At 43.8% G+C, this 144,179-nt stretch overlaps 1 protein-coding gene across 2 annotated transcripts; it reads left to right on the plus strand.

The window, feature by feature from the left end:
- Window positions 1–317: 317 nt before the first annotated feature.
- On the plus strand, window positions 318–110,704 carry pacsin3 (protein kinase C and casein kinase substrate in neurons 3). Of its 2 annotated transcripts, XM_061814179.1 has the most exons (10): window positions 318–566; window positions 23,040–23,140; window positions 36,972–37,128; window positions 53,514–53,749; window positions 53,838–53,993; window positions 55,902–56,077; window positions 62,642–62,762; window positions 79,091–79,233; window positions 99,335–99,504; window positions 109,425–110,704. In XM_061814179.1, exons 2-10 carry the CDS (start codon window positions 23,087–23,089, stop codon window positions 109,538–109,540), a joined length of 1,329 nt encoding a protein of 442 aa, XP_061670163.1. In that variant the 5' UTR covers window positions 318–566; window positions 23,040–23,086; the 3' UTR covers window positions 109,541–110,704. The 2 variants fall into 2 exon arrangements, with proteins under 2 accessions (XP_061670163.1, XP_061670164.1); XM_061814180.1 differs by lacking the exons at window positions 318–566; window positions 23,040–23,140 and adding an exon at window positions 53,281–53,393 and having other exon boundaries at window positions 37,004–37,128.
- Window positions 110,705–144,179: the final 33,475 nt, after the last annotated feature.

Genomic DNA, 144,179 nt, shown 5'->3' on the forward strand with positions numbered 1-144,179 from the left:
TTATAATGACAACACATAATCCTCCAGATCATTAGAAAAAGGATGATTTGAATTGGTAGAAAAGATTCTTCACGTTCATCCTAAGCATTCTCTTTTGAGACTGTATTTGAATTGTTGAATGAAATGAGGACCAGTTTATTTCAATTTAGTTTTGAATAAAATCAGATATTGTCTACATAGAGTAGTTTTCCAAGACTTTTGAAAGATGTGAAGCCATTGGTCTTTTTTATATTGACTGAAATTAGAGTATGTAGTAAATTACAATTTCAGAATCTGTTGCAGTCCTTTTGCCTCCATTGCCAAATCAAGTTATTTTATTGCAAAAGACTTCCAAAATGTGTCACCTTGTATCGACTTCTGAGCCTGATGATAGACAGCAGACTCAGACTGGACCTCACCTCGAAAGTGTTATTCGCTAAGTCCCACGACACTGGTGTTTAATGAACTTTTAGTTTCCTTTCTGCTGTCTCATCTTTTGCTTGTGTAGGGTTCATCTGCTCCTCTGTCTCCCAAGCCTGGAAGACATCCTTTGGGACATTTATCCGTCTGTTTTCGTCTCCAGTAAGGTAAGTTCTGCCAACTCACTGACCTAATGGCACTCTCATTTTGTTCTCTGTTCACTGTTGTGGTCACAAAATCAAATCAGGAATTATTTGATGCCTGGTTTGCTTTTAGCATTTTTTTCATTTTGTTGATAATTGTGTCCGTCCTTGAGCCGTTACCTTATCCTGGTGGATGGGTTTGTGCGTCTCAGTGATCTTTGGAGCGAGTTGTCTGGGGCTTCACGCCCCTTGTAGGGTCGCTCTTGGCAAACAGATCATAGGTGAGGGACCAGACGAAGCACGGCTCCAATAAACATCATGATGAGTAAAAATAATGCACATAGGTTTTCCTTGCTCGTACGCGGGGCACCAGGCCCCACCTCTGGAGCCAGGCCTGGAGATTTGGCTTGAAGTATAAAGTATGTGGTATGGGTATACTTATTGTCCTCTGGCTCAGCGTCTGTACGTTGGGGTTTACCCTGTGGATGAGAGGGTAGCCTCCCTCCAACTTTGGATTGGGGGTGGGTCATGACTGTTTTTTTTTTGCATATGCACAAAACACTTCAGAGTACCCAGACATATTGGAGTCTTTACAGGGAGTGCTGGAGAGTGCTCCCACTGGAGATGCCATCATTTATTTGGGGGACTTCAATGCTCGCATGGGCAATGACAGTGAGACCTAAAAGTGCGTGATAGGAAAGAACGGCCCTGGCGATCAGAACTCCAGCAACTGTAACTGGACTTCTGTGCTCAACATGGGTTATCCATAATGAACACAAAAATCATTAGACATCATGGATGGGTCTGAAATTTTCATCGTAGGTGCATGTCCACTGTGAAAGAAATAATCTAAAGAAAAATCCAGAAATCTCAATGTATTTATTTGTGTGATGCAGCTGCAAATAAGTATTTGAACACCTGTCTATCAGCTAGAAATCTGACCCTCAAAGACTCTTTGCCATATGAGACACATTTGACCTCTCTCAAAATACTAAATGGAACAGTCCTTAAATGGCTATAGTGAAGCCTTACATGTGTCAAGCAGACCAGGAGAAGCTCATCCATGCGTTAACCTCAAGTAGACATAACTCTTGTAATGGTCTTCTGACTGCATTCACCAAAAAAGGTATAAGCAACTGCAACTCATTCAGAAGGATGAACACGGGTTCTGACCAGTAGAAAGTGCTCAGACCTTATAACTAATTCTAAAGTCTTTATACTGGCTTCCAGTCAGCTTTTGAATCAATTTTAAAGTTCTGATACTGGTCTATAAGTCGGTATCTTTGATGTTTCTGGTGGATGCAGGCGCTGCCTCTGAGCTCTTTTTCTTCCCCAAAATCCAAATCCTCACCCCTACTATCCTCTAATTCTGCATCCAGGGAGTGGCTTTGCCCATTTCTGAGGTCGGTAAGATTTTACCACCCTTTGGTGAGTGAAACTAAATAACCGATGATGAGCGAAGGCGAGTGACGAGGTAATGCTAGAGACAAGCTAATGTTAGGGAGGCCTACATTGGACCACAAGGAATAAGACAACAAGGACACTGACCAACCTTTGAGAATAAAATTAAATAACCAAAGATGGACTAACGCTAGCGATGAGCTAATGCTAGCCACAAGCTAATGCTAGTGACGATCTAACGCTAGTGATGAGCTAACGCTAGCGAGTCCTTCATTGGACCACAAGTAAAAAGACCACAACAAGGACCGTGAGGACTGAGAGGACGCTGGACAAGTGGATACAACCCTGAACTTCAAATTTCGCCACTCCTGCCGTGCAAAACACTCCAGGGACATTGTAGTTTGAATCTCTTTTATCCCTCTTTTTATTCTATCTTCATATGTGTTTGGACCCTTACTTTAACTTAGCGTAGGTAGTATGTGAATTGGGTCCCTTGCGTGTTGACTTTGTTTATGTGATTATCTTTATTTGACTACCTGAAGCCCTATGGGGGCACAAGCCAGTGCAATCTGTAAACCAGTCCCAAGCCCGGATAAATGCAGAGGGTTGCATCAGGAAGGGCATCCGGCGTAAAACTGTGCCAAACACATATGAGCGAATCCCATACTGGATCAGCCGTGGCCCGGGTTAACAACGCCCGCCCCCAGCACTGTTAACCTGCAGGGCGTCGGTGGAAATTCACCTACTATGGGTCGAAGACAAAGAGGAGCAGGAAAGCGGCTTGGCCAGCAGAAGAAGATGAGAAAGGCCCAGAGCCTACAACTGAATGTAGGGACTTTGAATGTTGGGACTATGACAGGAAAAAGTCAATGCAGCCCGATGGGGGCATAAACCAGTGCAATCTGTAGGCCGGTCCCAAGCCCGGATAAATGCAGAGGGTTGGGTCAGGAAGGGCATCCGGCGTAAAAACTGTGCCAAACAAATATGAGCGTTCATCTAAAGAATCCCATAACGGAACGGTCGTGGCCCGGGTTAACAACGCACTGCTAACCTGCAGGGTGTCGGTGGAAATTCAGCTACTGTGGGTCGAAGACAAAGAAGAGCAGGAAACCGGATCCATCGTCAGAAGAAAAAGAGGAATGCACAGAGCCTAAAACTGAGTGTAAGGACTTTGAATGTTGGGACTATGACAGGAAAAGCGCAGATGATTAGGAGAAAGGTTGATATTCTGTGCATCCAAGAGAGCAGGTGGAAAGGTAGTAAGGCGAGAAGTTTAGGAGCGGGGTTTAAATTATTCTACCACGGAGTAGATGGGAAGAGAAATGGAGTAGGGGTTATTTTAAAGGAAGAGCTGGCTAAGAATGTCTTGGAGGTGGAAAGAGTATCAGATCGAGTGATGAGACTAAAATTTGAAATTGAGGGTGTTATGTATAATGTGGTTAGTGGCTATGTCCCACAGGTAGGATGTGACCTTGAGTTGAAAGAGAAATTCTGGAAGGAACTAGATGAAGTAGTTCTGAGCATCCCAGACAGCGAGAGAATTGTGATTGGTGCAGATTGTAATGGACATATTTGTAAAGGAAACAGGAGCAATGAAGAAGTGATGGGTAAGTACGGCATCCAGGAAAGGAACTTTGAGGGACAGATGGTGGTGGACTTTGCAAAAAGGATGGAGATAGCTGTAGTGAACACTTATTTCCAGAAGAGGGAGGAACATATAGTGACCTGCAAGAGCGGAGGTAGAAGCACACAGGTGGATTATATTTTGTGCAGACGATGTAATCTGAAGGAGATTACTGACTGTAAAGTAGTGGTAGGGGAGAGTATAACTCGACAGCATAGGATGTTGGTGTGTAGGATGACTCTGGTGGTGGGTAGGAAGATTAAGAAGACAAAGGTAGAGCAGAGAACCATGTGGTGGAAGCTGAGAAAGGAAGAATGTTGTGCGGCCTTTCGGAAAGAGGTGAGACAGGCTCTCAATGGACAGCAGAAGCTCCCGGAAGAATGGACAACGACAGCCAAGGTAATCAGAAAAACAGTTAGGAGAGTACTTGGTATGTCTTTTGGTAGGAAAGGGGAGAACGAGACTTGGTGGTGGAACCCCAAAATACAGGGAGTCATACAAGGAAAGAGATTAATGAAGAAGTGGGACACAGAGAACTGTGGAGAGGCGAAAGGAATCCATTGAGATGCGACATAGGGCAAAGGTAGAGGTGGCGAAGGCTAAACAAAAGGCATATGACGACATGTTGGACACAAAAGAGGGAGAAAAGGATCTCTACAGGTTGGCCAGACAGAGGGATAGAGATGGGAAGGATGTGCAGCAGGTAAGGGTGATTAAGGATAGAGATGGAAATGTGTTGACTAGTGTGCTAAATAGATGGAAAGAATACTTTGAGAAGTTGATCAATGAAGAAAATGAGAGAGAAGGAAGAGTTGAAGAGGCAAGTGTGAAGGACCAGGAAGTGGCAATGATTAGTAAAGGGGAAGTCAGAAAGGCACTACAAAGGATGAAAAATGGAAAGGCAGTTGGTCCTGATGACATACCGGTAGAGGTATGGAAGCAATTTGGAGCGATGTCTGTGCAGTTTTTGACCAACTTATTCAACAGAATACTAGCGGGCGAAAAGATGCCTGAAGAGTGGAGAAAAGTGTTCTAGTTCCCATTTTTAGAACAAAGGGGATGTTCAGAGTTGTGGGAATTATAGAGCAATAAAGTTGATGAGCCACACAATGAAGTTATGGGAAAGAGTAGTGGAGGCTAGACTCAGGACAGAAGTAAGTATCTGCGAGCAACTGTATGGTTTCATGCCTAGAAAGAGTACCACAGATGCATTATTTGCCTTGAGGATGCTCGTGGAAAAGTACAGAGAAGGTCAGAAGGAGCTACATTGTGTCTTTGTGGATCTAGAGAAAGCCTATGACAGAGTACCAAGAGAGGAACTGTGGTACTGCATGCGTAAGTCTGGTGTGGCAGAGAAGTATGTTAAAATAGTACAGGACATGTATGATGGCAGCAGAACAATGGTGAGGTGTGCCTTAGGTGTGACAGAAGAATTTAAGGTGGAGGTGGGATTGCATCAGCGATCAGCTCTGAGACCCTTCCTGTTTGCAGTGGTAATGGATAGGCTGACAGATGAGGTTAGACTGGAATCCCCTTGGACCATGATGTTCGCAGATGATATTGTGATATGTATGAAAGCAGGGAGCATTCAGAGGAGCAATTAGAAAGATGGAGACATGCACTGGAAAGGAGAGGAATGAAGATTAGCCGAAGTAAAACAATATATGTGCATGAATGAGAAAGGTGGAGGGGGAAGAGTGAGGCTACAGGGAGAAGAGATGGTGAGGGTGGAGGACTTCAAATATTTAGGGTCAACAATCCAGAACAATGGTGAGTTACTGACAGTAAGGTAGTGGTCGGGCAGAGTGTAGCTCGACAACACAGGAGGGTTGTTTGTGGGTAGGAAAATTAAGAAGACAATAGTAGAACAGAGAACCAGGTGGTGGAAGTTGAGAAACGAAGAATGCTGTGTGGCCTTCCTGAAAGAGGTGAGGCAGGAGGAGCTCCCGGAAGACTGGACTACTACAGCCATCGTGATGGAGATGTGTTGGCTGTTGTTAGTAGTGTGCTGAATAGATGTAAAGAATACTTTGAGAAGTTGATGAATGAAGAAAATGAGAGAGAAGGAAGAGTAGAGGAGGCAAGTGTGAAGGACCAGGAAGTGGCAATGACGATCAAGGAGGAAGTTCAAAAGGCACGACAAAGGATGAAAAATGGAAAGGCAGTTGTTCCTGATGACATACCGGTGGAGGTAGGGAAGCAATTTAGAGAGGTGGCTGTGGAGTTTTTAACCAACTTATTCAACAGAATACTAATGGGTGAGAAGATGCCTGAAGAATGGAGGAAAAGTGTGGTAGTTCCCATTTTATGAACAAAGGGGACTTGCAGACCTGTGGCCACTATCGAGGAATAAAGTTGATGAGCCGAACAATGAAGTTATGGGAAACAGTAGTGGAGGGTATACTCAGGTCAGAAATCAGTATCTGTGAGCAACAGAGTGGTTTAATGCCTAGAAAGAGTACCACAGATGCATTATTTGCCTTGAGGATGCTATCTGAAAAGTACAGAGAAGGTCACTTACATTGTGTCTTTGTGGATCTAGAGAAACCCTACAACAGAGTATCAAGATAGGAACTCTGGTCCTGCATGCGCAAGTCTGGTGTTGCAGAAAAATATATTAGAATAGTAGAGGACATTTAGGAGGGCAGCAGAACAATGGTGAGGTGTGACAGAAGAATTTGAGGTAGAGGTGGGACTGCATCAGGGATCAGCTCTGAGCCCCTTCCTGCTTGTAGTGGTAATGGATAGGCTGACAGATGAGGTTAGACTGGAATCCCCTTGGACCATGATGTTGTGTGCCGTAGGCGTAACAGAAGATTTTAAGGTGAAGGTGGGATTGCATCAGGCATCAGCTCTGAGCCCCTTCCTGTTTGCAGTAGCTGACAGATGAGGTTAGACTGGAATCCCCTTGGACCATGATGATCGCAGATGATATTGTGAGCTGCAGTGAAAGCAGGGAACAGGCGGAGGAACAATGAGAAAAATGGAGGCACGCACTGGAAAGAAGAGGAATGAAGATTAGCAGAAGTGAAACAGAATATATGTGCATGAATGAGAGGGGTGGCGGGGGAAGAGTGAGGCTACAGGGAGAATAGATCGCGAGGGTGGACGACTTCAAATACTTGGGCAATTAGCTATTATGCGGAACAAACATGGAATAAATTGCCAACAGAGGTGATGTTAGCCCCAAGTGTGAATATTTTCAAATCCAGGTTAAAAACTCTTCTTCTCATACGTTTTAGAGTGCTTCCAGTTTTCAATTATATCTATTGCATTATATGCGGTTTTAATTGTACTTTTTATTTAGAATATTTTTATTTCATTCTATTCGAATGCTTTTACTCATGTAAAAGACAATCAGTATGAAATGTGCTATACAAATCATTTAGATTTGCTGACGTACTTAGTGGAACAGTGTTTTTAATAATTGCTGCACAAATCTCTGCAATGGCTGAGAGCAGATAATGACTGGTGAACTTGTACTTGGGCTGTAATACATAGGTCCAGTAGATGTTGGCAGTCTAAAAGCAGCTGAGGCCTAAAATATCTCAAAGTGCTTCTCTTCATGAACGTTTGGACTTTTCCAGGCCCTAAGAGTTGTCCTTAAAAACCATCACAAATGTTACTGGGAAAAAAAGACAATATACTGGATACTCTTGCACTATATATAAAGAACGTACATAGTAAGGGAGTACAATAACCAGATTAATGACAGCAAGGACCAGTAGGGGCTTATGAGGGGTGTACTTTATCCGTCCCTCCCTCCTCTTCCTGACCCACTTTGCTGTAAGCCAACAATCACACTCAACTTTTTTTTTTTTTTTTTTTTTTGTAGCAGGAATGGATCTGTTTTGAATGTTTTGAATTATATTTTAGATTTTGCTGTTAATTGTGAACCACATTGGCAGTTTAAAACCATTGATAGGAATGCAACTTGATTTATCCTAGAAATGTATAAAATCTGGCAAGCTACACATCTATAGTTTTTTTTTAATTTTACATCCCCGCCAATTATTATACTGTATAAATAATAAATTGTGCACCATCCTATGCTAAAGTGTGCCCAATTTGTTATATTGTGAAGCTACCTGGCATCAAACCTTCTTTAATGGACACATTTCATGCACAGTTACAAAAGACCATCACCACCACAATAAACAAACTGGTATGGTTCCCTCTGGGGCAGCGTTGTGCCACTTGCTATTATGTTAAAAAAAAAATCCCATCCATCAATTTTTCATACCCCTTATCCTCATGGCCTTGCTGGAGCCTATCCCAACTAAGTGGGCAAGAGGCAGGGTACACCCTGGACTGGTCACAAGACAATACAGAGCACATACAGTATTAACAAACATACACAAATTCTATAGGCAATTTAGTCTTCTCTCAACCTACCATGTATGTTTTTTTTAACGTGGAAGGAAAGCAGGGTACCTAGAGTAAACCCACGCAGGCACAGGGTCGACATGCAAACTCCACACAGCAAGGCTGGATTTGAACTTGGGTCCTCATAACTGCGACGCAGATGTGCTAACCAGTCATACGTACACCGTGTGTGGCAATGTGGCACGTGAGTAAAATGTCTCCTAAATGATGGTATAGCCTCATAAAATGGACGTAAAATGGGGCACAACTGCAGAAGTTAGTTTGCCAGAAAAAACTACACCTCACCATCAGACAAGTGACAAGATATCCATCCATCCCATTGTCCAAGCAACTTATCACAAGATTCACGGAAGCGCTGAAGCCTATCACAGATAAAAGTGGGCATTATCCCGTGACAGTCACTCACATTTGAAAAATGTACGGGTGTGGTCAGTCATGCCCACAGATATAAAGTTGTGGGTGTGGTCCATCATTCATGCCCGCAGATATAAAGTTGCAGGTGTGATTAGGGATAGACTCTCAAAACCTTAAAATAACTTACCGAGTTGTTATACCCAAGTATGTAGTTGTTACCTAGTACCCTAAAAATAATTTATTGACAGTGCACGAGATAGAGATTTTTAAAGAGGTCAATAGACATTCAATTTCAAAACTAAGTATTCATACAATCAAATCATTTTATTTCATCATGATGTATTGTTATAAACTAGCGTAATTTACGGTGGTATCTATTGTCGATCCATTAATGAAAGCTAGCAGTAGATGATCTTCCGAAAGCATGTAGAGGGGAAAAATTTTCAAGTTCAAGATAATGCGGTACAACGGGAGAAAATGAATGTTCGGATTTAGATATGTGGACAGACTAGTCTAATGTTAGAACCTTGATCAAGTCAAAGTAAATCACAATTTCATATTTATTATAGTTAGATACTGAAACATTCCCTGTGTTATATACCAGAAATATTTTCAGTGTAACTGAATTTCCTTTGACATGGCTCATGATGTTGATGACTTTCGACGTAAATGTGGTCACAGTACGTGAAAACGCTCCGAACATGTGCTTTTGGCATAACTTCTGAACATGCTCAGTATGGTTAACTTGCATTTCCTGTTTCCGGGTGAATACTCATTGTTTAGAATCATGCTTCTTTAGTTACCAACGTTTGTGAAATGAACACGTAAATTAATGTCAAGACCAATGTTCCCTCTAATATTTTACGTGTCTGAGCAAACACATTAAGCCCGTGAGCGCCCTCTTTGACCACTGTGGTCAGATCAGTGTCATCCATTGAAGTTACATGACTCATTCAAAGATTGAAATTACAGCATTTACATTCCCATCAGAACATTTTTAAGAACAATTTGTTTTTGCAAAATTACAATGAAAATATCAACAAACAAAAAATACATTGCTAACTAAACGAAGCCAAGTATGAACTATAAATTTGAAAGGTCGCTTACAAATTTGTTTCATTTTTTTTAACCCACAATGATATCCCTGTCTGTTTTTCTTGTTGTAAAACTGAATTATTGCTTGCAGAATATCTTTAGCAATGCATGTTGAAAGCTGAATGACGCTCCCAAATAGTTTTAAGGTTAATGTTATGTTGCCTCCTATTTCTAATAATACAGAATTACCTTTTTGTGCACTGTATTGTCTGTGCTTTCATCCTCGATCAGGCTGTGCAAATGTGGAATTTTAACACTATTCACCATCTCATCCTGCACTTTCTACTTTGGCTTCAGCCCAGACCTTTTTTACTAAAAAAAAAAAAAAAAAAAAAAACTCATCCAGTTTTACCACTTTTTCTTCTATTATTCACATACCCCGACATTCATTAAAGCAACAGCGCTTCTTTTTATTTTACTTTTACCATTATTATTGAGATTAAACACAAGCAGCATGTCTAACTCTCTTTGCTCTACGTTGCCCAGACTGTATAGATAACTCAAGCGCTCGTGGTGTTTGTAATTATGAGTGTACCCCTTTAAGAGCCAGACGGCGGCGGAGTCAGGTGAACAACCAGGAGACCGTGTGCTTCAGTGTTAAAAAAAAAAAAAAAAAGGAGAGGTCAGGCTGTGGTTCAATGCCCTGGATCAGTTTTCATGTGCGCTGAGAATGTCTATGAATTTCTACTCGTAACAAAATTTATGCGCTTGATTTTTTTTTGTGCTCAACTGTGCAGATTTGCGATTGCGATGGCACGTGGATGCGATAGTGCCCGTGAAATCACGTTGACTGCCACTATCCCTACTGTGGTCATGCTAACTCATACACATGCATGTCTGTGATGGAGTGTGCATTAAGATCAGTTGTGCATCGGGGTCATTCCTGAAATCATTTGAATAGAGTTGACTGACCAAGTTTATCATTGATCATTGCAATTACGTCCCGAAATGATCCTCATAAAATCATACAACATTTTGAAGAAAATCTATATCTTGGTGAACATTATGTTGTGGCTGATGCAAATTTGCTTCATTGTGTACTGTATTTATGGTTGGTGACAAATTCTCTAATCCATTGGCATCGGAAAAAAACAATTAATTTATGTTAAGGGGAGACCGATATTCGGCATTTTAATGCATCTCAGTTTCGCCTTTTTAAAAAAAATCAGATTGCTGATAACAGATCAATTTAAAACTGAGTAAACTTCAGGGAACTATTTTTTTGAGTTTTCAGTAAACTGAGATGCTGCTGAGCCTGGGAAATCACAACACTTTTTTTTATTAGAACTGTTTATTGTCTAAGATTGGGGGGAAAAAAACACTAAAAATCTGAAGCATTGAAACATGCTTATGTAACGGACATAGTTTTGCCAAAAGGCACCATGACCCCCAACCTCAGACTGGGACTGCATTTGCGCCATCTGCGCTCCACCGCCGAGACAGACAGTCATGGCGATGTGTGTTTCATCTCTCAAAAACTCTAAATGAATTACCAGCCAGTCCAAAGTGAAGACAAAAATATTGACTACACACCTCGAGTTTAAATGAATTAGCAGGTACTCCAGAAACCTGGACAAACAGTCATCAGAAGACCACCTCAAGATACCGACCCAGACAGCTTGAAAATTCACTGGTTCTACATGCCGAGATAAAAGTTCAAAAGGGAGATTTGTCATTGTGAAATGCCAGTGAAAACCTCTGGGAGAATGGATGGGACATGAGTGACACCCACAGGTGGTGGAGAGCGACTGTAACTCTGGAGGAAGTAATCACAATCTGATGTCAAATCTGTTTGTAAATTGGGCTACATGGGATGTTTTATCTTTCTAATAAAAAAAAGTACCTTCCTTGAGCCGTCATCTTATCGTAGTGGAGGAGCTTGTGTGTCGCGTTGATCGTAGGAGCTAAGTTGTATGGGGCTTCATGCCCCTGGTAGGGTCACCCATGGCAAAAATGTCCAAGGTGAGGGACCAGACAAAGTACGACTCCAAGACCCCTAGACGAGTGTAAATATTGGATCTTGGTTTTCCTTTCCCGGATGTGGGTCACTGGGGCCCCCTCTGGAGCCAGTCCTGGAGGTGGTGCTCGGAGGCGAGGGCCTGTACCCATGGGTCTTGGCTGGGCACAGCCCAAAAGGGTGACATGGGTCCCCCTTCCCATGGGCTCACCACCTGTGAAGGGGCCATAGGGGCAGGTATGATGTGAGCTGGGCGGTGGCCAAAGCAAGCAATCACCTACAGAAACTAGCAATACATCCATGGTATCTTGACTGAAGACTCTTAATTACCAGTAGATGTGAATCTGAGTGTGAGTGTTTGTTTGTGTTAATGTGCCCTGCGATTCGGTGGCGACCAGTTTAGGGTGGAACCCGCCTTTTGCCCGAAGACAGCAGGGATGGGCCCCACCATGCCCTCCTGAGTATAAGCGGTACCAAAAATGGATGGATGGAAAAAGTAGGTCACAGCAGACCATTTTCCTAGAATAACAGAAAAGCTATTGAGTTCAGAAGAGTTAAAAAACAAAGCCCCGTTCTTTAACAATTAGCTTTGAAGGTGCAGACCGAACAATCCCCTTATCCTATAACTGTGCAATTTGTTTGTTTTGAAACAAATATGAATTATAATTAACTATAACAAAAATATATTAAATATATAAATACAGTACCCCTCCTCGAGCCGTCACTTTATCGTGGTGAAGGGGTTTGTGTGCCCCGATGATCATAGGAGCTAAGTTGTCTGGGGCTTCACCCATGGCAAACAGGTCCTAGGTGAGGGACCAGATAAAGTCTGACTCCAAAACCCAAAATACAAAAACTCAGTTTCCCTTGCCCGGACGTGGATCACCGGGGCCCCCCTCTGGAGCCAGGCCTGGAGGTGGGGCTCAGCCGGACACAGCCCGAAAGGGTAACATGGGTCCCCCTTCCCATGGGCTCACCACCTATGAAAGGGGCCATAGGGGTCGGGTGTGATGTGAGCTGGGCGGTGGCCAAAGGCGGGGACCTTGGCAAGCGATCCCCTACAGAAACTAGCACTACGGACATGGGTGTCACTTCTTTGGCAGGGAAGAAGCACAAGTTGGTGTGTGAGGTTGAGAAGTTCCAACTAGATATAGTCGGACTCACCTCTACGCACCGCTTGGGCTCTGGTTCCAGTACTCTTGAGAGGGGTTGGACTCTGTTCCACTTTGGAGTTGCCCACGGTGAGAGGCGTTGACCAGGTGTGGGTATACTTATTGCCCCCGGCTCGGGGCATATACGTTGGGTTTTACCCCGGTTGATAAGAGGGTAGCCTCTCTCTGCCTTCAGGTAGGGGGATGGGTGCTGACTGTTGTTTGTACCTTTGCACCAAGCAGCAGGTCAAAGTATCCATTCTTTTTGGAGTCCTTAGAGAGAGTGCTGTAGAGCGATCCCTCTGGGGACCCCATCATTCTGCTGTGGGACTTCAATGCCCATGTGGGAAAATATATTGTGACTTGGAAGGCATGTTTGGGAGGAACTGGACTTCTGTGCTGATCATGAAACAAACACCATGTTCAGGCATAAGAGTTTCCATATGTGGACTTGGCTCCAGGACACCCTAGGTCGCAGTTGTATGATCGACTATGTGGTTGTGCCATTGGACTTGCGATCACATGTCTTGGAAACTCTGGTGAAGAGAGGGGCGGAGGTGTCAACTGATCACCACCTGGAGGTGAATTGGTTCCAATAATGGGGAAAGATGCCGGTCTGAGGTGGCACGCTCAAACGTATTGTGAGGGTCTGTTGGGAATGGCTGGCAGATTCACCTGTCAGAAGGAATTTCAACTTTCACCTTGGAAAGAACTTTGCTGAAGGTGCGGGGGGGGGGGACATTGAGTCCGAGTGGATTATGTTCCCTGCCTCCATTGTTGAGGCGGCCAAAACGGAGATATGGCCATAAGGTGGTCATTGTCTGTCGTGACGGCAAACCCCGAACAGGTTGGTGGACACCAAAAGTAAGGGATGCTGTCGAGCTGAAGAAGGAGTCCTATTGGGCATTTTTGGCCTATAGGCCATGGAGAACGAATTCAAGACAGCTTCGAGGAAATTCTGCTCCACCGTCTGACGTCTCAGGAGGGGGAAGCAGAGCACCATCAACACTGTGTATAGTGGGGATGGGGCGCTGCTGACCTCAACTTGGGATGTTGTGAGTCGGTGGGGAGAATACTTCAAAGACTTCCTCTATTCCACGAACACACCTTCCAGTGGGGAAGCTGGCTCTGGGTTCTCTGAGGCGGGCTCTTCTATATCTGGGGTTGAGGTCACCAGGGTGCTTAAAAAGCTCCTTTTTGGCAGGGCCCTTGGGGTGGATGAGATTTGCCTGGAGTTCCTAAAAGCGCTGGATGTTGTGGGGCTGTCTTGGTTGACACGCCTCTGCAAAATCGTTGGTTGACAGTGCCTCTGGATTGGCAGACTTGGGTGGTGGTCCCCCTTTTTCTGAAGGGGGACCGGAGGGTGTGTTCCAACTATAGGGGGATCACACTCCTCACCCTCCCTCATAAGGTCTATTCAGGGGTGCTGGAGAGGAGGGTCCGTCGGGAAGTCAAATTTCAGATTCAGGAGGAGCAATGTGGTTTTCGTCCTGGGCGTGGAACAGTTGAACAGCTCTACAGCCTTGGAAGGATCCTCGAGAGTGCATGGGAGTTTGCCCAAATATTCTACATGTATTTTGTGGACTTAGAGAAGGTGTTCGACCGTGTTCTTCGGGGAGTCGTACGGGGGGGTTCTGTGGGAGTACGGGGTACCAAACCCCCTTGATATGAGCTGTTCGTTTCCTGTTTGACCGGTGTCAAATTTGGGTCTGCATTAAGTCGGACCCACCGGAAAGAGACCCCAGGGACGACCGAGATACGCTGGAGAGACGATGTCTCTTGGATGGCCCGGGAACGTCTCGGGATCCCTCCAGAAGAACTGGGGAAAGAGAAGTATGGGTATCCCTGCTGAAGCTATGACCTGACCTGGAGAAGCGGTAGAAAATAGATGGATGGATGGATGGATAGATAATAAACTAGCAAGCTGGGGGTGGATGCACACTTGCGTTGACACGCAGTGGGTTCGCTCTCTCTCTGCACGCAATGCTTTTTTTGTGAGATTTTTTTTGTATTGGAACTGAGTGTGTTTGTCTGTTTCCATTGCACACTCACACCCTGTTATGCATCTACTTAAAAACATATCTGCTCGACATTCACAGAATGTTATTTTTGCACCTAAATCTACCAATCGCGGAAGTGTTACGGTACTGGTGGAACAGAACAAAGCAGAAGAGCAAGTGCAAAGGTGTCAGAGTGAAGTTAGGAGATAGCTTGCATTGGCCAGTACTTCCTTCTATCACCCCGGACATTGTACGCTCGCTGGACAACAAAATGGACTCTGTTTACTCTCCATATCTACAAAAAGCGTGAGTGGGTGCTGCATCTTTAATTTTGTGAAAACATGTCACAAGGATTGCGTCCTGGACCGCACCATTCAGCTAGAACGGCTAAGATGCTACTGGGTGACAACGATGCATCGAGGAAGGGAAGACTTGCAGCGGGGGCTTTGTATATACATCAGTGGTGCCCGATGCCGCAATAATACAGTCGTTTGTGAATACTGTTCACCGCTGCTGGAGATGATGATCGTTACGTGGCAGGCCTTCTACCAAAATAATTTACTGCTGTTCTGCTGATAGCCATTTAAATCCATCCTCGCTCAACTAGTGAGGCACTGTCCAAACTCCACTGGCCCATCAGTGAGCAGTAGTCATCGCACCCTGATGCCGTTCTCATCCTGGCTGGTGGTTTTATACACGCCAGCCCCAAGACTATGTTTCCACAACTTCATGGACATGCTGAATTTCCCACAAGAGGAGACAACATCCTGGCCAATTTTTACCCAACCCACAAAAGATCCACAGAGCCCTCTTCCTCCGCCACATCTGAGCCTGACACCACTGTCATGCTAATGCCTGCATACAGACCGCTGGTTAAAGTGACAAAGCTAGCCAAGAAGATCCAGGTGTGACCAAAAGGGTCATTTGAGTCACCCAAGCACAGTCATACCACCACAGAATTGAGCGTCTTGAAACAGGCAGCCGGCCACAACATCACAGACCTCCAGGAATACACAGAGACCATCACTGCCTACATGTGGAAGTGGATGGATGACATCACGGTCTCTAGAACCATCTCCATCATGGGCAATCAGAAGCCATTGTTGACAGGGAGAGGCCACAGGCTCCTGAAGGCCAGGAATACTGCCTTCAGAGCTGAGAATGAGGTGAGACTCGGGACCATTAGGGGAAACCAGTCACCTGGTATCAGAGAAGCTAAGAGGCAGTACTCCAGGTGGGTTGCTAGTCGCTTTAGCAACACCAGAGACAGACCGTCATCCAGACTACAAGCCCCCCTTCACACATGTGGCAGCTCCTCTTTTCTGCCGGATAAGCTCATTGACTTCTTTGCTTGCTTTGAGGCTGACAACACCACCCCAGGCTAAGAAGATCCCACTGCCTAGCAATGGGCGGGTGCTGCTGCTGTCCTCGCACAGCATGCGGAGAACACTCAGAAGGTCTAAACCAAGGAAGACCTCCAGAACGGATATTATTCTTGTTGGGTCCTGAGAGATGAGCAGATGAGCTCACAGATGTCCTCAGAGACATCTTCTTCACCTCACTAAACCCATCTTTCATTCCGACCTGCCTCAAAGCCACCACCATTATCTTGAAGAACACCATATGCTTCACAGTAGGGATGGTGAAGAACACCATCCCTACTGTGAAGCATGGGGGTGGTAGCATCATGCTTTGGGGATGTTTTTCTGCACATGGGACAGGACGACTGCACTGTATTAAGGAGAGGATGACCCCCGGCCATGTATTGTGAGATTTCGGGAAACAGTGCCTTTCCCTCAGTTAGAGCAGTGAAAATGGGTCGCGGCTGGGCGTTTCAACATGACAATAACCCAAAGCGCACTGCCAGGAAAACCAAGGAGTGGCTCTGTAAGAAGCATATCAAAGTTCCGGTGTGGCCTAGCCTTTCTCCAGACCTAAACCCAATTGAAAATGTTTGGAGGGAGCTGAAACTTCATGTTTCTCAGCGACACCCCAGAAACCTGTCTGATCTAGAGAAAATCTGTGTTGAGGAGTGGACCTAAATCCCTCCTGGAGTGTGTGTGCAAACCTGGTGAACAACTACAGGAAACATTTGACCTCTGTAATTGCAAATAAAGGCTACTGTACCAAATATTAACATTGGTTTCCACAGGTGTTCAAATACTTATTTGCAGCTGTATCACACAATCATCAAAAAATGGATTTTTCTCATTTTATGATCTCTCTCACAATGGACATGCACCCATGATGAAAATTTCAGACCCCTCCATGATTTCTAAGTAAGGGCCTCCATGATTTCTAAGTGGGGGAACTTGCAATATAGCAGGGTGTTCAAATACTCATTTTCTTCACTGTGTATATATATGTATCTACACTTGCAAAATTGTATAAATAAAGTAATCAAATTTTTAACTAACCCTACAAAAAAAATCACAGTTGGTTTCTTTCAAATTAATTTAAAAGGTGAATTTAAAATTCCGTGAGACATCATCCTTTGGGCTTTTGTAGCCTGAGCTTTGAGGTGAATTTAAAATTACTGTAAGATCTTCGATAATGAGTGTATCCCTTTAAGACCACAAGGGGTCAGAGTCACGTAGGGGAGGGGAAGATTGACTGTAACCTCGTAGGTGGTTGTTGAAGAGTTTTGTGTGCTGAGTGTTAATTGAAAAAGCAACAACAACAAAAAGTGTTCCTCATTGCCCAATTCCAATGGTTTTACAATTCAATGGAAAAAAAGAGCACTATTTGACTGAACATCAAAAATAAATGTTTGTTTTTTTTACCTGGTTAATGGGACTTCTGCTCCTGATCCTCCACACACACCGTCTGGTTTTACAAAAGTCACTTACTTTTTTAGGCAGTTCAATCTACTCGTGACGCACTTCCTGTCTGTCACTGAATCCATTGTCATACACTCGCTCACACTTGACAGCTTCTTCGTGGATTTATTTCTTTTTTCAGACGCTGCACAGATCCGTCTGTCAATCTCCTGCTCCATTCTTCCCTCACTTATGAACAAGGCCCCAAGATACTTGAACTCTTCCACTCAGGGAAGGATTTCATCCCGACCTGGAGAGGGCACGCCACCCTTTTCCGACTGATGACCATAATCTTGGATTTGGAGGTGCTGATTCTCATCCCAGCCACTTCATACTCTGTTGTGAATCACTCCAGTGAGAGCTGGAGATCACGGCTTGATGAAGCCAACAGAACCACATCATCTGATGCGGAGATGTGATGCTGAGGCCACCAAACCGGACACCCTCTATGCCTTGGCTGCACCTCAGAATTCTGTCCATGAAAGTTATGAACAAAATTGGTGACAAAGGGCAGCCTTGGCGGAGTCCAAATCTCACCGGAAATGAGTCAGACTTATTGACGGCAATGCGGACCAAACTCTGACAGCGGTCGTACAGGGACCGCACAGCTCGTATCAGGGGGTTCAGTACCCCATACTCCCGAAGAACCCCCCCACAGGACTCCCCGACGGACACGGTCGAATGCCTTCTTCAAGTCCACAAAACTCATGTAGACTGGTTGTGCGAACTCCCATGCACCCTCGAGGATCCTGCCAAGGGTGTAGAGCTGGTCCAGTGTTCCACAACCAGGACGAAAACCACATTGCTCCTCCTGAATCCGAGACTTGACTTCCCAACGGACGATCCTCTCCAGTACCCCTGAGTAGACCTTACCATGGAGCCTGAGGAATGTGATCCCTCTGTAGTTGGAACACACCCTCCAGTCATCTTTGAAAAGGGGGACTACCACCCTAGTCTGCCAATCCAGAGGCACTCTCCCCGATGTCCACGCCATGTTGGAGAGGCGTGTCAACCAGGACAGCCCCACAACATCCAGAGCCTCCATCTCATCGACCCCTGGGGCCTGCCACCAAGGAGCTTTTTAACCTCCTTGGTGACCTCAACCCCAGAGATAGAAGACCCGGCCTGAGAGAACCCAGACTCAGCTTCCTCGTAGGAATGCGTGTTGGTGGAATTGAGGAGGTCTTCAAAGTATTCTCCCCACTGACCCACAACATCCCGAGTTGAGCCTCCCGTCCCCACTATACACAGTGTTGGCAGTGCACTGCTTCTCCCTCCCTAGACTCCGGACAGCGGACCAGAATTTCCTCAAATCCGTCCTGACGTCGTTCACCAACTTCTCCCACGCCCAGGTTTTTGCCTCAGCGACCACCGAAGCTAAATTCTCCTTGGCCAGTATCCATCAGCTGCCCCTTGAGTCTGACAGGCCAGAAATTCCTGACTTGACTGTTTCTTCATCTGGACACCATCCCTCACTGTTGGTGTCCACCAACATGTTCGTGGGTTCCCGCCACGACAGGCATCGACCACCTTACGGCCGCAGCGCCAGTGAGCTGCCTCAGCAATAGAAGCGAGGAACATCGTCCACTCGGGCTCAATGAACCCTGCCTCCTCCGGGATGTGAGCAAAGTTCTTTCAGTGGTGGGAGTTGAACTTCCTTCTGACGGGAATCTACCAGCCTTTCCCAGCAGACACTCACAATACGTTTGGGCCTGCCACGTCGGACTGGCATCTTCCCCCATCATTGGAGCCAACTCACCACCAGGTGGTGATCAGTTGACAGCTATGGCCCTCTCTTCACCCGAGTGTCCAAGACTTGTGGTTGCAAGTCCGATGACATGGCCACAAAGTCGATCATTGAAGTGCGACCTAGGGTAGCCATGTCCGAGGTGGACATGTGAAAACCCTTATGCAGGTTTGTTGTGGACAATCCGTGATGCGCACAGAAGTCAAGTAACAGAACACCACTTGAGTTCTGATCGGGGGGGAGACGTTCTTCCCAATCATGCCCTTCCAGGTCTCACTGTCATTGCCCACCTGGGCATTGAATTCCCCAAGCAGAATGATGCAGTCGCCAGAGAGAGCGCTCTCCACCACTCCCTCTAAGGACTCCAAAAAGGGTGGGTACTCTGCACTACTGCTTGGTGCATCAGCAAAAACAACAGTCAGGACCTGTCCCCCTCCCTGCAGGCGGGGTGACATCCACCAGGGTAAACCCCAATGTACAGACCCCGAGCCGGGGGGAAATAAGTCTACCAACACCTGCTCATCGGCGTCTCTCCCTGTGGACAACTCCACAGTGGGACAGAGTCTAACCCCTCTCAAGATGATTGGCGCCAGAGCCCAAGCGGTGCGTAGAGGCGAGTCTGACTATATTCGTATAATACATAATCAGAATTTCTCGACCTCATGTACCAGCTCAGGGTCCTGCCCTGCCAAAGAGGTGACATTCCATTTCCCTAGAGCTAGTTTCTGTAGCAAGGGATTGGATCGCCTTTGGCCACTGCCCAGCTCACATTGCACCCAACTCCTATGACCCTTCTCACAGGTGGTGAAAGGAGGACCCATGTTACCCTTTCGGGCTGTGCCCGACTGAGCCCCATTGGTGCAGCCCCGGGTTAGCCTTCGAGCCCCACCTCCAGGCCTGGCTCCAGAGGGGGGCCCCGGTGACCTGCGTCGGGGCAAGGGAAACCAAGATCCAGTTTTTGTAGTTTGGGTTTTGGAGTCATACTTTGTCTGGTCCCTCACTGAGGACCTGTTTGCCATGGGTGACCATACCAGGGGCATGAAGCCCCAGACAACTTAGCTCCTAGGATCATCGGGGCACAAAAATCCCTTCACCACGATAAAGTGACGGATCGAGGAGGCGTACTGTATTTATATATTTAATATATTTTTGTTATAGTTAATTATAATTCATATTTGTTTCAAAACAAAGAAATTGGACCTTTATTGGATAAGGGGATTGTTCGGTCCACACCTTAAAAGCCAATCGTTAAAGAATGGGGCTTTGTTTATTAACGCTTCTGAACTCGATATGTTTTCTGTTATTCTCGGAAAATGGTTTGCTATGACCTACTTTTTCCATCCATCCATCCTTTTTTGGTACCGCTGATACTCAGGAGGGCATGCTGGGGCCCATCCCTGCTGTCTTCGGGCGAAAGGCAGGTTCCACCCTAAACTGGTCATCACCCTATCACAGGGCACATTAACACAAACAAACATTCACATTCACACCTACTGGCAATTAAGAGTCATCAGTCAATATACCATGGATGTTTTGGGGATGTGGGAGGAAACTGGAGTATCCAGAGAAAACCCTCCACAGGTAAGGGAAGAACATCCAGACTCCATCCAGGCACGACTATGATTTGAACCGTGGTGCTAAGAACTGTGAGGCAGACCCGCAACCCGGTCAGTCTGATGGCCTACTCTGCCACCTAAAGCGAGATGCTTGGCTGAGTAGTTCATTAGGCTGGCTAAGACGTCAAGCACCAGGACACTTACAAGGGTCAAGCACCACTGAGGCCTGGGTGAGAGTTGATGACTGTTGCTGCTACTGGTCGAGCCCCTCCGAGATATGGGCGAGCACCAATGAGCCATGGGGGAGATGCGGCGGCTGCTGCTGCCCCAGCTACAGGCATCATGCACGCGGTGCATGTTTCGGGTCGTGATCCAATTAAACATGAGCACGTGGCAGACAGCACGGGCCGGGCACAGCCGTAACAAGAGTACATGGTGGACTCTGCGGGTCTGGCGCCGCCGCTGAAGCAAAAGTGAGGGAGCGGTTGCTGGTCTAAACAGAAGCAAGAAGCGGCGTCCATGGATTTGACGTTGCCAAAGCGTGACCAGTAGACTACCATGGGTTGAATGCCACAAGTGGAGCGCATGGCCAAAGGTTGGTCACCATGGACTCTGCACTGATGAAACAGGGTCGAGAGGTGAATGCCACCGGCTGGGCATCAGTGGAACAAAAACAAGAAGCAACGGGGGGTCGATTAATCCCCTCTCCTAAATGCGGTCCACAACAACGGCAATGAACGAAGCCAAATGACTCATCGTGGAAGCCAACCACTCCAATTAATCCTCGAAACGGAGGCGGAAGGCAGCAAATTCTTCAACCCGCCGCTCTTGAAGGGCAAAAAATTCTTCAGCCCGCTGTGCTTGAAGGGCAGCGTGCACCGGAATTGAGTCCGCTGAGTCCATGTGGTGGTACAGGAAAGCTCAAACCATGAAGTCTTAGTGTATTACCAACAGTCACCTTAGAAACGGTGGCTTTCATATCTGTTTTCAGGTCAATAACCAAGTCCTGTCGTGTCTTCCTGGGCTGATTCCTCACCTTACTAACGATCATTGAGACCCCAAGAGGTGATATCTTGCATGGGGCTCCACTCCAATTGAAATTGACTGTCATGTTTAGCTTCTTCCATTTTCTCATGATTGCTCCAACAGAAGACATTTTTTTCAACAAGCTGCTTGGCAATTTGTCCATAGCCCTTTCCAGCCGTGTGGAGTTGTACAATTTTGTCTCTGGTGTCTTTGGACAGCTCTTTCGTCTTGGGCATGTTACAAGTTTGAGTCTTACTGATTGTATGGGGTGTACAGGTGTCTTAATGGAGCTAACGACCTCACACAGGTGCATCCGATTCAGGATAATACATGGAGTGGAAGTGGACTTTTAAAGGCGGACTAACAGGTCTTTGAGTTTCAGAATTCTAGCTAATAGAAAGGTATTCAAATACATACTGTATTTGCAGCTGTATCACACAAATTGTTAAAAAAAAATCATAGATTGTGATTTCCGGATTTTTCTTTTTAGAGTTTCTCTCTCAGAGTGGACATGCACCTACGATGAAAATGTCAGACCCTTCCATGATTTGAATCATGAACAGTGATCCTATTTTGCTCCCACAGCATGTCACCCACTGTGCCATCCAAACGTTTTTTTAATCCCAAGAGTTTTGGTTTTGCAGGCAGCCTCTCACCTTCCATTCGGGTCCAATATGTATGTATATGTATATCAATATGTAGCTTACAACTTTCCAATATGACGCTCGTACTACGTAGTTTGCGCTCACATTGTTTTGACACCCACCTGAAGCCATTGATGTGAGCTATAGTTGTTTCAGACTGTGGCGCTACTTCTAGGTTGGCAGCGTCATTGGCACGAGTGATGACATTTCTTTTAAAAGCAGCTGCACAAGTAGCCGTTGTAGTTGACAATTTTTGTCTTAGTTTAAGTTAAAACAAACTCATGGGGAGTCATTTCTGATCTCTGGAGGAGTAGCAACAAACATGCTATGCTAATGATCGTAAAATGCAAGGTCCCCTTGCAGCTTAGGTTGGGGGTGCACATTTCCGTAATATATATAAATGTGAAACATAAGACATCGAATATCATATCGAAATGTATATGTATACCTTTTTTAACACTCTATGGAACTGTATACGACTATACAATGTGATTGTATTTTTTTTCATCCATAATTAAATATAATGCACTCTATTAACTTTTTGAAAGTATTTTTGGAAAAATGTGCGCATTATTTTTGAGAAATTACGGTCATTGGTGTTGGACAAAATTCTCACACTCAGCCCTTATGTATCAGTAAATCATTCTATCTAGCTCTTGCCAATATTTTTCTTTTTTGTTAATTCCTTGTAAATTGTGCTCATCTAGATTGTATGCATTTTAATCTATTCCTCACAGCCTCATCTCAAGCTGCCATCATTCTGTGCTGCACAGCTGACAACAAAATGTCCTCCAATGGTGACCTCAGTGACCTCGGGAGCTGTGATAGTTTCTGGGAGGTATGGTACCTACAAAACACTTTTTGGAAGAATTGTTTTTCCAACAAACCCTGTGTGCCTTTTTTTTTTTTTTTTTTTTTAACCAGTGTATTAGGTCCTGGTTCATTGTGGTCCCACCACAGTTCACCACTGTGGCTGTTTGAATAGATGTGGCAAAAAAAAGTCACATCACACAAACTACTCCTTTTGAGGCCTAATAAAATTCTCATTTGGAATGGTTTGAAAACCCCTGGAGATAGCGCTCGAAGGCGCATGCCTGGTGGCTCATCGGCTCACCACCTGTGGGAGGGCCCATATGGTCAGATGCAGTGCATGCTGGGTGGTGGCCGAAGGCAGGGACCTTGGCGATTCCGATGCCCAAAAGGGTGGAACGTGATCTCTCTGGCAGGGAAGGAGCCCAAGCTGGTGTGTGAGGTTGAGAATTCCTAACTAGATACAGTTTTACTCATCACGATAGAGCTCTGGTACCAGTCCTCTTGAAAGGGATTGGACTCTGTTCCACTCAGGACTTGCCCATGCTGAGAAGGTCTGAGCACGTGTGGGTATACTTAATGCCCCCCCGCTCGGCACGTGTATTTTTGGGTTCACCCCAGTGGACGAGAGGATATCCTCCCTCCACCTGTGGGTTGGGGGACGGGTCCTGACTGTTGTTTCTTCCTATGCATCAAAGAGCACTTCAGAGGACCCAGCCTTTTTGTAGTCATTAGAGGGGGTGCTCGAGTGACCTCCCGCTGAGGAAGCCATCATTTTGCTGGGGGATTTCAGTGCTCATGTGGTCAATGACAGTGAGACCTGGAAAGGCATGACTGGGAGGGATGCCCCTCTCCCCAATCAGAATCAGAGTGGTGTTCTGTTATTGGACTTCTGTGCTCATCACAGATTGTCCATTCTGAACACCACGTTCAAGAATCAGGGTGTCCAGATTGCACTTACCACCAGGACACGCTAGGTTGCACCTCGATGATCAACTTTGTGGTTGTGTCATCGTACTTGCAGTTGCATCTCTTGGACACTCCGGTGAAGAGAGGGCCAGAGCTGTCAACTGATCACCACCTGGTGGTGAATGGCTATGATGGTGGCGGAAGATGCCGCTCCGAACTAGCAGGCCCAAATGTATTGGGAGGGTCTGCTGGGAACATCTGGCTGAATCCCCTGTCAGAAGGAGTTTAAACTCCCACCTCTGACTGAACTCTGCTCATGTTCCGGGGAATTTGAGGGACATTGAGGATGAGGCGGCCGACCGGAGCTGTGGCCGTAAAGTGGGCAGTGCCTGTCGTGGCGGCAATCTCTGAACATGTTAGAGGACACCAACAGTGAGGGATCCCATCAATCTGAAGGATTCTTATTGGGCCTTTTTGGCCTTTGGGACTCATAAGGCAGCGTATTGGTACGATTTGGCCAAGTGGAATGCAGCTTTGGAGATCGTTGAAGCAAAATTTCGGACATAGGAAGAGTTCGGTGGGACCATGGAGAAAAACCTGCGGACGGCTTCGAAGAAATTCTGGTCCATCACCCAGCGTCTCAGGAGGCAGAAGCAGTGCACCTCGAATTGGGATGTGAGTCAGTGGGGAGAATGCTTTGAAGATCTCCTGAATTCCACTGTTACACCTTCCCATGAAGAAACAGAGTCTGTGTACTCTGAGGCGGGGTCTCCTATTTTTGGGGTTGAGGTCACTGACATGGTTGAAAAGCTCCTCAGTGGCACTGCTCTGGTAGTGGATGAGGTAAGCATGGAGTTCCTTAAGGCTCTGAATGTTGTAGGGCTGTCCTGTTTGACACGCCTCTGCAAAATCCCATGGATATCGGGATGTACACAGTACCTCTGGATTGGCAGACCAGGCTGGTGGTCCCCTTTTTTAAGATTAGAGACTGGAGGTTGTGTTACAACTAAAGTTACAGCTACAGGCCTCAGTTACATTCCTCAGCCTCCCCGGTAAGGTCTGTTCAAGGGTGCCGGAGAATAGGGTACATTGGGAAGTTGAATCCCAGATTCATGAGGAACAGTACAGTTTTCGTCCTGGCCATGTAACAATGAACGAGCTCTACTTCAATGATCCTCTGACTGGACCCCCCAAAAAGAGGATTAAACAGCTGCAGCTCATCCAGAATGCAGCAGCTTGGGTCCTGACCACAACAAAGAGGTCAGAGGATACAACTCCAATTCTAAAGTCCTTACGTTGGTTTTCAGTCAGCTTTAGAATTGATTTGAAAGTTCTGCTCCTGGTCTATAAATCACTAAATGGTTTAGGTCCTGAATACATGAAAGACATGCTTACGGAATACAAACCCAGTAGAGCTCTGAGAGCGACAGACTCAGGACAAATAGTGGAGTACAGAGTCCAAGGAAAACATGGTGAAGCAGCATGTGGTGCTGAACCCCTTGATACTGGCTGTTCGGTCCTTGTACAAGCAATTTCAGTTTGGTCCTTATTGCTACCAATAAGACTGATTCGTTTCCGGTGAGGGTTGGACTTTGCCAAAGCTGCCCATTGTCACCTACTTGTTTATAACAGGGGTGCCCAGACTTTTTTTTACCCCATGATGTACTTCTCAAGCATCCAGACTTTTTTTTTTTTTAAAGAATGACCAATGACAAAATAGAATCACCAAGTCACAAGGATCTACCCACTACAAAAATGCAAAACATATTCATTTTAAAGTATATTGATGATTCTTTATGTGTAAATGTATGTTTGTGTGCCTTGCAAAACCACATGAGCCACTATTGCAGAACACAACATAGTGAACCATGAACATTTTTTGTAACTATCTGAGTTCACTATGATCACTAAACACCATACAAATGAAAATGCACGCCTGGGCTGTGTCACTCAGGTCAGTGGATTCGTCCAACTGCAGTGAGAAACGATCACAATCTCTGATGTCCTTCCGCACATAAGCTATAGCTTCACAGCACCGTGTAACTGTACTCCTTTACAGCTGCAGAGATTTTATTGAAGATAATATTTGCGCCTTATTTTTAAAAGATCGGAACAATGAGTCAGTTATGCCTCCTTATGTGTGATGTGATGAACCCGGAAATTATGCTTCATGACGGCTTTCACTGTTGAATTAGAATGTGTGAAAAGTGACTGCTCTGCGGCCAATTGGGATTTTAGTTTGTTCACTTTTCTCATTCTCAGCTTGCTTTTTGGCGGAATATTGGTGTTGTATTTTCCAAAAACAGGTCGAAGATGCTGTTCCACTTTTCACTACACTGGCAGATGAGGCAAACGCACTTCGAAATGACATTGTGGAAAAAAAAAAAGTCCGCCTCACATTCCGTATGAAAGTAATACGTTTTTGTCTTCTTTACTGCAGCATCCATACTCATGTTTTTCAAGATTTCTTAAGAGCTTTAAATAGGGAGGGTGGGGTGTTCTCATTGAGAGCGTGTTTTCCTGTACTGTCATTGTTTGCACATGCGCGGTGAGCTAAAGTTTAAAAAAAAAAATACGGGTGATGTCTTTTTTTTTCTCGGCAAGCCATTGCATTCGACCGAAACTGCCTCGCGATCGACGCATTGAGCACCCCCGGTTTATAACTTTTATGGACAGAATTTTTTGGCACAGTCGAGGTGTAGAGGGGATCCAGTTTGGTGGCCTCAGCATTACATCTCTGCTTTTTGCAGAAGATGTGGTTCTGTTGGCTTCATCAATCTGTGATGTCCAGCTCTCCATGGAGTGGTTCGCAGCCAAATGTGAAGCAGCTGGGATGAGAATCAGCACCTCCCAATCTGAGACCATGTTCTTCAGTCGGAAATTGTGGTGTGCCCCCTCCAGGTCGGGGATAAGATCCTGCCCCAAATGGAGGAGTTCAAGTATCTTGGGGTCTTGTTCACGAGTGAGGGAAGAATGGAACGTCACATTGACAGGCGGATCAGTCCATCTTCCGCAGTGATGCAGACTTTATATTGGTTTATTGTGGTAAAGAAGGAGGTAAATCGAAAGATGAACCTCTTAATTTACCAGTCGATCTACGTTTGTACTCTTATGGTCATGAGGTGTGGGCTATGACCGAAACAACAAGAAGTAAGAGCCTCAATATAATTTCGATTTTTAAAACATTTTCAGTTTGAATAATTAGTTGCTAGTTGCAGTGAAATAATTTCAGCAAAGTTTTAATTATGTAGGATTAGGACTATTATTCACAGATAATTACATGTAAGATGTGGATGATGAGCATGTTGCATTCTGTGGTTATGAAAATGTCCATTTGAGGTATGCTACAGAGTGATGTTTTTAATTATGTAATGAACTGGAAGAAGAAACGAGGTGAGACGGGTTTTACCATTTTGTTGGTTTGTTTGTTAGTTCATTGACCTGGATTTGCTGTTCTTGAAGACATAACTTACAGGGGAAAGCCCATTTAATGCGGAAACATTTTTAGTAATTTTTTTTGTTGCTGTCTGAATTCAAGTAAACCATTTTCTTTGAACAAACCACCTGTGGAAGTGGATTACTTATTTTCCTTTTTTTGCCAGTGAAGACAAGGTAGAATGCATCAAGCTTAGCCCATTCAGGAAACTTCATTTTAGTCAAAAAACTCGCTCCTTTTGGATGCATATGTAGACTGTGGGACTGAAAACCATGTAATTTGAGCTGGTGGAAAAACACGTGCACAGATATCGTAAGGATTTCAAACTGTAAGTTGATTTCTTCGACATGAGCCGCAAATAAACTGCCGTTATTGGAATTGCAGTAGCCTGTTGCGGAAGAAGCTAGGATAGCGTTCGCAACTGAGCCTTTACCCTTTTGCTCATTATGAAAAAAAGGGCATTGATAATGGATGTACAAAACATTGGAAAACATAAAGTGAAAAGGACTGAGAAGTTAGAAGACTATTTGTTTTCCCCCTGTTGGAGTCAGTGGTTCACCTAGTGTGACTATACTGACTTCCCCCTGAACAGGGTGACAGTTACTTTCTGTTTGAGGTAATTCTCAAGCTTCTACCACAAGTGGTGGAGAATTCTTACCTCTGCATCCTCAAAGAGTTGTCACTCAATTTCCTGTTCAAATGAGGTAGCAAACCTCCACTCACACTTTTACACATGCACATGTTTCAAAGAGCCCAAGTACGTACAGGACACACGTTGCCCTTTTCTCAGTTTTATAGACTAATTTGTCTACTCGATAGGGACTACTATTCTCGGGGTTTGGTTCTGCTGTAGTCACCCAGATGTGCATTCTCTCATTCCTCATGAGTGTGTGATTTTCCTACTCACCAGAGATGTGTTTACTTCCTTCGGCTTCTCGTAAACCCTCAGCCTCCAGACGCAAAGTCGAGGCCCAGTCCCGGAAAGGGTCTTAAGTGCCATGGCGATGGTCTTTGCCTGGACGTCGACTTAGCCCCTGGAAACCTCAGGTATCTTGAGATCTGGCTCAAAGGACCAAGTAAATGTCAGGTTTACCAATTAGACATTCATTGAACTGGACAAAAAGGAAGCAAGAAACCAGTTCAAGTTTGACAGCTTGTGAGGAGAGGAACTGTCTCATACAATTCGCCACTGCACTCTGATTATCCTCTCCTCAGCACCTCTATTTATTTAGTTTCAAGATGCCCCTTATTTACATGGATGTTACAAAAAGGAGACTGCAAGCAAAACATAGTTGGAAACAAAGTATACTTGTTTGTTCATGTGTGTGGAAGATTGCTGAGGACATGTGTGGTCATCATTTCTTTAACAGGCAGCAGGTGCTCCTGGTTCTAACAATTCTGATGATTAGATGTTTTTGTTCTTGCTATCTCCTGCTAGGCGGCTGCCACGTTATTTAGAGCAGAGCGAAGCATTTCTTTATTGGAAGCAGATGTGTGATAATTATATTCACAATTATTCCTACACTGTGAGAAGAGCACAAAGTAAGACAGTTGCATGTACACAAGCAGAAACTATCCCAGATACCTGCAAAAATAAGACAAATTGTACATCTTTTGAAAGATGATTCAAATGTCAGTACTGTAAATCAGTGGCCCCCAATCACCGAGCTGCAGCCCGGTACAGTATCTGTATCTAATTTTGAAGGCATGTTCGAACGTTACTATAGCGCACTAGAGTCAGAGAGTGTTATAGCTGGTGTCACCAGCAGAGTGAGATGAGGCAGAGTGGAGAGGAGATGGTTCAAACTGACAAATTTATTTCAGCTGTTGAAAAATAACATTCATGGAGTGTTTAAATTGAACTGTTGTGTAGGTATATTTAAATAAAAGAGAAATAAATTTGTATTGATATAGTCCAGTGGTCGGCAACCCAAAATCTTGAAAGGACCATATTAGCCCCAAAACAAATGTCTGAAGCCACAAAAAATTAAAAGATTTCTAAGCCTTATAATGTAGGAAACACCAGCTATATGTATCTATTATTAGCTATGTTAACCAACAATCAAAATGACTAAGTTGGCTACAAATACAGTGAAGAAAATATCAAGCATATCAAGGTTACGGCGTGGGCTACCCAGTCTTCAGACCTAAACCCAATTGAAAATCTTTGAAGGGAGCTGAAACTCCGTGTTTCTCAGCGACAGAAACCTGTTTGATCTAGAGATTTTTGTGGAGGTGTGGGCCAAAATGCAGTGTGGGAAAACCTGGTAAACAACTACAGGAAACGTTTGAGCTCTGAAATTGCAAACAAAGGCTACTGTACCAAATATTAACATTTGTTTTCTCAGGTGTACAAATACTTATTTGCAGCCGTATAACACAAATAAATCGTTTAAAAAAATCTCACATTGTAATTGATGGATTTTTTCTCTTTAGATTATCTCTCACAGTGGACATGCATCTATGATGAAAATTTCAGACCCCTCCATGATTTCAAAGTGGGAGAACTTGCAATATAGCAGGGTGTTCAAATACTTATTTCCTTCACTGTACATAATGAGCATTCATGATTAAATGTTTATTTGCCCTGCAGTGCATTCTGCAGAGAACAACGCACCACGTGACTGCTCTGTTGTATGATGGTCGTCTCAAGCTTATCTTCATTCCAGTAGTGCTTCATTGCTTTGATGAAGTTAAAGAAATCCAATTTTTCAATCATTTTTATTTTGAGGGTTCGAAAAAAAAAAAACCAAAATGAAACGTGCATAACATGCCCCTTATCTGGGCACTAAACAGAGTGCAATAAAACGCAGCCTGCGTTTATAAAAATAAAACTGCATTCTTTTGAAATCAGATACTTTGTTACTGAATATATCCCTATGACAGGATTATATTCTTACCCGCTTAATGTGATTTCTTTTTTCGGACATCACTGGTCTGCTCTTTCCATCCTGTGAGCAGTTTCCTACGCTTTATTATCTCCTGGATTGTGACAAAACTTGCAGCAGTCGTGGAGTTTGGAGACGCAATCCACTTCTTAAATTAATGTAATCTCACTTTTTCTCTGTGTCCCAACTGAGTCTTCTTCTTTTCCTTTCGGCTTGTCCCGTTAGGGGTCGCCACAGCGTGTCATCTTTTGCCATCTTCGCCTATCTTCTGCCTCTCGCTCTCTTGCCTGGCAACTCCATCCTCAGCACCCTTCCACCAATATACTCATTCTCTCGCCTCTGAACATGTCCAAACCATCAAAGTCTGCTCTCTCGAATCTTGTCTCCAATACATCCAACTTAGGCTGTCCCTCTAATGAGCTCATTTCTAATCCTATCCAACCTGGTCACTCCGAGCGAGAACCTCAACATCTTCATTTCTGCCACCTCCAGTTCTGCTTCCTATTGTTTCTTCAGTGCCACTGTCTCTAATCCGTACATCATGGCCGGCCTCACCACTGTTTTGTAAACTTTGCCCTTCATCCTAGCAGAGACTCTTCTGTCACATAACACACCAGACACCTTTCGCCAGCTGTTCCAACCTGCTTGGACCCATTTCTTCACTTCCTTACCACACTCACCATTGCTCTGGATTGTTGACCCTGAATATTTGATTATTATTATTGATTAAATATTTTAAAACAAACTCAGGGGCAGTCGCTTGTGATGTTTGGTGCAGTAGCAACAAATATGCTATGCTAACGATCGTAAAATACAAAGTTCCCCCACCACCCAGGAGGTCAGAGTTCAGGTTGGTGACTCACATTACAGTAATATATATGAATCTGTAACATAACACATCAAAAATCAAATCGAAATTTGTATGTATACCTTTTTCAACCATTCTATGTGTCACGATGCGGGGCTCAAGGGTGGACCCAAATGCACGACTCCAGAGACAGCAGACAGTACAGAGGAAACCTTTATTCGGTCCGAGGTCTGAGATCAGGTAGACAGTCCAAACAATCCGAAGTACCAGTACGAATGGGCTTACGAGGGTGGTCAGTGGAGAGGCGTGGGTCGGTGCACGGAGATCAGAAGTCAGGAAAGCAGGAGTGCGGGAACGAGGCATCAAGAGCAACAATCTAGCGGAGTATTTGTCGTCCCCCGGGTCCTATATGTACTGGGTCTACTCAGTGTTCATGAGGCGCAGGTGTGCACCTTCTGATTAGCTGGCCACGCCCAGCCCTGGCTGGAATCCAGGAGCATGACAGTACCCCCCCCCCCTCAACGGCCGGCTCTGGACGGCCCAGGAGCATCAGGGTGAGCCGCGTGAAAGTGATGAACCCTGATGAAGGAGCGGTCCACGACGAAGCGGGAGGGGATCTAAGAGCGCTCCTCCGGGCCATATCCCTCCCAGTCCACCAGGTACTGGACCCCCCTTCCTCTGCGGCGGGAAGACAGCAACCGGCGCACAGTAGACACCAACCCACCGTCGACCATGCGGGGGTGCGGGGGGGACTTGAGCGGAGGAGCCAGCGACGACGTGCGATTCGGGCGAAGTCTGCTGACGTGGAACGTAGGGTGCACCCTCATCGACCTGGGCAGTTTCAGCGAGACGGCGACCGGGTTAATAACCTTGGAAATCGGGAACGGGCCAACGAACCTGGGAGCAAGTTTGCGGGATTCCGTCCGCAGCGGGAGATCTTTGGTGGAGAGCCACACTCGCTGTCCCACTCTGAGCTCTGGTGCGGCCCTTCTCTTGCGGTCCGCTGCGGCCTTGTAGGCGCTGCTCATGCGCAGCAGTGTCCTCCGAGCTGCTTCCCAGGTCCGTTTGCAGCGTCGCACCACGGCCAGGGCTGACGGGACCGCGGAGTCTGTGACCAGTGGAGGAAACAGGGACGGAGGGTAGCCATGCACGACATGGAGTGGAGCCATACCTGTTGAGGCGGAGGGTAGAGAATTGTGGGCATACTCCACCCACTTGATGTGCTGGCTCCACGTGCTCTGGTCCCTGGATGCCAGACATCGAAGACCGGTCTCTAATTCCTGGTTAATCCTCTCAGTCTGGCCATTACACTCTGGGTGATGACCCGATGTCCGACTAGCCGAAGTGCCGATGAGGTTGCAGAACTCCTTCCAGAAACGGGCGCTGAATTGCGGAGCCCTGTCCGAAACGATGTCCTGGGGTAGGCCGTGGTAACGGATGACCTCGTCTAATACCAACTGGGCTGTCTGCTTGGCCGACAGGATCTTCGGAAGCGGCACAAAGTGGACCATCTTGGAGAAACGGTCCACTATGGACAGCACCACTGTGTTCCCTTGTGAAGGCGGCAGGCCGGTGACGAAGTCCAGCGTGAAGTGTGACCACGGACGAAAGGGGATGGACAGGGGTCGCAACTCACCAACAGGCCGTAGGCGGGAAGTCTTATTGGCAGCACACACCGGGCAGGCGTTGACGAACTCCCTTACGTCCTTGCTGAGGTTAGGCCACCAGAACTTTTGTTCGACCACTGAACGCGTCTTCGCCATACCCGGGTGGCAGACTGTCTTGTTGGTATGGGCCCAGTTGATGACGTCTCCCCGCAGAGATGGGATGACGAAAAGGCGGCCCGACGGACAATCCGCGGGTGGTGGCGTCTCTCCCAGGGCCTCCTTCACCCGCGACTCGATCGCCCAGGTGAAACCGGACACGAAGCACACCGCTGGCAGGATAGTAGCGGCGTCTGAATCCGTGCGCCCTCCCTCGTGGATCCGCGAGAGTGCATCCGGCTTGCCGTTTTTGGAGCCTGGGCGGAAGGACACCTTAAAGCGGAAGCGGGTGAAAAATAGGGCCCACCTGGCCTGACGGGCGTTCAACCTCTTCGCAGACTTCAGGTATTCAAGGTTCTTATGGTCCGTGAAGACAACGAACGGTACTTGCGAGCCCTCCAGCCAGTGCCGCCACTCCTCCAACGCGCTCTTGACCGCCAGCAGTTCCCGATCTCCCACGTCGTAGTTCCTCTCTGCCGGGGTCAACTCCCTAGACAGGAACGCGCACGGGTGGATCCTTCCATCCCTGGGACTCCTCTGCGACAAGACTGCTCCGATTCCTGAATTCGATGCATCCACCTCCACCACAAACTGGTTATCTGGGTCCGGAACAATGAGAACGGGCGCAGTAGTGAAACTTGCCTTGAGCCTGCTGAAGGCCTCCTGGCAGGTCCTGGACCAGTCGAAGGTGGTATGTGGCGAGGTGAGCGAATGCGGAGGAGCGGCCACGGAACTGAAGTTCCTTATGAATTTCCTATAGAAATTGGCAAATCCCAAAAACCTCTGCACGTCCCTCCTGTTGGTGGGGTTAGGCCACGCAGCACCGCGTCGACCTTCCCGGGGTCCATCCGTATCTCTCCCTCAGCCAGGACGAAGCCCAGGAAGGACACGGATGCCCGATGGAACTCACACTTATCCATATTCACGTACAATTGGTGCTGCTGCAGACGCCGGAGAACCTCTCTGACTTGTTGAATGTGAGAGGTTAGGTCTGCTGAAAAGATGAGAATGTCATCCAGGTATACAAAGACAGATCTGTTCAGAAACTCCCGAAGCACGTCGTTAATGAAGTTTTGAAAGACGGCCGGTGCGTTTGTCAGTCCAAAAGGCATCACAAGATACTCATAGTGCCCTGTGGGGGTGTTGAACGCCGTCTTCCACTCATCCCCTTCCCGAATCCGCACCAGATGGTAAGCGCTGCGCAAGTCGAGCTTGGTGAAGATCCGGGCTCCCTGGAGGAGTTCGAATGCTGTAGCGATCAGCGGCAAAGGGTACCTGTTCTTGATTGTGATGTCGTTCAGTCCTCGGTAGTCGACGCAGGGTCGCAGCGTGGAGTCCTTCTTCTTGACAAAAAAAAAACCCCGCACCGGCTGGTGGGGATGAGGGGCGAATGAGTCCGGCTGCCAGCGAGTCCTCGATGTAGTCCCTCATGGCTTGATGCTCTGGTCCTGTTAACGAGAACAGTTTCCCTCTGGGAGGAGAGGTGCCTGGCAGGAGTTCAATCGCGCAGTCGTATGACCGATGTGGCGGCAGAGACTTTGCCTTAGATTCAGAGAAGACCTCCCGTAGGTCATGGTAGCAGGAGGGCACCGCGGTCAGGTCCGGGGCGGTACTAGGTTCTGTTAGCCGAACCGGCGCGACTTGAATACCCCTGTCTTCCCGGACAGCGAAACAGCGACTGAGACAGTCCTCTCCCCAAGTCTTGATCTGACCCGTGGTCCAATCTATGTGCGGATTATGTTCTTTGAGCCACGGGCTGCCCAAGATGTGCGTTGAAGACATGGAAGCTAATACGCTCCGAGTGAGCGTCCGGAAAGCTCATACGTAGCGTCTGAGTGCGATGTGTAACCCGACAAAGGAACTTGCCGTTGGCGGCATAGGCGTGACGAAACCGTTGCGTGGGGAAGGTTGCTGCCCCCAGCTCTTCGACCACGCGGGGATTTATCAGGTTTGCTTCCGACCCAGAATCTATGAAAGCCGTCACAGTGCATGAACGGGAGTCCGTTCCCAAGGTGAGGTGAAGAAGGGACCTCCCTGACCCCGCCGCGGTGTACCGCACACTCACCGGAGTAGAGATCCTGATGTCAGAGTGCTCTGGTCGAGTCGGGCAGCGGGCGATCAAGTGTCCCAAACGCCCGGAGTAAAAACAGCGTCCCTCTCGTCGCCGACGTAAGCGCTCCTCCGCTGAGCCGCCAAGCCTCTCCACTTGCATGGATTCCGATGAAGCCGACAACACGGGTGGCCGGGAAGCGGAAGCAACCGGACTGAGACTCTCCCTCTCCTCCTCCCTCAGGTCCTCCATCTGCCTCTGCACGGTGAGGCGCTGGTCCACCTTGAGGGCCAATGCGATGAGGGAGTTAAGCGAAGGCGGAAGATCCATGGCAACGAGGTGACCACGGATCTGTGGGGACAGTCCCTCGTAAAATGCGTCATGGAGGGCTTCCTCATTCCAACGGCTCTCGGCAGCCCGAATCCGGAACTCAATGGCGTAGTCGGACACGCGGCGACGTCCCTGGCGAATTGTCATGAGCGAGGACGCCGCCTGGCGTTCCGGAGCCGCGTATTGGAACACCTGAGTGAGCGCGCAGACGAAGCTCGCCCATGAGCGGCAGGTCTCTGAGTTACGGCTCCACTCAGCGGTGGCCCATGCCTGCGGCCTCCCTGTCATGTGGGAAATGACGAAGGCGATCCGGGAGCGGTCCGTGGGAAAAGCGGACGCTTGCAGCTCAAAGTGGAGATCGCACTGCACCAGGAAGGGCTTGACGTTACCGGAGTCGCCTGAGAACCGCTCTGGTCGAGAGAGCGGAGTGATGGCGACACGGGGAGGCACAGGAGCGGCCGCGCTAGCTTGGGAGGCTAGCCACGGTTCCAGCTGGGCGCAGAGCTCCTGGATCTGGTGAGTCATACCCTGGAGAGCAGCCTCTTGCTCACCCAGGCGTTTGCCCTGCACTTGCAGCGCACGGCGAATGGGTTCAGAGTCGGCTGGGTCCATGTTCTGGCTAGATTGTTCTGTCACGATGCGGGGCTCAAGGGTGGACCCAAATGCACGACTCCAGAGACAGCAGACAGTACAGAGGAAACCTTTATTCGGTCCGAGGTCTGAGATCAGGTAGACAGTCCAAACAATCCGAAGTACCAGTACGAATGGGCTTACGAGGGTGGTCAGTGGACAGGCGTGGGTCGGTGCACGGAGATCAGAAGTCAGGAAAGCAGGAGTGCGGGAACGAGGCATCAAGAGCAACGATCTAGCGGAGTATTTGTCGTCCCCCGGGTCCGATATGTACTGGGTCTACTCATTGTTCATGAGGCGCAGGTGTGCACCTTCTGATTAGCTGGCCACGCCCAGCCCTGGCTGGAATCCAGGAGGATGACACTATGTACCTGTATACAACTATACAATGTGACTGTTTTTTTTTTTTTTTAGTTTTCATCCATACCTAAATGTAATGTGCTGGATTGACTTTTTGAAAATATATTTTTAGAAAAAATTGCACATTATTTTTGAGAAATTATGGTAATTATTTGCTGTTGCTCAAGGTCAAACCAGAGTTGTCACCAGCAGTATTCTGTAAGGACGGTCAGTATGCTTGCTGCAGACAGAAGGAAGTACAGTATCTTGCTGACATCTTCTTGAAACGTTGTTGTAAAGCAGGGGTGCTCTATGTGTTGATCATGAGGCATTTTTGGTTGATCGCGTGACGGCGTGCGAAAAAAAAAAATTCAAAGATTCAGGTGTACGTTGATCGCATGCACATAATGGCGCGTTCCAGCAAGCTGGCATCCTATTTACGGTCTCTCTTGCTTTTTCCACCGTAGTCCCGGAGATGCTTCCCCCACCCCCCACCTCCCATCAGTAGACTAAAAAGCTTTCAAAGTATTTTAGAAAGCAATCGCCTTAATAAGATGTATGGTACAATCCATTGATGTCATACGTGTCATTTCTGTCTCTGCATGTTGAGATAGAACAATAAAGTTATAAAAATGCTGAACTAATCGAGAAATGTTTTAAGTGATATAAGTGTATGCTTATTATTGCTGCTTTGTGTCCCATGAAGCCGGGAAACTACAAGAGGACGGTGAGGAGGGTGGACGACGGCCACCGACTTTGTAATGAGTTGGTCAGCTGTTTCCAGGAGCGGGCTAAGATTGAGAAGAGCTATTCCATTCAGCTCAGTGACTGGGCTAAGAGATGGAGAGGTGTGCTTGAGAAAGGTTAGTTCAGACTATACCTCATAAGAAATAAAGGCCACTAAAACCATTATGAAAACCTCTTTTGAAAATCTTACAAGCGCCACTTATTGATACTGCTATTCTATAACGGCCATATTCTCCTGTGCAAACAAGTCAGAAAACACACTCAGCTGTGTGCTTTTCCAGCTCTGCGCACTTTCCCTTTCACTGAAATCTGTCATTTGGGGGCAGAGTAATAATAATAATAAGTGTAACATGCAGCAACCACCCAAACACATGTCCTCATTGTCTATGAATGAATATGGTTGGTTATTCAGTAGTAGGGATTTTTTAGAGTTGGAAAATAGGAGCCATACTTCTATCAAACTGTCTCCAAGGCACCTGTGGTTACAGCAATAGCTTACTGCAGTTAGGGTGTGACTGTGGAGTTAATACATAATGTATGTATATGTGCAAAAACATCTTAAGTGAAATGCAGTAATATTATTACGACATGCTCCCCCCCTTGCCAGGTAAGCACTCTAGGTGGAGCAATTTAATATGTTTGCGTTCTTTGTCAAATCTGGCCTGCACACGTGCTCCATGCATTCTCCTGTGGACTTTAACACTTTCTCATCCTCACGTCAGAGGCTGTAGTAAGACCCTCCCAGGGAGGGGTCCGGAAGCCATCTGTATCAGATGCCTCAGCCACCTCACCTGCTCCTTTAAATATGGAGGAGCATCGGCTCGACTCTGAGCCCCTCCCGGATGGCAGAGCTCCTCACCCTAACTCTAAGGGAGAGCCCGGACACCCTGTGGAGGAAACTAATTTTGGCCGCTTGAATCCGGAATCTTGTTCTTTCAGTCATGACCCACAGCTCATGACCATAGGTAAGGGTAGGAGCATGGATACACAAGGTATATTGAGAGCCTCGCCTTTCGACTTAGCTCTTTCTTTACCACAATGGACTGATACACAGTTTGGATCACTGCAGAAGCTGTACCGATCCGCCTGTTGATCTAGCGTTCCATTCTTCCCTCACTTGTGAACAAGACCCCAAGATACTTGAACTCCTCTACTTGGGATCTTATCCCTGACCTGGAGATGGCACAAACCCTTTTCTGACTGAAGACCATGGTCTCAGATTTGGAGGTGTTAATTCTCATCCCAACTGCTTCACACTTGGCTGCAAACCGATCCAGGGAGTGATGGAGATCACTGCTTGTTGACGCAAACTGAACCACATCTCTGCAAAAAGCAGAGATGTAATACTGAATGTTGACACCAAACCGGACACCCTCTACACCTCGACTGCCCTCAAGAAATATCGAGGATATCGAGCTGGTCCGAACATGAACCCGCTCTAGTTGGAGCAGACCCTACGGTCCCTCTTCTTTAAAAGAGGGACCACCACCCCAGTCGCCAATCCAGAGGTACTTTCTCCGATACATATGCGATGTTGCAGATGAGTGTGAATCAGGACAGCCCAACAACATCATGAACCTTTAGAAACTCTGGGCGAATCTCACCCACTCCTGTCACCTTGCCACCGATGAGCTCTTGAACCACATCTGTGACCTCAACCCCAGAAACAGGAGAGCCTGCCTCAGAGAACCGAGACTCTGCTTCCTCATGGGAAGATGTGTCATTAAAATTTAGGTCTTCGAAGTATTCTCTCCACTGATTAAAAACGTCCTGGTTCAAGGTCTGCAGTGACCCATCCTCACGATACACAGTTTTGATGGTGCACTACTTCCCTGTCCGGAGACAAAAGATGGTGGACCAGATTTCTTTAAAGCCATCTGGAAGTCTTTCTCCATAGCGTCATGGACTCCTCCCATGTCCAAGTTTTTGCTTCAGCGACCACCAAAGCTGCTTGGCCAAAAGGTGCCCATCAGCTGCCTCAGGAGTCCCACAGGCCTAAAAGGTCCGATAGAACTCATTCTTCAACTTGACGTCCACCAACATATTCAGAGATTGCCACCACGACCGGCCCCGACCACCTTCGGGCCACAGCTCTGTTCGTCTGCCTCTGCAATGGAGGCGCAGAACATTGTCCACTCAGACTAAGAGAAGCGACAATAGGACAAAACCTGTGAAATTTGAAGGTAGAACTAATAGAACTAATATTTGGTATATATGAATATATAAAACATAAAACTGTCAACACAGGACGACAGCACTGAAATGTACTGCTTGTTTTTTTTTTTCCTACTGGCCAGTCCATCATAACATTAATTATAGTCAGTATATACAAACCCAATTTCAAAGAAGTTGGGACATTGTGTTGAACATTAATTAAAATGGAATACAATAATTTGAAAATCATGATCTACTTATATTCAATTGAATACACTACAAACAGAATACATTTAATGTTCAAAGAGATGAACTTTGATTTTAGCAAATAGTCATTAACTTGGAATTTTATGATGAAATGTTCCAAAACAGCGGACACAGGTCATGGTTACCACCGTGTTGCATCACGTTTACTTTTAAAACATTCAATAAATGTTTGGGAACTGAGGATAATAATTGTTGAAGCGTTGAAGAATCTTATCTGCAGTGGCTTTTCTAGAATAAGTCAGTGCACTGTGAGAGAGATAATCTAAAACGAAAAATCCAGAAATTACAATGTACGATTTTCTACCAATTTGTGTGATACAGCGGCAAATAAGTATTTGAACACCTGTCTATCAGTTAAAATTCTGACCCTCAAAGACTTGTTAGTCCACCTTTAAAAGTCCAGGTCCACTCCATGTATTATCCTGAATCAGATGCACTTGTTTGAGGTTGTTAGCTGCATAAACACACCTGTCCACCCCATGCAATCAGTAAGACTCAAACTTGTAACATGGCCAAGACAGAAGACCTGTCCAAAGACACCAGAGACAAAATTGTACAACTCCACATGGCTGGAAACGGCTACGGAGATATTGCCAAGCAGCTTGGTGAAAAAAGCTCCACTGTTGGAGCAATCATTAGAAAATGGAAGAAGCTAAACATGATGGTCAATCTCAATCAGAGTTTAGCCTCATGCAAGATATCACCTCTTAGGGTCTCAATGATCTTTAGATAGGTGAGGAATCAGCCCAGGACTACACGAAAGGACTTGGTCAATGACCTGCAAAGAGCTGGGACCACCGTTTCCAAGGTGACTGTTGGTAATACACTAAGACGTCATGGTTTAAAATGTTGCATGACACGCAAGGTTCCCCTGCTTAAACCAACACATGTCAAGGCCTGTCTTAAGTTTTCCAATGACCATTAGGATGATACAGAGGAGTCATGGGAAAAAAATTTTTGTGGTCAGATGAGACTGAAATGGAACTTTTTGGTCATAATTCCACTAACCAAAATCCCTCCCGCAGTGTGTGCACACCTGGTGAACAACTACAGGTAATGTTTGACCTCTGTAATTGCAAACAAAGGATAATGAACCAAATTTTAACATTGGTTTTCTCAGGTTTTCAAATACTTATTTGCAGCCGTACCACACAAATAAATCATTAAAAAAATCATACATTGTGATTTCTGGATTTTTCTTTTTAGATTCTCTCTCTCACAGTGGACATGCACCTCCGATGAAAATTTCACACCCATCCATGATTTCTAAGTGGGAGAACTTGCACTATAGCAGGGTGTTCAAATACTTATTTTCTTCACTGTTTGTGGTTGTGTGTGTATGTGTCCTGTTCATCTGTTAGATCAAGCAGAATGTAGAATCTGCATCCCCTTAATGCTGGAACAGTTTTACTGAGTCACATTGGTGTTTTTGAACTTCCTCTGCGATTTTTTTATTTTTATTTTTTTTACATTTTAATTGAATTTTGATCGAGCATGAGTCGATCAGTTGAACAGAACAGAATTTCTAGAGGCATGGGAGAAAAAAAAGACAGAGAAAGCGATAACTGCATACCTAATGAGAAAAATAACTTACTCCATATGAACAACAAAAACAATAAATATGGATGTTGCATCAGACTGTAGTGCTCTATCCCGTGAAAGAAGAACAAAACTAGATGGGATCGGACAAGGAGCATGCAACACAAGGATCGTAAAACCAGCTGTACAACTGGAATGTGGGGAGACTAAGTGAATCATAAAAGTCTGTAGAACGAGAATATTAATGGGGGATACATAAGAATTTCATGTATACATGTTATTTTTTGCAAACAGTGAGTCGTCCCACACCCAGAGTCCCAGGGGTGTGCCTATAGACACATGAAAGTGAATTGTGCATGCAAAAAGACTGACAAAAATGTCCTCTCCTTGCTGCGCCCACAATGCAGAGGCGATAGGCCTGACTAAATTAATCGAGGACCGAACTGGGATCAGTGGTCCAACCGAGAGCAACACTGTGGACTGGACACGTTCCATGCCGAGGGACCCAAGATGGTCCGCCACTCCCCTCCACAACAACTGGCCACCAGATGGTGGCCCCAGGGACCAGTCCCCCCACAAACCGTTGTTATAATTGAGAAAGTATGTACAGTGAACAGCGTGAGTGTGTGGTTAAGTTTGTGATTAAGCGGCACAGCTCCTGCGGGTCAGGCCCATCAGGAGGGACAACCACTGAAGAAGAGTGCTGCTATATCCAGACTCGCAGCAACACCATCAGGACTCCAGCCCTGCCGGCACCCACTACCCGTCCCTGAGGGAGTTCGACTCTTCCACCAGACCAGAAAAAAAAACACGTCGGGCTACACAACCCACAGGGGACCACCCAGTCCCCCACAGGAAGAGGAGGAAGCAAGCACAGGGGGATGCACAGAACAGAGAGAAGAGGAGGAAGCCGGCCTGAAGAGCACCAAAGGGGCCTCACAGCCCCCACCACAGAAGTCGCCTCCACAGAAGCTGTAACCAGAAACACAGAAACAAGAGAAGATAATCCCCACTCCATCCATGTCGTCTCAGCATCCAAACCAATCTAAAATGTATGGAAAAAAATGAGACTACAGGGTTCCCTCACGACTTCGGGCTTCACTTTTTGCGGCTTCAGTGCTTCACCCCCCCAAAAAAATGATTAAAAATAAACTTGGGAAACAGCCAGATTGGCATAATGCGGGAAGACTCGTTGATACAAGTCGCATTATTGAGCGCATGTGTGGATTTATCTCATGAGCTGATTGGCTGCGCATCATCGAAGCCTCACCCAGCAACCTCTGTTTCACCATTTCCTTTGTTCTTCCTTTCCACCATGTTCGTCTACGGTGTTGACTGCGCAATATCCTATGGTTTTTACAATGCCGCCAAAGCGCTGTGCTGATGCAAAAGTTTCCTCTGAAGTGCCCAAGAGGAAGAAGAAGATGATGGCAATCAGCGAAAAAGTCAAACTTTTGGATTGATCAAACATGGCAGAAGTTACACTTTTGTGGCACACCATTATGGCATGAATGAATCCATGGTGCGCGACATAAAATCCGTCAACCCACTTCAATAACTTTAAATGAGGAAGTGAAACGTGTGGTGACTGCGAAATAACAGGATTGTTCAAATGAAGCTGTGTTACCTTTTTGGATGCCAGATTGCAGAAAAATGGCCTAGTGACAACGATGAAGAGGAAGATGATGACGATCAGCGAAAAAGTGTCTAATGTGGCAGAGAAATATGTTAGAAAAGTACAGGACATGTATGAGGGCAGCAGAACAGTGGTGTGGTGTGCCACAGGTGTGACAGAAGAATTTAAGGTGGAGGTGAGACTGCATCAGGGATCAGGTCTGAGCCACTTCCTGTTTGCTATGGTGATGGATGGGCTGACAGATGAGGTTAGACTGAAATCCCCTTGGACCACGATGTTCGCAGATGACATTGTGATGTGCAGTGAAAGCAGGGAGCAAATGGAGGAACAATTAGAAAAGGTGGAAGCATGTACCGGAAAGGAGAGGAATGAAGATTAGCCAAAGTAAAACAGAATACATGTGCGTGAATGAGAGGGGTGCGTGACGCTCCAGGGAGAAGAGATTGTGAGGGTGGACGATTTCAAATACTTGGGGTCAACAATGCAGAGCAATGGTCAGTGTGGTAAGAAAGTGAAAAAACAAGTCCAAGCAAGCTGGAACAGCTGACAGAAAGTGTTTGGTATGTTATGTGAAATAAGAGATGAAGGGCAACGTTTATAAAAGAGTGGTGAGCCCAGCCATGATTTACGGAATAGAGACAATGGCATTGAAGAGACAACAGGAAGCAGAGCTGGAGGTGTCAGAAATTAAGATGTTGAAGTTCTCTCCAGGAGTGAGTAGGTTGGATAGGATTAGAAATAAACTCATTAGAGGGACAGCCAAAGTTGGATGTCTTGGAGACAAGGTTTGAGACAGCAGACTTCAATGGTTTGGACTTGTCCAGAGGCGAGAGAATGAGTTTATTGGGTGAAGGGTGATGATGATGGAGCTGCCAGGCAAAAGCGTAAGAGGAAGACCACTGAGAAGGTTGATGGATATTGTGAGGGAAGACGTGAGGGCAATTGGTGTTAGAGAGAAAGCTGGAGGAGATAGGCTTTCATGTAAAAAGATAATGTGCTTTGGCAGCAGCCTAAGAAAGAAAGAAAGAAAGACAGAAAGAGAGAGAGAGAGCTTCAACAAGTAGTGTCCTCAGCGTTACTAACTATAAAGTTTTTTTGGAATGTGTTGCTTCCAAGTTAATCATTATTTTCTAAAATGTTTTATTAAGATAATTAAATTTATCAGTTTGAACATTAAATATGGTCTTTGAAAGGTTTTCAATTCATATAGGTTGAATATTATTATTTTTTTCTTCAACACAACGTCCCAACTTAATTGGAATTGGGGTTGCCGAAGCACTGTGTTTTTTATTTTTTTGGGACAATAATACATGTTTTTCACACCTGGATTTGGGGATATTCTGACATTCCTCCATGATCCTCTCTAGTTTTTTGCACCACAATTATAAATAGTAAACATGCAGTACCACAGTTCCTGTCTTGTTACTCTCTAGATCCACAAAAACACATTGTGGCTCCTTCTGACCTTCTCTGTAATTTTCCACTAGCATCCTCAAGGCAAACAATGCATCTGTGGTACTCTTGATAGGCATGAAACCATACTGTTCTTCGCAGATATTTACTTCTGTCCTGAGTCTATCCTCCACTACTCTTTCCCATAACTTCATTGTGTGGCTCATCAATTTCTTTTCTCTACAGTTACCACAGCTCTGCACATCGCCTTGTTCTTAAAAATGGGAATTTGCACAATTTTCCTCCATTCTTCAGGCATCTTCTCACCTACTGGCATTTTGTTGAATAAGTTGGCAAAAACTCCACAGGCACCTCACTGAATTGCGTACATACCTCCACAGGTGTGTCATAAGGCCCAACTGTCCTTCCAATTGTTCAGTGCCTTTCTAACTTCCCCCTTACTAATTATTGCCACTTCCTGGTCATTCATGCTTGCCTCTTCTACTCTTCCTTCTCTCTCACTTTCTTCATTCATCAACTTCTCAAAGTATTCTTTCCATCCATTTAGCACACTACTGTCACCAGTCAAAACATTTCCATCTCTATCCTTAACCCTTGAAAACACTGTAATTAAGGGCCCACTGTAGAAACACAATGCACCAGAGTTACTCTTTTTCTGCTTAAAGCCCAACATCCCACGTGTCTGCATTTAATGCATTGTTTTTTTTGTAAAAGCCCACTGCGTCATATGTGACACATTTACTGAACCTCTTCTTCTTTTACTTTCGGCTTGTCCCGTGAGGGGTCGTCATAGCATGTAATCTTTTTCCATCTAAGCCTATCTCCTGCATCTTCCTCTCAAACACCAACTTCCCTCATGTCTTCCCTCATGACATCCATCAACCTTCTTTGGTCTTCCTCTCACTCTTATACCTGGCAGCTCCATCCTCAGAACTTTTCAACCAATATACTCACTCTTTCGCCTCTGGACATGTCCAAACCATCGAAGTCTGCCCTCTCGAACCTTGTCTCCAAAACATCCAACTTTGGCTGTCCCCCTAATGAGCTCATTGCTAATCCAATCCAACTTGATCACTCCTTGCGAGAACCTCAACATCTTTTTTCTGCTACCTCCAGTTCTGCTTGCCGTTGTTTAGTGCCACCGTCTCTAATCCGTACATCATGGCCGGGTTAACCACAGTTTTATAAACTTTGCCCTTCATCCTAGCAGAGACTCTTATGTCATATAACACACCACACACCTCCGGCCAGGTGTTCCAGCCTGCTTGGACCTGTTTCTTCACTTCCTGACAACACTCACCATTGCTCTGGATTGTTGACCCCAATTATTTGAAGTCATCCACTCTCGCTATCTCTTCTCCCTAGAGCCTCACCCTCCACCTCCACCTCTCCATTCACACACATATTCTGTTTTACTTTGGCTAATCTTCATTCAGTCATCTGTCAGACGACCCATGACTACAGGAAGGGGTTCAGAGCTGATCCCTGATTCGGTCCCACCTCCACCCTAAATTCTTCTGTCACACCTACGGCACTCCTCACCACTGTTCTGATGCAATCATACATGTCTTGGACTATTCTGACATATTTCTCCTTCACACCAGACTTACGCATGCAGTACCACAGTTCCTCTCCTGGTATTCTGTCATAAACATTTTCTCGATCCTCTTCTATCCTTGCTTCTAATTATAATTCTTTGAATTTTCTTCATTCATCAACTTCTCAAAGTATTCTTTCCATCTATTTAGGACACAACTGTCAACATATTTCCATTGCTATCCTTTATCACCCTAACCTGCAGCATATCCTTCCCATCTCTATCCCTCTGCCTGGCCAACCTGTAGAGATCCTTTTCTCCTTTTGTCGTGTCCAACCTGGTGTACATATCATATGCCTCTTGTTTAGCCCCGCCCACCTCTTCCTTTGCCCTACGTCGCATCTCAATGTATTCTTTTCGCCTCTCCTCAGTCCTCTCAGTGTGCCACTTCTTCTTCCCGAATCACTTTCCCCGTGTGACTTCCTGTATTTTGGGGTTCCGCAACTAAGTCTCCTTGTCCCCTTTCCTACCAGAAAACACACCAAGTACTCTCCTGCCCGTCTCTCTGACCACCTTGGGTATAGTTGTTCAGTTTTCTGCGAGCTCCTCCTGAACCTGTCTCACCTCTTTCTGAAGGGCCACACAACATTCTTATTTCTCAGCTTCTACCACATGGTTCTCTGCTCTTTCTTTTTCTTCTTTATCTTCCTACCCACCACCAGAGTCATCCTACACAACACCATCCTTTGCTGTCAAGCTACACTCTCCCCTACCACTACCTTACAGTAACCTACTTTGGATTACATCGTCTGCACAAAATATAATCCACCCATGTGGTTCTACCTCTGCTCTTGTAGGTCACTCTATGTTCCTGCCTCTTCTGGAAAAAAGTGTCCACTACAGCCATTTCCATCATTTTTGCAAAGTCCACCACTATCTTCCCTCAAAGTTGCTGTACTTACCCATCACTTCTTCATCCCCCCCGTTTACTTCACCAATATGTCCATACAGTGTGCAGCAATCAGAACTCTCTCTCTCTGTCTGGGATGCTTAGAAGTACTTCATCTAGGTCCTACCAGAATTTCTCTTTCAACTTTTGGTCACATCCTACCTGTGGTATAGCCACTAATCACATTATTCATAACACCCTCAATTTCACATTTCAGCCTCATCACTCGATCTGATATTCTTTTCACCTCCAAGACATTCTCAGCCAGGTCTTCCTTTAAAATAACCCCGACTTCATTTCTCTTCCTGTCTACTCCATGGTAAAATAATGTAACCCTGCTCCTAAACTTGTAGCCTTACTACCTTTCTGCCTGCTCTCTTGGATGCACCGTATATCAATGTTTCTCCTAATCATCATGTCAACTTAACTCCTGAGCTTTTCGTGTCATAGTCCCATCATTCAAAAGGCCTTACACTCAGTTGTAGGCTATCTGCAATCTTCTTCTTCTGCTCACGAATCCGGTTTCCTCCTTTTCTTTGTCATTGACCTGCAGTAGCTGAATATCTACCGATGCTTTGCAGGTTTAACGGTGCCGGGGGCGGGACGGTATGGTCTTCATTAGATGAATGCTCATATTTGTTTGGCGTAGTTTTACGCTGGATGCCCTTCCTGACGCAACCCTCTGCATTTTTCCGGGCTTGGGAGCCGCGTACAGACTACTCTGGCTTGTGCCCCCATAGGGCTGCATTTATCTAAACCAGAAGTAAATTCATAAATCTTTTGAAATGTGCTGTTTTTCTCTTCTTTTGATTCTTATTGATTAATTTAGTTAGTACCTACATTTTTAAAAAGAGGATTTGGATGTCTTGGGTTCTCTCGGGTTAATTACCCTGACCTGCTGCACATCCTGCCCATCTCGATCTCTCTGTCTGGCCAACCTGTAGAGATCCTTTTCTCCTTCTTTCGTGTCCAACCTGTACATGTCATCATATGCTACTTGTTTAGCCTTCTCCACCTCTACCTTTGCCCTGTGTCCCATCTCAATGTATTCCTTTCACCTCTCCTTAGTCCTGTGTCCAACGTCTTCGCTCACCTCCATCCTTGTATGACTTCCTGTATTTTGGGGTTCTACCACCAAGTCTCCTCCTCCCGTTTCCTACTAGAAGGCACGCCATGTACTTTCCTATCTGTCTCTCTGATCACCTTGGCTATAGTCATCCAGTCTTCCGGAAGCTCCTGTCCATTGAGAACCTGTCTCACCTCTTTTTGAAAGGCTGCACAACATTTTTCCTTTCTCAGCTTCCACCACATTCTTCTCTGCTCTACCTTTGTCTTCCTACCCACCACCAGTCACCCACATTCGAAAAATGTACGGGTGTGGTCAGTCATGCCTGCAGATATAAAGTTACGGGTGTGGTCCACCAGTCATGCCCGCAGACATAAAATTGCAGGTGTAATTCGGGATGGAATCTCAAGACCTGAAAATAACTTACTGAGTTGTCATACCCGAGTATATAGTTGTTACCTAATACCATAATCATAACTTTTTGACACTACACAGAGACAGACATTTTTAGAAAGCTCAATAAACATTCAACTTTCTACTTTGGCTTCAGACCAGACCTTTTTTACTCAAAAAAGAGAAAACCTCATCCAGTTTCACGTTTTCTTCGATTATTCACATTACCCCCGGCATTCATTAAAGCAATAGCACTTCTTTTTTTTTTTTTTTTTTTTTTTTACTTTTACCATTATTATCGAAAGTAAACACAACAGCATGTCCAACTCTCTTTGCTCTTCGTTGCCCAGAGTGTGTTGCTAACTAAAGCGCTGGTGATGTTTGTAATTATTATTGTACCCCTTTAACAGCCGGAGGGGGGCAAGTAAATGAGCAGGAGATCGTGTGGTTCTGTGTTAAAAAAAAAAAGAGAGGTCAGGCTGTGGTTCACTGCACTGGATCGGTTTTCATGTGCACCGAGAACGTCTATGTATTTCTACTCGTAACAAATATTACGTGCGTGATTTTTTTTGTGCTTGACTGTACAGATTTGCGAGTGCGATGGCGCGCGGATGCGATTGCACCCGTCAAATCACAGTGACTGGACCACTATCCTATGCTGTCGAGCTACACTCTCCCCTACCACTACCTTACAGTCAGTAACCTCTTTCAGATTACATCGTCTGCACAAAATATAATCCACCTGCGTGCTTCCACCTCCGCTCTTGTAGGTGAGTCTATGTTCCTGCCTCTTCTGGAAATAGTGTTCGCTACAGGCATTTCCATTCTTTTTGCAAGGTCCACCACCATCTGTCCCTCAAAGTTCCTTTCCTGGATGCCGTACCTACCCATCACTTCTTCGCCCCATTTTCCTTCACCAATATGTCCACTACAATCTGCACCAATCACAACTCTCTCTCTGTCTGGGATGCTCAGAACTACGTCATGTAGTTCCTTCCAGAATTTGTCTTTCACCTCTGGGTCACATCCTACCTGTGGGGCATAGCCGTAATCACATTATACATAACACCGTCAATTTAAAATTTTAGCCTAATCATTCGATCTGATCCTCTTTTTACCTCCAACACATTTTTGTCCCAGCTCTTCCTTTAAAATAACCCCTACTCCATTTCTCTTCCCATCTACACCATGGTAAAATATTTTAAACATTGCTCCTAAATTGTAATCATAGGTGGCTCCATCTGTCATGGCATTGGTTGTGTTTGTTTTTGTTTTTTTGTTTTCCCGTGTTGCATGTTATTCATGGCTTCTGTTCTAATTTATTGTATCCACTTGGTCTCGTCAACCTGCTACATTGTTTTAGCCCCTCAGCTCCGTTTAGCAACTTGTATATGGTCTGTTTAGTTTCATGGTTCCTTTTAGTTCTTGTCGGTTCATTGCCATTGTCATTGTCAGGTGCCAGGTTCTCTGTTTTGTCATGGTTTGTTCCCGATTTAAGGTTTGTTCAAGTGTTTCTTTATTTCTTTTATCTGTTGTGGTGGGTTGCCTCCCTGCTTCCCTGTTCTTTGGTACTCCTTGTTTTTGCCTCACCTTACTTACATTCAAAAACCCTAACCGTGACACCATCACTTCATGTTTAAAAACTCCAACCACTTAAATCACAATTTCTGAGGACAGAGCACCCAACATTTAAACTAGTTTAAGGGAGGTGATATGCATGCAGTAGGCCTAACCATCATTGTGCGGTGAACAACACTAGTTACCTCAAAGTAGTGCTACGTCGGCTCCAATGATAAAAGGATGAGGAAATCAGAAATCGGAAAGCAAATTCATTTGTACAGCGCATTTCATGATTAAAAAAAACGAGAAATAAAACATAAAAAATAATTAATAATTAATAATAATTAAGACAGCATACAGTGCAAGAAATATTTGAAGATAAAAATACTCGAAAAAGCACAATGTGTTGGCAACTTATTCCATTTGTGTGCAGCATGATCAGCAAACTAATTTTAATATTTAAAAATTGGTTTGATGATTTGAAACCTTTGTAGGTGATAAAGATGCAAAAAAAAACAAAAAAAATGAAATCAGGAGGCAAACACTTTTTCACAGCACTGTACCAAAATGCTGCTTCACCATGTTTGCTTTGGACTCTGTGCTCCACTAGTTGACCGAAGTCTGTTGATCACAGAACCCGACTGGATTTATATTCCATTAGCAGTTCTTTCATGTATTCAAGACTTTCCATCCATCCATCCATTTTCTGAGCTGCTTATCCTCACAAGGGTTGTCCGGAGAAAACCCACGCAGGAACAGAGAGATGTGCAAACTCCACACAGGCGGGGCCAGGATTGAACCCGGGTCTTCAGAACTGTAAACCCAACGTTTGACAGATGTGCTGCCATGCCGCAGACCAGGGGTGGAACTTTAAAATTTATTATAAAGCTGACTGGAAGCCAGTGTATTTATAGACAGTGTTTTATTGAAAGGATCGGTGCTGGTCGCCGCTCAGGAGACAAAGATGACACTCAACAAAAGACCAACGTTCCCAAATGCTATTTAGCCTCAATAACTGGCATATTTATTTCGACCAAATGCAAATTCTCAAAACACGGTTGACATTGCGTGAAATCAATCATATGAGCCCCTTACTTATGCCGAGAAGGTGGAGAGCCGTCACCCAGGTAGAGGTCCGCTTTGTCAACCAGCTGGGCGTTCGTACGAAACCCGCAGCAGACTCTACCTGTTTGTGCTCTGCATCTCTCTATTATACTTTTCAGTTGCGTGCGAGAGAAAGGGCGGGTGGCCTACCCGTCCCACCTGGCGCCGCAACAATTGTAGCCAATTTACATTTGACACCTAAGTGTGTCCTTCAGGCTCTGAGAAACATAACAATCAAGATATCCCACAACAATGGTCGTCTTTGAACCAGATAACAAGTGAGTGTGAAACTGTCTAGACGTCTTGACTAGAAAAACAAGTGAGATAACAGTCAAGATATCCCACAACAATGTTGTGTTTGAACCAGATAAAACAAGTGAGATACAATACAATGTTGTCTTTGAACCAGATAAAACAAGTGAGATACAATACATTCGGGTATTCAACGGTTATGTGAAGCATCACTAATTAACACTCCTTTCAGACAGATTAATAGAACACCAATGATTCGGAATTGTTTTTCAATTTTTAAGGATCATGAGTCCAGGTAATTACTGATAGTGATCTCTTTTCTTTATTTCTAAAAACAATTACCTCAGTTTTATTGTGGTTTAGGTGAAGAAAAAAATACTTAACTTCATCCAGTTATCTGCTTTAGACAATTACACAACAACTCAATTAACTGTAGTCATCTCAAGACACTGCTAAATATAACTCATCTGCATTGCTATGATCGTCAAAATTAAAGTTCTGAAGAATTTTACCCAAGGGTACCATATACGGGCTGAAGGTCCAAGAACTGATCCTTGAGGGACCCCATAGGTCATTGCCATTTGTTGATATTGAAGACTTCCATTGTTTACAAAATATCTCATTTCCTCCAGGTAGGACCTGAATGATAGACCTCATTTAACGACTGTTCTATTTAGTCCTACTCACATTTCCAACCAGTAGATTATAATGCACTGTACTGCTGAACGTATATTATTATCTAATATATCAAAAGCCGCACTGAGATCCAACAATACCAAAATTAACACCTTTCCTTTGTCAGTATTCAACGTTATATCATTTACCACTTTGATAAGAGCAGATTCTGTACTGTGATAAGTTCGACAACCTGATTGAAATTTGTCAAAAAGTCAATTTAAATTCAGGAAATTTCTGAGCTGATTGAAAGTAAGTTTCTCAACAATCTTGAGAATGAAAGGGAGATTCGAAATGCGTCTATTGCTTGGTAACATGGAACTTACCAAAGTTTTTTGTTTTTTTTTTTGTTAAAGAAAAGGCTTAATTGTAGCTACTTTAAGAGCTTGAGTAAACTCCCCAGACTGAAGTCAGCAATTGATTATCTGCTGCTAATCAGCTAGCACAGACTTCACCATGGTTTTGAAAAGGTCAGATGGTATTGAGTCAAGACAGCTGGTTGATGGTTTCAGCTGCAGAAGTGCTTTCTCCAATTTTTTCATTTTTTTTTTTGGTCGACTGTATCACATTGTGACGTGTTAATATATTTTTTTTCCTGGGTGGCTTCAAATGTCATAACATTTTATCATTTTGTTCATTTGTGCTGATATTTAAAATAAATGAGCAAATTCATTTCATTTATCACCTTGCGGAAGTCTGATTCGTGGACTGTGAGCTTGTCAACTAGAGGAAAAAAAGGAAAGAGGAACTAAGCCAAGATTTGAAGTCTCCCCAGAAAGCTCTGTCGGCATACTCATTGACTCTGGCCCCTTACCTGAAATCGGCATTGAAGAGAGGTTTAGCAGCTTATTCTCGCTTTAGTAGTGGCTGGCTACCTTCTGTAGCAAACAAGTACTGCAGTTTGTAGATGCAGTAACTGGACTTTTTTGTGCAAACCAGCTTGATGAGGAAATACAGCTTTCACCTTAACAGCATATATGCGATCACTCTTTTGAGAAACATGGGTTACGTTCCATGACAATACACACTAGATCAAGCCAGGACCCATCATTAGAACACTGGGGTTGGAGTTTCATACCTCTTGCTTTGAAGTGATCTCCTGATTCACTTTTGGTTTCAAGGGCTATACACCCCTTTGTCTAAGACCTACCCCTCCACCTTACAGAAATTTGGGACACCCTTCTTTCTCGTGCACACGCAAAATCAAGGGTGAAGGTGTAAAATTGGGATTTGGCCCTCAGGCTCTTTGTCACGAGGCTTTGTTGTTGCGGTCTGAGGGCTCCCTCGTGCTAAAAAGTCTCCTTGTGATGACTGTGCATGCGTTACTAACAGGGGAGCTCTGGGTATGTAGCAGACGCTTACTGGGAAATCCTCCGGTCTTACAGTTCCTATTCTTCTACATAGAGGGAGTTAACATATGTTATATCGTAACCCTAATCTAACCTTAAAACAAAAGTTGATAAAAAGATATACACATATGTACGTTCGCTGTGTTCATCTAAGACGTCCATAGCGAACATGAACACTCGGTGACAAGTTGTGAAATGGCACATGTTGAAGCATGGATGGGGATGTTTCAGACAGGCCGGAAGTTTTCAATATATACGCGGATGTGTATTAATATACACCCATGCGCATTGATCACAAAGACTTTTCAGGGAGTGCTCAGACCGTCACACCAGACAAAGTTTTCCATTGACTGTTTTATATTTATACCCCAAAGGCTTTTCATTCAAATTGGCTGTAATCAAGACTACTACTCCCTTGGCACTGGCCAGTGATAGACTGCATTCAGACAAGTCGGCGCTGTAGTGACAGAACTCTGTCATAAACCCGGTAATTACATATTTTCTGTATGACAGGACTTCGACACTTTTACCAACATCAAAGTTTTTATTATTTGTCTGTTACTCAATTGAGCAGGAATAATTGTCTTTCCTTGTAATTATTACTCAGGGCCTCAGTATGGTACACTAGAGAAGGCGTGGCATGCATTTATGCAAGCAGCAGATCGGCTCAGTGAAGTGCATCAGGAACTCCGTGACCGGCTAATGGCAGAAGACAGTGAGAAGGTGCGAAATTGGCAGAAAGAAGCCTTTCACAAGCAGATGATTGGAGGTTTCACAGAGACAAAGGAGGCTGATGAGGGCTTCAGGAAAGCACAGAAACCCTGGGTCCGCAAATTAAAAGAGGTTTAATACTTTTTTTAATCCTTCCATGGTGACTTTCACTATATGGAAGGTTAGAGTGCAATGAATGTGCATTTGTTTTTGTCTCTAGCTGGATTCAAGTAAGAAGAGCTACCATCAGGCCAGAAAAGAGGAGTGGTCAGCTATTAACAGGGAAACACATGCTAAGGCTGACCCATCCAAGTCTCAAGAGGAAGTCTGCAAATATTCGGCCCGTGTGGAGCGCTGCAACCAGGAGGCTGAAAAAGTATGATGCAAACATACACTCACATACTTACTATGATATTCTGGATCAAGAAACTCAACCTTCAACTAAATCTTTAGCTGCAGTGTTGGAAATCTGAATAGATAACAGCTGCACGTGGACACGCGCACATTTAGGGCTCTTTATCTAGTGTGTGCGTGCATGTGTATGTGTGTGCGTGTGTCTGTGTGTCAGGGAGTCAAAAAAAACCTATATCCATGTTTTGTGATCTTGAAACATGACCTGATTTTTTTCCTGTTGTCCTACTCTCCTATTGGCAAAATGCTCCAGGTCATGAAGAGGGAAGTGATCAACGAAACAAAGTAAAATCCTTTGACAAATTCAAGATCAGTCAGTTCAATGATTTCTGAGGAAGCCAATAACTTTTTAACATAAGCCAAGCATGCTGATTCCAGAAAAAGTGAGATAACATGACAAAAAGGAAAATAGTTGGAAAAACAATCTGAACCTGGGATGACATAATTTAACAGGCAATGTATGTACTTATGTCTTCCTGCAACACCTCTGTGCTAATCTATTCCAGACAGTATGCTCTTTTACCAAAATTATATTTCGCAGTTAAAATATTTATTGTAAATTGACTAGTTTTCTTAGATAAACTAACTCACAAAATAAAATGCTTTGGGTTCCTGAACAGGAACTAAAATAATTTTTGTGGTTGAATGTTTTACTTCATTTCTCATTTAGACATCCAGTGACTGGCTGAGATTTTTGCACAGTTGGGTAAATTAAATTTTGATCTCCTCATTTCCATTGAAAGTAGTAAAGTGTCAAGCCCTCACTGGAATTAAAAAAGTTATATTAAAGCACTTCATGATGCTGGATGGTGTATTCTTTTTTATGACAGATCTCTTTAATATACTTAGCACTGTATTCACACTATAATGCAGGGGCAGGGTTTAAATTATTTTATTTACATTGTGTCTTTGTGGATCTAGAGAAAGTCCATGACAGAGTACCAAGAGATGCGTAGGTCTGGTGTGGTGGAGAAATATATTAGAATAGTCCAGGACATGTATTAGAGCAGCAGAACAGTGGTGAGGTGTGCCGTAGGTGTGACAGAAGAATTTAAGGTGGACGTGGGACTGCATCAGGGATCAGTTTTGAGTCCCTTCCTGTCTGCTGTGGTAATGGATAGGCTGACAGATGAGGTTAGACTGCAATCCTCTTTGACCATGATGTTCGCAGATGACATTGTGAGCTGCAGTGAAAGCAGGGAGCAGGTGGAGGAACAATTACAAATATGGAGGGATGCACTGGAAAGGAGAGGAATGAAGATTAGCCCAAGTAAAACAGAATATATGTGGATGAATGAGAGGGGTGGAGGGCGAAAAGAGATTGCGAGGGTTGATGACTTCAAATACTTTGGGTCAACAATCCAGAACAATGATGAGTGTGGTAAGAAAGTGAAGAAATGGATCCAAGCAGGTTGGAAAAGATGGCAGAAAGTGTCTGGTGTGTTATGTGTCAGAAGAGTTAGGATGAAGGGAAAATTATATAAAACGGTGGTTAGGCCAGCAACGATGTACTGAAGCAACAACAGGAAACAGAGCTCGAGGTGGCAGAAATGAAGATGGTGAGGTTCTCTCTAGGAGTGAGCAGGTTGGATTGGATTCGAAATGAACTCATTAGAGGGACAGCCAAAGTTTGATATTTCAGACAAGGTTCGAGAGAGCAGATTTGTCCAGACATGTCCAGAGGATGGAGCTGCCAGGCAAAAGAGCTGGAGGAAGACCAAAGAGAAGGTTGTGTGGGAAGACATGAGGGCAGTGGGTGGAAAAGAGGAAGGATTTGTTTTAAAAGTATTACTTTTCCTACACAGGTAAGTACTGTGTGTGCTGTAATGAAGTTCAATATGTAAATCAATACATCATAGCATCTATTTTGCAGGCAAAAGTCCGCTATGAAAAGGCCTTAGAAGAACTGAACCGGTGTAACCCTCGCTACATGGAGGATATGGAACAGGTGTTTGACTTCACCCAGGAAGCTGAGCGCAGGAGGTTGTGCTTATTTAAAGAGGTCCTGCTGGATATCCACACACACCTTGACCTGTCTAGCAAAGAAGGGTAGGCAACAGAAACATGAAAGGAAATGGGATATAAAATGTATACATATGTTCCGACATCTTTTTTTTCACAATTACATTTTCCTTACATTACATTTAGAAAAATGTGAACAAATAAGCACTCTCTTGGTCATTTGTGGCCTCCAAGACGATTTTTGTGACCCCCACATTAATATGAAAGTTTAATGTTTGTGTGGCCCTAGTGTTTTTTTTTTTTTTTTTTTTAATGAATGGCACTTTCACAGTGTTGTGTGCGGAGTTGATGAACCTACCGATCACGGTGGTGTATATGGCTGTCAAGTGAGTGACATGGATACAAGCAGAGAAACATTCTCATTGGAGATCACGGCTTGATGAAGCCATGATCTCCAACCCTCCCTGGAATGTTCACAGCTGTGTAAACTGGGTGGGATGAAATACATAACCTCCAAATCTAAGGCCATTATCCCGAGTGGGGAAACGTGTGATCTCTTCAGGTCAGGGAAGAGATCCTGCCCCAAGTGAAGGAGTTCAAGTATTTCTTGGTCTTGTTAATGAATGAGTGAAGACTGGAGTGAGAGAGAGTGAGATCTACTTGTGGGTCAGTGCAGGATCTGCAGTAATACGGATTCTGTATCAGTCTGTTGTCATGAAGAAGGAGCTGAGCCAAAAGGCAGAGCTATCAAATTTACCGGTTGATCTATGTTCCTACGAGAGACTGGCTGATATGGGATTTTTAGGACCAATAATGAGTATTAGTAGTTACAGGATGGAGCATGTATGAGAGCAGCAGAACAGTGGTGAGATGTGCTGTATGTGTGACGGAATAATTTAAGGTGGAGGTGGGACTGCGTCAGGGATCAGCTCTTGAGTCCCTTTCTCTTTTGTGTGGTAATGGCTGACAGATGAGGTTAGACTTGAATCCCCTTGAACCATGATGTTCCCAGAAGACAATGTGAGCTGCAGTGGAAGCAGGGAGAAGGCGGTGGAACAATTCGAAAGATGGAGGCATGCACTGGAAAGGAGAGGAATGAAGATTAGCTGAAGTGAAACAGAATATAGCTGCATGAATGCGAGGGGGCAGAATGATGAGAGAGAGAGCGCCAAAGTGGACGATTTCAAATTCTTTGGGTCAACAATCTAGAGCATGGTGAGTGTGGTAAGGAAGTGAAGAAACGGGACCAAGCAGGTTGGAACAGCTGGCTGAAGGTATCTGATGTGTTACAGTATGTGAGAGAAAACTCACTGCTTGGATGAAGGGCAAAGTTAACAAAACAATGCTAAGGCCAGCCATGATGTTCAGATTAGAGACTGTGACAACTGAAAGGATAACAGGAAGCAGAGCTAGAGGTGGCAGAAATGAAGATGTTGAAGTTCTCTCTAGAAGTGAGCAGGTTGCATAAGATTAGAAATGAACTCATTTGAGGGACAGCCAAAGTTGGATGTTTTGGATCCAAGGTATGAGAGACCAGACTTCAATGGTTGGACATGTCCAGAGGCAAGAGAGCGAGTATATCGGTAGAGGGGTGCTGAGCATGGAGCCCCTAGGCAAAAGAGCGAGAGGAAGACCAAAGAGAAGATTGATGGATGTTGTGAGGGACGACATGATGGCTGTGGATGTGAGAGAGGAAGATGCAAGAGATGGGTTTACATGGAAAAACAAGCCCAAAGGAAAAGAAGAAGACTGATTATTAGTAGTTAAGAAGGCTGAAGCCATAATTTGAAGTTAGTGTAAAAATTGGCATAAAATGAATACAAATACCTTTATTTAACCAAATAAAATACAAATATCTTGGTAAATGTGTTTCCCATGCTGACGGATGCTCTTCTCACCATGCTTATGTTGTGGCAAAATGTTTTTCTGACACTAGAAGCAAGGACGCACTCTTGTCTTTGTGGATTTTTATTACAAAAGGATGAACATTCTTTGCAAAGAGGGGAAAAGGTACAAGTCTTACGAGTTGTCAACCCTGACTAAAGTTCAGACAAAAAATCATTTCACTTTATTAAAGAGAACAACAAAACAAGACAGTTATCTATGTCCAGCTATAGAAGTTATTGTACACATGGATCCAGGAGGAACCTGATCACATGAGAAAAAGCCTAGCTGTGAGAACTAGAAGCCACAACAGGACAAAACCTGTGAAAATTGAAGATAGAACTAAGAGACTAATATTTGGTATGTATGTAAATGATTTTGACCAACTTATTCAATAGAATACTAGTGGGAGAGAAGATCCCAGAAGAATGGAGGAAAAGTGTGCTAGTCCCCATTTTTAAGAACAAATGTGATGTTCAGAACTGTGGAAACTACAGAGGAATAAAGAGGATGAGCCACACAATGATCTTATGGGATAGAGTAGTGAACGCTAGACTCAGGACAGAAGTAAGTATCTGTGAGCAACAGTATAGTTGCTCACAACCAGACCTCTAATAAGTGGTGGAAAATGGATGAATGATGTCCTGTTCAAACCATTATAGGATAGTTTCATGCCTAGAAAGCGTACCACAGATGCATTATTTGCCTTGAGGACGCTTGTAGAAAAGTACAGAGAAGGTCAGAAGGAGCTACATTGTATCTTTGTAGACCGAGAGAAAGCCTATGACAGGGTAGCAAGAGAGGAACTGTGGTACTGCATGCACAAGTCTGATGTGGCGGAGAAATATGTGAGAATTGTACAGGAAATGTATGAGGGTAGCAGAACAGGGGTGAGATGAGAGGTGTGTCAGAAGAATTTAAGGTAGAGGTGGGACTGCAGCAGGGTTCCGCGCTGAGGCCCTTCCTGTTTGTGGTAGTAATGGAGAGGCTGACAGACGAGGTTAGACTGGATTCCCCTTGGACCATTATGTTTGCAGATATTTTAATCTGCAGAGGAAGCAGGGAACAGGCGAAGGAACAGTTAGAAAGATGGAGGTACGCACTGGAAAAGAGAAGAATGAACATTAGCCGTAGTAAAAAAGAATATATATGCATGAATGAGAGGGGCGGAGGAGGAAGACTGAAGCTCCAGGGAGAAGAGATAGGAAAGGCCAAAGTTGGATGTTTTGGAGTCAAGGTGAGAGAGAACAGACTTTGATGGCTTGGACATGTTCAGAGGCGAGAGAGTGACTAGGTTGGGAGAAGGGTGCTGAGGATGGAGCTGCCAGGCAAAAGAGCGAGAGGAAGACAAAGAGATAAAACGGGAAAAACACAATAAAAATGACAAACAATATAAAAAAAGACAATTAAAACCGCATACAGTGCAAGTAATAGGACCAAAAAGTGGATATATTCTAAAAAGCATGAGAAAAAAGAAGAGTTTTCAACCTTGTAGCATTTTGTTTGCTTGTTATATGATATAATAATATAATATGATATTCATCCATTTTCTTTTCCGCTTATCCTCACAAGGGTCTCGGGGAGTGCTGGAGCCAATCCCAGCTGTCAACAGGCAGGAGGCGGGGTACAGCCTGAACTGGTTGCCAGCCAATCGCAGGACACATAGAGACAGACAACAGTCACACTTACAATCACACCTAGGGGCAATTTTAAGTGTCCAATTAATGTTGCATGTTTTTGGGATGTGGGAGGAAACCGGAGTGCCCGGAGGAAACCCACACAGACACGGGGAGAACATGCAAACTCCACACAGGCGGGTCCGGGATTGAACCCAGGACCTCAGAACTGTGAGGCCAACGCTTTACCAGCAGACCCACCGTGCTGTCATAATATAATATATAATAAATATATAATAGTCATCGTGTTATTTCCACCTGCGAGAGGATGCTTCGTGTCAAACCAAAAAGACTGTTTTCACCCCCCCCGCAGCGAGTCTCGCTTCCTTTGTGTCTGTGTGTGTGTGTGTGTCGTGTACTCACGTGTTATTCAGGGCACGTGCGTGTGTGCGTGTTTGATGTGCCTCCTTCCTCATTTTTGCAGTCCTTCACTCGCGTCCACATATCAAATACACCTTTTTTCACTTACTTTACCTTCGTTTGACTTACCATTATCATTTTTTTCAATGTTGGCATCGCCGTCACCGTCACGATCATTAAATGCGCAGTGCGCATTTCTTTGTTCACCTCTTTAAGTTCCATAAGCCCTTGTCTAATTGGTCCCTTACGTCTTTCATAGTCTTTTACATTTACATTTATATTTATATTATATTGACATCATCTCTGTCAATTTCCTATCACTTCATCGTCAGTTTGTCCCACTCGCAAATTTTACCCAAATTGTGCTTTTGCCATTATTTTAATGCTCGCTTCCTTTCTTTTTCGTGTTTCTTTTTGTCAACATTAGCCATCATTTGCCGTTCAATTTCAATGTACATTCCATCTTTAGTTGGATTATATCCAGCACATTCATGATCAAATTCACCATCCATGATTATTTATTTCATTTAGTGGTCACTCTTCTTCAACTAAACCCAACCAAATTCCTATCGTGCAACAAATTAGAAAGCCTATGCTATTTGTTTTTTTCATACGCCACCTTGCGATGTCCCAGGCTCAAACCAACGGCAAACCCTCTGTTTTTAAGGGATCCCATCCTCCTTAGGTGTAACGGGTAAACCTCACAGTGCAATTGTATATCTACAACATACGTCAGCTACGACTGGATATACAACTTCTCTTATTTCCTTCATCTCTTATTCTCTTATTCTCAATAACTCATGAGGCATGAACAATTTGATACCAATGACTTCTCAAATTTCGGCAGTTCAATATGCAGAATTCGACAGTAACAGACTTCTGCTTACCTTTGGTTTTGGTCGCGACCTGGAGAAGTCAGAGGTACAGACGACCACCCTCGACTTGTCGGTATAACACTCCTGTGTTTCTCATATGTCTCCAAAAATCTCATCTGTCGACAGCCAATGCCCATCTACCTCCCTCGACTTACGGTCGGGGTCACCAAGAAATTGTAGGGATTTGTGAGTTTGGACCCTACGGGTGTTCACGAATCGAGGAAGAGATGACCAATGATGAAAAAAAGTTAAGAGCAAATGGATTTATTACAAAGGAATGTGGAATACAGATGTCCAGGTCTTATCTAGGTATCTGCCGCACACGAGGTGTGTGTCTTCTGGCAGGATAGCCCAAAGAAGAAGACAAGAGCTGCCCGGTAACACAAGGGTTTTATATTTATATGTGTGGGTCCATGGTAAAAGTGACTGCATTGAGAAAGAGGAAAGAGGTTGTTCCCCAAAATCTCATAATCCATGGCCACAGTCATCCTCTCCTAAATACAGTGCAGTCGTCAGTGCAGAAAAACACTCCCAAAGCATGATGCTACCACCCACCTGCTTCACAGTAGGGATGGTGTTCTTGGGATGGAACTCATCATTCGTCTTCCTCCAAACATTGTTAGTGGAATTATGATCAAAAAGTTCAATTTTGGTTTCATCTGACCACAAAACTTTCTTCCATGAATCCTCTGTATCATCCAAATGTTCATTGGCAAACTTAAGACGGGCTTTGACTTGTGCTGGTTTAAGCAGGGGAACTTTCCGTGCCATGCAAAGCATGACATCTTAGTGTATTACCAACAGTCACCTTGGAAAAGGTAGTCCCAGCTCTTTTCAGGTCAATGACCAAATCCTGTCATGTAGTCGTGTGGTGGTTCCTCACCTTTCTAAGGATCATTGAGACCCCACGAGGTGATATCTTGTATAGGGCTCCACTTCGATTGAGATTGACTGTCATGTTTAGCTTTTTCCATTTTGTAATAATTGCTCCAACAGTGGACCTTTTTTCACCAAGCTAATTGGCAATGTCTCCGTAGCCCTTTCCAGCCGTGTGGCGTTGTACAATTTTGTCTCTTGTGTCTTTGGACAGCTCTTTGGTCTTGACCATGTTACAAGTTTGAGTATTACTGATTGTATGGTGTAGACAGGTGTCTTTATGCAGCTATCAACCTTTCACAGGTCCATCTGATTCAGGATAATACAAGGAGTGGAAGTAGACTTTTAAAGGTGGACTAACAGGTCTTTGAGGGTCAGAATTATAGCTGATAGACAGGTGTTCAAATACTTATTTGCAGCTGTATCACACAAATTGGTAGAAAATCATACATTGTAATTTCTGGATTTTTCGTTTTAGATGATCTCTCTCACAGTGCACTGACTTATTCTAGAAAACCCACTGCAGATAAGATTTTTCAACGCTTCAACAATTATTATCCTCAGTTCCCAAACATTTATTGAATGAAACAAATCATGAATAAAATCATGCATTGTGATTTCTAGATTTTTCTTTTTAGATTATCTCTCTCACAGTGGACATGCACATATGATGAAAATTTCAGACCCCTCCATTATTTCCAAGTGGGAGAACTAGCAATATAGCAGGGTGTTCAAATAATTATTTTCTTCACTGTACATACTCAGCCATTAAAGGAACTGAACTGCAAACAATAGTGGGATTAACTCAGTACCTAAACATGTCTTGTATGCGACTTAAAGTACCTTTTTGTTGAATGGAAAATACAGAATAAAAGGATTAAGTAAAATAGTCAAAATGCACTGATAATCCATCATTAAAAATCATCTATAAAAAATGTACACTGTGTAAATGAGTATTTACTTACCAACCTATTTCACAGGTTCCGAGAGCTGTACAGGGACTTGGGTCAGACCATCCGAGCAACTAATGAGATAGAAGATCTTCGATGGTGGAGAATCACCCATGGACCAGGCATGACCATGAACTGGCCACAGTATGAGGTAAGGATGTACAAAGAGCTCCACTCACACAGACATGCAAAGAAAATGTCAACAATATTAACATCCGGTCAACAAAATTGTGAAATAAATAATAGGTGAGCTCATTTATTTTCAAAATATTCATTCATTTCTCTTTTACCATTTTATTCTTACAAGCTAATGAATGATAGTTTATGTGTTCGCTTCAGACAAATTGAATATTAAATGAAGCTCATTTAATATTCAATTTGTCTCTGAAAGACCTGTTGTGTTGCTTAGTCCTGGGTGGGTCATTGGAATGGTGGTGGACAGTTCCATGCATGCAGAGTTTTTCCCTCAGATTTTCAATAGAAAGCTACTGAACTAACTACCGATTTTGGAGTTAGGTTTTCAGTCACAAATATTTACAAACTGCAGCCCAGATAAACTAATTTTAAAGATAAAACAAATGAAAGAAAATTGCAGCCTCAAACATAAAAGACTGAAATGAATCTACTCTTAATGAGTGAATACCTTAGCATACCCTAAGAGGTCATGTACAATTACTTCGTCTGTTTGACAGTTCCTTTTTTTCCCCTGTCTGTCCATACACAGTTTACCTTCTTTCGGCTTGTCCCGTCAGGGGTCGCCACAGCGTGTCATCTTAGATGAACGCATATTTGTTCAGCACAGTTTTTACGCCAGATACCCTTCCTGACGCAACCCCTCTGCATTTAGCCGGGGAGAGAAGCCTACAGCACCTGGTATTCCCGGGCAGTCTCCATCCAAGTACTAACCAGGGCCACACCAGCTTAGCTTCCGAGTGTGTGTGTGTGTGGTGTGTGTGTGTGTGTGAGTGTGTGAGTACATAAATTTTTCCTTGAGTGCAGGTTGGATAAGTTTTGACTTTTATTTATTAAATACAAGGACTTAAAAGGACACAATTTTATTTAAAATAAGCATCAACTAAGTATAAAATGCTTAAATGCTTCAAGAGTAGTGGAGGCTAGTCTCAGGACAGAAGTAAATATCTGCGAGCTACGGTATGGTTTCATGCCGAGAAAGACTACCACCGATGCATTATTTGCCATGAGGATGATCGTGGAAAAGTACAGAGAAGGTCAGAAGGAGCTACATTGTGTCTTTGTTGACCTAGAGAAAGCCTATGACAGGGTAGCAAGAGAGGAACTGTTGTACTGCATGCGCAAGTCCGGTGTGGCAGAGAAATATGTTAGAATAGTACCAGACATGTATGAGGGCAGCAGAACAGTGGTGAGGTGTGTCGTTGGTGTGTCAGAAGAATTTAAGGTAGAGGTGGAACTGCATCAGGGATCTGCGCTGAGCCCCTTCCTGTTTGCGGTAGTAATGGATAGGCTGACAGATGAGGTGAGTTTGGAATCCCCTTGGACTATGATGTTCGCAGATGATATTGTGATCTGCATTGAAAGCAGGGAGCAGGTGGAGGAACAATTAGAAAGATGGAGGCACACACTCGAAAGGAGAGGAATGAAGATTAGCTGAAGTAAAACAGAGTATATGTGCATGAATGAGAGAGGCGGAGGGGGAAGAGTGAAGCTCCAGATAGACGAGATAGCGAGGGTGGACGCCTTCAAATACTTGGGGTCAACAATACAGAGCAATGGTGAGTGTGATAAGGAAGTGAAGAAACAGGTCCCAGGGGGCTGGAACAGTTGGCAGAAGGTGTCTGGTGTTCTATGTGACAGAAGAGTCTCCACTAGGATGAAGGGCAAAGTTTATAAAACAGTGGTGAGGCCGGACATGATGTACGGATTTGAGACGGTGGCACTGAAGAAACAACAGGAAGCAGAACTTGAGGTAGCAGAAATGAAGATGTTGAGGTTCTCGGTCGGAGTGAGCTGCTTGGGTTGGATTATAAATGAGCTCAATAGAGGGACAGCCAAAGTTGGATGTTTGGAGACAAGGTTAGTGACAGCAGACTATGATGGTTTAGACATGTCCAGAGGGAAGAGAGTGACTATATTTGTAGAAGGGTGCTGAGGATGGAGCTGCCAGGCAAAAGAGCAAGAGAAAGACCAAACAAAAGGTTGATGGATGTTATGAGGGAGGACATGAAGACTGTGGGAGAGGAAGATGCACGAGATAGGCTTAGATGGAAAAAGATGACATGCTGTAGCGACCCCTAATGGGACAAGCCGAAAGGAAAAGAAGAAGAAGAAGGAGAAGAAGATATATATAGAAATATAAAGTCAAAGTCCTAAATTGTAAATGCATTTAATCCGTTTCTAACCTTCAAATAGTAAATTCCTATTTTAATTTCTGATTATGCAAAAAACATGTACACACTGTATTTAAATAGTAAAAATGCAGCAATTTAAAGCAACCTAAATGTGTGTCATTTACCTTTTTGGTTGTGGTGTGTTGGCATCAGGAGATGAATGAGGAGAGAGGGACGGAAGAAGTGTTGCATGAAGTCACTCTCCATGATTTGACTGGGTAATTTCCCAGTTGCGTCTCCATTTCTTCTATTACAGTGCCTTGTGAAAGTATTCGGCCCCGTTGAACTTTTCACCCTTTCGCCAAATTTCAGGCTTCAAACATAAATATATGAAAACGTGTTTTTTTGGTCAGGGGAAAAATAAGTGGGACACAATTGTGAAGTGGAACGAAATTTATTGGATATTTTCACTTTTTTCACAAATAAAATCCTAAAAAGTAGGGCGTGCAATATTATTTGGCCCCCTTGCATTAATACTTTGTAGCTCCACCTTTTGCTGCAATTACAGCTACAAGTCGCTTGAGGTATGTCTCTATCAGTTTTGCACATCGAGAGACTGCAATTCTTGCCCATTCTTGTTTGCAAAACAGCTCGAGCTTTGTGAGGTTGGATAGAGAGCGTTTGTGAACAGCAGTCTTCAGCTCTGCCCACAGATTCTCGATTGGATTCAGGTCTGGACTTTGACTTGCCCATTCTAACACCTGGATATGTTTATTTGTGAACCATTCCATTGTAGATTTGGCTTCATTGTTTTGGATCATTGTCTTGTTGGAAGATAAATCTCCGTCCCCATCTCAGGTCTTTTGCAGACTCCAACAGGTTTTCTTCCAGAATGGTCCTGTATTTGGCTCCATTCATCTTCCAATCAATTTTAACCTCTTCCCTGTCCCTGCTGAAGAAAAGCAGGCCCAAACAATGAGGCTGCCACCACCATGTTTCACAGTGGGGATGGTGTGTTCAGGGTGATGAGCTGTGTTGCTTTTACAACAAACATATCGTTTTGCATTGTCGCCAAAAGGTTCGATTTTGTTTTCATCTGACCAGAGCACCTTCTTCCACGTTTGGTGTGTCTCCCAGGTGGCTTGTGACTTTAAACGAGACATTTTATGAATATCTTTGAGAAATGCCTTTCTTCTTGCTACTCTTCCATTGAGGCCAGATTTGTGCAGTGTACGACTGATTGTTGTCCTATGGACAGACTCTCCCACCTCAGCTGTAGATCTCTAAAGTTCATCCAGAGTGATCATGGGCCTGTTGGCTGCATCTTCTCCTTGTTTGAGGTGAAAGTTTAGAGGGACGGCTGGACCTTGGTAGATTTGCAGTGGTCTGATACTCCTTCCATTTCAATATGATTGCTTGCACAGTGCTTCTTGAGATGTTTAAAGGTTGGGAAGTCTTTTTGTGTCCAAATCCGGCTTTAAACTTCTCCACAACAGTATCTCGGACCTGCCTGGTGTGTTCTTTGGTCTTCATGATGCTCTCTGCACTTTAAATAGAACCGTGAGACTTTCACAGAACAGGTGCATTTATATGGAGACTTGATTACATACAGGTTGATTCTATTTATCATCATCAGTCAACCTTGGATCATTCAGAGAACCTCACTGAAGTTCTGGACTGAGTTTGGTGCACTGAAAGTAAAAGGCCCGAATAATATTGCACGCCTCACTTTTCAGTTTTTTATTTGTTCAAAAAGTATAAAATATCAATCGATTTCGTACCGCTTTGTTTGAAGCCCAAAATGTGGTTAAAGGTTGAAAAGTTCAAGGGACCCGAATACATTCACAAGCCACTTTGTCTGTGGCCTTTGCTTTGTCATGCTATACACTACTTTGGCAACACGAGCTGCCTTTTATTACATTTTTTTTCATCAGGATAGTCAAAATAGCTGGCTTAGCGATACGATGCTCGAGCAGAAACAAACACGCACTCCATTTTTGTACTTAGCAATTATCTTCTTCCTTAAATCCACTCTAGTTTGCTCAGCTTTCCTTTTCCTTTGCTGCTGGTACATCCGCTGTGTGTCTTTTGGTCCATGTCAAAGAAAGTACTGGAAAAAAAATGTTAAGAAGCACTCGCGAATGTCTGTGCTCACACTACGACTTCCTGCTTGATTCAAAATGGGCAGTGACTTGTTTTCGGCAAGGCCCTGTGTGGCTTTGGCATCGCTCAGCTTGACTTTGCCCCTGGTCACCATGTTTTCAGTTTTGCTCGGGTATTTGGAGTCTGAGAATTGCGTCGAACTCCGAGTCATTTTTCACACTGATTTATTTATTTTTTTATCTGAGTCTGCACCCCAGCAAACTTCGCTCACATTCCCATGAGAAGGTAAGGCTGAACTTCAGACATTTTGGTGTTTCACACCAACTTTAATTGAATCAACGTTGTTTCAGCACTCGGGGATTTGATGCAGCAGAGGAACAATTTTCAATGAGAAAGTTACAGCAGCGTTGACAAGGAGAGGATTTTTTGTTTTTTGTTAGAAGTTTGACACAAATTATTTTGTGTTTAAAAAATGTTTGAGAAGATGGGATTGTTTTTAATTTCTAATTTTATTAAACATAAGTCCATGTGCGCTGAGGCTGCAGCCCAGCCTCAGCCAGACTCCGCCTCCAGCGGCCCCAACTTGCTTTGAGTTACATTGAGTTCTGGTGTAGAGTGTCTCCACATTCAGGTTCCTGGGAGTCCAGATTATTGAGGACACCTCCTGTACCAACATCTCCTCAGCAGTCGTCAAAAAGGTTCAACAGCGTCTTCATCTTTCTGAGAGTCCTCAGAATAACCAATATGCACAGAAAGTTGTGGCTAGCATCTCATCTATTGAGAGCTTGCTTTATTTCACCATTTGCAATGACATTCATGTGCAGGTGTTTTTTTTTCATCTCGCACCGTTGAGAACCGCTTCAACATCAGACATCCAAGTTGCAGCAATGCAATCATTAGTGGTGCTCATGAAATGATTTTAGAATTTATATTCCGTCAAAGTCCACGAGAGATGATGGTTAATGATGCACGTCTCCAGTGATGTTCCGTTGCCTGTGGGTGTCACTATCAATCCATTTATTGTCCTGGCTTGGCTGAACAAATGTCATTCCACTCCATGGACAGGAGACACCTCTGCTGAGGGTCCATCTGGGTCTGGCCACTAATTAATTTAGCACAACAATGCCACCAATGACTGTGGAATTTTTCCTGTGATGCTCTGCCTCGTAATGTACTTTGCGTCGGAGTACCGAAACAAATTACCTGGCCGGCTGTGGACGTTGATTCAATAAAAGTCAGCCATTTACCCCATCGTGATTTGTCTGCTCTGCACACAACACTGTAAAAGTGCCATACATATAAAACTCAAGGACCACACTTTTCACGAACGAGGCTCGAGGGCGGACCCAAATGCACGACTCCAGAGGCAAGCAGGTAGTGTACAGAAAGCCTTTATTCGGTCCGTGGTCAATGATCAGCGAGTCAGTCAGGAAAAGCAGCAGTATCAGAAGAGAGAGGCTTACTTGGATGGTCAGGGAACAGGCGAGGATTGGTACACGGTAGGTCAGGTATACGAGAGTGCGGGAACGAGGCATGAGAATCAACGATCTGGCGGAGGACTAGTTGGCCCCCGTGTCCTATAAGTACCGGGTGTAATTAGCCGAAACAGGGTGCAGGTGTGTCCCGACTAACACTGGTTAGACAGTGGAAGAGGAACTGCTGACCTTTACCTTGGACGTTGTGAGAATACTCATTGCGAGAATACTTTGAAGACTTCCTCAATCACACCAACACGCTTTCCCCATGAGGGAGCAGAAACTGGGTTCTCTGAGGCAGGCTTTTCTATCTCTGGGGTTGAGGTCACCGAGGTGGTTAAAAACCTCCTTAGTGGCAGAGACCCAGGGATGCATGTAATTCGTCCAGAGTTCCTAAAGGCTCTGGGTGTTGCGGGGCTGTCCTGGTTGACAGGCCTCTGCAAGATCGCATGCATGTTGGGGACAGTGTCTCTGGATTGGCAGACTCGGGTGGTGGTCCCTCTTTTTAAGAAGGGGGACCGGAGTTTCCCAACTATAGGCGGATCACACTCCTCAGCCTCTCTTGTATGGTCTATTCAGGGGTGCTGGAGTGGAGGGTCCATCTGGAAGTCAAATCTCAGATTCAGGAGGAGCAGCGTGGTTTTCACCTTGGGCGTGGAACCCTCATATGGGCTGTTTAGTCCCTGTATGACTGGTGCCAGAGTTGGGTCCGCATTGCAGGCAATAAGTCGCTCACTGGAGGAGTTCACAGCTGACTGTGAAGCGGTTGGGAGGAGAATCAGCAACTCCAAATCAGAGAACATGGTCCTCATTCGGAAAAGGGTGGCATGCCCTCTCCGGGTCAGGGATGAGATCCTGCCCCAAGTGGAGGAGTTCAAGTATCTTGTGCTCTTGTTCACAAGTGAGGGAAGAATGCAGGGGGAGATTGACAGGCGGATCGTTGCAGCGTCTGCAGTGATGCAGACTTTACATCGGTCCATTGTGGTGAAGAGGGTGTTCAGTCAAAAGGCCAAGCTCTCAATTTACCAGTTGATCTACGTTCCTACCCTCACCAATGGTCCCGAAACGTGGGTCGTGACCGAAAGAACAAGATCCCGGATACAAGCGGCCGAAATGAGTTTCCTCACCAGGGTGTCCGGGCTCTCCCTTCGAGATAGGGTGAGAAGCTCGGTCATCTGGAAGGGGCTCAGTGTGGAGTCACTGCTCCTCCGCATTGAGAGGAGCCAGATTAGATGGCTGTGGCATCTGATTTGGATGCCTCCTGGACGCCTCCCTATTGAGATTTTCTGGACACGTCCCACCGGAAATAGACCCCAGGTACCATCCAGGACATGCTGGAGAAACAATATGACTCAGCTGGCCTGGGATCCCTCCAGAAGAGCTCGTAGAAATGACTGGGGGAAAAGAAGTCTGGGTATCCCAGCTGCCCCACCCAGAAAAGCAGTAGCAGATGGATGGATGGATGGATACTGCAGAGGATTTCTAGCCTAGAAACAAAAATCCACCCTCTTGAGCTGTATGTGGATGCCAATGGAGAATCAGGAAATGAAACTACATTACCAATGTCTCAAAATGGTGAGCAGAAGTGTGCTAACAAACAGCCACTTAGATCACCAACAAAGACAGATGTGGACTGTGGAATCAGGAATGGATCTTCCAACAGTTCTCCCTGCAATTCATTGAGAGCAAACCCAAAGATATGGGACTTCAAAAAGGTAGGACACAATATCATCAGATCACCAAGGAATCCAGCTGGACTGAATTGCAGGCTGTCCCAACTCAGAATGGTAGATGGTCCCTGCAACGAAGAGCAAGAAAAAAGGCGAATCAACGCAAAACAATGACCTTAGACTTACAAATAAAATTGAGCCTTTTTGACTAGAGGTCAAGAATGCTCATCCTCCACCACCACTGAAAGATATGAAATAAAATCCATCCATTTTCTGACCCGCTTATCCTCATAGGGGTCACGGGAGTGCTGGAGCCAATACCAGCTATCTTCGGGCAGGAGGCGGGATACAATCTGAACTTGTTGCCAGCCAATCACAGGGCACATCGAGACAGACAAAAGTCACACTCATAATCACACCTTGGGGCAAATTAGAGTCTCAATTAATGCACATTTTTGGGATATGGGAGAAAACCGAATATCCCAGAGAAAACCCAAACAGGTACGGGGAGGACATGCAAACTCAACACAGGCGGGCAGGGATTTGAACTCTGGTTCTCAGAACTGTGAGGCCAACGATTTAACTAGATGCGCCACCATGCTGCCTGAAATGAAATCATATGAGAAAAAATTGGGACCCCAAGTGTTAATTGTGACTGATTGAGCTGTGTTTTACTAATGACACCCTGTATGATATCTCTCAAAAAATCCTGGAGATCACTCATGAACAACCAACTGTGACATCAGTTATTTTTCACACAAGGGATGTCCATGTTCTGCAGCAGCAGTCACTGACTGGTACTGAAGTGAGATTTCATTGAGCTCCTCAGAAAAGTGCAATTTTGCAAGTGGACCTCTCCCACTTGATGAACGTTTCTCGAGGCTCCGTCAGTTCAACAAGTTTTTAAGCTGTGTATACTGCACTATTCGTGAGTTTCACTCATTTTTTTGGGAGTGCACACATCTTTATAGGACAGTTGGTTTCTTTCTCACAAGGAGTTAAGTTATTGGATGCCAACATTTTTAACCGTCTATGTCATTCAGTGGCCAAAAAAGATAATAGAAGCAATGATTTCACAACTCAAACAGGAAAGGATACAGTTGTTTCCAAACAATGGGCAGAACAAGCAATGGGGTGACACAGGGTGCAGACTGACTTGTTCAGGTCATCCAAACCATCAAAGGAGTAATTAACAAATGAGATGAGCCAGCACTTTCAAAACTCACATACCTCTCCCTCCCCCATTGGAGCCAAGCTCAATGCAAAACTCCTGACCATCTCTGTACTTTTCATTTAGCATCCTCATGGCAAATAATTTATCTGTGGTAGTCTTTCTAGGCATAAAACCAGAATGTTGCTCGCAGATACTTCTGTCCTGAGTCTAGTCTCCACTACACTTTCCCATTGGAAGATCGATCCTGAACTACGCAGTGCCCTTGTGGACTCCCAACCTGAAGCCAACTCACTGGGACTCCCTCCAGGCAGCTCAAAACACTGCCCTTCGAACCGCCACGGGCTGGCACAAAATAGCTTCGATTGATCATCTACACGCCGAGTTGAAACTCCTTCCCGTACGCGAGCACAATGTGATGCTCATGAAACAATATGCGTTTCAGTGCGACCTCGCCGGACAGCTTAATCACGAGATGACAAGGCAAGAAGCGTGCCCCTGAGCATTGCGCAAAACCGTCCGAGATATCAAGCCATCGGTTGAGCAGTACATTCATCGGCTGTCCGTCGATGTAGAGGACGACAGGCGCAGCCTCTCGGCGATCATCGAACTGCCGTAGCTGACGTGATCGCCCGCTCCAAACACAACATTGTGTTGGGCGGCTACCCACCTCCAGTAGCCGAATCCAAAAGACAAATACCACGGCCCATGAGACACTATCACAACTCCATTCGGGGTGGTGTCACAAGCTCAACAACTATCATCATCGACTTGACAAAATCTTCGATGAATGCCCATTAGTGTTATGTTGCCCCCCACGATACACATGATCTCTTCAGTTGTGCTCAAAAACCGACCACGCTGAGGATGGAACACCTGCGGAGTGCCCCGGCCGATGTAGCTCACTTTCTGGACCTTAATACGGAATAACGACCATCATACTTGACTACAAAACTCTTACTTCTCTCTCATTTTCTTCATTCATCAACTTCTCAACGTATTCTTCCCATCTATTTAGCACACTACTGGCACCAGTCAACACATTTCCATCTCTATCCTTAATCACCCTTACCTGCTGCACATCCTTCCCATCTCTATCCCTCTGTCTGGCCAACCTGTAGAGATCCTTTTCTCCCTCTTTTGTGTCCAACATGTCGTCATATGCCTTTTGTTTAGCCTTCGCCACCTCTACCTTTTCCCTATGTCGCATCTCAATGGATTCCTTTCGCCTCTCCACAGTTCTCTGTGTCCCACTTGTTCACTAATCTCTTTCCTTGTATGACTCCCTCTATTTTGGGGTTCCACCACCAAGTCTCCTTCTCCCCTTTCCTATCAAAAGACATACCAAGTACTCTCCTGCCTGTCTCTCTGATTACCTTGGCTGTCGTAGTCTAGTCTTCCGGGAGCTCCTCCTGTCCATCGAGAGCCAGTGTCACTTCTTTCCGAAAGTGCATCGTCAACACTGTGTATAGTGGGAATGGGCACTGCTGACCTACACTCAAGAGGTTGTGAGTTGGTGGGGAGAATACTTCTCAATTACATCAACACAGCTTCCCATGAGGAAGCCCAGTAGAAGTCAGGGGCCTACGGCGCACGTCAATGTACTCTTTTCGGGTCCCCTCAGTCTTCTCAGTGTCCCACTTCTTCGCTAATCTCTTTCCTTGTATGACTTCCTGTATTTTGGGGTTCCACCACCAAGTCTCCTTCTCCCCTTTCCTACCAGTAGACACACCAAGTACTCTCCTGCCTGTCTCTCTGATCACCTTGGCTGTCGTAGTCCAGTCTTCCGGGAGCTCCTCCTGTCCATCGAGAGCCAGTGTCACTTCTTTCCGAAAGGCCACACAACATTCTTCCTTTCTCACCTTCCACCACATGGTTCTCTGCTCTACCTTTGTCTTCTTCATCTTAAAACCCACCCGCAGTCATCTTACACAACACCATCCAATGCTGTCAAGCTACACTCTCCCCTACCACTACCTAACAGTCAGTAACGTCCTTTAGATTATATCATCTACGCAAAACATAATCCACCTGCATGCTTCTGCCTCCGCTCTTGAAGGTCACTCTATGTTCCTGCCTCTTCTGGAAAAAAGTGTCCAGTACAGCCATTTCCATCCTTTTTACAAAGTCCACCACCATCTGTCCCTCAAAGTTCCTTTCCTGGGTACCGTACTTACCCATCACTTCTTCATCGCCCCTGTTTCCTTCATCAACATACCAATGACAATCTGCACCAATCACAGCACTCTCTCTGTCTGGGATGCTCAAAATTACTTCATCTAGTTCCTTCCAGAATTTCTCTTTCATCTCTAGGTCACATCCTACCTGTGGGTTATAGCCGCTGATCACATTATAAAGAACACCCTCAATTTCAGCCTCATCACTTGAATTGATACTTCTTTTCACCTCCAACACATTCTTAGCCAACTCTTCCTTTAAAATTACCCCTGCTCCATTTCTCTTCCCATCTACTACATGATAAAATAATTTAAACCTTGCTCCTAAACTCCTAGCCTTACGACCTTTCCACCTGCTCTCTTGAATGCACGATATATCAACATTTCTCCTAATGATCATGTCAACCAACTCCTGACCTATTCCTGTAATAGTCCCAACATTCAAAGTCCCTACACTCAGTTTTAGGTTCTGTGCATTCTTCTTCTTCTTCTGCTGACGAATCTGGTTTCTTCCTCTTCTTTGTCTTCGACCCACAGTAGTGGAATTTCCACCGACGCCCTGCAGGTTAGCAGTGCCAGTGGCGGGCGTTGTTAACCGGGGCCACGACCGATCCGGTATTGGATTCTTTAGATGAACGCTCATATTTGTTTGGCACAGTTTTTACGCCGGATGCCCTTCCTGATGCAACCTTGTGCATTTATCCATGCTTGGGACCTGCCTACAGATTCCACTGGTTTGTGCCCCCATAGGGCTGCATTTCTTCTTTACACTGAAATAATGACTTGAAAAAAAGGCAATACCACCACCTCTTTTTCCTATTTGACACTTGTTCAGAAAATTAAAATTGCCTGCTGATGCCTCATTTAGAATTTACAAATTCTTTTCCGTTCAGATTGTCCCGTTAGGGGTCGCCACAGCGCGTAATCTTTTTCCATGTCAGCCCATCTCCTGCATCCTCCTCTATAACACAAACTGTCCTGAATTCTTCCCTCACAACATCCATCAACCTTCTCTGAAAAACGACTAATTTCAGGGGCAGAACCTCTGACTTCACACAAGGTGGACCAGTGGTGCGACTTACATGAGCACGGAGACTCACTGGTTTCGAGAATTCCTCAGTGATTGTAAGCGAAAACCAATATATAACAATGGTGAACACGTTGTGTGGTTCAGTTTTGTAGCAATTTGAATAATTCTGGTCATACTGTGCATTATTTTCCCAAAGACCCAAGCCTCAGAAGACAGTGGGTAACCTTTGTGCAAACAAAGAGGGCTAATTTTTCCAAACCCGGTCAACACTGTCACATGCAGTGAACATTTCACCTGAACCAAGAAATGCTTCGACAATCTTAGCCCCTCGCCCACCCCCACACAAAGGACCAAAACTGCAAAGCGCTTTTGTAAAAAGACAAGTTGCAGAGGTATGTTGATCATGTATTATTTCCTGAAAACGTTGAACACTGTTTACATCGTTGAATGACAGAAGCACGTCATACTGGGCAAAAAAAACATTTTATTACCGCAGATACTTAGACCATTCGCAACTAGAAAAATACAATAATGTGTACAAATGGCGGCACGGTGGACCAGGTGGAAAGTGTTGCTATCACAATGCTGAAAACCCGTGTTCAATCCTAGCCCTCCATGTGTGGAGGTTGCATGTTCTCTCCATGCCTGTGTGGGCTTCCTCCCATGTCCCAAAAACATTAATTGGAGACTCTAAATTGCCCCTTTATGTGATTTTAAGTTTGTCTCGATGTGCCCTGTAATTGGTTGGCAACCAGCTCCGGATAGACCCTGCCTCTTGCCCATTGAAAGCTGGGATAGGCTCCAACACTCCCGCGACCCTTGTGAGAATAAGTGGCTAAGAAAATGGATAATGGATACAAATCTTTTGTTTTTTATTTATAAATTTTGTTCCAGGTTTTTATTTTATATTTTAAGAAAATGTTCCATAACATTAAAACAAGCAGCATTACATACTAGTCACTCACAGGATACCTGTTTGCAACTTATCGAAAACAATTTGTGAACCATTAAATAGAATAAAATAAACTTGTGCTCCATCAATGCATCCATCCATTTTCTTTGCCGCTTATCCTCACGACAATCACAGGGAGTGCTTTAGCCTATCCCAGCTTTCAACGGGCAGGAGGCAGGGTACACCCTTAACTGGTCGCCAGCTAATCTAAGGGCACATGGAGACAGACAGTCACAATCACACCAAGGGGCAATTTAGAGTCACCAATTAATGCATGTTTATGGGATGTGTCAGGACACCGGAGTAGTCAGAGATATCAAGTTGAATACTGACCTGCGTAAGGTATTATTTTTGGTCTTGTTGGATCTCAGTGGACTTTTGATACAGTAGATCACAATATACTGCTGAGAAGGTTGGAAATATGGCTAGGAATGGTCCTAAAATGGAGTAAAGGAACTACCTTATAACCATTAGAAGTACTCAATCTTAACAAATGGCAATGACTTATGGGGTCCCTCAAGGGCCAGTTCTTGGACACTTCTGTTCAGCCTGTATATGCTACACTTCAAATTTTCCAGAACTTAAATTTTGACCATCATAGCTATGCATTTGACAGTTATTTGTAGCAGTGTCTCCAGATTACAACATTGTAATTGAGGTGTTGTGCCACTGTCTAAAGCAGATAAATAACTGGACGGGAAAAGGTTTTCTTCAACTGAACCTCAACAAAACTGAGAATTGTTTTTGGTAATAAGAAAAAAGAGGATTGGTGTTAGTAAATACCTGGACCAACGCTCTTTAAGAGCCAAAGACCAAGTCCGAAACCTTAGTGTTCTCATAGATTTCAACCTGTCTTTCAACAGTCAAATAATTTCCTAAAACTGCCTTTTACCATCTGAAGAACCTCTCGAGTGAAGGTTTGCATGTGTCAAGTAGACTAGTAGGTCATACATTGTATTATCTCAAGTAGACTTGATTACTGTGTCGTCTTCTGAATGCTCTCCCCATAAACAGCATTAAACAGCTGCATCTTATTCAGAATGCTGGAGCTCAGGTTATGACCAGAATAAAGAGGTCAGAGCATATAACTCAATTCTAAAGTCTACACTGGCTTCCAGTCAACTTTAAAATATATTTTAAAGTTCTACTACTGGTCTATACATCACTAAATGGTTTAAGTCCCGAATACTTGAAAGAAATGCTTTTGGAATGCAAACCTCGTAGTGCTCAGGGATCGACTGACTCAGGTCAGACAGTAGAGCACAGAGTCCAAAGCAACCATGTGGAAGCAGCATTTAGCTATTATGCTGCACAAAAATGGGACAAGTTGCCAACAGAGGTGACGTAAGCCCCAAGTGTGAATATTTTCAAATCCAGGTTAAAACTTTTTTGTTTGGGTTTTGGACTATTTCCACTTTTCAATTATATTTATTGCAGTGTATGCTGTTTTCATTGTACTTCTTGTATTTCTTTGTATTTGGATGTTTTTCATAATATAAAGCTCATTGTGTAAATGCAGCCCTATGGGGGCACAAACCAGTGCAATCTATAGGCCGGTCCTAAACCCCGATAAATGCAGTGGATTGCGTCAGGAAGGGCCTCCGGCGTAAAAACTGTACCAAACAGATATGAGCGTTCATCGAAAGAAAAGAAACGTACAAGAGCGGAGGCAGAAGCACACAGGTGGATTATATTTTGTGCAAGGGATGTAATCTGAAGGAGGTAACTGACTGTAAAGTAGTGGTAGGGGAGAGTGTAGCTCGACAGCATAGGATGGTGGTGTGTAGGATGACTCTGGTGGTGGGTAGGAAGATTAAGAAGACAAAGATAGAGCAGAGAACCATGTGGTGGAAGTTGAGAAAGGAAGAATGTTGTGCGGCCTTCCAGAAAGAGGTGAGACAGGCTCTCGATGGACAGCAGAAGCTCTCGGAAGACTGGACTACGACAGCCAAGGTGATCAGAGAGACAGGCAGGAGAGTACTTGGTGTGTCTACTGGTAGGAAAGGGGAGAAGGAGACTTGGTGGTGGAACCCCAAAATACAGGAAGTCATACAAGGAAAGAGATTAGCGAAGAAGTGGGACACTGAGAAGACTGAGGGGACCCGAAAAGAGTACATTGACGTGCGCCGTAGGCCCCTGACTTCTACTGGGCTTCCTCATGGGAAGCTGTGTTGATGTAATTGAGAAGTATTCTCCCCACCAACTCACAACCTCTTGAGTGTAGGTCAGCAGTGCCCATTCCCACTATACACAGTGTTGACGATGCACTGCTTTCCCATCCTGGAACGGAAGATAGTGGACCGAAATTTCCTCGAAGCATCCAGATGTCTTTCTCCATGGCCTCACTGAACTCATGCCACAACTTGGTCTTTGCTTCAGCAACTATGCAAACTGAATTCCCCTTGGCCAGTTGCTACCTATCAGCTGCCTCAGGAGTCCACCAGGCCAAAAACGCCCAATAGGATTCTTTCTTCAGCTTTACGGGATCCCTCACCTTTGGTGTCCACCCATGGATTCAGGGATTGCCGCCGCAACAGGCACCTACCACCACAGGACCACAGCTCAGCAATAGAGGCACATAACATGGTCAACTTGGACTCAGTGTTTCCTGCCTCCCTCGGAACGCATGCAAGTTTCTGTTGTAGACGGGTATTGAAACTCCTTCTGATGGGATTCTGCCAGACGTTCCCAGCAGACCGTCACAATACTTTTGGCCATGTCAGGTCAGACCAATTCACCACAAGGTGGGCATCAGTTTACAGCTCCGCCCCTTCTTCACCCAAGTGTCCAAGATATTTGGCTGCAAGTCAGATGACACAACCAAAATGTGACTTAGGGTGTGCTGGTACCAAGTGCACATGTGGACATCCCAGAAGTCCAATAACAGAACACCACTCGGTGTACGACCACACCTCCTTGGCACCTCTCACCATGTGCAACTCCAGAGTACAAGTGAGTCTGTCCCTTTTCAATAAGACTGGAATCAGAGCCAGAACTGTGTTTGGAGGTGAGCCTGATTATATCTAGTCGCAGCTGCTCAACTTCACATATCAATCTGACTCTTTCCCCGCCATAGATGTGGCACCTCCTCCTTGCCTTTGACCACTGCTCCCACTGCACCTGACTCCGATGCTCCGTCCCTTAGTTTGTGAGCCAGTGGGAACGGGGACCCACGTTACCCTTTTGTGGCTGAGGCCCATGGGTGTAGGCCAACCCATCAGGCACTTGATTTCGAGCCCCACCTTCATGCCTGGCACAAGAGAGGGGTCCCGGTGACCCACATCCAAGAGAGAGAAACCTACATCCATTATATTTTTCATCTTTGGGGTCTTTTAGCTGTGCTTTATCTGGTCCCTGACTTAGGACCTGTTTGCCATAGGTGACACTACCAGGGGCGTAAAGTCCTAGGATTATTGAGGGACACAAACGCCACCACCACGATAAGGTGACACAAAATATCTGTTGACGCATATTTGACACGTCTGTATATTTTTTTGTTAACAATCACATTTAGATCAGGTTTACCTAAAGGGATTTATTTTAATGTATTATAAATAAGTAAAAAAGTTTTTTTTTTTTTTAATTGTGTATGCAGGAATGGACTCCAGAGACAAGTCGGAGCATCAGCAGGAAGGACCGAGGTAGACACTATGATGACAGAGTAGTCACCCTCACCAACATCGTCTCTTCGGGAGGAAATGACATTCCACCCAATCCCATCACCCAAAATGCTATCAGGTACAAGACACTCTTCACCTGCGTAATGAATGTCAGTTAGGACACAATGATTTTTCAAAATGAAAACAGAAGAATCGCACTCAAGTAACAGAAACAGACTTCATATTTTATGTACCGTATTTTCCAGACAACAGCGTGCACCAATTAATAAGATGTGCCGACACTGACTAGCTTCCCCCCCATACATGAGCTGCACCAGACCATACAGCGCAGATGTATACTGCACATACCTATACATTTCAACATTGGATATTCACACAAGTTATGTTTATTTACATACCTTGTTTCCAAATAGTGTAACACAACAGTAAAACGGCTCAAACATAAGAGAAGTTTTTGTTCCCTCTCCTGTTCACTTGAACCACTGAAGTCGTCAACTTCAGCATAGGAGTTGAAGAGCCTCAGAACGTCTCCATCCCACACCATTTCAATCTCTCTGTCACCCTCAGTCATTTTCCTCTCAAGTTACCGCTGAAGTTGTGCTGCTCTCCTCACATAGCAGCCCAGCCTTTTAATCTGTTGGTGATGGTTGATTCTTTTACACTACTCCACGATCTTAGGATCCACAGACAGATCTCAGAAAAAGATGACCTTCTCACGCGGCCATTTTTTTTTTTCAATATTTTGAAGTAAATAAATTAGAAAAATATATTCTGCGTTCATGTATGTCATACCGCATTTTACAATCAGCAGACCAAAAATTAGCGGCATCTTCTTCTATGCAGAGTTTTGTCTTTTTCTATGTGCAATTGAGGTCAAGTATTCTTATGCTAAACACGCTCAAAGTGAAAATGTTCTTCTTCTACATGTGCGTAGCGAGTCTAACGCTGCGTTGTTTTTTTTGATGGATGAATGAGAAGACATGTTGGCTGGTCTCAACTTGGTTTTATCCACTCTCTCTGCATTATAAAAAAGAGACATTCACAGGTGTTCACATATTTTTTCTTCACACATACTCTCCCTGCTCTGCAACACCAAAAACATCATCACCACGTGACCTCTGCCAGCACTCATTCCCACCGACACAAACCACACAGTCCCCCAGCAACGCATGAGGACCGCGGCAAAATCTCCACTTCTCCTCCAGCTGGCAAATTTATGCTTGAAATTCATGAAACATATTTAACACTGTGTTACTGTGATTACACCAGCTTCGCAAACGTTTTTAACTAATTTATATTCACATTTTACGACAAAACAATGAAACTATGTGGAGCAGCAGAAATGCATACCTCTCTAGAAGAGTCCCGAACAAGAGGAAGTGGTATCCCCCTGCAACACAATAAGTGCTACTTCAAAATAAAATATTCAGCCGACTTCCTGTATTTCTCAGACCTTCCATTAGCATATAACAGCGTTTTTAACCTGAGAATGAACACGTTTTAAAACACAATTCCTTATAATATTAATAACATTCAAAAGAATGAAAAAGAATAAATGCTAGAGTGCTGTCTTTCAAAACAAAAGTACGCATCCACGTCCTGTTCATCATATAGCGCAACAACATCACACCATTACATTCACCCCACTGTTTTGCTGTGTATGTTGAACATGACCTGTCATTTCTTAAACATGAAATTGATGACACAAGATAAAAGTGAAATGAGCTAATTTCTAATTCTATGCAAACTGCTCATTCCGAGCGAGAACCTCAACATCTTCATTTCTGCTACCTCCAGTTCTGATTCCTGTTGTTTCTTCAGTGCCACCGTCTCTAATCCGTACATCATGGCCGGCCTCACCACTGTTTTGTAAACTTTGCCCTTCATCCTAGCAGAGACTCTTCTGTCACATAACACACCAGACACCTTTCGCCAGCTGTTCCAACCTGCTTGGACCCGTTTCTTCACTTCCTTACCACACTCACCATTGCTCTGGATTGTTGACCCTAAATATTAGAAGTCGTCCACCCTTGCTATCTCTTCTCCCTGTAGCCTCACTCTTCCTCCTCCACTTTTCTCATTCACGCACATATATTCTGTTTTACTAATCTTCATTCCTCTCCTTTCCAGTGCATGTCTCCATCTTTCTAATTGTTCCTCTGCATGCTCCCTGCTTTCACTGCATATCACAATATCATCTGCGAACATCATGGTCCAAGGGGATTCCAGTCCAACCTCATCTGTCAGCCTATCCATTATCACTGCAAACATGAAGGGGCTCAGAGCTGATCCCTGGTGCAGTCCCACCTCCACCTTAAATTCTTCTGTCACACCTAAGGCACACCTCACCATTGTTCTCCTGCCATCATACATGTCCTGTACTATTTTAACATACTTCTCTGCCACACCAGACTTCCGCATGCATTTCCACAGTTCCTCTCTTGGTACTCTGTCATAGGCTTTCTCTAGATCCACAAAGACACAATGTAGCTCCTTCTGACCTTCTCTGTACTTTTCCACTAGCATCCTCAAGGCAAATAATGCCTGTGGTACTCTTTCTAGGCATGAAACCATACTGTTGCTTGTAGTTACTTACTTATGTCCTGAGTCTAGCCTTACTACCTTTCCACCTGCTCTCTTGGCTACACAGTACATCAACCTTTCTCCTAATCATCATGTGAACCAACTCCTGGGCTTTTCCTGTCATAGTCCAAACATTCAAAGTCCCTACACTCAGTCGTAGGATCTGTGCATTCCTCTTTCTCTTCTGACGACGGATCCGGTTTCCTCCTCTTCTCTGTCTTCGACCCACAGTAGCTGAATTTCCACCGACGCCCTGCAGGTTAGCAGTGCCGGGGGCGGGCATTGTTAACCCGGGCCACGACCGATCCGGTATGGGATTCTTTAGATGAACGCTCATATTTGTTTGGCACAGTCTTTACGCCGGAGGCCCTTCCTGACGCAACCCTCTGCATTTATCCGGGCTTGGGACTGGCCTACAGATTGCACTGGTTTGTGCCCCCATAGGGCTGCATTATATAGTTTCTACTGGTGCTACTATGTAATTCCCCTCCTACCTATACACAACCCAGCCCAATCAGTCATGAAAACTATCCAACAAAGGATCAAGGGAAACATGAGGTTATAAGTCATATGTCTAACCCCAGGAAAATATGCCAAATAGTCCGAATGAGCCTATTCACGGGCCTCACCAATCTACCTAATCTGGTGCGGATTCCCCCTCCCAACGGACCCACAACCACCCCTGCCTGTTCAGTGGTATTGGTGGAAGACTCCCTCACAGGTACCACATTTGTACATGATGTCATAACTGAGAGTGCAAAGCCAATAACGGCAGACTCGACACTGTAGGTATCAAAGGATTGGTCTGACAACTGGCAACTCTCAGAATGGCTCAACTAACCTTGTGTCCACCTGTGTTAAGAAGTCAGGGTTAATTCAGGTCTTCTTAACTCTGAACACTGAATTTAGATGGAGAATTTAAGACAGTGAATTGTAGCCAGTTGACTTACAGACTGCAAATTGTAGCCAGTTGAATCTCAGGAGACTGAAAATATTGCGTTTGAATTTTTAAAGTTTAAATTTGTTAACATTGAAAAGTTAAACTGAAATACAGCTATAGAAAATCTGATCACTTTGAAATAACAGTGTGAATTTAACAACATAACATTTTCAGTTGTATTTTATTATTCAAATCCTGAAAAACATATTTACTTCCATAGTCCTGAGACTGCATATCATGCAGTAGGTTCTAGCCCATACACACCAACTGCTGCAGCTGTTGAACATGAGATACTGCCTTCACTGAACCACCATCATCCCAGTGTCTGCGTGCCTCCAACACACCACATAACTCCTCCAGGGAAATTTTACAGCTGTTGCACATCCCACCCCCCACAGACTTCAGAAGGAGTTAAGGCAGGGGGGGCCTGCCTTCCCCCCTCTGGCTGCTCAGATGAAAGGCAAAACATATCCTGCACATAGGGCAAAGAAAAACCGCTTGCCTTCTCCAAGAGCAAGGTGTTCTCGTCAACCCATGCATCATGTTATCCCTTACAAATAGCTCTCTGCTTAAAACATCAGCTACAATATTCTTGGGTCCAGTATGTACTGGATGTCTAAATCAAAAGGAGCCATTTTACACACCCACACATGCTCGCAAGCATCCAGTCTTGGTTTAGTCACAGTGTATTTGAGAGTATTGTTATCTGTCCACACAGTAAATTTCTGCCCCTGCAGCTAATGACTAAACTTTTCATGGATGGCCCACTTCATAGCAAAGAACTCTAGTCTATGAGCTGGATACTTCGACTGAGCATGATAAAGTGATTTGTTGGCGAACGCCACAGGCCGAGCTGCATCATGACCCCCCTGGATCTGGGAAAGTACGACACCCAATCCACTCCTAGATGCATTGACGGCCAAAATCAACAATTTGGAAAATCAAGATGAGCTAGCAAGACTTGATCAACGAGCGCACGCTTCAAGGACTCAAAAGCATGTCCACACTCAGCGGTCCAATCAGCAGAAGTCTGTTGTCAGTTAGAAGTGATCCGTGCATCGTCTAATATGGCTCAAAACAATAAGTTCATATGGCCCCGGTCACTTCACTTGCTTCTGAGATGTTATCTTCTTCGAAAAAGAGCTTCAGTATCAAAAGGGGTGTCACAAAAATCCGAAAATCTCTCTTGTTCATCTGCCATAGCAGGTGGCACAGTGTTTTCTCAATGGCGAGAGTCCCAGTGTGACATCTTCAAATGACGTTGAAGGCAATATGGCTGCCAGTGGGATATCAAGTGAGACTTCTGCAACTTTGGGCATGAATGACACACTGTATGTACTGCTCTTTTTTTTCCATATTGACATTGAAGTGAATAATATTATATGTAGTTTTAATAACAATTTGTATTTTAAAATGTATATATGGATGTCAGTAGTCCTTTAAATGATCTGTTAATTAACTATATATATTTGTTTACTTCATTGTTCAAAAAATATATTTACAATAAATAATGCATCTTTGTTCATCTATACCATTAAGGTATAATTACAGACAAACAAATGAAGTGTCTTTTATTAGATGGCATTGATACAGACACAAATTAATGTATTTACTTTTCGACATTTTTGTTGGTTGGTGTGGTGTGAGATTTTTTTAATTGTAAAATGTGTTCCTTAGCTCCGTAAATGTATGAATGCACAGCTCTGGTCAGATCATGTATTCTAATCAGTCAGGTTAAATCAATATTACAGCATAAGTGAAGTAATGGGTGTAAACATACTGTAATTCAATTCTTTATTGTAATTAAATTACATTACCACACCAAAACGTGAGAACATGTTTCAACAGAATGGCAGCATGTTTACACACATCTGTAGCACTAGTGCTAGTACTAGCATGCCATGCTAATTTGTTGAGTTTTGTTGCCTCTTTACGAACCGATTTGTACTAAATGTGAATGTACTTCCAGCATGCCTTGAGTTAAAGTCTGCTCCTGAGCACCAGTCACCACCAACACACATTTTTCCCCACTTAAGTTCTTATCATACACACAAAGTGATCAATTATTGTTCTCATGGCCATGGTAACGAGTGTATCGAGTCGTATTTGAGTTGAAAGGATCAACCCCAATGATCATAAATGGGATATGGTGTTATCGGAATACAATATTTTCAGTATTTCAATATTATTTTCAGAATGAGACATAAACGTGGCTGCTTCAATAGCAACCTGTGAATGATGATGAATTTTCAGATAATTCAGGCGATAAACATGATCCTGAAGGGTCCCATGAAGCCGGTGAAGAATAAAAGCTTTATAAAGGTGTTAAAGCTTATCAATTTGAGCCAGTTAGACAGAACACACGTTCAAATGCGCCCAAACAGATTTAAGGTTAATATTATGTTGCCTCTTAGTTACTCAGCAAGTAAAGGTGATTAAGGATAACGTTGGAAATATGTTGACTGGTGCCAGTAGTGTACTAAGTAGATGGAAAGAGTACTTTGAGAAGTTAATGAATGAAGAAAATGGGAGAGAAGGTAGAGTAGAAGAGGCAAGCGTGAATGACCGGAAAGTGGCTTTAATTAGTAAGGGAGAAGTTAGAAAGGCACTGAACAAAATCAAAAATGGAAAGACAGTTGGTTCCGATGACATACCAGTGGAGGTAAGAAAGCAATTTGGTGAGATGGCTGTGGAGTTTTTGGCCAACTTATTCAATAGAATACTAGCGGGATGGAAGATGCCAAAAGAATGGAGGAAAAGTGTGCTAGTCCCCATTTTTAAGAACAAAGGCAATGTTCAGAGCTGTAGAAACTACAGAGGAATAAAGATGATGAACCACACAATGAAGTTATGGGAAAGAGTAGTGGAGGCTAGACTCAGTACATAAGTAAGTATCTGCGAGCAACAGTATGGTTTCATGCCAAGAAAGAGTACCACAGATGCAGTATTTGCCTTGAGGATGCTCGTGGAAAAGTACAGAGAAGGTCAGAAGGAGCTACATTGTGTCTTTGTGGATCTAAAGAAAGCCTATGACAGAGTACCAAGAGATGAACTATGGTACTGCATGCGCAAGTCTGGTGTGGTGGAGAAATATGTTCGAATAGTACAGGACATGTATGAGGGTAGCACAACAGCGGTGAGATGTGCCGTTAGTGTGTCAGAAGAATAAAGAACCAAATTTCTTCAATACATCCATACATCCACTGGTATGTCATTGGGACCAACTGCCTTTCCATTTTTCATTCTCTTCAGTGCTTTTCTAACTTCTCCCTTACTAATCAAAGCCACTTGCCAGTCATTCACGCTTGACTCTTCTACTCTACCTTCTCTCCCATTTTCTTCATTCATTAACTTCTCAAAGTACTCTTTCCATCTACTTAGTACACTACTGGCACCAGTCAACATATTTCCAACGTTATCCTTAATCACCTTTACTTGCTGAGCATCCTTCCCATCTCTATCGATCGATAACTGAGCCATTTGCGTTTTTCCACCAAGTTATGGCTTTTGAATTTTTTTAATTCAATCAATAAAATAGTGCAGGATGAGATGGCGTGTAAGGTTAAAATTCCACCTTGGCACACCCTCATCAGAGATGAAAGCACAGATACAGTGCACAAAAATCTAGTACTGTATTTTAAATAGAGGGACCAAAATAACATTCATCATAAAACTGTTTGGAGCATCATTCAACTGTCAGTGTGCACTGAAAAGATATTGCTGAATAATTTAGTTTTATACCAAGAAATATAGACGGGGATATCATTGTGAATTCAAAAAAAGAGAAATTCAAAGCACTGCATTTCCCATTTCCCATTTAACATTGTCTGCACTATTTTAGTTGAAAGGTGTGTCTCCATATCTGCAAGAGAGTTTGACTACAATATATTCACCTCGCCTAGGGGTTTGTCCTCAAACATTTGATTGGAAACGAGTCAAACCCAAAGGTGAAGTTAAATATACCGCCAGTTGATGAGCTTGTCTCTCTCACATTCTGACAGGGCAGACAATTGCAGGTTAGCTGGCATGGTGACACGACACAGGGAAAACTCGTTTCACTATTGCTTCCCCATGAATGCCTCGTTCCTAAACTTCTCCACATAAAAAAAGGTAGTGTTGGGGAGTTGGCAGATGCCTTTGACGGTTCACACTTTGCAGTGGGGTAGGGAAGAAAAATAGATGGGGATATCATTGTGAATTCAAAAAAAGAGAAATTCAAAGCACTGCATTTCGCATTTAATATTGTCTGCACTATATTAGTTGAAAGGTGTGTCTGCATGTCTGCAAGAGAATTTGACGACAATATATTTACCTCGCCTAGGGGTTTGTCCTCAAACATTTGATTCTAAACGAGTCAAACCCGAAACATTCCCCCCACCCCACCCCAGGCATTGTTCATTGCAGGCAGAGCGGTAACTAAATTGGAGCAGAGCAAAGCATTTCTTCATTGCACGCAGTAACAATTACTGAATTGAAGCAGAGCAAAGCATTTCTTCATTGCAGGCAGGAACAGTTACTGAATTGGAGCGAAGAAAAGCATTTCTTCATTGCAGGCAGTGCAAAGTATTCTTCATTACAGGCAGAGCAGTAACTGAATTGGAGCAGAGCTAACCATTTCTTCATTGCAGGCAGGAACAGTGAATGAATTGGAGGAGAGCAAAGCATTTCTTCAATGCAGTCAGGAACAGTGACTGAATTCTATTTACAATAATTTCTACATTATCCTTTATCCTACATTTGCTCAAATCCTCACATCATCTAATAGATCACCCTTTCAGCTTTATTCTACATAGTTACACTCTGAGGAAAATATAGCACTAATTACCTGTCATCTTCTGGATCAGAGAACAGGTCTGGAATAGAAGTCATAACATCATCATCGTGGTCAACAATATCAGTCATTACCCTGTTGTGCCAAAAGTGGATATATTTCTGCCAATTTTGAATTTGTCGGGGCAAGAGCAGTGGTTATAAGTTGGTTAAGTGATGCCTTTATGCAGGGAATACAACAACATCCAAACAATGCAAGAATAGCTGCAAACAGCTATAGAAACTAGGACAGAGAACACCAAGTTTTTAGATTTGCCAAACTTTTTTTTTTCTTCCCACCACTCAGACCAGGCTGATGTGTTTACACCAGAGTGCTCCTTCATCTTGTGGTTCAGGGTGCGGAGGCCTTGAATGGCCCTTGTGCGTGACCCATCAGGTGCTGTGATATTTGGAATAAACAACACTGGTCACCGAACATTGAGCAGTCGCCACCCATCTCGGCCAGGAGCATGTCGACCGCTATGCGGTGCTGGAACGTCATGAGTGAGGTTGCAGCTGGTTGTTCCCTTATGACAATAAACCCTGCTTCCATATAATTACCCAGTTTCTGTACATTGTAATGTATGTAGTTGATTCTGTCAACGTTTTTATTCAGAGTTATCCATAACAAGATGGATTCCCATCCTGCAGCAATCTCGTTCATCAACTTATACTCATCTGGTACGCCGTTGGGATGCCATTTGGATCAATGTATGTCGGATCTCCATCTTTCTAAAAGGACCTTCGCGTTCTGGAGAACCCAAGGGGAGGTCCATAGATGCATGCGGCCAATTGTATATCCTCTGCTTTGGATGTAAAAAAAGTCACAGATAAGAGCAGTGATACCAGTGCACACATTCCTGCTGCATTTATCAGTGTGTCATACAACTTTTGACCAACACACCACCACAACAAATCGCTGCATGGGAGCAGTGGGGCAGTTTGCAGATGGATATCATGACACCATGTTTTGTTGAGACTTCCCACCTTAAAATCTGTCCCTGTAAAGCTAACACAGGAGAAATTAGCCAATGCAACATTAGTAGAAAATATCAGTTTATCATTTTCTGCCTTAGTTGTTGGATAAACACTTTTCCATTTCTGACAAGTGGTGTTAGGAGTTGTTTTAGTCATTACCTCCAGGGTACATTGGGTTGGGATTTCTCTTGGAATGATACGCATTAGTGGCCCAGGGCCCACGCATGGGATCTAACTATAGTTTACCTTGTTAACTGCATTCTACATTAATAACAACCAGTTTTGATTTGTAAAAAAGATAATCATAATAATGAAAAAATGTTCCTCAGGGTTTTTCGGTTAAAATACTCCCTCCATAGTATACGGACTCGTTTGTATCGCATTCGGGTTTAAGGTAGCATTAAATTGGCAAATGGTGAGAAGAAAGTGGGGGTTTCATTTAGCATAAACCCAAAGATGGAATCCCCAGCAATTAGACTCTGCCAAGGAATTGAAAAAGTGCTGAACTGATTCACTGGGAGGCACACATGGAGTCCTCCTCTCATGCCTCGGTGACTCCTGCATAGTTGTTTACCAATGTTATTTGAAATGAGGTTGCACCTCTTTATCTTATGTGTGGTAGGCAAAGTTGACTGAGTATAATTATTGGTTCTGTTGTTAAGTATTTTTGTCAGCTTTACAGGTCTCCAAAAGTAGCATATGAACAAAAATATCATTACGGCTGTCAATGTTGCAGCCCAACACAGGCCACATTGTAGTTCGGGTTTCCGTTAGAGGGACATTTTGAGTGAAGGCAGCGTGGGATCGATTCCCGCTCAGTGATGGTGTCGACATCTGCACTGCGACTGGCTGGCGACCAGTTCGGGGTGTAGTCTGCACCTGGGATTGGCTCCAGCTCTCTCTCTCTGAATAAATGCAGAAGGGTTGCGTCAGGAAAGGCATCCGGCGTAAAAAAATCAAAAAGACAGTTACTGCCGCACCACCATGACAATGGCACACATCAATGCTGATAAAATTCCCAATTTGTTTCTAGTCCTATCAAATTGATGAAAACATTAGAACATTAGCCAATAGAAAACAATGTTTTTTTTTGTTTTTCAAAAGAAGTTAATGGATACACAGAATCCCTAAACTTTTTTTTTTTTTTGCATTGTTATCAATTAATAGCATTGGTATTATCTCTGGATCTGTGCAAACAACACAATCCTTTGGACACGTTTTTTGTATGTAGTTATCCAATTTGTTTTGTTTTTATTTTATTTATTTTTTTTGGGGGGGGGTAGGACCTTGAGTGGTTCCCACAGGTACCTCTCGAACAGAAAAATGAAAATAACAGGTCGCGTTTTCATCCAACACCCAACAGCAAAATTTAACTGTTTAGTCACCATTATGACAGCAGTCTCACTCCCATGTGTAACCGGACTACAGCGACCTTGGCAGTGGGAATGAGAACAGCTATCTTACAAGTGGCCATTAAAAACAAATTAGTTTTGTTTGAGACTGGAAATGTTAGACGCATGTGACTCGATGAGTTTTTGATGTCTGTAGAACTCTCCAATGCGCATTTGAATCGTTCCAGAGACACTGACCAGGGGGAGCGTAGTACCTCCCACTGGACCGCAGTCAACCTGCGGGACTCCGAATAGTTGGTCAAATGATGTTTCCCCCGCGCCATATGTGTACATCTGGAAGGCATCCTACAAAAGGAACCGAAGGTACTTGTGAGTTATTTTGTGTTGTAGCCACACAGAGCGTATGCGGTCCAACTTGCCACATCATCTCTCTGGCTGGCTCCCTAGTCCAATCACAAAGTACAACCTCTGAGTCGGTTAGGCATGGATTCGAGTACGCATGTTGTAATCTGCAAGCCAACCCTTGGTCTGTTAAGTCACATAAATCTGATTTAAAGGTTTTGTTGGTTTTTGGTTCAAACCACTCTCCGTCCATGTGTAAAAACCAATATCCTCTTGTCGTTATGACAGGCAAAACTTGATATTTACAAACCACCTTTGTTGTCGTCACGTTGTACTGGGTCCAATACCCCGTACATTTATTTTTATCACATTTGGTATGTTCGGGATGTAATGTCAACCACAAAGAGTCGGAAATGTTCCAAACCTTCCGCCACTCTTGATAATTTCCCGACGTAACTATCCTTATAAACGACTCTTTTTGAGCCGCAGCGTGTAGAGTTTGAATACTACATACTGTCCAGTTACTCTGTTTTGTCAAGTTCTGAAGCACTTCCCCTGCTTCGTCCCATAATTTGATATCCCAATTAAACATGGTTCTAGTTACCTCATTATCAGCAGCATTTGCAAATCCCAATACAGTTCCCGTTCCCCCCAACAAAGTATCATACCATTCCCTTTTTATTCTGTTACATATCGGAATCGGGGGAAAGTGAATTGTCCAGTATATCTTGGTTTCAACCACTGCTTGAGCTAGGTGTGTACAGGTGTCAAGGATGGGAGTCAAGTGTGTTTGACTTATTTTTGGCGTCATTGTTTCTTTAGAAATGACCGTGATCACATACCCCCACCTCAAATCATCATCCTCCCCAACCTCCCCGATGATGAAATCCTCTTCTGCAATTGCCGTACAAGTCGTTCCTCGATGATCAGAACGACACCCACTAGAGCTAGGTTCGTCCAATTCCCACATACACGTGGCGGAGGAAGCGGAGACTGTCACCCTACTCCCCTGTATCACCCTCGTGGTGGATCATCATGGGAAGATCACAGGTGATGTTGACCGAGATTCTCCATCTCATCCCGATGAACTGGCTTGTCTCGCACACATGACCTTCGGTCATTCCCCACGAGGGTCGGACCATGGCACCAACGGCAAGGAAGCAGATGACCCAGTCATTTCCAATTCCTTGGCGCCGGATGTCCTCCATCTCTGCGTCCTCCCGTCGAGGGTCGTCCAATCAGCAGCTCCCACTTCAGCATGTACACACCAAGCTGCAACAGATATGATTACCACTATTGACAAAAGAAAACATGATTAGTATTCTCGCATGTAACATTTGTTCACGGGTACGTTCACCCATATTTCCTCTCCTTGATATAAAACACTGCCATCAGACCCCTGAGCTATAATTTCTGCAGCTCGAGGAGGTCCTGATTGCATTTTCCCCAAAGATATGGGAAACGGTGTCATTTTTACCTTTCCCACCAATATTGTCCGCACATCAATTCCTGTTCCAAATTGAAATTTACCTTTTTTCAAATACTAAGTCATTCCAGCCAGGATGTCCATTCCAATTATCCACTCTGGGATGGGGGTGACGACCACTTCAAATTTCCGTATTGGCATTTTACCAATTTTCAATGGAAGAATTACTGCTTTTCCATTTACAATTTGTCCCCCCAATTCTCGCAGTGGAACATTTTCAGCCTTCATTTTATCAGGGTTTCCGTGTCCAATTGAACCTGGGGTCTGATGTCCCCAACTGACCATCAATTTTGTTCTGGCTGGTTGACTGAGTTTGTCCTCCATCCTAGCTGAGGAGGTCAAAGGTACGTGACCTCTTGTCCTTATTTTTCCCTTTACTCTTGGGTTTCGCTCAGCCCTTTCTCACAGCAGCCACATAGCTGGGGCCTCTTGAGTCTTCTAGCATGTCGTCGCTTGAGTCTGTATCTTCCTCTTCTTCATCCTCAAATGCATCCAAGGGAGGGGCTGTTGATTGAGCTGCTGGCGTCATCATTCCCTTTAAGATGGTGGCCAGCTGAGCAATTTCTGATTTTCCCTTTGATCCCTTGCTCAAGCAACTTACCTTCAATCCCCTTTGTTTGCATCTTGCAGCCAAGGCACTTGTGGGCAGCCCGTCAATTTCTTCTGCCGGTACTCCCGCTGCAATGAGTGCTTTCCACATTTCCCGCCTACTACTCCCGTCTTCGGGCAGTTTCGCGCGCGGTTGTCTGCCATCTTTTTCGGACCTGTAATTCTCAGGGCGAGGCTGATGTACTGTGTCTCCCCAATCTCCCAAAGTCGCCAACTCCAACAAGCGCGTTTTTACGTCACTGAAGCTGTTATCGACGGCTCCTAACAAAATGGTAAGTATCGCAGACCTGTAGTTGGGGGGGTGCGTCTCGAATCATTGCATCACGCACCACCTTTGGCACTGCTGTTTCATCAATAAAAGCATGACCCGCTCGCGATATCGACTCGCGCGTACACAATCTCCCCATCCTGTGAATTGCGTCGCGGATGGTTACCCAAGGCCCTTTGATCTCGGGCCAATCATGCCACGTTGGAAACACAGATTGCGCTGTCATAGCATACAAGGCAAATAACGAAAAAGAATCACCTGCCGCCATTGCTCTCCCGTTTGCACGAAACTCGGCATTCATTCGAGAATCTGAACTCAAGCCTCCAAATCGCGAAAAGTCCTCTGAGTCAAGCTCTATGGCGTCAGCTCCTTCCTCATACATCCGCCTGAGCCAAGAATCAGCTGGTTCTCCCTGCTTTTGTCGATACTTTGATGTTAAATGGGCTATCTCTTCCTGAGAGAAGTCCTCTTTTGTTATCGTCATTCTGGGCGGCGGCTGAGGCTGTTCTATTCGCCTCATTATAGGGTTTCCTTCCCTATCAACTATAGGTACATTATTCTCATCTCGCTGTTCTTCAAAGACGGGCAAGACAACATGCTGTTCCTCCCGTCTCCGCGAGATGGGTTTAACTTGGAGATGTCCAAGTTGTGGGTACAGCGGTTGAGGTTTCATTTCCCCGCCATATTGCATGTCGCCATCTCCCCATATGTCGCCATTCCATCCCTCTGGCTCCCAGTCTTCCTGGAGTGCCACAGCGAAAGAGCGGACCTGTTTTGGGTCGATGCGACGCAGTCTTTTGTTACTTTTCTCGCGCGCCATAGAAGAAATAAAAGCCACTGATTTCTCTAAGATTTTCTGCGCTTTAGCTTGGTCAGATTCAAGCGCTTTAATATTCTCTTCAAGTTGCGCTATCTTTTTATCTTTTTGCATTTCAGAAGCGCACACTTTATCCAAAGCCTTTGTTCTTTCCTTCCAGGCTTCGGCAAAAATCCACAACATCTCTCGGACGCCACCCAGCGGGGCTTTGTCCCTCACATCCACCCTGCTTAGTTACCAAGGGAATTTCTCCTATCCACGGATTAGGGCGTCCCCCGTACCGTCTAAGGAGTTTCCCTATTTCTTAAAATCCAAGGCTCTCCCAGTCGGAGACACCATCCTCGTTGGGAGCCACCTCCGCTCCCTTCACAGTTTTACACTTAAAACTTGAGGCCACTTCCGCCTCCTTCACAGTTTTGCTCTTAAAGCAACAAGCCATTTCTGAATGTATTCTCCGCGATCCTGCCGACAACGCCAAAAATCTTTTAAAACATTTCTGATACCTCGCTCAGGAGTTCGGTATCAAATTTTAATAGGATCGTTGGAGATAGGCACTCAGAAATGAAGACAAGACACACTTCTGGCTACCAACAATTGGCACTTTATTGGTCCCACCCAGAAATGGTAACACAAGCACAACCACAAATCACGTGGTATGAAGCTAAGTAATATCCAACCAGCTCTTAGAAGAATATCCAGCTCTTACCGTGCGCCAATAGGAGGGAGAGCCAACACTCCAGGTAGAGCGAGCTTCAATACCGGCTGGGCGTCCGTACGCAACCCGCAGCAGACTCTACCGAGAGTATCCAAAGTTCTCCTTTTATACTCTAAGCGTGTGCGGAAGGAGGGGTGAGTGGCCAATTCAGCCCGCCTGACGCCACGCTATCTTTGTTCTTAACAAATGGCTTTGCTCAATATCATATATAACATAAACATCTTTTTATGACATTGCTGGTTATCCAAACATCCTTTTATGACATTGCTGGTTATACAAAGCTATTGCAAAACATATATGAAGCTATTGCGAAACATCTTTTAAATATGGAAAAACAACACAATTAAATTATTCTTACTTCAAATGGAATGAGACCCTTACGTGCTTGTAATGCATGTATAGTTGGACTAAATCTATCATTGTGTCCAACTTGCCCCTACGTGTCATTGTGAGTGCGGCTGTTTGCCTCCATGTGACCTGCAATTGGCTGGCAACCAGGTCAGGGTGTACCTTGCCTCCTGCCCGTTGAAAGCTGGGATAGGCTCCAGCCCTCACCTCGACCCTTGTGAGGACAAGCGGCTAAGAAAATGGCTGGAGGGATGAATGGATGTGTAGCTTGAGGAAACTGACCACTTTTTGGATGCACATTTCCTTGTGGATTATGTCGCACACAGATCAAACAAGCCCTACAAAATTTTTTTTCCATACAAGTTAAATCCATGGATCATGTAATGCCTTTGTACCAGGGCTACCATTCCCCCTGTTGAGACCTGAGACTTCCCATGGCTCGAGATTGCCGCCCACTTAAAAAATGTTTTTGGTAGAATTTTTTTTGTATCCGTGCTGACATAATTCCCATTTTGTAATGTAGTACCTTATTTTTTCCACATTTTTAGTTCTGCTGGTAAGCTTTGTTGTTGCATTTTGTTAAACACATCATCTCAAAGTATGTCTTCATTTGTTCCATGGTCAGCTAATCCCATAAAGGTTTTGGCTGCTGCTTCTTTTGCTGTTTTATCTGTAAATCCATTTCCTAATGATTCCTTGTCTGTATTTGATGTGTGTACTGCACATTTACATATGGCTATTTCTTTTGGTAATTGAACTGCTATGAACAATTTTTGTAGTAGCTCTGCATGTGTCACTGTGTTCCCTGTAGTTGTCGCTATTCCTCTATTTTTCCAGGATTGTCTGTGTAGATTGTGATACCACCGTGAATACAGCAGCATCTGGTCTCAGATTGTTTAAGACTGTCCAATAAGATATTGTCTGTACAGTTCAGTCGTCCCAATCCAAATCTGGTTCTTTTTCTGTCCAATCAGGAACATTTCGTACTACCAATACAAATTCTCCCAAACTCTTCCACTCCACTCCACTAAGTTTGTAATGACGTGTGTGGAGGTGTCCATTCCTTGTGTAATGCATTTAGTTTGTCAGTCAGTCTTGTTCCTGCCACGACGACTGATGTACCATCTGAGTACAGATTATCAATCATGATTTTGTCTGGTCTGGACTGTTATAAGTTTTCAGTATCTTGTACTATGTAGTCACATGCAATAAGTCACTTCCCACGTCATTTTGTAGTTGTTCAATCATGTCTCGAGCTGTTTACAGCAAGAAATCTCCTGTTCTTGTGGGAGGTTTGTTTAGAATATATAAGGTGTAATAATAGAGTGCTGGATTCCGATTTTGTAAGATATTTAACTGTCCTCCCAGTAATTCCTTTTTTTCTTTTTACTTCTATATATCCTGTCAGAGAGGGAATCAAGCCCAGTCCTAGTTTCAGCAAGCCATCTCTTCCCAACAAACGTATGGGGCATATTAAAAAGTTGCATTTTGGGGGCATTATCTTTCATCATTTTTGATGGGGAGATGACTGCTCTCTTCCCCATCTTCGGCCACAATTATTAAATGTTTCGCATAAAGCTCCATAAATCTCTCCTTCCTCTGTCAGAAACGTATCAATTTTCTTTTTCTTATTTTGTAGCACTCTTTCTTTGTGTCGTGCTTGGTGAACATATTGTTACACGCTGCCAGTCGGTTTATCAACCCAATGTTTTTCAATCCATTGTTGTGTAGGATTATTTGAATTCGCATGAATACCATTTTTTATTGCCCTTGATAGACACTCCCTGGAGTGTGATCTTCAGAAATGCCAATCTTTGGTTTAAAACATGCAGTCATTCTAATTCTATATTCTTCAAATGGTTCATTGTTTTATTTTACTCTTCCAATGGCAGAATATTTTGCTTTTTGTCTAAATCTAGCAGAAGTGTGGAATATTAACCCTTGAACTCCCTCCTGATGTGAGAAAGTACTTTGCTGTCATCCAAATTTGTTCTACTTCCACACCATTTAAGTGGTAAGATTTTCTTAAGGCTTCCGTTCCCTGGACAAATTATGTTACATCAACTTTATGAGGTGTGATACCTTTTATGGCCGTTTTCACATCATCTTGAGTTCATTTTTTTTTGTGTGTGTTTCTCTCATTTTATCCTGGAGGTTAACTATATATATATTTTTGTGTGTATGTTGAGCTGGCCAGCAAAGTCATATTGTGTTGTCCAGAAATTTAGATGTTTTATTTTAGTAGGACATTGGCTTTCTACAAACTTCTAGTCCTTACACATTCTTTTTTTTTTTTTCAGATGTTCTGTTTCAACTTTTTTGCTATTTATCAACTATTTTGCTATATATCAACTATTTTGCTATTTGTTTTTCCCCTGTGGGAGTCAGTGGTTCACCTATTGTGACTTTACTGACTTCCCTCTGAACAAAGTGACAATTACATTCTGTTTGAGGTAATTCTCAAGCTTCTACCACAAGTGGCGGAGAATTCTTACCTCTGCATCCTCAAACAGTTGTCACTCAATTTCCTGTTTAAATGAGGTAGCGAACCTCCACTCACACTTTTACACGTGCACAAATTTCACGGCGCTCACGTACAGGACACACCTTGCCCTTTTCTCAGTTTTATAGACGAATTAGTCTACTCGATAGGGACTAGTATTTTCGAGGTTTGGTTCGGCCGCAGTCACCCAGACACGCATTCACTCATTCCTCATGACTGTGGGAGTTTCCTACTCACCAGAGATGCCTTTACTTCCTTTGGCTTCTCGTCAACCCTCGGCCTCCAGATGGAAAGTCGAGGCCCAGTCCCGGAAAAGGTCTCAAGTGGCCTGGCCACGGTCTTTGCCTGAACGTCAACTCAGCCCCTGGAAACCTCAGGTATCTTGAGATCCGAAGGACCAACTAAATGTCAGGTTCACCAAAAAGACATTCGTTAAACAGGACAAAAAAGGAAGCAAAGACACCACTTCATGTCTCGCGAGGAGAGAGGAGAGGAACTGTCTCGTACAATTCACCCCTGCACTCTCTGATTATCCTCTCCTCAGCACCTCTATTTATTTAGTTTTAAGACGCCCCTTATTTACATGGATGTTACAAAAAGGAGACGGCAAAACAGTTTGAAACAAGGTGTACATGTTTGTTCATGTGTGTGTGCATGTGTGGAAGATTGCTGAATACATGTGTGGTCATCATTTCTCTAACAGGCAGCAGTTCTAACAGTTCTGATGATTAGTCGTTTTTGATCTTGCTATCTCCTGCTCGGAGGCTGCCACATTATCTAGATGAGAGCAAAGCATTTCTTTATTGGAAGCAGATGTATGATAATTATGATCACAATTATTCCTACAGTGCGTAAACTTGCCTCCTGCCCGTCGACAGCTGGGATAAGCTCCAGCACACCTTCGACCATCGTGCGGTCAAGAAAATTGATGGATGGGTATATAATTGTAACACTTCCCGGTTACTATTTACGGCGATCCGTGCGTGCAACATAAAGCCCCCACCCCAACCCCGGCGCCAGTGGATCCTGAGAAGCTTTGCTGCTTGAAACGTCCAACTTGGTGTTAAAAAAAAAAGTCTGGCCACCTGCTATATATTCTCTACATCTAAACCAACTGACTCCTCAGAAAAGCATTAAATCGCCGCGGTCCATTTCATGGGACTGTTATTGTTCGTCATCAGCGCCACGTCCCTCCCAACACTTCGAATTCAGCCTGTGTGTGTTCTGGCTCAAACGCTTGAACATTGTACATTGTTATTTTTATTTTGTTTGCTCAACGGTCGGTATAGTAATAACACGGAGCATCAACTTGCTTTGCTGGCCCTCGAAATACAACACTTCCTGGTCCCTATTTACGGCGATACATACATATATCCATCCACCTTCCATTTTCTTCACCGCTTATCCTCACGAGGGTCGCAGGAAGTGCTGGAGCCTGTACCACCTCTGCTTGAATAAAACTATGCCTGACATCATGTCCTCATCTTGGAGTCTTGCATCTGGGTCCAGCCCCTGCACCGAAGGGTCCGGACGGAATTGAAATAAGGAACCACAATCAGCACCGGAATCACTGAAATTCAAATGGCACGAAATCCGAGTTGTTGGTTTGGAATCAAATACTAAATTTATTCAGTGAAAATGCAAATACATTTTTTTAAATTTTATTTTATCTTCTGGATTTACATTACGATATTCTGTCGGTCACTGTTAACATAAACCTATCATTAAAATTATAGACTGCTCATACCTTTGTCGTGTCTTGTCAACTTACAAAATCACTGAGTGATCAAATCATTACTTCCTTCAGTGTACATGATTCCTTTGCATCATGACAAAAACCTGTTCCATCAAAGTGTATTGTCACACATGAAAAGAAAACAAATGCTGGTCAAATAATACTCCCAGTAATACAGTACTGTAAGTATGTGGTTGGGGGTATAATTTTTATGAATTTATTGTGGTTACCTTTCATGGTTTTCTGTTTTTTATTCTGTTCAAATGTAGAACGTTTTTCAAGATTTTGTAAAACTGTATTTCATTTATTTTATTCACTTGTAATACATTCTTATTTTTGAAGTTGCTTTACATAATCCTTTAGTTAATAAATTGATAATTTTTTTCTCATACCTATAGTTGCCGATTTTTGTTCTATGTTGCTTTACATAATCTTTTAGTTAATAAATTGATAATTTTTTTCCTCATACCTATTGTTGCCGATTTTTGTTCTATGTTTAAGTAATATCACTTGATCAAGCCTTTTCAAACATTCCGTACAACACAATCAATAAAATATGTATAACTATTGCTGGTATCAGATTGGCTCGATAGCGGCCAGAACTCAAGGCTGCAATATTGGTATCAGATCGGTATGAAAAAGCTGGATCAGGACATCCTGACAAATGACATTCTGTTCAGATGCAATTCTTCAAAAACATAGCTGACCATCAATTGTATCATCTCCTTATTCAGGGTTGTAAAAGATGATTCTACAGACTGGTCAGACGAGGAGAATCCAAACAAGTTTCCTGTGAACAGTGGTGACGAAACTTGGCACGGAACGGAGCAGGTTGAGGGTGTGCGTGTCCGAGCTCTCTATGATTACTCAGGCCAGGAGGCTGACGAGCTCAGCTTCAAAGCAGGTATTAACCGTCACTAATACTTGAAGAGGCATCAGAGGACTCATTCATTTAAGTTGTTGCTTACGAAATGCAAAACAAATCATGCATGACAAAAAACTTTTGTTCATATAACTTTGTGTGAATAATTTCCCTGAATCTTGACAGTTTGTTTGTCATGATTTGTATAAGTGAGGATAATACATTACATTCTATTCAGCCATCCATCCAACCATTTTCGATACCGCTTATCCTCACTTGGGTCTCTGGCATGCTGGAGCCTATCCCAGCGACAGCAGTGTTCAAAATAACAGCACTCCAACTAATCTAATCGAACCGGATTAATCCACATTTTCAGAATATTTTTATTATTACTACACGTCAAAACAAATTACTAGTAGGTCCAGTACATTCTCAGAAAACCAACAAGACACAGCATTTATGAAGTGTACACTCATAAGGGTGTGCAATTGAGCAATTTGATGAAAGGGGTGTGTTAAAAAAATATCAGTGTGATATTCAATCAGTGAAGTCATCAATTTTGTGAAAAACAGTTATGAAACAGATGGCCCCTATTTAAGGATGAAGACACCACCACTTGAACATGCATTTCTCTTTGAAAGCCTGAGAAAAAATGGTCGTTCAACGTATTGTTCAGAAGACGAGCATACTTTGATTACGTTTGGTTGGAGAGGGGAAACCTATAAAGAAGTGCAAAATGGCTGTTCAGGTAAAATGATTTGTAATGCCTTAAAATGTAGAGCAAAATCAGAGACACATGACAGAAAACGGAAGGCAACCATCAGAATAACTAGAATGGCAAAAGCTCAGTCAATGATCAGCTCCAGAATGATCAAAGTGGCAGTGAAAAGGCATCTGTGTGAAATTAATCTATTTACAAGAATCCCCCGAAAAATCCCCTTGTGAAAAAAAAAGCTACGTGCAGAAGAGGCTACAATTTTCCAAAGAACACATCAACTGACCAAAAGAGAAATGGAGAAAGATATTGTGGACTGATGAGAGTAAAATTGTTCTTTTTGGGTCCAGGGGCCGTAAACAGTTTCATGAATGCTGGGTCTTGTTGGTTTTGTGAGAATCTACTGCATCTATTGGTAATTTGTTTGACATGTACCAATACAAAATATCCTGAAAACGTGGATTATTCCGGTTAGTCACATTGGACTGTTATTATTTTCAAACCTACCCTAAGCCACATCAACAAACTTCTTCTTTTCCTTTCGGCTTGTCCCGTTAGGTGTCGCCACTGTGTGTCATCTTTTTCGATCCAAGCCTATTTCCTGCATCACCAACAGTCCTCATGTCTTCCCTCACAACATCCATCAACCCACTCTTGGTCTTCCTCTCACTCTTTTGCCTGGCAGCTCCATCCTCAGCAAGCTTCTACCAATATACTCAATCTCTCGCCTCTGACCATGTCCAAACCATCGAAGTCTGCTCCTTTGAACCTTGTCTCCAAAACATCCAACTTTGGCTGTCCTTCGAATGAGTTCATTTCTAATCCTATCCAGCCTTCTCACTCCTAGCGAGAACCTCAACATCTTCATTTCTGCCACCCCCTGTTCTGCTTCCTGTTCTTTCTTCAGTGCCACCGTCTCTAATCCATACATCATGGCTGGCCTCACCACTCTTTTATGAACTTTGGCATTCATCCTAGCAGAGAATCTTCTCACATAACACAGCAGACACCTTCTGCCAGTTGTTCCAACCTGCTTGCACCCATTTCTTCACTTCTCTACCAGACTCACCATTGCTCTGGATTGTTGACCCCAAGTATTTGAAGTCGTCCACCCTCTCTATCTCTTCTCCTTGGAGCCTTACTCTTCCCACTCCACCCTTCTCATTCACGCACATATATTGTGTTTTACTTTGGCTAATCTTCATTCCTCTCCTTTCCAGTGTATGCCTCCATCTTTCTCATTCTTTCTCCACCTGCTCCTTGGCTTCACTGCATATCACAATATCATCTGCGAACATCATGGTCCAAGGGGATTCCAGTCTAACCTCATCTGTCAGCCTATCCATTATCACTGCAAACATGAAGGGGCTCAGAGCTGATCCCTGGTGCAGTCCCACCTCCACCTTAAATTCTTTTGTTGCACCTACGACACACCTCGCCATTGTTCTACTGCCATCATACATGTCCTGTACTATTCTCACATAATTCTCTGCCACACCAGACTTCCGCATGCAGTACCACAGTTCCTCTCTTGGTACTGTGTCCGAGGGTTTCTCTAGAGCTACAAAGACACAATGTAGCTCCTTCTGACCTTCTCTGTACTTTTCCACTCACATCCTCAAGGCAAATAAAGCATCTGTGGTACTCTTTCTAAGCATGAAACCATACTGTAGCTCACAGATGCTTGCTTCTGTCCTGAGTCTAGCCTCCACTACTCTTTCCCATAAATTCATTGTGTGGCTCATCAACTTTTTTTCTTCTATGGTCCCCACAGTTCTGAAAATCGGCTTTGTATGAAAGTAAATATGTGCCTCCAGGATTTGCATTAAATTGTAGAAATCAGATTATTTCAAAGTGATCACATTTTCAATAGCTGTATTTCAGTTTAACTTTTCAATTTTAACAAATTTGCAATATAAATAAATTCAACCTTTAAAATTAACATGCAATATTTTCAGTCTCCTTAGATTCAACTGGCTACAATTTGCTCATTTCAACTGGCTACAATTTGCTGTCTGAAATTAATTTTCATGAGACCCTTCAGAATCATGTTTGTCACTCAAATTAACGAAAAATTCATCGTACTTATACTTGTATGTTTTTGTACGGCAGACGTTGGTTGTTCTCAGTGTGACGTCATGTATACTCGTGAATTTGCATTGCGTGCTCGGGTCTTTCTGGGGAACTTGTCAATGTGCAATCAATTTTTGTCGATAACCTGCTGAATTTGGACCGAATGTTGGGAATACTTGACATGGGACACTCCTGGCGATGACTTCAGTGGACTAAAATCACCATCTGCGCAATCTTGATACCCAAATTGGAGCTGTATCGTTCGCGTTGAAGCTGCTCGACCCAAGTTATCCTTGCCTTGATCGCTAACAACAAAATGTGTCTGTTTTTTAATATTTACTGAGGAGGAAAACATAAAACGCTAGTATCTACACATCCTACAAAATCTACCTATCATATACAATGATGATCGTGAGTACTCATAAGAAGTTGAGTGAGTGGAAACGTCAACTTAAACTTGCTTATCGGCCTAGTATTCCTGAGCGTAGTTTGCTAACAACGAGACATGTTTGTGATCAATTCATTGATGTTGAAGAAACATCGAAGTGGTGTCAACCTTCAACTACTACTAGAGTGAGAGCCGTTATGGTTTGAATCTCTTCCATCGCCATGTCTTTTAAATCGCCATATCCTTTATATTATCATACAGGTAGTATATGATTCGTGTACCTTATGTGCTGACTGTGTTCATGTGATTGCTTTCATTTGACCTTAACTTAGGTAGTATGTGAATTGTGTATCTTATGTACTGACATTGTTTATTTGATTGCTTCTTCTTTTTGACTATCTGCACCCCCGTTGGGCAGCACAATATTGTGCTACTTGTTGGCCGGTCCCAAGCCCGGATAAATGCAAAGGGTTACGTCAGGAAGGGCATCCGGCATAAAACTGTGCCAAACATATATGAGCGTTCATCATACGGATTCCATAACGGTTAGGTCGTGGCCTGGGCTTCAGACCATACAACTGTGTGCAGGGACTTTGAATGTTGGGACTATGACTATGACTGGAAAAGGTCAGGAGTTGGTTGACATGAGGATTAGGAGAAAGGTTGATATATTGTGGATCCAAGAGAGCAGGTGGAAAAGTACTAAAGATAGAAGTTTAGGAGCAGGGTTTTAATTATTTTACCTTGGAGTAGATTGGAAAAGAAATGGAGTCGGTATCATTATAAAGGAAGATCTGACTAAGAACATCTTGGAGGTGAAAAGAGTACAAGATAGAGTGATGAGGCTGAAACTTGAAATTGAGGGTTTTATGTATAATGTGATTAGTGGCTATGGCCCACAAGTAGGATGTGACCAAGAGTTGAAAGAGATATTCTGGAAGGAACTAGATGAAGTAGTTCTGAGCATCCCAGACACCGAGAGAGTTGTGATTGGTATAGATTGTAATGGAGATGTGGGGGAAGGAAACAGGGGCGATGAAGAAGTAATGGGTAAGTAGACCATCCAGGAAAGGAACTTTGAGGGACAGATGGTGGTGGACTTTGCAAAAAGGATGGAAATGGCAGTAGTGAACACTTTTTTTTCCAGAAAAGGCAAGAACATATCGTGACCTACAAGTGCGGTGGTAGAAGCAGGAGGTGGATTATATTCTGTGCAGATGATGTAATCTGTAGGAGGTTACTGACTGCAAAGTAGTGGTAGGGGAGAGTGTAGCTCAACAACACAGGATGGTGATGTGTAGGACTACTCTTGTGGTGGTAGGAAAATTAAGAAGACAAAGGTCGAGCAGAAAACCAGGTGGTGGAAACTGAGAAAGGAAGAATGCTGTTGTGCGGCCTTCCAGAAAGAGGTGAGACAGGCTCTCAATGGACAGGAGGAGCTCCCAGAAGACTGGACTAGTACAGCCAAGGTGATCAGAGAGACAGGCAGGAGAGTACTTGGTGTGTCGTCTGTTAGGAAAGGGGAGAAGGAGACCTCCTGGTGGAACCCCAAAACACAGGAAGTCATACAAGGAAAGAGATTAGTGAAGAAAAAATGGGTAACTGAGAGGATTGAGGAGAGGAGAAAGGAATACATTGGATCTCTACAGGTTGGCCAAACAGAGGGATAGAGATGGAAAGGATGTGCAGCAGGTAGGGTTGATTAAGGATAAAGATGGAAATGTATTGACTGGTGAATAGATGCAAAGAATAAGAAGAAAATGAGAGCAAAGGAAGAGTAGAAGAGGCAAGTGTAAAGCAGCAGGAAGTGGCAATGATTAGCAAGAGGGAAGTTCGAAAGGCAGTACATGGGGTGAAAAATGGAAAGGCAGTTGGTCCTGATGACATTTGGAGAGGTGGCTGTGGAGTTTTTGACCAACATATTCAAAAGAATACTAGCGGGCGAGAAGATGACTGAAGAATGGAGGAAAAGTGTGCTAGTTAAATTTTTAAGAACAAAGGGGACTTTCAGAGCTGTGCTAACTGTAGAGGCATAAAGTTGATGTGCTACAGTGAAGAAAATGAGTATTTGAACACCCTGGTATATTGCAAGTTCTCCCACTTAGAAATCATGGAGGGGTCTGAAACTTTCATCATAGTTGCATGTCCACTGCGAGAGCGATAATCTAAAAAGAAAACTCTAGAAATCACAATGTATTATTTTTTTAACGATTTATTTGTGCTCCAAATTAGTATTTGAACACCTGAGAAAACCAATGTTAATATTTGGTACATTAGCCTTTGTTTGCAGTTACAGAGGACAAACGTTGCCTGTCGTTGTTCACCAGGTTTGCACACACTGCAGGAGGGATTTTGGCTCACTCCTCCACACAGATCTTCTCCAGATCGGACAGGTTTCTGTCGCTGAGAAACATGGGAGTTTCAGCTCCCTCCAAAGATTTTCTGTTGGGTGTAGGTCTGGATACTGGCTAGGCCATGCCAGAACATTGATATGCTTCTTACGGAGCCACTCCTTGGTTTTCCTGACTGTGTGCTTTGGGTCATTGTCATGTTGAAAGACCCAGCCACGACTCAGATTCAATGCTCTGACTGAGGGGAAGGAAGTTGTTCCCCAAAATCTCACAATACATGGCCGCGGTCATCCTCTCCTTAATAAAGTGCAGTTGTCCTGTCCCATGTGCAGAAAAACACCCCCAAAGCATCAAGCTACCAGTAGGGATGGTGTTCTTGGGATGGAACTCATCATTCGTCTTCCTCCAAAAACTGTCAGTGGAATTATGACCAAAAGGTTCAATGTTGGTCTCATCTGACCACAAAACCTTCTCCCATGACTCCTCTGTATCATCCAAATTTTCATTGGCAAACTAAAGAAGGTTCATGATTTCAAACCATGACGTCTTCGTGTATTACCAACAGTCAGCTTGGAAACGGTGGTCCCAGCTCTTTTCAGGTCATTTACCAAGTCTTGTCGTGTAGTCCTGGGCTGATTCCTCCCCTTTCTAAGGATCATTGAGACCCTATGAGGTGATATCTTGGTTTCTGAATGCGCTGCAGTGGTTTAATGCTCCTTTTGGGGAGTCCAGTCAGAAGACCGTTACAGTTGTCAAGTCTACCTAAGATAAAAGCATGGATGAACTTCACCTGGTCTGCTTGACATATACAAGCCTTCACTCTCAATATGTTCTTCAGATGATAAAAGGCAGTTTTTGAGATATGACTATTGAAAGTCAGGTCGCAATCTATCAGAAACACCGAGGTTTCAGACTTGGTCTTAGGGTTTGAAAGACAGTGAGTCCAGGTACCTATTAATAGCAATTCTATTTCCTTTACTGCCAAAAACATTTGTCTCAGTTTTGTTGTGGTTTAGTTAATTGTTCCCCAACCTTTTTTGCACCGTGGACCGGTTTAGAGTAGGCATTTTTCTCATGGACCGGTAGCGTGTGTGTGCTTCTGCTTCCTCCTTCATTGTTCATGGTGCGTGCACTGTGGGCCCGATACAGGAGTGGGCAGCCAGGCCAGACTGCATTTCTGTACCTCCTCAATGAGAGTAAACTTTTAACTCTTAACTAAAAGTATTTCTACCTTTGTCGAGCAGAAACCTTCACTGTATATCTATCATAGCGGACTTGGTGCATTTAGAGTCAACTGTTGCAATAAGCTGAAATTTTAAGGACTCCTAATATTTTGTTTGCGAACATTTTGTTCAAAAGAATAAATCTTTTCAGTTAATGAAATGAACCTCACACCATCCCTCACTGTTGGTGTCCACCAACGTGTTTGTGGGTTGCAGCCACGACACGCACCGACCACCTTACGGCCACAGCTCCAGTCGGCCGCCTTAGCAATGGAGGCGCAGAACATCGTCCACTCGGACTCAATGTCCCCCGCCTCCTCCGGGATGTGAGCAAAGTTCTTTTGGAGATGGGAGTTGAAATTCCTTCTGACAGGGGAATCTACCAGCCGTTTCCAGTAGACCCTCACAATACATTTGGGCCTGCCATGTCGGACTGGCATCTTCCCCCACCATCGAAGCCAACATACCACCAGGTGGTGATCAGTTGACAGCTCCGCCCCTCTCGTCACCCGAATGTCCAAGACATGCAGTCGCAAGTAGTCATATTGGTCTCTTTTTCCAGAGCAGTATATTTTTTGTAATATATCCTTGTACCACGAAGTCGATCATCGAACTGCGAACTAGGGTGTCCTGTTGCCAGGTGGACATATGAACACCCTTATGCCTGAATATTGTGTTCATTATGGAGAATCCGTTATGAGCACACGAGTCCAGGAACAGACCACTCGAGTTCTGGTTGGGGGGCGTTCTTCCCAATCACACCCTTGCAAGTCTCACTGTTATTGCCCATGTGGGCATTGAAGTCCCCCAAAAGAATGATGGAGTCACCAGAGGGGGCACACTCCAGCACTCCCTCTAAGGACTCCAAAAAGTGTAGGTACTCTGAACTGCCGTTTGATGCATAAGCACAAACAACAGTCAGGGCTCGTCCACCTACCTGCAGGCGGAGGGAGGCTACCCTCTCATCCACCGGGGTAAAACCCAATGTACAGGCCCCTAGCCTAGTATATTCACACCCGCTCGGTGTCTCTCCCCGAGGGTAACTCCAGAGTGGAACAGAGTCCAACCCCTCTCAAGAGAAGTGGTATTATAGCCCAAGCGGTACATAGAGGCGAGTCCGACTATATCTTGTCGGAACCTCTCGACTTCGGGCTCCTTCCCTGCCAAAGAGGTAACATTTCATGTACCTAGAGCTAGTTTCTGTAGCCAGGGATCGGATCGCCAAGGTCCCCGCCTTTGGCCACCGCCCAACTCACTTCGTACGAGACCCCTATGGGCCTCTCTCACAGGTGGTGAGCCCATGGGAAGGGGGATACATGTTACCCTTTCGGGCTGTGCCGCAAGGGTGCAGGCCCGGCCACCAGGCACTCGCTGCCCCACCTCCAGGCCTGGCTCCAAAGGAAGGGCCCAGTAACCCGCATCCGGGCAAGGGAAACCAAGGTCCAATTTTTGTACTCATCATAGGGGTTTTGGAGTCGTACTTTGTCTGGTCCCTTACCTAGGACCTGTTTGCCATGGGTGACCCTATCCGAGGCATGAAGCCCCAGATAACTTAGCTCCTAGGATCATCAGGACACACAAACCCCTCCGCCACGATAAGGTGTCGGCTCAAGGAGGGAGGATTACTGTATACTGTATTATATTTATTCTTTTACTGAAGATGAATGCTTATTTTATGTTTCATGTTATTTATTTCACATCTGTTCTCAAAGGGGAAGGACTGAGGTTGTACCACTTAGCACTGCCATTTGCAATTATTCGGAGGAAGAAGATGATGAGGCTGGGGATAGAGGTGGCGCCATCAACAGGGCTCACACAGGGCTTCATTCAAGCTAGTACTGCCACTGGCCGACAGCTAGGCAGTGGATATAGTACTCACCTACTTTTAGCAAGGGACCGCGCAATGATTTAATTTAGTGCAGTTCTCTAGAGCAGTGGTGCACAATCTTTTTTGCACCACAGTCTGGTTTCTCCTGAAGACGTGTTCAGCTGCATGGCATCTGTACATCTTTTGTGCTGGAACAGTTTTGCTGTGTAACAGGGGAGTTTTATTATACTGTATTTAATTATTCCGATGTTTATTGAACATGTATCGAGACAGAAAAGGATTTTAGTGGGACAGATCGAGGGACAGAATGGATACGGGTGCGAACCACAGCAGAAAAAAATATAAAGATATTTGACTTCAAATAACATTAGAAAGTCAAATTGTGCACACATATGGACAATTGATGAGGACATGAAACAACTAACCAATAGTACAAGATGAGAACGAACAGAATTGAGCAGGTAGGACAGGACATGGGAGATGAGCAAGGCAGTGCTACTGATGAGTGTTGTGATTCTTTTATAGTCTCCAAAAAGAACCTGTGCGTTCGTATCGTAATTCAACCTCTTATTATTTGTTCCCCCAACAAAAGTAAGAAAGCTTATACCATGAATATGGAACTAATTAGTGAATAAACATCATAACATGCATGTTAGTCAATTGACATGCTGTGTTGCTATGCCGGCACACCGAAGAAGGAAGGGGCCAAGCTAGCGCGCTTATTAACCCATGGGAGAAATCAGTCAGGAAGATGCCACCCAATCCCCAGTAACCAGAATGGTCCAACAGCGTGACCAAATCACCACGACCAGCCCCCAACGGAGGGCCAAGCGGACCAACCCACCAACCCCAGTGGGCATTAGGCATCGGCATTTAGTTTTCAGTTGACCTACCATGCGTGTTTTTGGGAAGTGGGAGAAAACTGGACTTCCCAAGAAAACCCATGTAAGCCCCATAAAGGTGAAGCCAGATTTCAACCCATGTCCTCAGAACTACGAGAAAATGTGCTTAACCAGTCGTTGACTGCGCTACCTTAATCAAACACATAGCTATAAATATTCAAATCAGAGAAAGTAGTCATGTTGGTCTCTTTTTCCAGAGCAGTATATTTTTTGTAATATATCCTTGTACAATTAAGGAAAAAAATCTGACAAAGCCCAAGGGTCACAATGACATGCAGATCCACGGTGAATTAAAATACAGCTGGCCACAATTGGCACAATTGGGGGTAATCAGATAAGAAGAGTTCAGCCAACCACTGTTTAGCCGAAACCAGGCAGAGCCAGAGCTGTTAGTCTGATTTATACAACAAATGAATGTTGCGCTTGAACTTTGTATGTTTGTATGTATGTTTGTAAATTTCTTTGCGTAATTGTCCTTCCAGGTGAAGAACTTATGAAGTTAAGTGAGGAAGATGAGCAGGGCTGGTGTAAAGGACAACTGAGTAGTGGTCAGATGGGCCTCTATCCTGCCAACTATGTCCAGCTAGTTATTGCCTGAAGACTCGCCTTCTCTTTTCACGCAGCTCTCATTGAGTCATGGCTAGACAATGCTGGATTAGTGTCTAAAAGTCATCACTGAGTTGTTAGTTTTTCATCTCTAAGGTATTCTTTGTTAATCACAAAGAAATACAAAAAGACTCATTTGAAACATGGAAAGAATGACCTAGCAATTTCCAACAAGTTGTGTTATCAAACTGTGACACTTGGATTTCCTTGTACTATACAATAACGGGTTATCAATTTATGTCTGCATTTTATTAAAGAAATCCCTCATGAGGAGGGAGCAGAAGTCAGGAACACTCAATCACCCCGATCCTGAGAACTTTCAGACCACCGATCTACACCGTGCCACCCCCTAACTTCATCATACGCTTCTATAAGTAGATTATAGTTTAATGAAAATAAGTATTGTTGCAAGTTGGATGTCAATCAGTGGTATGCTATACTCGACGCATTGACTTTGTAAAACGCTAGCCAGGTACCAAGCTAAGATTACCTGTGGTACAGTATGAGTGGCAACCTTTTATAAATGTAGCAAGACTTTTATTTTAATTATTTTTTTCAACACTAAAATTATATGAAATATTGTAAACAGTTATATTTAAAAGTAAAAATGTTTTAAATTAGTTTAGCTGTAGTTTTCTTGTCCAATGTAATTAGGACTATTCACATTGATTCAAGTCAACTTGATGCTGCCACATTCTCTTATCCCATTTTGCTTTGTTTTATTAGTCTACCGCACATTTGTTATTGTAACATTTCATTCACTTTACCTTTGTTCTACATGTAATGGTTTATTTTATTTATTAATATTAGTATTGTCATTTTTTCTTTTTTTTCTTTTTTACAAGGGTTAGTAGTTTTTATTGAATTTAGCCAGTGTATTTTGGGGAATAGCTGGTGCTGGTTGCAGAGCAGAGCACACAGAACATATCAAATGCATCAAAGTTTATGTTGGATGCAATGTAGTACACGTTGGGTTTCAGCTGTTTCCAAGTTCATAAGGGAGACTCTTCACTACATCAACCAAATGACAACACTTTTACACACCTTACTCAAAACATTTATAAACACCAAAGGATATGTGCCCGATTTTGAGTCTTTGTGTCCCAATGTTTAATCTGTGCAGTGTATCGGGTTGTGAAAAGCGACAATAAATATCTTTCCACACTATTTTTGCTGGCATTCATGTCGCAATGTATGTTGCTCCAGTGGTGTAAAAGTGTTTGCCCCCTTCCTGATTTCCCCACTCCATTGCACCACCAATTTGCTGCAATCCAAATGCTCAAAATATTAGGAATTATCTGTATTTTTATTTTGTTAGGTTTGTACCTTTATTGTTTTTTAAAAAAAATAATCAGTACAACAATCATTATTAATAATCTCTGTGCATGTACTTGTCAGGTTTAAGCAGCCAAGGACATTTAAAGTACAATTTTCAAGCAAGGAAGACAAGAGGAAGTTCTGGCTCGCGAGGAGAACGTGGGATCTGTCTCTTTCACAATCTCCAATCCGTTCTAATCACATCTCCACGTCTCCACTTTTTTATTCCTTACCGTGGTCCGCATCACAACAAAAACAAATGTGACATAAAGCAACCGTGACAAAAATAGTCATGTGAGTCTTTGCGATGTCTTCACCATCCTCTCGAGATCATCAGTCTTTGTTTTCTTCTTCATCACTGTCTCATATTTCCATGGCACCCAGTGTGACTTGATTGTCTCACATTGTTTAAGTACATAATAGCAACGTTTCCAAGGCACCCAATTGGCCTCTTGATTGCATCACATCACTAAGCAATGAAGCATTAAAAACCAAGAAAGCAAATATGAAATAACAATTAACAATAATAACAATTAATCCAACATTCCGGGATCTGGAAACAGATCAGGCAAGTCAGCCAGAATACTCCCTCATAATTTGTCCCCACCAAAGGATACATCTACGCCATTTTGTTCTCCATGGGTAAGATTGTTGTGGCAATAATTCAGTTTAGACAAGAGTGCTGACAGACAATACAGCGACAACCACACAAAGTCAAAATAGCGGCAAAAACCGCAATGGAATTAAAATAGATGAGATGAGTGCTTTGTATTTGCCGAACACACTCATCCAATTGTCCTACATGGAGGTGTCAACACAAGAGTGCTCAGTCACCTTACCGTCGAGGACCTTAAGGCCTTCTATAGCCTTGGTCAGACTACCGTCAGCAGCCATATGGTTCAGGATGAAGACGCATCGCTCCCCAAAGAGAGCACAGACACCACCTTTTTCAGCCAGGACCATGTCCATGGCTATTTGGTTTTGAAATGGCATTAATTAAATGGCTGTTAGTTATTCATGCACAGCCTCAAAAACACTTTTGAATCCAATTTCCTAATTTTGACATTGTGGTGGATGTAGTTTATTCCCTCCACGTTCTTGTTGGTTGCACACCACCAACACAGGAAAGATTCAAATCCAGCTGCCACTTGGTCAGCCAATTTACACTCACTTGGAACACCCCGGGAACACCAATGCGCAGATGTATATTGGATCGTTTTATCCTTGGTATTCACCTGCTCTCTTCTACGCCATTGTTCAAATGAAATTGCCTGTACAGTAGAAGTTCATTCAATAACAGACATAGGATGAATAAAGTACAATAATGTCACATTCTTGGGCAATTTATTAAAAAGCCTGTTATCTCCGCACCACTACCAGATGTCACTATGTGACAATGGCTTCAATGAATTCTCAATCACCAAAATGATGTTACACATCATTGCTGATAAATTTCCCAATTTGTTTCCAGTTCCTGGCAAATGGACGCAAGTGAAAAGCCCAGTGAGAATCAGAAAACAATGGTTTTCATTTTACAAAAAAAAAAAGTCAATGGATGTACAGAATCTCACTTTTTGCATTCATGACCAGGTACTGTTTTACTCATTACTTCCAATGTGCAATTATCTGGTAATAGCGCTAGTATAATCTGTAAAAGGGGTCTGGGACCCATCCAAACGACGCAATATTTTGATAAACCTGTCACTGCTTGTTCCACCATAAGAAGCCAATTATTATTCTGTCCCAAAATGACTGTTGTTACATGAAATCACTCATCAACCTTTAGCTTTTGCATTACCCTTACCTTTTCCAATGTTCCTCTAGGAGAAAGGGTGCTAGCTGTTACCTCTGTACTTTTCGCAAAGCATCAAAGTGAAGCATGGATTACCGGAGATGTAGACTAAGAGGAAACAGCCCCAACATGGATTTGCTCCTTCATTATTTTCATCAGTCACCAAAGTGTCCCAACTCATGTGGATCAGATTATTCATCATATACCACTTAATTTGACTAAACACTGCTCCTTGTTCCCCTATCTGTCGGACTTGACCATAGGAATATTATAAATGAAAATTTAGATCATCATCACATGCATGAGAGCCCAATTGTGGATCATTTAGGTTTTGGATTGCTGTAGATTTTTCGTGCATGGCATGACAACATTACGACACCCCACAGATATCTCAAAAGCAGGAAGAATGTTACGATGGTTACGACCACTCCACAGCATCCCATTTCGGGACCTAACCACTTTTGGGTAGGTATTTCATCTAGGTATCCCTATAGGTTCAGTGTCTTTAAATTTCTTCACTGGCTGTCAGCTATTTTGAGATACTATAAATCTCCACCCAGCTTGTTAACCAGTCTTTAGCTCACCTCTCCAATCGGATCCTAGACTGAAATTACCTTTCTGGAATGTGCCAAATGAATCCAAGTCAACCTAATTTTTACAGCTGGGAGTGTTCAACAAAACCTGAAATGGACATCCCCACTTGGGCAAATACCAGTGCTTCTTTATGCTTCTCACCAGGATCCAGTCTCCTGGTTCCACCAATGTGGTGTCCTGCTGATGTCGATACGTCAAAATGCTCTGTTGAAAAGAATTCTATCCATTTTGAGAATGCATCTATTATGACCAAGCAATACTTTTTTTTTTCATATTGTGTCAGGTAAATTCAATTTGACATTTATTAAATACCAAGTAATAAGGAGAGATCTGTTTTCTGTTGCTTGCGCTCAAAGAGAACGAAGAAGAGTCAGTTACAATTCTTGAATGTTCTAAACCCGTCTTCGTTGAAACCTCTCTTTTTATTAGATTTAGGAGGTTCCTACCAACGGTGACAAATCCAAAGGGTGGGGGCGAGCAAAAACGTGTTTCTGTGACTATGTGTCTGCATGTTGTTGGAAAATTACGATATGTAAACTAACAAGTATGTACGATAACGACATATATTCTGAGGAATGCGCTCTTTGCAAGCAGAAGCATTCTCTTCATTGCAGCAAATGTGTGATAAACATACATTTTGATTAATAAATCTCACTTTGGTTTAATTCAATAAAGTTCATTTGGACAATTCGGAGAATGTTTATTTAAATTTTTTTATGAGTACAATATTAACATGTATTTTTTTGTGACTATAATAATAATGTTACCTGTCCTCCCATTATCCCTCCTGTTGAGACATGCGTTAGCTCATGGCTCAATATAGACAAGTTAATTTGGTACGACTGGTTTATTGTTTGGTCATACATAGATGTTGTTTTTTATTATTGCCTCTTTTTTTTCAATACATCCTGTTCCATTTTTGGACTCTTTTGCTGAATTTCTCGTAATGTATTCAATTCTAGATTTGTAGTTGTAGCAACATTATAATTTGAGTGCCCCCCCCATTCAGGTTCCTTTACTATTTTATCAGCAAAGCATTTCCCAACGAATTCATATTTTTTGTTTGATGTCTGTGTGACACATTTGGATACAGCAACAGTTTTTTGCAGTTGTGTTCCATTTAGTAATTGAACTAACAATTTTGCATAAATTGCCTGTGGATGAAATTATCTGGTTTTTTTTTTAAGTATTGTGTAAAAATATAAACCATTGCAAATGCATATGGGTTGTCTGTATAAATCGTTAAATTTTTCTTTCATTAGTTTACGTCCCTCAGTTAGTGTCACTAGTTCTACTCACAGCATATTCTGATTCTGTTTTCCCAAATACGAACACAACATTCCTTTATGGTAATGGCTGGTCTTTCATGTCACATCTGCTTTACTTATTTAAAAAAAAAAATTATTTCTTTCCCAATTTTTGACAATCATGTTTTGTTCCATCTCCCGGAAATGGCAACGTTTGCTGGATTAAGAGTTGTACATCTTTCTATTGGGATAGAAATGTCATGTTTAGTAGAAGGTGGAACAAAACAGTTCATGGACTTATTTCTAAGAAGTCGCAAAGTAACCTTTGAAAGTATCCAACAGTACTGATGCAGTGGTAATATATATCTCGGGACAGGCCACAGGACATGCTTGTCCTGGTCCCTCCAATTGTTAGAACAGAATCCCTCAACCAACTAAAATAAATGTTCAATGATGGCATAACATTTAATTAATACTCTTGATAACACATATTACAGTCTTAAACTATTTTACACTATTTAACTTGAACATTTTTCCCATTACATATTTGTGCATAGTGACGTTAACCCACTACATTACACATCTTTGGCAAAGGCTCCAAAAGAAGCTGACTCATCTCCAATCTGGAAAATACCCATTGTAGCTACCTTTTGTGCATCACTGTCAAACTCATCATTGATGACTTGGTCCAGTTCTGATGCCTCCTGCATTCAAGAACAGGGAGCCCATCTTCCTGCCGCAGCATGTCTCTGTGCCATCCATGACGTTTGTGAGGAAACACTTTGAATCCCAAGAGTCTTGGTTCCCTTTATTCCTCATTATTGTCAGCGCTTTGAGGGGAAGGTCCACCGTGCTAACAGTGCAGCCTCTTGCCCCCGTTCGGCTACAATCTTCATAGCATCAGGTTGCTATCAAAACGAGAGCTTAAACTACGTAGAAATAGGCACTTTTTAAAACGCGAGCATTTCTATTGTGTTCACTATTTTTTTAAATGATCGTACAATCGTAGTTTCAGCTCACGTTGTTTTGCTTCTGGTTTGGTTGTGTCATCGGCTGGAGTGATGACATTTCTTTTAAAAGGGGCTGCGCAAATAGCCCTTGTAGTCGATATTTTTTGTCCTCGTTAAAGTTAGAACAAACTAGCAAGGAGTCGTATCTGATGTTTGGTGCGGTTGCAACAAATATGCTATGCTAATGATCTTAAAATGCAAAGCTCCCCCCCACGGAGGTCAGAGTTCAGAATTCAAGTTGGTGGCGCACATTAGAGTAAAATATATTAATGTATAACATAAGACATCGAATATCATATCGAAATTTATATGTTTACGTTTTTTTTTACCACTCTATGTACCTGAATGCAACTGTACAGTGTGATTGTTTGTTTTTATTTTTCATCCATACCTAAATATAATGCACTCTATTGACTTTTTGAAGATATTTTTGGAAAAAATTGCGCATTATTTTCAAGAAGTTACGGTAACTACTGCTTGGGCCACTCCCAGCAAGAACGACTACCAATAACGTTTGTGGAAACTTGCAATGAGTCTTTGACTGAAGTGTGGAGGAATTTTGGCTCACTAATCTTTGTAGATTTTTAATTCAGTCACATTGGAGGGTTTTTGAGCATGAAACACGTTAGCCACAGCATCTCAATGGAATTCAGGTGAGGAGTTTGACTCCCCCACACCAAAGTCTTCATTTTGTTTTTCTTGAGCCATTCACAGATAAACTTTTTGTTATGGCTAACTGTCTTGCTGTAAAACCCAAGTTTGTTTCAAACAGATACTTGTACATTCTCTTTCAGGATTTTTTTTTATAGTGGTCGCAAAATTAAGCCTTATAGAGCTTTGAACCATTCCTGCCAAGAAAGAGAAGGAATTCCTTTCTTGAAGCTTTATGTGCACAAGTTACCACCTTCTGGCCATGTGAAAGGAGTGTTAATTAGTGATGCTTCCCATAACCGTTGAACACGTATGTAATTACAGGCACCTGTATGTTCATGTGTGAAGCCTTGAATTCTGACATCTGTTTTGGCTTTTGGTAAGGACTATGTACTACAGAAAATACACGAACAAATAATTAATTGACAAAATAGCTTAATCGTACTATTACTTGGCAAGACTCAAAAAGCAAAACGAAGATAAAAAGGTAAAACTGTAAGTAGAGGAACATCCATGAACATCTTGACAGCAAGGGTACCTCTGCGAGGATCCTGTTCGTGGACTTCAGTTCTGCATTTAACACAAGTCCGAGTCTTACTGATTATATGGGGTGGACTGCTGTCCTTATGCAGCTAACGACCTCACACAGGTGCATCTGATTCAGGATAATATATGGAGTGGAGGTGGATTTTTAAAGGCAGACTAACAGGTTTTTGAGGGTCAGAATTCCAGCTGATAGACCGGTGTTCAAATACTTATTTGCAGCTGTATCACACAAATAAATTGTTAAAAACAAATCATACATTGTGATTTCTGCATTTTTCTTTTTAAATTATCTCTCTCAGAGTGGACATGCACCTATGATGAAAATTTCAGACCCCTCCATGATTTCTAAGTTCAGGGATGAGAATTTTCCTTTTTCAGACCAAAATGACCATTCTCGAGATAAGCGCAAATCCGTTGAGAAAATTTCAGGGGGTAGGGTATCGTTCGCCTGCCTCTTGGTGGTGGGCTCCGAGGTGCAAGTTCAACTTAGTGCAAGCACAAGCATGACTATCATATGAAGTTCTAACTTGGTCGGTAGTATAAATATTTGCATTTTGCGACATAAACATTAAAATGTTTTTGCGGCAGATTACTCGATTGGACAACACAGTTATACAGTATAATGATCCAATCGTGTTAGTGGTTAATCGAGTTTCACCATTGCTATGTACACGTGTTCTCGGTTCTCAAAAATCACAGTGTAACTTGTTAGTTAGCCAAGTAATGGCGCGTGGGACTTAGCGCAAACTGAGCCACGGTATGTTCAAAGTTTTACAATAGCGAAAGTGTTAGAAAAAAAAATGAAGATTGAGCGAGGGCAATTGACAAGGATGTTGGAATCCAAAACTGTTTCAGACGGGCAGGGGTTGAAAAAAGTGTAACCGTGCAGATAGGACCGAAAACGATATCAACATGTCTAACCGAACACAAACAAAAATTGGACATTCCCGGCAAAGTTCTGTGCACTCTGTGTTCCGATAGGAGCAAAAAATATCCAGGACACTCAAATCCCCCCCCCCAAGCCCCCCATCGACTGACATTTTCAGTGTTTTTCCAAATTGGTCATTCTCATCCCTGTAAGTTGGAGAACTTCCAATATAGCAGGGTGCTCAAATACTTATTTTCTTCACTGTATGTTGCCTCCTATATTCAAAATACAGAATTGTTTTTTTTTTGCGATGTATTGTCTGTGGTTTCATCCTGGATCATGCTGTGCTCAGGTAGAATTTCAAAATTACACTGCATCTCATCCTGGACTTTCTACTTTGGCTTCAGACCAGACCTTTCCCACTCAACAAAGAGAAAATCTCATCCAATTTCAACACTTTCACATTCTCCCGACAGCCATTGTATCTTAAAACAACAGCATTTCTTTTTTAAATTTCTCCATTATTATCAAGAGTAAACATAAGCAGAATGCTGAGCTCGTCTTTGCTCTACGTTGCCCAGACTGTGTTGCTAAATAAAGCAGCCATGGTGGATGCTGTCATTTTAAACCACATTGATGGGCTGCGTAAGAACTGTTACATTTGTAATTATGAGTGTAAGTCTTTCAGAGAGGAGGGGGGGGGCAGTGTAAGGTAAACTAGGAGAAAGAGTGTGTGACAGAGCAGTGGTCATTGTTCCGTGTGCTGCCTAAAAGAAACCTTCATTTCATTTTTTAGAGTACGTATGTGAATTGTGCCACTGGCTGTAGCAACCAATTATCCCTCACTCATTGAATCACATTGCAAATTGCCACAAACTGAATAGCTGTATGTTACACTTTCAATTTGCATTGGATTTTTTTTTGTGGGCAACGCATGCAGTTTAAAGGGAACGTTAGCTAATATTTTTTTTTTTTTTTGGGACGCCGTCGCATGATCGACCAACACTGCCTCGCGATCGACTGGTCGAGCACCCCCGCTCTCCACTAACGACTGAACCTTGTGGCATCTGACTGTCAAACTCCTGAAGTTCGCAGATGACACCACGATCATTGGCTTCGTCAAAGACGGCGACGAGTCTGCATATCAACAGGAAGTGGCGAGACTGGAGCTTCGGTGTAGTCACCACAACCCGGCATTGAACACTCTAAAGACTGTAGAAATGACTGTGGACTTCAGGAGGCATCTTTCACCACAGCTGCCCCTGACGCTGTCCAACTGCCTTGTGTCAACTGTCGAGATCTTCAAGTTCTTGGGAATTACAGTCTCAAAGGACTTGAAGTGGGAGACTAACATCAACTCCATCCTCAAAAAAGCCAAGCAAAGGATGTACTTCTTGTGGCTTCTGAGGAAGCACGGCCTGTCACGTGAGCTGTACTACACAGCAGTTATCCAATCAGTACAGTGTACCTCCATCACACTCTGGTATGGGGCCACCACAAAAAAGGATAAACTCCGACTACAATGAACAATCAAAACAACCGAACAGATTACCGACACGACTCTAACCACAATTGAGAACTTACATGCAACGCAAACTAGGTCCAAAGCAGGCAGGATCCTTTCGGATCTGGCCACCAGGTCTTCCAGCTCCTCCCGTCACGAAAGCGCTACAGATCAACGCAAGTCAAAACTAGCAGGCATTTGAACAGTTTTTTCCCTCTGGTAATTAAGTCAATTGTTGATCAGCAAATTTACTATTTTCTGCCTTGTACTAAAAACCAAGTTGTAACTTTTTCCCCCATTTCAATACTGCCTCATCTCGGCATCCAGATTCCATTGATGTGTCATCAACATTGAGAGGTTTTTTTAGGTAAAGAGATCTATTTTTCTCTCCAGTTAATTCCTCTCACAGGTCTTGCATGTAGTTCAATGCAATTGTGGATGCTCATACACCCTTGAATTGTACAGTGGTTTTCAAATACAAGGCATGATATATTGTGACAGTGATTTTAACAGGACAGTTCTCAAGTCGACAATAACCCAGACAACAAAATTTCAGGCCGTGTCTTATTAAGCAAAGTGTCTGAGTTCTGTCTTTTGAGAACCGTTGAACAGTATGGATGAATGCATCATTTAGAAATAATGCCGGTCCAGTAAAGGCCCTTGATCTCTGCACATTGAGAACAGAAAAGTAAATATTTACAGACAGACTGAAGGACCAAGGCGAACCATTCACAGCAGCTGAACATGTTGATGAGTACCTTCAGAATTCAGCGGATGACCTAAAGAAAAAAGACCAAGAGAATGAAAGACAAAGTAACATATGCCAGCGATACCTCAGTGTCACTACCCAGAACAAGCCATGTCTTCAGGATGTTCAACGATGAAGGTCGAAAGCGGAAGATGCTGACTCCTGTAACACTGTCAGACTGTTGTTTGGCCATGGAGGAACTTCCCTGACACTATATCAAAAAGCTGAATGTGAATAGCCTGACATGTGTCAGACATACAAGGATGCATACTGAATATTTCTGCAAAATAACGATTTTAAGGATATAGTCATGTATTTCACGAAATGAAAGTAACCACAAGAAGCCAAATCACAGAGAGAAATAACATTTAGATATCTTCTGCGGCTCTGAACAACGCTGCCGACAATGGTGCACTCAGCCGCGTTCGACTACAACGCCGTAAAGCACCCCGGCTCGGCGATGTTGTTCATCGCGGACGGCGGCGGCTATGAACAACGCTGTTAAGTGGCCCGGCTCTGCGCCTTGATAAGCAACCTCGGCGCCAAAAATGAGCCACCCCGGCCGACTGCGATGAGCCGCCGGGCTTGTCAGCCGAGGTGGCTCGTTGCAGCCGGCCGCCGGCCTTGTCAGCTGAGGTGGCTCGTTGCAGCCGGCCGCCGGCCTTTTCGGCCTGGGTGGCTCATCTCCGCTGCAGAAGTGCATCGGACGGGGAGGCAATTTGGCTGTGATCGCATATCATCTGAGTATGGCTCGAAACAATAGGGTAATATTGCCCCGGTAACTTTACTCGGTTGTATGATGATCTCTTCTTCGAAAAGAGCTTTTGTGTCAGAAGCGGCGTGTTCGTCTACCACAGTAGGGGCCACAGGGTGTTTTCAATGGCGAATGTGGTCGGGGTTATGTCACGGACAGGGGATGCAGCCAATATAGCGACCACTTGGATGTCGTCGAATGACACTTCCGCAACTTTGTGCTTAATGATGCGCTCTCCGCTCATATTTATTTTTTCATGTAGACATTGAAGTGAATAATGTCATATGTATTTTTCATTACAATATCTATTTTAGAATGTTTGTAGGATGACACTTGACCTTTAAAGCTTCGCTTTCTTTCTGTTAAGTCAGAACTTCACACAGGATTCTTTCCAATTCAATTCGAGGGCTTTCAAGGCAAGAATCTTCCTCTTTCCACTCGTGACAGTTACTTGTTTGAATCCTAAACCTTTGGTTGGGCTTTTACCTACATTTGCAGTTTTTATTGCTAAAAAATGATTCCTAGTACCTGCTGTACATGAGGCCAACGTTTTACCAGCTGATTCACCCTACCGCCACTACCATTTGGATTCTATTATTTTTTTAAAAAATACAACAAAACCTTCAGGAAGAACACAAGGTTTGCAAAATTAACTTCTCTTAATTTGACTTTTGAAAATTCAGAATTGTTCTACAGTCTGGGCATGTCCACTTCCTCCTTGGAACATTTTTCAGTTGGAGACAATTTATGTAAAACGTTGCATTTTTACACAAGTCAACAATCAACAACAACAACCCAGAATCAGATTGTCATCAATGCAGTAGCAGACAACACTTGCTGTGTCACTTGTCATCTCTGAAAACAGCGGTCTGGATTTCCTGAAAACCAACTTAGCACTAATTCTGGGAGAATAACATTTCTCTGATATCTGGCAGCGTTCAAAGTCTGTTCACTGAAAAACATATCATACGTTACTTTGTACATGACAACATTGTTATGTCCAAACAAGAAAATCACAAAAGCTAACCCTTAACTCTGCCTGGATTTGTTAAAAATACCTATGTGATTTATTGATCTCCAGAACACCTTCCCTTTCTTCCAAACAAAACTGAGAGTCATGAGCTATCTCTTTACAAGCCTGGTCTTTCTTGCAGTGTGGACGCTTGAGCTCGATGAGCCCCACGCCGCAACAATCACAAGATGTGTAGCTGTCCGATGACGCTCCCAAGTACAGGTGCTTCTGACTGAGACCCACACCAGCATCGCTGACATAGAGACTCTGGTGCTTCCTTGTCATAAGGCGCTCATACTCAACTTGCGCAATTTTCTTCATGCTCACATCTCCACCGAAGAAAATGTTTATACTTTGAAGTTCCCAATCAGGCAATAGTCGGAAGTTTCCATAATATTTCAAGGTTTGCAACACGTATCGTGTATCAGTTATGGTAAAAGAAGTTTTGTAGTTGACTGATTGGTGAACCTGACATTTACTTGGTCCTTCGAGCCGGATCTCAAGATACCTGAGGTTTCCAGGGGCTGAGTCGATGTCCAGGCAAAGACCGTGGCCACGGCACTTGAGTCCTTTTCGGGATTGGGCCTCGACTTTGCGTCTGGAGGCTGAGGGTTGACGAGAAGCCGAAGGAAGCAAAGGCATCTCTGGTGAGTAGGAAACTCCCACACTCATGAGGAATGAGTGAATGCGCGTCTGGGTGACTGCGGCAAAACCAAACCTCGAGAAAACTAGTCCCTACCGAGTAGACTAATTAGCCTATAAAACTGAGAAAAGGACAGGCTGTGCCCTGTACGTGAGCTCCGTGAAAAGTGTGCATGTGTAAAATTGTGAGTGGAGGTTCGCTACCTCATTTGAAGAGGAAATTGAGTGACAACTGTTTGAGGATGTAGAGGTAAGAATTATCTGCCACTTGTGTTAGAAGCTTGAGATTGACCTCAAACAGAACGTAATTGTCACCCTGTTCAGGGGGAAGTCAGTATATTCACCCGAGGTGAATCACTGACTCCAATAGGGGAAAAACAAATAGCAAAATAGTTGATAAATAGCAAAATAGTTGAAACAAAACATCTGGGGGGAAAAAGACTTACAAGACTGACTCACAAATTACATTACACAAGAAATGGACACCACCACACACGTCATTACAAATTTAAGAGGAGTGGAAGAGTTTGGGGCAATTGGTATTGGTTGTACAAAAAGATCCTGATTGGACAGAAAAAGAACCAGATTTGGATTGGGATGACTGAACTGTACAGACAATATCTTATTGGATAGTCTTAAACAATCTGAGACCAGATGCTGCTGTATTCACGGTGGTATCACAATCTACACAGACAATACTGGCAAAATAGAGGAATAGTGACAACAACATAGAACACAGTGACACATGCAGAGCTACTACAAAATTTGCTCATAGCAGTTCAATCACCAAAACAAATAGCCATATGTAAATGTGCAGTACACACACCAAATACAGACAAAGTATCATTAGGAAATGAGAAGACCAGGTCTAACCTTCTCAGGGCCTCTTCCACAGATAAAACAGCAAAAGAAGTAGCAGCCAAAACCTTTATGGGATTAGCTGACCATGCAACAAATGAAGACATACTTTCAGATGGTGTGTTAAACAAAATGCAATAACAAAACTTACCAGCAGAACTAAAAATGTGGAAAAAATAAGGTGCTACATGATAAATTGGGAATTATGTCAGCACGGATACAAAAAAAATTCTACAAAAACATTTTTTACGTGGGCAGCAATCTTGAGCCATGGGAAGTCTCAGGCCTCAACAGGGGGAATGGGAGCCCTGGTACAAAGGCATTACATGATCCATGGATTTAACTTGTATGCAAAAAAAAAATTGTATGGCTTGTTTGATCTGTGTGCGACATAATCCACAAGGAAATGTGCATCCAAAACGTGGTCAGTTTCCTCATGCTACACATCCCAAACAGCTTACAAAATTGCAAAAGGGGGTAACTGAGTTCATTTGTTTATTGTAAGAAATTTATTGGTTTTGAAACCACTGTTAACACAAACAAAACTAATTTGTTTTTAATGGCCACTTGTAAGATAGCTGTTCTCATTCCCACTGCCAAGGTCGCTGTAGTCCGGTTACACATGGGATTGAAACTGCTGTCATAATGGTGACTAAACAGTGAAATTTTGCTGTTGGGTGTTGGATGAAAACGCTACCTGTTATTTTCATTTTTCTGTTTGAGTGGTACCTGTGGGAACCACTCAAGGTCCCACCCAAACCATTCATCCATTAACTTCTTTTGAAAAATAAAAAACATTGTTTTCTAATGGAGTGTCATTAGGAAATTTCACATGCATCAATTTGATAAGACTGGAAAAAAATTGGGAAATTTATCAGCATTGATGTGTAAAACCATTTTTGTGCCATTGTCATGGTGGTGTGGCAGGAACTGTCTTTTTGATTTTTTTTTTACGCCAGATGCCTTTCCTAACGGAATCCTTCTGCATTCATTCGGAGAGAGAGCTGGAGCCAATCCCAGCTAACTTTGGGCAGCGGCAGACTACACCACAAACTGGTCACCAGCCAGTCGCAGTGCAGATGTCGACACCATCACTGAGCGGGAATCGATCCCACGCTGCCTTCACTCAAAATGTCCCTCTGAGGGAAACCCAAAGTACAACGTGGCCCGCAAGAGAAATGAGTTTGACACCCCTCTACTACACCATCAGAAAAAGAAAAAAAAATGTAACAAGTTACTGTGCTTTAATAACTTTATTACTGCCATTTGTCTATTAATCCTATGTCTGTTTATGAATTAACATCTACTGTACATGCAGTTTTACCTGAACACTGGCATTGACTGAGCAAGAGCTGAATGACATGGACAAAATAGCCGAAAGAAACACATGGATACACCTTACACATTGTAAAAGGTCATCTCAACTGAGTCACCCAAAGGGAAAGGTGAGCAAAGTCCAGCACACGGTGGGTACAGATTTATAGTATCTGAAAATACCTGGAGGCTGGTGAAGATTTAAAAGACACTTGACTCATTTAGGCGTGACTTGGTTGACATGAGTTCAAAATGGCTAAATAATATGATAGCATGTTGGGCTGCAACAATGACATATGTAATGATATTTTTGTTCATATGCGACTTTTGGACACCTGTAAAGCTGACAAAAATACATAACAACAGAACCAATAATCATACTCAGTCAACTATGCCTACCACACATAAGCTAAAGAGGTGCAACCTCATTTCAAATAACATTGGTAAACAACTATGCGGGAGTCATCGAGGCATGAGGGGAAGACTCCATGTGTGCCTCCCAATGAATCAGTTAAGCACTTTTTCAATTCCTTTGTGTTCTCTGTCCTAGTTTCTAGAGCTGTTTGCAGCTATTCTTGCATTGTGTGGATGTTGTTGTATTCCCTGCATAAAGGCATCACTTAACCAACTTATAACCACTGGTATTGCCCCAACAAATTCAAAATTGGCAGAAATATATCCACTATTGGCACAACAAGGTAATGACAGTGATATTGTTCACCACGATGATGATGTGATGACTTATCTTCCAGACCTGTTCTCTGATCCAGAAGATTACAAGCAATTAGTACTATATTTTCCTCCGAGTGTAACTATGTTTTCGTAACTATGACTCAATAGAATAAAGACGAAAGGATGATCTATTAGATGATGTGAGGATTGCACAAACCAGTGCAATCTGTAGGCCGGTCCCAAGCCCGAATAAATGCAGCGGGTTGCGTCAGGAAGGGCATCCGGCGTAAAAATTGTGCCAAGCAAATATGAGCGTTCATCTAACGAATCCCATACTGGATCGGTCGTGCCCCAGGTTAACAATGCCCGCCCCCGGCACTACTAACCTGCAGGGCGTCGGTGGAAATTCAGCTACTGTGGGTTGAAGACAAAGAAGAGGAGGAAATCTGTCGTCAGAAGAGAAAGAGGAATGCACAGATCCTACGACTGAGTGTAGGGACTTTGAATGTTGGGACTATGACAGGAAAAGCCCAGGAGTTGGTTCACATGATGATTAGGAGAAAGGTTGATGTACTATGTATCCAAGAGAGCAGGTGGAAAAGTAGTTAGGCTAGAAGTATAGGAGCAGGGTTTAAATTATTCTACCACGGAGTAGATCGGAAGAGAAATGGTAGGATGTGACCTGGAGTTGAAAGAGAAATTCTGGAAGGAACTAGAGGAAGTAGTTCTGAGCATCCCAGACAGCGAGAGAGTTGTGATTGGTGCAGATCGTAATGGATATATTGGTAAAGGAAACAGGGGCGATGAAGAAGTGATGGGTAAGTACGGCATCCAGGAAAGGAACTTTGAGGGACAGATGGTGGTGGACTTTGCAAAAAGGATGGAGATGACTGTCGTGAACTCTTATTTCCAGAAGAGGGAGGAACATATATTGACCTACAAGAGCGGAGGTAGAAGCACGCAGGTGGATTATATTTTGTTTCAAATGATGTATTCTGAAGGAGATTACTGACTGTAAAGTAGTGGTAGGGGAGAGTGTAACTCGACAGCATAGGATGGTGGTGTGTCGGATGACTCTGGTGGTGAGTCGGAAGATTAAGAAGACAAAGGTAGAGCAGAGAACCATGTGGTGGAAGTTGAGAAAGGAAGAATGTTGTGCGGTCTTTCGGAAAGAGGTGAGACAGGCTCTCGATGGACAGCAGAAGCTCCCGGAAGACTGGACTACGAGAGCCAAGGTAATCAGAGAGACAGGCAGGAGAGTACTTGGTGTGTCTTCTAGTAGGAAAGGAGAGAAGGAGACTTGGTGGTGGAACCCCAAAATACAGGCAGTCATACAAGGAAAGAGATTAGCGAAGAAGAACTGGGACACTGAGAGGACTGAGGAGAGGCGAAAGGAGTACATCAAGATGTGATGTAGGGCAAAAGTAGAGGTGGCAAAGGCTAAACAAGAGGCATATGAAGACATGTACACCAGGTTGGACACGAAAGAAGAAGAAAAAGATCTCTACAGGTTGGCCAGACAGAGGGATAGAGATGGGAAGGATGTGCAGTGGGTAAGGGTGATTCAGGATAGAGATGGAAATGTGTTGACTGGTGCCAGTAGTGTGCTAAATGGATGGAAAGAATACTTTGAGAAGTTGATGAATGACAAAAATGAGAGAGAAGGAAGAGTTGAAGAGGCAAGTGTGAAGGACCAGGAAGTGGCAATGATTAGTAAAGGGAAAGTCAGAAAGGCACTACAAAGGATGAAAAATGGAAAGGCACTTGGTCCTGATTACATACCAGTGGAGGTATGGAAGCAATTTGAAGAGATGGCTATGGAGTTTTTGACCAACTTATTCAACAGAATACTAGCAGGCGACAAGATGCCTGAAGAATGGAGAAAAGTGTTCTAGTTCCCATTTCTAAGAACAAAGGCGATGTTCAGAGCTGTGGGAATTATAGAGGAATAAAGTTGATGAGCCACACAATGAAGTTATGGAAAGAGTAGTGGAGGCTGGACTCAGGACAGAAGTCAGTATCTGCGAGCAACAGTATGGTTTCATGCCTAGAAAGAGTACCACAGATGCATTATTTGCCTTGAGGATGCTCGTGGAAAAGTACAGAGAAGGTCAGAAGGAGCTAACTTTTTTCTTTGTGGATCGAGAGAAAGCCTATGACCGAGTACCAAGAGAGGAACTGTGGTAGTACATGCCTAAGTCTGGTGCGACAGAGAAGTATGTTAAAACAGTACAGGACATGGATGATGGCAGCCGAACAATGGTGAGGTGTCCCTTAGGTGCGACAGAAGAATTTAAGGTGGAGGTGCATCAGGGATCAGCTCTGAGCCCCTTCCGGTTTGCAGTGGTAATGGATTGGCTGACAGATGAGGTTAGACTGGAATCCCCTTGGACCATGATTTTGGCAGATAATATTGTGATTTGCAGTGAAAGCAGGGAGCATGCAGAGGAACAATTAGAAAGATGGAGACATGCACTGGAAAGGAGAGGAATGAAGATTGGCCAAAGTAAAACAGAATATATGTGCGTGAATGAGAGAGGTGGAGGGGGAAGAGGTTGGTGTGTTATGTGACAGAAGAGTCTCTGCTCGGACAAAGGGCAAAGTTTACAAAACAGTGTTGAGATTTTGGCCCATGATGTACGGATTAGAGACGGTGGCAATGAAGAAACAACAGGAAGCAGAACTGGAGGTAGCAGAAATGTAGATGTTGAGGTTATCGCTCAGATTGAGCAAGTTGGATAGGATTAAAAATGAGCTCATTAGGGGGACAGCCAAAATGCTGCCAGGTAAAAGAGCGAGAGGAAGACCTAAGAGAAGGTTGATGGATGTTGTGAGGGAAGACATGATGGTAGTTGGGGTTTGAGGGGAAGAAGCAGGAGATAGTCTATGATGGAAAAAGATGGCACGCTGTGGGGACCCCTAACGGGACAAGCCGAAAGGAGAAGAAGAAGATATCAACTGAAAGGAAAAATTACTCATAAATGGAGTAAACTTTGCACTTTTTTTTCAATCACAGAACTGGATATTGAGTGATTTGTATATTGAGTTACTTTTGACCACCTTGTGGCCTTGGTAGAATAGCCTTTAGCCTATGGATGACAAATACTGTCCACCAGGCTCTTCGAGGGTTTATCTGCAGCAGTTAGACAAGCATCCCAAAACAGTGAGGCGGTGATTCGACCCGTTCTCTTTTAGTGCCAATTGAAAATAACAATAACCATTTTCTGATCGTATGTAAATCATTTGATTAATTTTCCATTGATGTGTAAATACTTCTGATTGATGAATTTTAATACTGGGTGGATACACAGTGAAGAAAAAAAGTATTTGAACACTTCTCCCACTTAGAAATCATGGAGGGTTCTGACATTTTCATCATAGGTGCATGTCCACTGCAGGAGAGATAATCTAAAAAGAAAAATCCAGAAATCACAATGTATAATTTTTTAAAGATTTATTTGTGCGATACAGCTGCAAATAAGTATTTGAACAACTGAGAAAAACAACGTCAATATTTGCTACAGTAGGCTTCGTTTGCAATTACAGAGGTCAAACGTTTCCTGGAGTTATTCACCAAGTTTGCACACACTGCAGGAGGGATTTTGGCCCACTCCTACAAACAGATCTTCTCCATATCAGACAGGTTTCTGAGCTGTCGCTGAGAAACACTGAGTTTCAGCTCCCTCCAAAGATTTTCTATTGGGTTTAGGTCTGTAGACTGGCTAGTTCATGCCAGAACCTTGATATGCTTCTTATAGAGCCACTCCTAGGTTTTCCTGGCTGTGTGCTTCGGGTCAGTGTCATGTTGAAAGACCCAGCCACGATCCATCTTCAATGCTCTGAGTGAGGGAAAGACATCGTTCCTGAAAATCTCACAATACATGACCGCGGTCATCCTATCCTTAATACAGTGCAGTCGTCCTGTCCCATGTGTAGAAAAACACTCCAAAAGCACCCCCATGCTTCACAGTAAGGATGGTGTTCTTGGGCTAGAATTCATCATTCATCTTCCTCCAAATACAGTTCATGGAATTATGACCAAAACGTTCTATTTTGGTCTCATCTGACCACAAAACTTTCTCCCGTGACTCTTCTGTATAATCCAAATGGTCATTGTTAAACTTAAGATGGGCCTTGACATGTGCTGGTTTAAGCAGGGGAACCTTCCATGCCATGCATGATTTCAAACCATGACGTCTTAGCGTATTACCAAGAGTCACATTGGAAACATTGGTCCCAGCTCTTTTCAGGTCATTGACCAAGACTTGTTGTGTAGTCCTGGGCTGAATCCTCACCTTTCTAAGGATCATTGGGACCCCATGAGGTGATATCTTGCATTGGGGCTCTACTTCAATTGAGAATGACCGTCATGTTTAGTTTCTTCCATTTTCTCATGATTGCTCCAACAGTGGACCTTTTTTCACCAAGCTGCTTGGAAATTTCTTTGTAGCCCTTTCCAGCCGTGTAGAGTTGTACAATTTTGTCTCTGGTGTCTTTGGACAGCTCTTTGGTCTTGGCCATGTTACAAATTTGAGTCTTACTGATTGTATGGGGTGGACTGGTGTCCTTATGCAACTAACAAGCTCACATAGGTGCATCTGATTCAGGATAATACATGGATTGGAGGTGGACTTTTAAAGGCGGGCTTTGAGGGTCAGAATTTTAGCTGATAGACAGGTGTTCAAACACTTATTTGCAGCTCACACAAATAAATCGTTAAAACATCTTACGTTGTAATTTTTGGATTTTTGTTTTTAGATTATCGCTCTCACAGTGGACATGCACCTATGATGAAAATTTCAGACCCCTCCATGAGTTCTTAGTAGGAGAACTTGCAATATAGCACTGTGTTCAAATACTTATTTTCTTCACTGTACTACCCAACAACAACTCGGGACCTACAATCAATATACTGTAAGTATATGTTTATGCACCTCACTGCAATTCATTTATCCATCCATCCATCCATCCAACCATCCATCCATCCATTATCTACCGTTTTTCCGGGTCAGATTGCGGGGGAACTAGTTTCAGCAGGGATACCCAGACTTCCCTTTCCCCAGCCACTTCCGGAGGGATCCCGAGGTGTTCCCAAGCCAGCATGTTCTGGGTCGTTTTCGGGTCTCTTTCAGGTGGGACATGCCCGGAACACCTCACCAGGGAGGGGTCCAGGAGGCATCTGAATCAGATGCCCCAGCCTCCTCATCTGTCTCCTCTCAATACGGAGGAGTAGCGGCTCAGCACTGAGCTCCTCCTGGATGACTGAGATTCTCACCCTAGCTCTAAGAGAGAGCCCGGACACCCTGCGGAGGAAAATCATTTCGGCTGCTTGTATCCAGGATCTTGTTCTTTCGGTCACGACCCACAACTCATGCCCATAGGTGAGGGTAGGAATGTAGATTGACTGGTAAAGGGAGAGCTTCACCTTTCGATTTACCTCCCTCTTTACCACAATGGATCGATACAAAATCTGCATCACTGCAGACGCTGCATCGATCCGTCTGTCGATATCCTGCTCCATACTTCCCTCACTCGTGACCAAGACCCCAAGATATTTGAACTCCTCCACTTGGGGAAGGATCTCATCCCCGACCTGGAGAGGGTACGCCACCCTTTTCCGACTGAGGACCATAGTCTCAGATTTGGAGTAATGATTCTCATCCCAGCCACTTCACACTCTGCTGCGAATCGCTCCAGTGACAGCTGAAGATTACGGCTTCATTGAGTCAACAGAACCACATCATCTACAAAGAGCAGAGATGCGATGCTGAGGCCATCAAACCAGACACACTCTACGCTTCGGTTGCGCCTAGAAATTCTGTTCAAAAAAATTCTGAACAAATTTGGTGACAAAGGGCACCCTTGCCGGAGTCCAACACTCACTGGAAACTAGTCCAACTTATTGCCGGCAATGCGGACCAAACTCAGCAATGGCGGTGCGGAACATCGTCCACTCAGATTCAATATCCCCCGCCTCCTCTGGGACGTGAGCAAACTTCTTTCGGAGAGGGGGGTTGAATTTCCTTCTGACAGGGGAATCTGCCAGCCGTTCCCTGCAGACCATCAGATTTTTGTTTGAGCCTGACACTTTGGACTGGCATCTTCCCCCACCATCAGAGCCCACTCACCACAAGGTGGTGATCAGTTCACAGCTTTGCCCCTCTCTCCACCCAAGTGTCCAAGACATGCGGTCGCAAGCCCGATGATACAACCACAAAGTCGATCATTGAACTGTGACCTAGGGTATGTCCTGGTGCCAAGTGGACATGTGAACACCCTTATGCCTGAACATTGTGTTTGTTCTGGACAATCCGTGATGAGCACAGAAGGCCATTAACAGAACACCACTCGAATTCTGATTGGGAAGGGGGGGGGCATTCTTCCCAATCACGCCCTCCAGGTCTCACTGTCATTGCCCACGTGGGCATTGAAGTCCCCCAGCAGAATGATGGAGTCGCCAGAGGGGGCGCTCTCCAGCACTCCCTCTTCTTCTTCTTCTTCTTTTCCTTTCGGCTTGTCCCGTTAGGGGTCGCCACAGCGTGTCATCTTTTGCCATCTTAGCCTATCTCCTGCATCTTCCTCTCTAACCCCAACTGCCCTCATGTCTTCCCTCACCACATCCATAAACCTTCTCTTTGGTCTTCCTCTCGCTCTTTTGCCTGGGAGCTCCATCCTCAGCATCCTTCTACCAATATACTCACTCTCTCGCCTCTGAACATGTCCAAACCATCGAAGTCTGCTCTCTCGAATCTTGTCTCCAAAACATCCAGCTTTGGCTGTCCCTCTAATGAGCTCATTTCTAATCCTATCCAACCTGGTCACTCCGAGCGAGAACCTCAACATCTTCATTTCTGCCACCTCCAGTTCAGCTTCCTGTTGTTTCTTCAGTGCCACCGTCTCTAATCCGTACATCATGGCCGGCCTCACCACTGTTTTGTAAACTTTGCCCTTCATCCTAGCAGAGACTCTTCTGTCACATAACACACCAGACACCTTTCGCCAGCTGTTCCAACCTGCTTGGACCCGTTTCTTCACTTCCTGACCACACTCTCCATTGCTCTGTATTGTTGACCCCAAGTATTTGAAGTCGTCCACCCTCGCTATCTCTTCTCCCTGTAGCCTCACTCTTCCCCCTCTACTTTTCTCATTCACGCACATATATTCTGTTTTACTTCTGCTAATCTTCATTCCTCTCCTTTCCAGTGCATGTCTCCATCTTTCCAATTGTTCCTCTGCATGCTCCCTGCTTTCACTGCATATGACAATATCATCTGCGAACATCATGGTCCAAGGGGATTCCAGTCTAACCTCATCTGTCAGCCTATCCATTACCACTGCAAACAGGAAGGGGCTCAGAGCTGATCCCTGATGCAGTCCCACCTCCACCTTAAATTCCTCTGTCACACCTAAGGCACACCTCACCATTGTTCTGCTGCCATCATACATGTCCTGTACTATTTTAACATACTTCTCTGCCACACCAGACTTACGCATGCAGTACCACAGTTCCTCTCTTGGTACTCTGTCATAGGCTTTCTCTAGATCCACAAAGACACAATGTAGCTCCTTCTGACCTTCTCTGTACTTTTCCACGAGCATCCTCAAGGCAAATAATGCATCTGTGGTACTCTTTCTAGGCATGAAACCATACTGTTGCTCGCAGATACTTACTTCTGTCCTGAGTCTAGCCTCCACTACTCTTTCCCATAACTTCATTGTGTGGCTCATCAACTTTATTCCTCTATAGTTCCCACAGCTCTGAACATCCCCTTTGTTCTTAAAAATGGGAACTAGAACAGTTTTCCTCCATTCTTCAGGCATCTTTTCGCCCGCTAGTATTCTGTTGAATAAGTTGGTCAAAAACTCCACAGCCATCTCTCCAAATTGCTTCCATACCTCTACCGGTATGTCATCAGGACCAACTGCCTTTCCATTTTTCATCCTTTGTAGTGCCTTTCTGACTTCCCCCTTAGTAATCATTTCCACTTCCTGGTCCTTCACTCTTGCCTCTTCAACTCTTCCTTCTCTCTCATTTTCTTCATTCATCAACTTCTCAAAGTATTCTTTCCATCTATTTAGCACACTACCGGCACCAGTCAACACATTTCCATCTCTATCCTTAATCACCCTAACCTTCTCTATCTCTATCCCTCTGTCTGGCCAACCTGTAGAGATCGTTTTCTCCTTCTTTCGTGTCCAACCTGGTGTACATGTCTTCATATGCCTCTTGTTTAGCCTTTGCCACCTCTACCTTTGCCCTACGTCGCATCTCGATGTACTCCTTTCGCCTCTCCTCAGTCCTCTCAGTATCCCACTTCTTCTTCGCTAATCTCTTTCCTTGTATGACTCCCTGTATTTTGGGGTTCCACCACCAAGTCTCCTTCTCCCCTTTCCTACCAGATGACACACCAAGTACTCTCCTGCCTGTCTCTCTGATCACCTTGGCTGTCGTCGTCCAGTCTTCCGGGAGCTTCGGTTGTCCATCGAGAGCCTGTCTCACCTCTTTCCGGAAGGTCGCACAACATTCTTCCTTTCTCAGCTTCCACCACATGGTTCTCTGCTCTACCTTTGTCTTCTTAATCTTCCTACCCACCACCAGAGTCATCCTACATACTACCATCCTATGCTGTCGAGCTACACTCTCCCCTACCACTACTTTACAGTCAGTAACCTCCTTCAGATTACATCGTCTGCACAAAATATAATCTACCTGCGTGGTTCTACCTCCGCTCTTGTAGGTCACTATATGTTCCTCCCTCTTCTGGAAATAAGTGTTCACTACAGCCATCTCCATCCTTTTTGCAAAGTCCACCACCATCTGCCCTTCAAAGTTCCTTTCCTGGATGCCGTACTTACCCATCACTTCTTCATCGCCCCTATTTCCTTTACCAATATGTCCATTACAATCTGCACCAATCACAACTCTCTCCCTGTCTGGGATGCTCAGAACTACTTCATCTAGTTCCTTCCAGAATTTCTCTTTCAACTCTAGGTCACATCCTACCTGTGGTGCATAGCTGCTAACCACATTATACATAACACCCTCAATTTCAAATTTTAGTCTCATCACTCGATCTGATAATCTTTTCACCTCCAAGACATTCTTAACCAGCTCTTCCTTTAAAATAACCCCTACTCCATTTCTCTTCCCATCTACTCCGTGGTAGAATAATTTAAACCCTGCTACCAAACTTCTAGCCTTACTACCTTTCCACCTGCTCTCTTGGATGCACAGAATATCAACCTTTCTCCTAATCATCATGTCAACCAACTCCTGTGCTTTTCCTGTCATAGTCCCAACATTCAAAGTCCCTACACTCAGTTGTAGGCTCTGTGCATTCCTCTTTTTCTTCTGACGCTGGATCCGGTTTCCTCCTCTTCTTTGTCTTCGACCCACAGTAGCTGAATTTCCACCGACGCCCTGCAGGTTAGCAGTGCCGGGGGCGGGCGTTGTTAACCCGGGCCACGACCGATCCGGTATGGGATTCTTTAGATGAACGCTCATATTTGTTTGGCACAGTTTTTACGCCGGATGCCCTTCCTGACGCAACCCTCTGCATTTATCCAGGCTTGGGACCGGCCTACAGATTGCACTGGTTTGTGCCCCCCATAGGGCTGCATTCTCCAGCACTCCCTCTAAGGACTCCAAAAAGGGTGAGTACTCTGCACTGACAACAGTCATGACCCGTCACCCGACCTACAGGCGGAGGGAGGCTACCCTCTCATCCACTGGGGTAAACCCCAACGTACAGGCTCCGAGCTGGGGGGCATTAAGTATACCCACACCTGCTAGGCGTCTCTCCCTGTGGGTCTACTCCAGAGTGGAATAGAGTCCAACTCCTCTCGGGAGGAGTGGTGCTAAAGCCCAAGTGGTGCGTAGATGCGAATCCGACTATATCTAGTCAGAACTTCTTAAGCTAACGCACCAACTCAGGCTCCTTCCCTGCCAAAGAGGTGACATTCCATGTCCCTTAAGCTAGTTTCTGTCGCCGGGGATTGCCTTTGGCCACCGCCCAGCTCACATTGCACCCGACCTTTATGGCCCCTCTTACAGGTGGTGAGCACAAGGAAAGGGGGACCCATGATACCCTTTCAGGCTGTGCCTGGTCGAGCCCAGTGGGTGCAGGCCCGGCTACCAGGTGTTCGCGTTCGAGCCCCACCTCTAGGTCTGGCTCCAGAGGGGGGCCCCGATGACCTGCGTTCGGGCAAGAGAAACCAAGATCCAATTTTTGGAGTCGTCATCTGTGTTTTTGAGTCTTACTTTGTATGGTCCCTCACCTAGGACCTGTTTGCCATGGGTGACCCTACCAGGGGGGGGCATGAAGCCCCAGACACCTTCGCTCCGAGGGTCATCGGGAAACACAAACCCCTCCACCACGATAAGGTGAGACATGGAGGAGGGGCAATTCATTTATCCATCCATCCATCCATCCATCCATCCATCCATCCATTTTCTTTGCCGCTTATCCTCACAAGGGTCGTGGGGCACGCTGGAGCCCATCCCAGCTGTCAACGGGCAGGCGGTGGGATACACCCTGAACTGGTTGCCAGCCAGTCGCAGGGCACATTGAGATAAACAGCCGCACCAACAATCACACCTCAGGTTAATTTAGAGTGTCCAATTAATGTTGCATGTGTTTGGGATGTGGGAAGAAACTGGAGTGCCCAGAGGAAACCCACGCAGTCACAGGGAGAATATGCAAACTCCACACAGGCGGGTCTGTGATTGAACCCGGGACCTCAGAACTGTGAGGCCAACGCTTTCCAGCTGCTCCACCGTGCCGCTGAAATTCATTTACCAAATAAATAATAATTACCTGAGGAATGGATTCCTTATTGTATGGCCAAACCAATGACAAAATGACAGTCTTTTGTCCAGTGAGGTGCAGTGTTTCATACAGTGACTGTCTATGAGTATGTGTTGCCGGGTCGATGACACCACTATGTCTGGCGTCGAACATGCACATTGTTTTCAACAGCCATCCTCTGTTTTTTTTTTTGTGGGATTAGTGAAATCGATATCACTTAGCTTGGCTGATGGTACTGATGATCCAGATAGTGATGGTCGGTTCCATGCACAACTGTGCATGTTTTGCCCTCAGCGATCCGGACACCACACTCGACAGCAAACAAACAGCGCAGCAACATTCGAACATGGTGTTGATCAGGTAGTTCTTCTTCTTTTCCTTTCGGCTTGTCCCATTAGGGGTGGCCACAGTGTGTCATATTTTTCCATCCAAGCCTATCTCCTGCATCTTCCCCTCTAACACCAACTGGCCTCCTGTCTTCCCTCACAAGATCCATCAATCTTCTCTTTGGTCTTCCTCTCAGTCTTTTGCCTGGCAGCTCCATCCTTAGCACCCTTGTACCAATATACTCCCTCTCTCGCCTCTGGACATGTCCAAACACATGTCCAAACCATCGAAGTCTGCTCTCTCTTACCTTGTCTCCAAAACATTCAACTTTGGCTGTCCCTCTAATGAGCTCATTTCTGATCGTACCCTTCCTGCTCACTCCTAGAGAGAACCTCAACATCTTCATTTCTCCCACCTCCAGCTCTGATTCCTGTTGTCTCTTCAGTGCCACCGTCTCTCATCATACATCATGGCTGGTCTCACCACTGTTTTATAAACTTGGCCGTTCATCCGAGCAGAGACTTTTCTGTCATATATGACATCAGAAACCTTCCGCCAGCTGTTCCACCCTGCTTGTATACGTTTCTTCACTTCCTTACCACACTCACCATTACTCTGGAATGTTGACCCTCAGTATTTGAAGTCGTCCACCCTCGCGGTCTCTTCTCCCTGGAGCCTCACCCTTCCCCCTTCACCCGTCTCATTCACACACATATATTACATTTTACATCAGCTAATCTTCATTCCTCTCTTTTCCAGTGCATCCCTCAATCTTTCTAATTGTTCCTCCACTTGCTCCCCGCTTTCACTGCATATCACGATATCATCTGCAAACATCATGGTCCAAGGGGTTCAGTCTAACCTCGTCAGTCAACCTATCCATTATCACAGCAAACAGGAAGGGGCTCAAAGCTGATCCCTGATGCAGTCCCACATCCACCTTAAATTCTTCTGTCACACCGACGGCACACCTCACCATTGTTCTGCTGCCGTCATACACATGTACTATTCTCACATATTTCTCTGCCACACCAGACTTACGCATGCAGTACCACAGTTCCTCTTTTGGTACTCTGTCATAGGGTTTCTCTAGATCCACAAAGATAAATGTAGCTCCTTCTGACCTTCTCTATACTTTTCCACTAGCATCCTCAATGCAAATAATGCATCTGTGGTACTCTTTCTAGGCATGAAACCATACTGTTGCTCCCAGATACTTACTTTTGTAAGTCTAGACTACACTACTCTTTCCCATAACTTCATTGTGTGGCTCATCAGCTTTGTTCCTCTATAGTTCCCACAGCTCTGAACATCACCTTTGTTAATAAAAATGGGAACGAGCACACTTTTCCTCCATTCTTCAGGCATCTTCTCGCCCGCTAGTATTCTGTTGAATAAGATGGTCAAAAACTCAACAGCCAACTCCCCAAATTTCTTCCATACCTCCACAGGTATGTCATCTCGACCAACTGCCCTTCCATTTTTCATCCTTTGTAGTATCTTTCTAACTTCCAACCTTACTAATCATTGCCACTTCCTAGTCCTTCGCACTTGCTTCTTCAACTCTTCCTTCTGTCTTATCTTGTTACTCCATCAATTTCTCTAAGTATTCTTTCCATTTATTTAGCACACTACTGGCACCAGTCAACACATTTCCATCTCTATCCTTAATCACCCTTACCTGCTGCACATCTTTCCCATCTCTGTCTCTCTGTCTGGCCAACCTGTAGAGATCCTTTTCTCCTTCTTTCATGTCTAACCTGGTGTACATGTCGTCATTTGCCTCTTGTTTAGTCTTCGCCACCTTTACCATTGCCTTACGTCACATCTTAATGTATTCCTTTCGCCTCTCATCAGTCCTCTCAGTGTCCCACTTCTTCCTAACCCTAACCTCTCTTTCCTTGTACTGTATTTTGGGGTTCCACCACCAGGTCTCCTTCTCCCCTTTCTTAGCAGAAGACACACCAAGTACTCTCCTCCCTGTCTCTCTGATCACATTGGTTGTAGTAGTCCAGTCTTCCGGGAGCTCCTCCTGTCCATCAAGAGCCTTTCTCACCTCTTTTCGAAAGGCCGCTCAACATTATTCCTTTCTCAGCTTCCATCACATGCTCAAATGTGGGATCAGTTACACATCGTAAAGTAAAGAAAGAAGTCGTGGCTGTGTCAACAGAAGCAGAGATACTCGAAGCAGCTGTAGAGTTGGAGGAGCCACAGCCTCTCATCAAAGCGCATCTTGAATGGGAACTTCTTTGACTCTTGGCAAAGTTTTGAGATTATATTAACCAACAACTACTATTCCAAAACAGTCAAGAGCTGACAGTCCCAAAAAAACAACACAGACCCACATTCCCTCCTGTACCACGGTAAAATCACGTGCTAACTTCCCATCAAACCCTATCAATAATCCTTCAATCAAACTGGAAAACACACAGCAAATTCCACAAATACCCCCTGCCTACAACTCCACTGACACCCGAGCTGAATACATCTTGTCAAGTTCCTGACCGACAGCATCAATTCAGTCCATCATTTTCTCAGCAAATGTCTAGAGTTACCTATTGTAGTTAAATGAGATGATTCCTTGTGTCAGCTCCTCTACAGAAATATCATAACTCACAAAATGATCATAGCTGTTAAGATTTTAGAATGAGTAAGAAAGCAATCCTGTCTTTGTGGGTTTTTATTGACAAAACACAAAGAAATATCTTTGCAAAGAGTGGAAAATGGTTATCATTGTTATAGGTTGTCACCCTTTATGAAGTCCAACCAACCAATCACCTCATTCATACTGAAGTGAGGGAGATAGAGAAAAAAAGAAAAGCAATTTAATTATTATTTAATTCTTTAATTATCTTTGTCCAGCTGCACTCATTATCGAGAACAGCTAGAAGTTATAACTTGCCTGAGAACAACAAGATGTACACCCCGGGTGTAATGCAGCTAATATTTACAACATGGAACAAAAAAAACATGCAAACATTGTATTTAAAAAATGGTTAATATGAGATATGCATTTTCCGTTCAATAAATCCTACTGAATTTGAACCGAATGCTGTGAATCCTCGACGTGGGACACCCCTGGTGAAGACTTCTGTGGATTAAAATCATCATCTGTGTAATCTTAGTACCCAAATTTGAGCCGAATCGTTCGTGTTGAACCTGCTCGGCCTAGTTTACCTTAGCCTAGCTTGCTAACAACAAGACGCATCTGTAATCAAATAAAGTTTGTTTTCAAAACGAGACATAGGCATTTTTTTCAGATTTACGAAACTCGTGCCAAAATTATCTAGCTCCGAATGGATCATTTTGGCGCGAGTTTCGTAAATCTGAAAAAAAATGTCTCGTTTTGAAAACAAACTCTTCAAATTTTTACTGAGGAGGAAAACATCAAACGTTAGTCCGTACACGACTTGCAAAACCTATATATCGTATACAACGACGACCGTAAGTACTTATCGGCAGTTGGGCATGTAACGTCCCATCGGAAACGAGAGTAGGACCCAAATGCAGGAACTCGGAAGACGCAAGGTAGTTCAAGAAGAGACACGTTTATTATATGTAGTGGTAGGGGATCGAGCAGGCAGTCCGGTGCAGCAGCGGTAGTTGTGACGTCGGGCGAAGAGAGCAGATGAGCGGACAGGCAGGAGTCGGTACACGGGAGAACAATCAACGCAGGCGGAAGTATCAAAGGAGTCAGGCTTACAAGGTTGGTCGGAGAACGGACGAAGGTCGGTACACACAGGTTCAATCAGGGATACCGGAGCACACGAAAGGGACATGAAGATCATACGAACTGGCCTTGGCCAGTTGTCATTGCGGTCATATAAATCCACAGCGTAATCAGGCTGCATGAGGCGCAGGTGTGCACCTTTCAATCAGCGGACCTGCGCGGACACCCGCACAGCTCGTGCTGGAGCGGCAGGATCATGACAGGGCAAGTGGAACCTTCAACTTAAACTTGCTTTTCGGCCCAGCCTACCTTAGCTTAGCTTGCTAACAACGAGAAGCGTTTGTGATCAAATCATTGCTGTTGAAGAAACATCAAACGTGAGTAACTACATAACTTGTACGACCTACACAAGTTGTACAACGAGGACGGTCAAGACTTTGTAGGAAATTGCACAAGTGGACTCAACCTTCAACTATTGGAGTTGGAGCCTTTGTGATTTGAATCTCTTTCATTTCCATATCCTTTATATTATCATACTCGAACCTTACTTACCTAAATACCCTTTTAACTAACTTTAAAGGTTCCCTGTCATGAAATGCATGATTTTTAGTATGTTATTAATGAAAAAATGGCAGCCGGTATGGACCCATCCTTTTTTCACCAAAAAACATGATTTTGACGTATATGGCGTTTTGTAACTCCTGCCATGAAAATCCTTTCGAGGGATTTGTTTTCGAGAAGAAGCAGGAAGCGAGGTACAGGGCAGTAGCGCACTCAAATGGTCTTGTATGTTTATAGTAGTTTTACCTGCTGGAAGGTAGCTTGTTGTTCCTTCGTGTGAAACAAAACGCCAGCTCGTTGTATTGCTCCATTTTGCTTGAACACTCAGGAAGATGGCTTTGTTCTTCAAACTTTCCAAAAGACACGGTTCGTTGTGAAAAAGGGATTGCACAGGTGGAAAGGACGAGAGCTTTGTGGGTTCCAATTGACAGGTAGGTGTGTGTATATAGCGACTAAAAAAACAAATAGTTGGGGGGGGAGTGACGTAATCCATAAATCAGGGGTGCTAAATGTGTCGATGTACGCATCAGAAGGCACTGAAGGACGGCCTCCACTGAAGGACGGCCTCCGCAGGCCTTGTGGATCGCCACCGGCCGTGTCGACAAGGCTGAGACGGCCTTGTGGATTGCCTCCAGCCTTGTTGACAAGGCGTAAAACTGTGCCAAACATATATGAGCGTTCATCAAACAAATTCCATATAGGTTAAGCCGTGGCCCGGTCTAACTACGCCCACCCCCGGCACTGTTAATCTGCAAGGAGTAGGTAGAAATTCAGATAACGTAGATTGAAGACACAATAGAGGAATGCACAGACCCGACAACTGTGTGTAGGGACTTTGAATGTTGGGACTATGACAGGAAAAGCTCAGGAGTTAGTAGACATGATGATGAGGAGAAAGGTTGATATATTGTGCATCCAAGAGAGCAAGTGAGAAGAGAGTAAGACTAGAAGTTTAGGAGCAGGGTTTAAATTATTCTACCAGGGAGTAGATGGGAAGAGAAATGGAGTAGGGGTTATTTTAAAGGAAGAGCTGGCTAAGAATGTAGCATTTGGGTCCGCCCTCGAGCCTCGTTCGTGACACTTGGCAATTTCTCCCTAGCCCTTCCCACCATGTGGAGTTGCACAATTTTGTCTCTGGTGTCTTTGGACAGCTCTTTGGTCTTGGCCATGTTACAAATTTGAGTCTTACTGATTATCTGGGGTGGATAGGTGTCTTTATGCAGCTAACGACCTCACATAGGTGCATCTGATTCAGGATAATAGATGGAGTGCAGGTGGACTTTTAAAGGTGGACTGACAGGTCTTTGAGGGTCAGAATTCTAGCCGATAGACAGGTGTTCAAATACTTATTTGCAGCTGTATCGCACAAATAAATGGTTAAAAAAAAATCATACATTGGGATTTCTGGATTTTTCTTTTTAGATTATCTCTCTCACATTGGACATGCACCTACGATGAAAATTTCAGACCCCTCCATGTTTTCTAAGTGAGAGACCTTGCAATACAGCGTGGTGTTCAAATACTCATTTTCTTCACCGTATACACACATTGAGATATGTTTGTAACATCATTTATATTCAACAGACAAACCTGCGATACATAATAATTATGATCAATGTTCCTTTTTTTTTACGTGTCTAAGGAAACACTGAGGCCGTGAGCGCTCCCTTTGACCAGTGAGCAACATCAGACATATGCACTGTGGTCGATCAGTGTCATCCATTGAAGTTACATGGCTCATTAAAAGTTTCAGATTACATACCCATCAGAACGTTTTCAAAAACAATATTGTGTTTTTGCAAACTCACGCTGAAAATGTCAGCAAAATGCATTGGTAACCAAACCAATCCAACTATGAACTATAAATTTGAAAGGTCACTTCCAACTTTGTTTAATTTTTTTTTTTAACCCACAATTCATATCCCTGTTTGTTTTTCTTGGTGTGAAAATTATTGCTTGCAGAATATCTTTAGCAATGCATGTTTAAAGCTGAATGATGCTTCAAAACAGTTTTAGGGTTAATGTTATGCTACCTCCTGTATTTAAAATACTGAATTACCTGTCTGTGCTTTCATCATCAATCAGGCTGTGCCAAGGTGGAATTTTTACATTATACACCAAACACAATCTGCACAGTAATGACATATTTTGCACATTCATAATTATAATTAATTATGAAGGTTAAACCGAAACACACTTACCGGTGAAAATTTACTTGTTTGCGACCGCCTGCACGGTTTTGACAGCCAACAGTGCAACAAGAATTAACCATATTGACACCAAAAAAGCTCAACCTAACGTATTCTAATTAAATTCAATGTTGTTGTGTTGCACAATGTACAATTGTAAAGATGTCAAAGGATGTCAACTTTCATGTGAAATAGTCCCCAAAGCAATATTTTGCCCTGACCGGAAGTTGAACCCGAATTACCACACAAAAGGGGTCTGTGCGCAGTTTAGTTTTTATTCTGTCATTGACCTGTGCTCATTAGTACAATTCTGACTAATGTTAGAATACACTGCACTGGATAATGTGCAATTCCTGAATGATTTGAATCCCCTTCAACAGATCTGGATTTGGTAGACCTGAATAAATTTGGTCCAATGGAGTGCCTGCAAAAACAATCTCAATAAAGGATGGGGGGCACACACATCCTCATATATACTTGACATCATTTAATTGGCTGCCCAAGTTTTAGTTTGGGAGAAGTAGCTACCATGTCTTTTGAGATTTTGAAGTAGAATTGTAATTTTTTTAATTATTAAATGTAAGAATTTTCTCCATGTGGCCTGTGATCTGCTGGCAACCAGTTCAGGGTGGACATTGCCTCCTGCCCATTGATGGCTGGGATTGGCTCCAGCCATACTTGTCAACTTTTCGGAGTGCCAACCTGTATAAACTACCCAAAAAATCCTTAAAACATCCCGAAGCAAATTATATGTCAAAATAACGGAGGAAAAAAACACAGGTTTTTCCATGATTTTTATTGTACATTTCCATTATGATAATATCAGAAGTTAATCTCTAATTCTACTTAGAAGGATGATCAAAAAGATGGATATTTATCAGCTAGGCTACAATACCTCAGATATTTGTAAGAGAGATTCACCAAAGAGAATCAGTGATGGGAAAATTGAAAGATTACATATCTACTAATGATCAATTCCTTATTTTTAATAAAAAGGAAGGAGGTGATCTGTATGATAAGACTTACAATAAGATAGAGATGAACTCAATGACATTAGCTATTGTTCCGATGATGCCATTCTCAATCTTAGTATATGGAACGTCTATTCAATTATTGTCAGTTTTTATAAAAACACAACCATGAGCTAGAATGCTCGCAAGAGAATAACAATGTCAGCTACAATAATCCCATGTATTTGTAATGAGGCCCAGGTGGCTAACTAGCGAGTATGCACGCTACATTAGCTACCAGCTAAGTCAAATTAATTTGAGCCACAAATGATCAAAGTCAAGATAAAAAAAGACACTCACTTTTTGTTGCGGTCAAGTAATATCCCCGTATAGCTCCTATCTCGATTGGTCACCATCACCAATAGCTTATCATTAACAATTTGATCGATTGTGATCGGTAGCCGAGAGCCGGCAAGCAGCTTCGACCATTTGGATGATACAGAGGAATCGTAGGAAAAGGTTTTGTGTGTTTTTGAGGAAGACGAATATGTTCCATCCCAAGAACATCATACCTACTGTGCAGCATAGGGGTGGTAG

Source organism: Syngnathoides biaculeatus, chromosome 3, assembly GCF_019802595.1.
Source record: "Syngnathoides biaculeatus isolate LvHL_M chromosome 3, ASM1980259v1, whole genome shotgun sequence".
NCBI classification, from domain to species: domain Eukaryota; kingdom Metazoa; phylum Chordata; class Actinopteri; order Syngnathiformes; family Syngnathidae; genus Syngnathoides; species Syngnathoides biaculeatus.

Coding starts and splice junctions, on each gene's coding strand:
- pacsin3 (XM_061814179.1), top strand. CDS start 23,087: ATGTCCTCCAATGGTGACCTCAGTGACCTCGGGAGCTGTGATAGTTTC. Junction 53,994..55,901: donor GCAACCAGGAGGCTGAAAAA/GTATGATGCAAA, acceptor TCTATTTTGCAG/GCAAAAGTCCGCTATGAAAA. Junction 99,505..109,424: donor CGAGCTCAGCTTCAAAGCAG/GTATTAACCGTC, acceptor TTGTCCTTCCAG/GTGAAGAACTTATGAAGTTA.